The sequence below is a fragment of the Sceloporus occidentalis genome, unplaced genomic scaffold (genome assembly GCF_023333645.1).
Source record: "Sceloporus occidentalis isolate IW3139 unplaced genomic scaffold, rSceOcc1.0.p SCAF_78, whole genome shotgun sequence".
NCBI classification, from domain to species: Eukaryota; Metazoa; Chordata; class Lepidosauria; order Squamata; family Phrynosomatidae; genus Sceloporus; species Sceloporus occidentalis.
This window is the reverse complement of record NW_028317058.1, coordinates 2139677-2250465: the sequence shown is the minus strand read 5'-3', so window position 1 is coordinate 2250465 and position 110789 is coordinate 2139677. Positions and strand designations below refer to the sequence as shown.

Here is a 110789-nt window from a genome sequence, read left to right as displayed (position 1 = left end):
ATATACGTTGGTGTTGCTGAATGCCTTGACATTACAGTCACACTGTTTAACCCCTTAATGACAATTGCCGGTTCTGGCACGACAGGGAAAAACAAGTCGTTTACGACAAATGACGTGCCAGAACAGGCACGTCTTTAAACGGGTGCAGAAAGCGATCTATGTTCGCTTTCTGCACCCAAACCGCGTTGCTGTAATGCCTCGACCTCGAGGCATTCAGCAACGCCACGATCGGCACCAGGGGCCATGTCTGGCCCCTCCCCGGGGCGTCAACAACCGCCATACATTGTATGGCGGCGGACACCCGTTTTAAAAGCGTTTAGGAGGCGATCAACGATCACCTCCTAAACTTAAATGGTGTCGCTGGAATGCCTCGATCAGGAGGCATCCAGCGACACCAAACACTTACCTCTAGATGGACTGTGACCGATCCGGAGAGCGGTCACAGCCGCAGCTGCCGGTGATCTTCGCCATCAGCAAGATGGCGGCGGCCCGGGAAAAAAAATAATAAAGATGAAAAAGTTCGCTAGTCTCTAGAGAACTCTGGCTCCACTTGCAGGTTGAATACAGGTACTGCATTCAACCATGCAAGTCAATGGAGCCCAGCTTTCTAATCACAGTGTGATTAGTAAAAATAAATGAAAAAATAAAATTAATAAAAATTAGAAAAAAATAGTAAAAAAACCAGTAAAATGTAAAAATTATTTCCCACTGATGTCACTATCAGGGGAACCTTCAAGTTGAAAAAAATGTTTACATTTTTTTTTTAAAAAAGGCAAAAAAAATAAAATATATATATAAAAAATATATTTTTGTGAGCAAGTCCTAAAATTAGCACAATTCTTGCATGGAAAGAGTTAAAATATTGGCATATTAAATGCCCATGGGGTGTCTAAATGTATGATTTGATGGGGTAAATTGAATTGGCCGGGTTCAACAATGTCCCAATTAACACGGGGGGAAGGATGGCCACACATCTAATTTCCAATTAGAAAAATGCACACGTACCAAATGTGGCCTTTTAGTTCCCCCAAAAAATGACAAACCCATGCATGTGGGGTATCACTGTACTCGTGAGATGTTGCTGAACACATATTGGGGTGTGTGATAGCGGCATATACCATGAGCTGTAAATTCATACATTACATAGGTGTGTGGGGGAAAAATACACACAAAAGAATACTACTGCAAACTTTGAAAAAATGCTGGTGGTAAAATGTGTGCATGCAAAGAGTTAAAATACCAGCATTTAAAATACCCTGGGGTGTCTAGTTTTCAAAAATATATGGTTTTGTTGGGCATACTGAAATGGCCCGGCTCAAAGATGTACCAAATAGGGCATGGGCAGTGGATCCCCATATGCCAAAGTTCAACATTGAAAAATGCGCATGTCCCAAATGTGGCCCTTTTACCCCCAAACAGCCAGGCAAAATCATTCATGTGAGGTATCGCTGTACTCAGGAGATGTTGCCGAACACATATTGGGGTGTTTTGTGATAGTGACATATACGAGAACCTTTTAATTCATACCTGAATTAAAATGTGTGTGACAAAACAAACGCAAAAAAATTACTACCACAAAGTTTGACAAAGACTGGTGGTAGATATGGTGCATGGAAAGAGTTAAAATACTAGCATTTGAAATACCCTGGGGTGTCTAGTTTTCAAAAATATATGGCTTTATTGGGCATACTGAAATGGCCCGGCTCAAAGATGTACCAAATAGGGCATGGGCAGTGGATCCCCATATGCCAAAGTTCAACATTGAAAAATGCGCATGTCCCAAATGTGGCCCTTTTGCCCCCAAACAGCCAGGCAAAATCATTCATGTGAGGTATCGCTGTACTCAGGAGATGTTTCTAAACACATATTGAGGTTTTATGATACTGACATATACCAGAACCTGTTTATTCATACCTGAAGTAAAATATGTGTGAAAAAACAAATGCAAAAAGAATTACTACCATAAAGTTTGACAAAGGCTGATGGTAGAATTAGAGCTTGGAAAGGGTTAAAATACTAGCATTTGGAATACCCTGGGCTGTCTAGTTTTCAAAAATATATGACTTGATGGGGTAAATTGCATTGGCCGGCTTCAAATATACCCGAAATGGCACATGGGGGGAAGAATTACCAGATTTGGAAAAAATGGCTTTGAAATAGCAAGACGCTACCTGTACTTATTGCCCCATAATGTGTAGAAAAAAGCAAAAAAACATAAAAACATTGGGTATTTCTAAACTCAGGACAAATAGTAGAATCTATTTAGCAGGTTTTTTCATTACCTTATTTTTTCTAAATTTTTCACCATATTTTATACTTTTTTTAATAGTAAATAATATGATACAATCAAAACAATGTCATCTAAAGAAAGCCCTTCTTGTCCTGAAAAAAACAATATATAATGTGTGTGGGTTCAGTAAACGGGAAAGAAGAAAATTACAGCTAAACACGAGCAGCGCAGAAATGTTAAAACTGCCATTGTCACGAAGGGTACAAAAAGTAAAATCAGCCTTTGTCACGAAGTGGTTAAGCAAAGAAAGCTATCTTAGATCACTTTCTAAGCTTACTTAATGCCATGACACGTCAGGCAGGTCATTGGTTGTTAAGTGACAATTTTTTGCGTGACGTGGTTATAAACTGCAGTCTCATAAGCCATTCAAATGTAATAACGAAACATAATATTTTTCCCTAAAAAGGATTAAAATATTCTAGATGTTGAAGTCAAAACTCACTACAATTAAGAATTATATTATACCATTATTTTTACCACCTCTTGTTCCTGATATCCAACTGGTCCCTATTTATAAGGAATTATAAATCCAGGTTCAGTGGAAAAATTAACTGAAAATTGTGAATTCTTACCTGGAATTCCATTTACTTGTCCATTTTCATGGTGCTACAGGACAAGACAAAAAAGTGAGCCTACCCCTTCCTTCACAGTGTAATTAAAAAGACGTATTCAAAAATGTAAATGCAAAAAGCAATTAATTGGGTGGGAAAAAAACTAATTCACAGGTAAGAATTCACAATTTTCTTGCCATTCCAGGTGTCACCAGAAGAGAATTAGCAAGAAAGAGAGGACGACCAAATTTGAAATCCTCTGAAGAAAGGAGGTCTAGCCTGTAGTGCCTGGCAAAGGAATGCCCACTCTTGCAAGTAGCTACTTTGCCGATGAGAGTCACACAAGTTAGTTCAACCCAAAAGGTAGAGATTGCTCTTGTTGAATGTGCCTTCAGACCAGCAGCCCATAGAAGCCATTGAACCCTTCATTCCTTCCCTGATCCCTGCAAATGAGAGAAAAACGTTCGATTTACGCCAAGGTACTGAACGCTTGAGATCCAGCGAATGTAAGTCTCCTTCCTTGGGATGTCTGGGGTTAGGGCAGAACACAATTAGGATGATGATCTGTTTGGCATGAAAGTTGGAAACTACCTTAGGCAGGGACTCTGGAGTTAGTTGTATAACAACCCTGTCATTGACTAATCTGATAAAAGGTTCCTAAATGGAGATTGCTTGAAGCTTACACAATCTTCTGGCAGATGTAATTGCCACCAATACATTTCCTCCAGTGGTTTAAAATACACAGAAGACAATTGCTGAAGGAACAGATTCAGATCCCAAGTGGCTATTAGGGCTGGAGTCTCTTACCATGAAAGATGGAATCTGGTATCAGGAAACAGTTCACACACACACGTGCAATAGGAACCAAACCTACTCACTGGAGATGGGAACTGTCAGGAACTGGGTCCATACAGACGACTGTAAAGACCCAGAGCGCCCAAAGATGGAGTTCAGGAGGTATTGCGCAGGAGTGGAGTTGGACAGGGCCTGGTGCAGGGCGACCGCACTCACCTGGGTGTTGAGCACCTAGGGTTGTGCAGCCACATACCAGAGCCCTGACATAGCAGCGGATGTAGTCCAGAACAGAGCAGAACGAAACTTGGCTGGATGCGGAAATCCACACTAAACTTGGATCTGACAAAACGAACAGAACTTGGAGATATCCTGCAGGCACCCTGGAGCAGGCATGAAACGTAGCACTGGAATCATGTGAAGGATGCTGCAGGCAGGGAGTATGGAAGCTAAGCAGAGGTTATAGAAGAAACATAACAAGCAAGGGATAGGGAGACCAGGCAAGGAACATAACCAGACAAGACATACATGATACAGGCACAAGAAAGGACAGGGAACAAGGCAAGGAACACAGGGGAAGGAGTGAGGAGCCAGAATCCTCGGACACTTCTCCTTTAAGCAAGGATAGGTCATCTTAACTGGGACGTGGGGAGAGGAGAGAGGAACCAGAATACTCAGATGATTCAGGGAAGGAGGGTAAGGGTACATAAGAGACAAACAAGAATACAGGAACTAGCCTAGGACTATGAGATAACAATTGGAGATTCCGTCACATCATATGGCCATAGTATGCTTAGCCCACCACTACGCCAAAGTACTCCAATGACGGTGGGTCCTAACACTAAGCCCTGCATACGAAACTAAACATTGAATCCAAACACAGAACCGAGAAGGACATACCTTTAGACTGCAGACTGAGACAAACAGAACATACAGGTGGGGCACACCTTATAAAGGAAACAGAGCTGAAGCAAAGAGCAGAACTAGAATCCAGGAATCAGAGGTACAGAACAGAGCATACGGAAATCCAGGAATGGATCACAGCAAAACATGGGAACTGAGGCAAAGCAGGGAAAAACAGAGATATGCAGCTCCGCAGCCTGGATGGACCCTGACAGGAACAGTAAGAATTTCAAGACTTGTCGCTATGTGCATCAGTTCCAGAAACCAAATTCTCTTGACCCAGGAGGGAGCAGTTCCAATTACTAGGGGAGCTTCTTTTTTTCTTTTTGAGAAAATCGGGAGATGGAGGGGCAGAAGGGTGAAGATATAAGCCAGATAAAAAATTCAAATTTTTGGCGAATGCATCCAGACCTAGGTCTATTTCACAAACTCCCCATTTGTGAGTGATGAGACGAAATACATCCTCGTGTAAACTCCATTCTCCTGGCACAATGAGCTGACTGCTGAGAAAACTGCCTCTATGTTGGTGGAATCTAGGATGTGGATAGCTGGAGCAGGTGGTTCTTTGCCTAGAGTCAAATCCTCAACATCATAGGCTGCAGTTTCTTGCTCATGGTTCCTCCTTGTTTGTTGATAAAGGCTACCACTAAATCCAGGATTATGTCCATATTTTAATTTTGCCTGCATGGAAGTAACTGGGATTTCACTGTGTTCACCAACTATACCAGGTTTTCAATAAGGGACAAGATCTTGTCGAGATAAGACAGCAGAACCTGAATGAGCAGCTTGTCATCAAGATAGGGAGCCACTTTTATGCTTCTTGTCCGAAGAATGCTGTAACTGCTGACATCACCTTCGTAAATATGTGAGGAGCAGAGGAAATGCCAAAGGCAATAGCTTGTAACTGGAGGTGCTAAACGCCAGACTTGATGGGAAACCTTTTTGATAGAAACCTTTTGTGATTGATTAGCAGTCTCAGCTTCCCCGAAGCCTTCAGAGAATAAAGACATGTGAATAAGTCCTCAACTCAAACAAGGATCTCCTTGCGGATACATTCTTTTGTGATAGTAGAGAGACCTGTTTGCTTTAGAGGAACTTGTGCAGAAGAACTTCAGTCTGCCTTCCACCAGTGGTAATCTTTTGTCAGAACTTCCTTGGGTACTTATACTTCTTACCCTGTCCTTTTCTCCTCTGGGGTTGTAAGGCTTCTCTTGAAAGGATTGACCCATATCCCTCTTTATCCCTTAATGAACGAAAGTTGTTGAACTTGTGGGTAGGAGGAGTTCTTCTCTAAGGAACCCAATTTTTATCACCCATAGTTCCTCCTAGAATGGACTCAAGCTTAACCACCAAGCAGATATCCGAAATATTTTTAGCCACCTGTTCTGGCCCTGGGATAGATATCAGATCTTCAAGAGCCTGTTGAAGATGGCCACTGAGAGGGAAAATTCTGGAGCCTTCTCAAAAACCAGACATTGTCTCCTGCCTGTCCTAGGGAACCCTCCCAAGGGCTATGGGTAATGAAAAGTAAGCTGGAGGTCCCCCCCCCCAAGGGCCTTAGAAACCCCTGGGAGTTGGTAGATTGGTTCCCCAAAAACACCATCCTCCATAACACACCCAGGTTGCACATAGCAACATAAATGGATGAAGGGGGAACACTAGGACCCCCTAGAAATAAAAGAACAGAAGGGTGCAGAAGAGATGACCCTACCTAAGTAGGGCAGGAAGCACACTGTGGAGGTTTGCTATTTTATCTTGTTCCTGCCCTTTCTCCTGGTGCCACCTGGAATGGTAATTTAATAATTATAAAACTAATGCTTATTATTATTTCCTCCCCATTGAAATCCTCCAGACTCAAGGGTGTAATTAGAAACTTAATAGCACACTTCTAGATGTTTTCCCCATTACACACTGCTCAGAGGCATGCTTGTCTAAAGAATAATGTTAATGGAAATGTACTAGACCATCTGGAAGTTCAAACGTTGTTTTTCTCTCTAACATATTTGACCATTAAATGAACTTACTTTTCCTGAAAAGAATAGGGATATATCTAGAACTTCCCTTACTCTCTAAGACACATTTATACATTATATTATTGGTATAAAACACACTTGCCAAAACATATATTTCCCATATTACATGAACGACAAAGACAATAGCATATATGATAGATAATGTACAAAAAACTAATCTTTTGTATATACGATATGTAAAATAAAGTGTCTAGGTACACTGTACCATATTAGTCTTTCTAAAAATGTATATAATTGCAAAACCAAAATTCTAAGTTGCTTTAACATACAATACCCACTCGATATTTATTTTAGAGGTCTAGCAAAAGTAACAAATCTGTGGAATTCATGCTGTACATTCGCGGAGATATGCATTTCGTCCTGAAATGTTCCCGTCACTAGAGCAACTGGGACATAAATTTAATCAGGACATACTTGATGAGGCAGCTAGTTTCATAAAGATATATTTTCTCTTAATAAAATACTCTCGTTCTTGTGTGATTTTGTTTTCTATAACAATTTATAAAATTAAGTTTAAATGTAAAGTAAACATCTGTTAAACTGCATTTATAGGCTCACATGTACCGTAAATCGGATTCATTTAATTTTCATTTTTACTCTTCTCAACAGTAAGACAAAAAAGTCCTGAAGTAGCATGTGGTGAATCCTTTATTTACATTTGTCTATCTCTAAAGAACTGAATAAAAAATAAAATTCAGGATATCAAAGACCATCTATGAACCAACGTAAATATAAAAAATGATAAAGATCATAATTTTTTATTGCGTTTCAAAGTATAAAGTTTACATAATTACATTCAGCTGATAAAAAAAAAAATCAGATTTCCACGGCTAGTTGGGTTATTAATGTCGCAGAATGTGATAGAACACAAGCCATTTAAGGAACGTGTCAGTCACTGCTAGAAGAGTCTGAGCTGCTGGAAGAAGAAGATGAAGAAGAGGAGGAAGAATGCCTTTCACATTTCCCTTTTTTCCTGTCCTTTTTGTGATGTTTACTCTTTTTTGATTTACTTTTTCCTTTTTTTTCTTTCTTTCGGCTTTTCCTTTTCTTTGGTTTTGGACTGTCCTCCGAGTCACTTGATGAATTTGACCTACAATAAGATAATGCAAGGTCGATAATAATAGTGTATTAAAAGTGAAAGGTTAACATAAAGGCACATCGTATTCGGCCTTATTATGTCTGCTTTACTACTTAAGGCCTTATTTTATGTAAAAATCAAAGCAATTCACATTTACATCATGCCTCCTTTTACACCTGACCACATGTTGCATGGTGGCCTAGACTGGCTATCACGCACATGGAGAAAATTCAGCGGGTGGCTGCACGCATATGATTTAATTTCCACTTAAAGTGCAAGGGATGATTTCTCATTCCAGGCCCATTACTAATAATGGCGGAGCGTCTTACATCATAATGTTTTATCATTACTGTGGTTTGAGCACTGAACAAAATGCCGCCACATGTTCCCTTTTAATATATATCATCTATCATTCCACCATGTTTAACAGTCTTATGTAACACAGTACAATGCAGGTAATGGTACTGACGAATATCAGTGTTAGAATGGCCAAGAAAGCCACTGTATCTGTACACTAGTGATGACTACAAAAACAACATTGTCACATGATTTGCTGACCTCTTGGCTTAAATTTAGTACACTCCCAAACCACAAAAACAAGGAAGCAAAATCACAAAAAGCACTGAGGGTAGCTAAACCTGACTCCTGATGTTTATGTCGCTTTACATTGATCCCTATGGGTCTTTTTTGTCTGGTTTACATACTATAAGGTTTCCACCAAATTACCTTTTCCTGTGTTTTTTGGTTTTCACTTTTTCCTTTTTTCTCTTTAGCTTCTTCTTTCCAGAATCCACAGTATCTGTTAAAATATAGAAGTTTATACTTAGAAAAAAACCTGAATTGAATAGGTCATTCAAAGTGTAAATTGGAAAAAGTATGTTAACCCCTAGGCTAATCAATTCAACAAAAGCTTCACCTGAAGTCTAATCAACGAAACAGGGTTGGAGTGTGTGTTTTACAGCTACTTTGACATAACACACAAAAAACCTCAAACATTTTGAGTTTGCTTTTTTCAAGAAACATCTGCTGATGTGAACCATGCCTCACAAAAATAAATCTCAAAAAACCTACAATCAAGAATTGGTAATTTGCATAAAACGGGAAAGGGTTTCAAAGGTAATCTCAAAGAGTTCACATATTCATCATTCCACAGTTAGACAAACTGTTTATAAATGGAAACAATTTAGTTCTGTGGCTACTCTCCCTAGAAGTGGGCGCTCAGCCAAGATGACTCCAAGAGCACAATGCAGAATGCTTAATGAGGAAAAACAAAGAACCCTAGAGTAAGAGCTAAATGCTTGAAGCAATCATTGAAACTGGTTAAAATTTAAGGATCATAAGTCTACCACATGCAAAACATCGCAGAGGCATGGATTCCATGGCAGGACACCACACTGCTGCTCCCTAATTTAACATCACTGTCCGCCTGAAGTTTGCTAAAGAGCACCTTCACACTCCATAACACTACTGGGAAAATATGTAGACGGAATAAACTAAGGTTGAATTGCTCAGGAAGAACACGCAGCACTATGTATGGGGTAAAAAGGAAACTCAGATAAAAACATTATCACAACGGTGAAGTATGGTGGCTGGAGCACCATGATTTGGTGCTGCTTTGCTGCCTCGGGCCTGGACAGCTTGCCATCAACGAGGGGAAAACGGAGTCTGAAGTTTATCCAGGTATCATGCAAGATAACGTCAGGATGACAGCCGAAGCGCCATAGAAATTTAATTATGCAGCAGGACAATGGCCCTAAACATTTAAGTAAATCTACTACAGAATGGTTTCAAAAAAAGAAAAACTGCCTTTTGGAGTGGACCATCAATGATGCTGTGGAATGACTTCAAAGAGCCATTCTGATCCACAGCTACCTGAAGCTCTTGTTTGAGGTTATCGCTGCCAAAAGGAGTTTCAGACAGTTATTAAATATAATGGCTCACTTGCTTTTTCCACAAGCGCTGTGAATGGTAAATGGGTGTGTTCGATAAAGACATGACAGATTATCATGGTTTGTGTGTTATTAGCTTAAGCACATTGTGTTTGTCTATACTTGTGACTTGGATGTAGATCCAATTTGATGAACAATTCATGCAGAAAACCAAGTCATTTTAAAGGGTTTATTTACTTTTTCTTGCTACTGTACCATTCATAACATGAGCACACCGTATCTTTATACAAATGTCCACATCTTTTAAAAATAATTAGAAGGCAGATGTCTTTTTTTTTAATACTTGGGCAACCTTAATTCAAGGTTACAGCAAATACAGATATTCAGTGTGACTATGAATTCACAAAATAAAATGATTTATTCAAGCAACCATGCATTATTTTGAGGTTCATTAACAGTGAATTTCAATGTATTGTTAGCTTTTATTTAGAAAGTTTTTTAGAAACACTAGTACTAGCACTACCAAATCACTATTCCTCAACAGTGAAAAGACCTAGGAGGACATACATTGGTAATGCCCGACAGATAAGAGATTAAATCAGGAGGCATCCTTCAGGTTTGTAACAGCAAGAAGACAGGAGTAAGTAAAACCAATGGTGGCTGTTGCACTGTTCACATGTTTCACACACACTATATATATATATATACACACACACACACACACACACACACACACACACGTGTATAGCAGTTCTCAGATCTCCTTTTTTTCCCTTTTGGGGAAAAAAAAAATCTAGTAACACATATTTTAGAATAATGTGTATCTGGTTCAGGCAGGTGTGAAATGCATTTATTCTGCTTTGGCGAATTACAGAATGTCTAAAGCCTTTTCGACAAAGAAGAAACTCAGTAGGAAATCGGAAAACCCTACAGAGACCCAAAAAGGCACTAATTCTGTTAAGGGTTAGGGCAGTTTATCTAGGTTGTCATTACACTGGGATTAAAAGATTTTAAACTTCCCTCCCCATTACCCATTATTTTTCTTCCCACTAGGGAGTATTCTATAATTGGGCAAAAGGCCAGTTTCATGTGTTGAACTTAATTGCAGATCTCAAACTTTGCCTATAATATTACTTCGTAAATCACCATTGGTAATTTATATGTTGATCGCTGATTCTGGTGCAGAATTGTGGAATTTCAAGGGCATAACTATGCTTTAATTATACTTTCATTAATTTATTCCTCCATCTTATTTTGTAATTTCAAAATCAATACAAATCAGACCTGACCAAAAGAACTGGCCTCTGATACTTGTTCCGTGCGTACACTAAATTATAAAGGAAACTACAATCTAATTTTTTATTGCATTATTAGATTAAAAATACATTTTCAAAAGACTTTATTCTCCTCTGGAATTCCCTTTGGATTACACATTCCAAGTATGATACTTGGAATGTATACTCCTTATAATACTGTTTTTGGTATTAAAAACAAAAAGTTTAATTTTGGTCTGACACTGGAATAAGGAATCAGCTCAGTCTGGCGTTTGAGCAGGGGAAGCCACCTAACATATCAAATGACAACCGCTGCCTTTAGGTCTTCATATAAAAAGGAAGTTTATTGGAACAAAATAAAAACAAAACAAAAAGGTTTTTGTTAATGCTAACCTATATTACTGTATATGGCGCTGTGTTTTGTGCTCACAGAAATGGTTTATGCATGGGGCTTGCCCTTTAAATGTCAGCTCAAAGCATAGGTTAGTCATCAGAGATTTCTCACAATGCATAATGAAGGGCAAATCCTTGATGTCGCCTCATTAGAAGAATTTAGCTGGCCCTGGATAATGCATAGTTTAACTACACTTTAAATGGATACCTTCTTACATTAAAAGCACAGCAGGGTTGGTTCCTAATAATGTAAAATTAAAATACATCAACTTGCCTTCAAAGTCCAGATTTAGTGGCAATAATAAAAGAGTTATTTGGACCATCTAGCCTGCCTACTCTAGTTTAATTTGTAAAGCATCCCGAGTCCTGGCTTTGCTTATAATCCGATACTTATATTTAAGTTAGATATAAACAAACTGTATTAGGAATCATTTTATGATCCTGTTATATTGTACGACAACCTGCCATCTCTAGAAAAAAACCTTTATCGTGAACAAAGGCATATTTGTATTTTTCCCCCCCAATATATTAGTAGCACTCATTGCATAACAAATTGTCCCAAACAACTATCACCAGTTCTCGGTCTGTCTCAGCAGCAGAGTTACGCAAAGCATCAGACTTTTCCAACGTATATCTGGAAGTCTTAAGTATGACATGTGGCAACCTTTCACTCTCTTCTGTGGCAACCTTTCACTCTCTTCTGTGGCAACCTTTCACTCTCTTCTGAAGGTAATGTTTTGAGATGCTGTGTTTTGGGACATTTAACTCACAATGTACTTTACGCATCACAGGATGCGACACCTCTGTATTTTGTTACAGTCATGGCAGAACATCCATCTTGAAGGGGTTAAAATTCTGATTTATTTTAATCATATATTTTTTTTAAACCGTGATGACTGTGCTGCAATAAGTACAGGAAATAACTACACATTACGCCGTCGTCTTTCTGTGTGAAATTACATTTTACAGATTGTAGCAGTAGTATGCATAGGAATACTTAGAAACATACAATGAGCATGTTTTCCTTTGAATGTATATAGAAGACATAAATAACACATTATTGTACCAATCTAGCTCTGCTTTGCTTTTCTATAGTCTGTAGCATGACAACGATCATGCACTTAGCTGACTGCTGGGGCATCAGACCAATCTTCTACTCCATAATTAAAGTAAACAAGCATGCGGACATCTACCAGAACAAAAGCCATATGGTAAACGATTGCTGAAAAACAAAAAAATAGGTGCGAGTAATAAAATTCTACGGGGCACTCCTACCGGGCTACCAGGATTTGTCAGAGTGTCACATTTTATGACTATACATCCAAGCCTAATGTCAAACTAACACATAATAGTGGTTGCCAGGCAGCATATGACTATGATTTGTATGATGGACATGAACCAATAAGTACCAGTCTATAGATTATTTAAAATGGTACTTTGTTCTATTTTTGAGACAATTCCTTACTAAGATTACATCCAGCCATTTAAATCACCTACAGTACTATGTAGTTTTAAGCATGTGTGAAGAATGCTTTCATAAATAGAAGCGTTATTGGTTTATTTATTATCATTTAGCGAAATGCAAAAGTGAGAGAACAGAAGAAACATCTAAAAAAAAAGCACCAATTCTTCTTGGTACAGCGGCACAAAGCGGAGAGCTGTGGCTTCACACCTTCACTTCACCGTGAGTTATAAAAGTCCAAGTGAGCTTATGCTAGAGGAGAAGCTTGGCTGGCCCTGTGTAATGGATAGGTAAATTGGTAAGATTTCTTCTTAATCATTGAATTGTTCATTATATAGGGCCACCGCAGCCCTTTTTGCTAGAGTTGGCGCTTCATAATGAACAGCGAAGCAAGAGAGATGAAATCATGCGCTCTTAAATCTTCCTTTATTTTTGACAACCGCAAAATTAAATCAACTGTCAATTTAATGTTTGGAAATAAATTTCTGTTTTAAAAGAACATTTGTTTGGGGGAAATATATATATATTTTTAATAGCTATCCATTTTGGACGGCAGCCTGCTCTGTACAGCGTTGACCTTCAGAAGTCTTTTATAGAATAAGTAGAAATCACATTTAGAGCTTTTGAACAGACTCAGCCATTAGAAAGAAATCTAATGGAGCTTCCTATTTAAGATCAGTCAATTCTGTTATTGACGAAATGCAATGCACATAGTGCACCGCTAATCTTTCAAATGGAAGTTGAAACAATGTTTAGAAATGAACAAGCACTTGTGCGATGATATTACAAATAGCTTTTTTTTTCTGCCGTTACAACACAAGAAGATTTTCCAGTTTTGCTGATTTTCATTAATCCAATTCATATGAACAGCTGGTTGAATTCGAGGACATATTATTCTTTGAATTTCTCAAGTGTGGTTGGACTATTCACCAAGAAGTGTGCTAGCCAGAATCCCTCCATTATCGTATAATTGTTTGCTGCGGTCTACAAATTAACCTTTTTTTTTTTTTTTAAACTAGGTCTCTACCTTGAACTCAGCACAGACTCACCGCCAGCTCTGTTGCTTTAAGGGGTCTATTAATTTTTCACAAGAGTCGAGCATTTGAATTGTCAAATATCGCTATGCATTATCAAGGACAAACATCATAATTTCTCCTGCTAGTAACACCGTGCTGGCCATGTATATTGTTCAGCTCTCTCGTTAGTGAACTTGCTTGAAGTTTGCTGTACCATGATACGCTATCTTTACCAACGGAGGTAAAAAAAACCCAAAAAACTGTGAGGGTACACTCAGCTTTCATATGAATTAAGTGGAGTGTTTTTTTTATAGTACGTTTTTGATACTTTATCGCATTATTTTGGTCACTAAATAGTCCCTTCTTTCTAACGATGAACCGAGTTGTACAAGACAATAGTAGCTCAGAGAGCATTTTCATAAAGTTTAAAGGTTACTAAGAATGTGTTAAAAAACATTCCTTGCCAATGAATGTCATTGGATGTTGCCGACATCCAGCAACACCCCCCTGATCACTTCCAAAGTTCTTGCCAGGAGAGGAGCAATGCCATATTTAAAAAAACATGCTGCCCTCCACTATGGTGAATGATCACTCCAGAGTTTTCATTTGTGTTGCTGAATGCCTCAATATTTCAGCAAAGGAAGTGATCCATTTCTAAGCTCATATCACCGCATGACATGCCAAGCACGTCAATTGTCAGGAAGGGGTTAAGATAGTAATTCCATTCCTACTGTATGAACACAGAACAGAACAGTCAAACATTTCAAGGACACAGGAGTGGTTTCTGTTGAGTGGATTTTTCGAGTTGTTGATTCCTGTCTGCAAGGTCCCGTTGACCTGGGTGTACGGCATGCAGTAAACACTTACAGTATCATGGATGTAGCTTTCAAATACTTCACCTATAGTGCATATTCAAAACTAATTAGAAACAAGTATTTATTTATTTTTTATATATCTGACATCCCGCAGCCTTCAACATCTTACTCTGGGCAATATATTTCTCATTGTTCAGCCCCATCGTTCATGTGGCACTTTTGCCTGCCTAGCATGTGGTTGCAGCTGCGTTCAATCCTAAACCAAACCTAACAGACAATCCATTAGAAACACAATAAATCTAGCTACCAGTGTCTGTGCATGTGGGCTCAGAAAACCCAGTGACGATGGGTGACAAACGTCAGTTAGCCCTTTCATCGCAGCTTACAGGAAAAAATGAGCCATTACTGGACTTTTTTAAAATACTTACTCTTCTTGTCTGCAGAAACGGTAGCTTTTTCCACAAGTTCATTTTCTTCTTCTGACTCTTCGCTGCTTGTACTACTGACATCTAAAACAATGTCTCTTTGTGGATCCACACGAAGGAAGTTTCGGCATTCAAATGTTAGGTGGCCAGCTGAAAATAAGAGAAATATATAGAAGTTACAAGAAATAGTCCAGGGTTGATTTACTAAATAGAGAAATGCTGGAAAATACAAAACACTCATGGTATTTTATAAAGCCTGAAATTTAATCAAGTGAAAAGGCTCCTCACATTAAGCATTGATACAAATGGGGAATGTTAGTATTTTAGCTCCCCTATTCACAAAGCAAACTCCAAAAAAAACATGCCACCAACAACTAACTACTAACCGACTTGCCACTAAACAAATATTTTAAAAAGAAAACAAGATATATGAATAGATTTTAAGGATTATGGATATTTGACAGCATATGGTTAGACAATAGTAAAAATGTAATAGTAAGAATGTCTACTTATCCCCACATAACCATAATTGCCATTTCTCAGTTATTGTAATGCATAAGTTTACATTCGAGAACTATTTAAGTTGTTTCGCCATATTTTGCACATAGCCCTTAGGCGTAATATATTAATCTATTTTATCTGGCTAAGCAACAGTTAATTTTAGATCAACAGAAGCTGGACAACCACCTAGCTTCTTTTCCAGATTTACAGTGTTCGGCCACAATTTGATAAGGAAGAATACAAAATTGCTAAACCAGGGCTTCAAGCAGCCGATCAGCGCCAAGACTCATCAGACCACAGAGCAGTCTGCCATGAAAACGTTTATCTTATGAACCGTTCATGTAACAGGTCATCTTTAGGGCTATCTCCAGAATATAAAAACTAAATGAGGAACACTCACTTTGCATCAAAAAAAGGTACTCCAAGGTTTCTATACCTATACTTTATTTCTATATATGCTTACACCAAAAATGTCTAAATTAATGATTACTTACGATATCCACACTTCTTACACCCTGCTCTGATATTATCCTTGTTTACACCTAGGAGCAAAAGAATATAATTAGTCATTAAAATACAAATCTATATATTTATCAAGGCAACTAGAGCATGTCTATATTGTATGACCCACAACGAAAAACATATATTAAAGTAGCGGTTTCAGGATCTGCTTTTGGACACTTGGAGCAGCCAACCAGCGGCCGGAAGAAGGCACCCCACTGACGGCAGGAGGAGGAGGGCACCCCACTGACGGCAGGAGGAGGAGGGCACCCCACTGACGGCAGGAGGAGGAGGGCACCCCACTGACGGCAGGAGGAGGAGGGCATCCCACTGACAGCTTGTGCTGTAAGTCTGGCCTGCAGAGAAACACAGCCAGCCTCATCTCTATAACCTGAAGCCTGGGTGGATAATTCTTAGCACACAGGGACGGTAATGGTGCTTTAATCTTCCTGAACAGAAGACCCTGCAAGGTCTGCACACAGTGGCGTCTCCAGGTTTCATATTTAGGGGGGGCACATGGGGGGCCAGGGACCAAAGTAGGGGGGCCAATTATAAAACGGTACATATACACTATATATATATATATATATATATATATATACACACACACACACGTTAGACGTGCATTTTTAACTACATAATATGCACTTATCTCTTTGAAGTAAAGACTGTGATTAAAATATGATTTCAAAATAACAGCTAAAGTGACAGTTATTTTTCATTCTTTAATATTAGTCCCTGCTGACAATATATATAAATATTAGACCCTGCTTCCGATATATATTAATATTAACCCCTGCTGCGGATATATATTAATATTAGCCCCTGCTGCGGATACATACTTATATTATACCCTGCTGCCGATATACATAGAAATTATACCCTGCTGCCAACATATATTAATATTAGCCCCTACTGCCGATATATAGTATTAGTCCCTGCAGCCAATATATATAAATATTAGCCCCTGCAGCCAATATTTATGGATAATAGGCCCTGCAGACAATATATATTAATATTAGCCCCTGCTGCTGATATATATAAACATTAGTCCCAGCTTCCGATATATATTAATATTAGCCCCTGCAGCCAATATATATTAATATTAGACCCTGCTGCCAATATATTTGCCACACTGACTGCAGATCAGGGGAAGACAGTGAGAGTCAGTGCAGTGTTCCCTCCTTCTGACTGCACCGTGACATTGAGAGGTCCTCTCCCCTGTAATCATCCCCAGAGTCCCCTCATTCACTAAACCATAGCGCTCTTTTACTTACACCCTGTAGTTCAGGTATAGATCAAATAAACAACACATGGAAACAGCACATGCAACTGAATGAGATTAAAAAAAAAACTTGTATTTGCAGGTATACATAAATAATGTATGGAAACATAGCATTGCAGGTATAAACCAACAGAACACACAAACCCAGCATTGCAGGTATATATCAACTGGAAATCACATGTACACTCAGCACTGAAGGTTTAGATCAAATAATCAACACATGGAAACAGCACTCCAGGTATTGATCAACTCAATAAGACATGCAAATCCTATATTTGCAGGTAAACATTAATAATGTATGGAAATATAGCCGATACAGATGAACAGAATGACACAAAACCCAGCTTTGCAGATATAAATCAATTGGAAATTACATATAAACTCTGCATTAAAGGTATAGATAAACCCCCCTAAATTACAGGCATAGATCACTGGTCACACACCCCAAAGCCAACCCTGGTGTCCACACTGCCCACATAGAACCTGACCAGCACCTAAGTTACACATTATGTCAACTTTGTCCCCAAACAGCTGAACGTACGCCGTTTTTGTCCCATAAAGACCTCTCCCTCCCAATCTATCCTATCTACCCCCTCTCCCTCCCAATCTATCCTATCTACCCCCTCTCCCTCCCAATCTATCCTATCTACCACATCTGCCTCTCTATCCTATGTACCCCCCTCTCCCTCCCAATCTATCCTATCTACCCCCTCTCCCTCCCAATCAATCCTAACTATCTCCTCTCCCTCCCAATGTATCCCATCCACCCCCATCTCCCTCCCAATCTACCCCCTCTCCCTCCCAATCTATCCTTATCTACCCCTTCTCACTTCCTATCTACCTCTTCTCTCTAACCCCCTCCTAACTTTCTAACCCCCCCTTTGAAGTTCACTTACCTTGGGCTTGTCCAGCGGTGAGATCGCGAGGTCTCTGTATCCCTGGTTCTGCCGGCTTCACTGCTGGGCGCCGGATATGACGACATATACCGGCGCTCTGCTTGAAATGCCGGCACTGCGAACCAGGAAGAGGCCTCGCGGTCGCGGAGAAGAGTGAGAGGCGCCGAACGGTTGCTGAGAACTTATTCCTCAGCAACCGCTCGGCGCCTCTCACTCTCTCCTCCGGGTCTATTAAAAAAAAAAAAAAAAAAGACGGCGTTTCAATTGGGGGGGCACACCGGGGGGCACAGCATGATGTAGGGGGGCCATGGCCCCCTCTGGCCCCCCCCCTGCCGACGCCACTGTCTGCACACCAAAGACATAGAAAAGGTGCTTTAAAAACAGCATTGTTCAACCCAGAATGGTTTTTTACATAAATAACCCAAAATTGCAAATAAAGTTAAAATGTTAATATGAAAAACTGGCAATACTAAAAAGGGGCATTAAAATGTAGGAATCTATCCACTAAACCAGGGGCGTCCAACATGCGGCCCGCGGGACCTTTAGGTGCGGCCCGCGGGACCTTGAGGTGTGGCCCGCGGGACCTTGAGGTGCGGCCCGCGTGAGATCGGCAGCCAGGATCACAAGAGCCCTGCTGCTTACTTGTGGGAGGTCTTATTGTCCTGCACAGAGGAAGCGGGAGGCCACGCCCCCTGCTGAAGTCTGTGAGCGGCATCAAGAGCTGTAGTGCAGGTAAGGGGGTGGGTGTTTGAATGAGTATGCCTGATTGAGGGAATGAATCTGTGAATGAATTTGTGTGTGTGTGTGATAGCATGGATGTGTAAGTGCTGGAATCTAGGCATGATGGGACTGTGATTGCTGTTAGCAATCACACTCCTATCATGCCAAGTCAGCCAGTACATGCTGAAACCTGGCTAGCTGCCCCCTTGTGTATTGATGCTGCCAGCAGTATGGGGTCTGCACATCACTTACAGCCACCCTGTACCAGCATGTCCTGGCTGACTTGGGATGATAGGAGTGTGATTGCTAACAGCTAACAGCAATCTGCTAACAGCAGTCACAGTCCCATCATGCCTAGGTTCTAGCATTTACTGGTTGCCTGGGTATAAAAAGAGTGTGTTTGCTGTTAGCAATCACACTCCTATCATGCGAGGTCAGCCAGTACATGCTGAAACCTGGCTAGCTGCCCCCCTTGTGTATTGATGCTGCCAGCAGTATGGGGTCTGCACTTACAGCCACCATGTACTGGCTGACTTGGGATGGTAGGAGTGTGATTGCTAACAGCAATCTGCTAACAGCAGTCACAGTCCCATCATGCCTAGGTTCTAGCATTTACTGGTTGCCTGGTATAAAAAGAGTGTGTTTGCTGTTAGCAATCACACTCCTATCATGCCAAGTCATATTGTTGATTTTTTTTTTGTCCAATTGTGGTGTTACTTTTAACAAGTGTGGTTAACGCACTAAAATTGGACAACAAAATACAATAACCATTAATTTATATATGATTGTTGACAGCAATCACACTCATATCATGCCCAGCCAACCAGGTTTTGTGTCGTTTACTTTATTTTAATCTGCATATTTTATTAAAGGCTATATTTTCTCACAGTGAAAAATGAGTGCGGCCCTCGCACGTATACAATTCTGATGAAGTGGCCCACTGCAGAAAAAACTTGGACACCCCTGCACTTAACCATTATAGGGTGCTCAGCTTTCAAATGCATTTGTAGTTGCTCCTTTCCCCACTCCCCACCTATAAATGAGAACCTAAAACTTAGCTCAATAATTCCCCTCTATGAATGCTGTGCCTGTGGTTGTGAGGGTTCAACAACACTATGCATAAAGATAACTAATTATTAAATAAAACGTTTACAATGTAGTAAATGTATCATATTAATACCCAAAAAAAAACTTGGGCTGTCTTTAGCAAACTAGATAACCGTTTTCCCTCTCTCATCAGAACATACATCTGAATGTCTCAAGTGTATTTATTCCCCCTGTTTTGTTTCTATACACCTTATTGTGTATAAACGCTGTTATAAAATCATTATACACGAATACCCAGGACTGTCCCTCTTGAGCAGAGTTACTCGGGTATAATAGAAGGGCTACATTTTGTCTAAGCACCAGAACTACTTTATGATTTATTATTGATTAGTATTTTAATAAAACAAAAAAATTGCCCCATAATTATTATTTTTAATTGTATGCCACTGTTCTTTTAGAGCATTAGGACTGCTTTAGAAAATGGTATATTTTGTCAGTTTCTATGATTCTCTGGATAATGCCCTTCAATTACAAGAAAAAGCTTTTGACTGCACAATGAAATACGAATGTCATGGCAATACAGCGTTCCAGAGTTTATATTATCACCGCTCCAGATTCAATTTATAGTTTAATAAATTGAACCAATTCACTTCAGTTTCCTGGAAAAGGCCATTAAATGCCATCATACGTCAAATTATTTATAAATCTTGTTTTGCTTTGATATTATTGTCAATTTCAACTAAAGCTAAAGGTTTCATGATAATGCAGAAATGTATTGACTAGTGTGGAAGTTGAAGAATTTTGCTGATTCTGGATGTCAGTACAATGATCTTTACCTCATTGCTTATTCTGCTGATAGCAGATAAGATAACACTACAATCACCTGTCTACCTCATTTCTTAGTTTACTTATGTCTTGTTTGTGTCTCGGAAGAATGTGTACGTATGGTATGTTTTCGTATGTTTTCTTTGCTCTAAGTGCCTTGTTGCAGAAGAATCAGAGTCCGCCACGACAAAGGACAAGTTGTCCCTTTATTGACCTTCTGTAAGTAAAGATTGCACATGTCTGGGGGGGGGGCTATTTTTTCTTCACCTCTTTAACCCCTTCGCGACCTTTGCCGGTTCAGGACCGTCATAACAAGAAGGTCACTAAATGACGTTTGACGGTCCTGAACCGTCAAAAAATTAAATAAGCTTAGAAAGTGATCAAGGATCACTTTCTTCGCTTAAACGGCCTTGCTGCAATGCCTCGATGTCGAGGCATTCAGCAAGGCCGAGATCGGCATCGGGGGCCATGTCTGGCCCCTCCCCGGGGCGTCAACAGCCGCCATACATTGTATGGCGGCGGACGCCCGTTTTAAAAGCGTTTAGGAGGCGATCAACGATCGCCTCCTAAACTTAAATGGTGTCGCTGGAATGCCTCGATCAGGAGGCATCCAGCGACACCAAACACTTACCTCTGGGTGGGCTGTGACCGCTCCGGAGAGCGGTCACAGCCGCCGCTGCCGGTGATCTTCGCCATCAAGCAAGATGGCGGCGGCCCGGGAAATAAAACAATAAAGACGAAAAAGTTCGCTAGAGGGTCTCCAGACCCTCTAGAGAACTGGCTCCACTTGCTGGTTGAATACAGGTACTGCATTCAACCATGCAAGTCAATGGAGCCCAGCTTTCTAATCACTATGTGATTAGTAAAATATTAAAAAAAAAATAAAAATAAATAAAAAATGGAAAAAAAAATTAAAAAAAAAATGTGCTAACATTTAAAAATAATTATGCAGTGATGTCACTAGATAAACCATCCAGTACCAGCAAAATGTGTAAAAAAAAATATAAAAAAAGTATTAAAAAAATAAAATAAAATTAAAAAATAAAGTTTATTATTTTGAGCAAGTGCTAAAAATTCTCAAAAATCTCAACAAAGAGTTAAAATAAAAGCACTTCAAATACCCAAGGGGTGTCTAATATATAAAAAAAATGGCTGATGGGGTAAATTGGAGTGGCCTAGCTCAAATATAGGGCATAGGTACAGACTGACCAAAATGGAGAAAATAAGCGCACTTCCCAAATGTGGCATTTTAAATCTGAAACAACCCGACAAACCCATGCATGTCGGGTATCACTGTACTCAGGAGATGTTCCTGAACACACATTGGCGTGTTGTTTGACAGTGGCATATACCAGGACCTGTATATCTATAACTAAAGTACAATTTGTGTGAAAAAAAAAAAAAAAATACTATTACAAAGTTTGACAAAGTGTAGTTCTATAATTGGTGCATGGAAAGGGTTAAAATAACAGCATTTGGAATACCCTGGGGTGTCTAGTTTTCAAAAATATATGGTTTGAATGGGTTAAATTGAGTTAACCGGCTTCAAAGATATTCCAAAGAGGAGAGGGAGGCACAATGACCAAATGACCACCTGAATTACGCATGCCCCAAAAGTAGCCTTTTACCAGCCAAACAATCTGACAAACCCATGCATGTGGGGTATCGCTGTACTCAGGAGATGTTGCTGAACACATATTGGGGTGTTGTTTGACAGTGACATATACCAGCACCTGTATATCTATAACTAAAGTACAATTTGTGTGGAAAAAAAAATAAAAAAAATTACTATTACAAAGTTTGACAAAGTGTAGTTGTATAATTGGTGCATGGAAAGGGTTAAAATAACAGCATTTGGAATACCCTGGGGTGTCTAGTTTTCAAAAATATATGGTTTGAATGGGTTAAATTGAGTTAACCGGCTCCAAAGATGTTCCAAAGAGGAGATGGAGGCAGACTGACCAGATTTGTTAAAAAAGATTTGGAAATCATAAAACGCTGCTTGTACTTATTGCCCTATAACTTACAAAAAACAGCAAAAAAACATAAAAACATTGGGTATTTCTAAACTCAGGACAAGTAGTAGAATCTATTTAGCTAGTTTTTTTACTTGCTTTTTTAGGTGAGTAAAAGATTTTTCAAATAAAAGTCATAAAATGTGTTATTTTTTCAATTTTTCACCATGTTTTTTTTATTTTTTTTATAGTAAATAAGATGATACGATCAAAATAATGGTATCTGAAGAAAGCCCATCTTGTCCTGAAAAAAACAATATATAACTTATGTGGGTACACTAAATGGGTGAGGAGAAAATTACAGCTGAACACAAGCACCACAAAAGTGTCAAAACAGCCTCGGTCCCACAGGGTACAAAACGAAAAATGAGCCCGGTCCTTAAGGGGTTAAACCGTGTGTGTCAGCAAATCAAAGTAAATATACCAACAGATGGCTAGACAATATGCTAATAACTGTTTGCGCTTCTTTGCCTATATATTGTTAGAAAATTAAGGAGGAGGGAGAAGTCTGCGAACTGGACTCTCCCCTGTGCGCACTTGAATAAAGAAGCTCTTGCTTACTCAACTCATTGAACTGGTGTCGTCAGATTTCTTGCCGACATTCACACTAGTAACGTACAAACTTGAAGTAGAAGCTGCAGCTCAGGTGCTTTAGCTGCCATCCTCCTCTGATTATTTTTGCCCCTGAAATAAGTATATCACATACAGGGGGATGGAACACATTAGCTGGGGGGCGGGGAGAGGTCAAAGCACCAAATGGATATGGAGGATTCTGTAGAAGAATAATGCACAAAATCCAGTTAAAGAAATCAGGGGCAGAGAAAGAGGCAACGCATTTGTGGTTGGGATTCCGTAGAATACCCCATGTGCTTACAAGGGGGACAGAACAATATTTTAAAGAGGTGATGACTTAAAGTCCATGTGAAAAAAACCTAATCCTTAATTAAAATATTCTATTCTCAAAGAATTTTCAGTAAAACCCCAGTGCTTTTCTAATTTATTATAAATACTAAATAGCCATTCTTCAGTATTTGAAGCATGGAGCCCATGCACACTAGCCTGATTCCAGCGCAACCCCCCCCCCCGCAAAAAAAAACAACAAAAAACCACATTGCACTATTTGTATTAATAGTTTTCAAACCATAGTTGAAATTTGCAACTCCAATAAATAATCTGCAATGTACAGCAGCATGTGAGTCAATACGGAGACGTCTTAAGAGGAGGACCGTGCAAACCGTACTTGTAGTAGACATAAGGTCTGCTTAAACATTTCTGTAGAAGAAAAAAATGGATGATTCCCACAAAACGCCCTTCTGCCTACCAACAGGATTGATATCTGTAATACATGTGAAAAGTGAGTGACAAAGTAATGGAATATAAGCAGTGTGTCTACTGAGCATTCGTATAAGTGTAAACATATCAAATTATTTAATCATAAAAAAATTGTATATGCATAACGCACCACATAATGGCTTCAGAAAATCACATTAAAACACTTTGACAGTACAGCAAATGTAAATTCTAATCTGGAAAAATGAGGATGAATATTTTATATGCCTATCAATGGCCTTTAATAAGACCGGCTGCTGATAATTCTGTAATGCATTTTGAAGAGAATTGTTCTTCTATTAAATATGTATGGATTCAAATGCAGTTTTTGATGCTCTTGATGAATATTTATGATTTAGAAAGTGGAAAAGCTGACGATTACCTTACATTCAAACGATATATGTAGTCCCCCGGGTAGAGGAATAATTGCGTAACAACATGTATACACACAATGATACCGTGTGAATAAAAAAGCTGTACAAACTGTAAGAAGCACACCACTCTCAGGAGGATAAAAACAATAGGAAAGGGGGGGGGGGGGACACACCCCATCACAATACAGCCTTTTAAAAAGGACATTCCAACAATCACATGCACTTTAATGCATAGAACAGTTTATTGGTCCTTTAAGATTTCTGTGTTACTCCCCCATAGGCATTTGCCCCTTTCTACTTCCCATCCAGGAGGTGTGTTCAGCCAACGATCTTCTGGCAAGTGAGATCTTACTGCCAAACATGGCTGGGGTGTCCAATGAGACTACCTGTGTGCATGGCCAGAAAGTGTTCACAAGATGCCTGCCACTGATTGGCTGCTTCAAGCAGGCAATCGGTACATAGAATCGTCAGACCCCAGGGGAGGTGTGGAGCTGCAGCTTCTCCTTTAGGCGAGTGATTTATTTATTTCACACTTCTTTGGTGAGGCTGTCAAGAACATTAGGATTTAACTTTTTTTTTTAAGAATTGCTTAATGATGACTCTGCCTTCTGTTTTTTTTGTTTTGGCCCGAAACTATGCAGCATTGCATGATCTCAGATTACAGTGTCATGTAAAAAGATTGTATATAATTCACTCAGCAGTTTTAGAGTCCTTTTGTTTACACAAAAAAAAAAAAAAAAAATCTCCATTCTAGCCCCCTGAAAAGACAGCATTAGGGTTTCCCTGGCTTATTTAGGGCGCTTAACTGTGAAATCTAGAATTCTGTAGTATCAGTGTGTGTGCGCGCAAATATATAGTGACAAAATTAGTATGTCTACTGTATTGTAGTGTCTCCATAGTGTTCCGGTGTGTATTTTTATATATGTGTATTGTTAGCCTGTGTTTGTGTCTGCTCGCATGTATGTGTCTACGTTACAGCATTGCATTAGTGTGTGCATGTATGTCAGCATATAGCGTTAGAGTGTGTGTATTAGTATAGGGTGTTAGCATGTGTGTACATGAACATAGAATGTTACTGTGTTTGTTTCTGTCATGTGTTTACGCATTAGATGTAAGCGTGTGTCCGTTTCTGTATGGCAGTGATGGCAAACGTTTTTGGGCCCGAGTGCACAATTTTCTGCATCAAACCAAGTTGCAGACCTGAAAGTGCCAATGCTGCATATTAAACATGGAGAGGAAGGTTTTTTTTCCGGTACAAAATTACTATACACAACAGTGTGCATCAATTTGCACATATAAATTATGTTTGTTGTTTAAGCATAGAAACATAGAATGTGTCAGCAAATACCGTATTTGCTCGATTATAAGACGAGGTTTTTTTCAGAGCAAATGCTCTGAAAAATACCCCTCGTCTTGTAATCGGGGTCGTCTTCTAATCAGACCTCAAATGAGGTCTGACTATTAGACTAAGATCCAGATCCCCCGCATCGCTGCAGGGGACCTGGATCCTCCTGTATGGTAACCTCAGCTGCTGCCGGCGTCTATCACCGAGCGCCGGCGAAAGTGCCGGCAGCAGCCGAGGTTGCATGCGCGCATACCTTCCTGCTCCCAGGATAGCCCGCCCACTGCGGGGAAGCAGAGCCGGTTGGGGAGACCTCTTCAATTTTCTGGAGGAGGCGGGGCCTAGCGGGGTCACACAGCGTCATGCTGAAATCCCGTGGGAGCTGCAGCAAGCGCCTGCTGAGGCATCGCGGTGAGTGAAGTGTCTGAGTATATTAGTGCCTGGGTAGGTAGGTAAGTGTCAGAGTGGGTAGGTAAGTGTAAGTGTCTGGGTGGGTATATTAGTGTCTGGGTATGTAAGTGTCCCCCTATATGCCACTCTGTCCCATGATATGCCTTTTAAAAGGTTAAAAGGCATAACATGGGGCAGAGTGGCATATAGGAGGGTATAAGGCATGCCTGGGGCAGATGTGCATAACTGGGGGCAGATGAGCATAACTGGGGGCAGGTTGGTAAATAAAAGGAAATTAAAAACAAAACAAAAAAAATAGACATGAATTATTATTTACTAGTAAAACTTTTTTCCTATAGGGTAGTCTTATAATCAGACTCTTTTTTTCCTAAATTAATATTCAGATTTTGGGGGGTTGTCTTATAATCAGGGTCGTCTTATAATCGAGCAAATACGGTAATAACTATTTGGCCAATCTATCTGCCCAAGCACAAAAACACATGAAAAGAGGGTTTATTTGAGAAAAGGATTTTATTAAATAAACAAAAATTCTTCCAACCATTCATTCACACAATCATTCTCTCACTCATTCACACATTCATGAATGCATTTTCAAAAATCATTCAAGCAATTCACCCACACATTAATTCATTCATTCACAATTCACCCACATATTAATTCAGGGCTCGACAAATCCCAGGCGCCAGATCGCCATGGCGACAGGGAATTTTGTCCTGGCGCCTAGGTTTTGTCAGCCTCTTACATCCATAAAAAAATGTGGATGTAAGAGGCTGAGTCACCACACGGGGGCGCTGCTGCTGCTGCTGTCTGCCCAGAGGTCTGGGCAGACAGTACAGCCACTCAGAGCCCGCCCCCGAGCCTGAGATCCCTCCCACGGAGTGATCCTGTAGGCTGAAACCGCGGTTGCTGCAAAACCAGCAATCGTGTTATCAGCTGCCACAGGCAGCTTCAGGGAAGAGGGTTGTGTGTTGATTGGGCCCCCACACAAGTGTGGGGACCTGACCCAACACCCCCCTGCTGCCTGATCGCTCCATGAGAGCGACAGTGCAGCGTTAACCCCTTCAATGCCGCGAACGCGGCATTTAGGGGTTAATTCCCATTTTGTACGGGGCTCTGCTGCTGGTGGTCTGCCTGGAAGCCCAGGCAGACCAGCAACAGCAAAAACCAGCCCCCACAAGCCCTTTGATGATTCCTGTAGGCATGGAAGCCTACAGCAGTCATCAAAGACTCCCCTCCCTGCAATGGCTGGTCTATAGACCAGCAATTGAGTCCCAGCTGCCAGAGGCAGCTTCAGGGACAGGGGAGAAGGTTCTTTGGTCTCCACATGAGTGTGGACACCAGCCCCAACACCCCCCTGCTGCCTGATCGCTCCATGAGAGCGACAGTGCAGCGTTAACCCCTTCAATGCCACACTTGTGTATGACACATTCGTGGCATTGCAGGAGTTAACATTTTTCCCCACAAGCTTGTGGGGACTAAATATCAGTCAATGCTGTGCTCCAATGGAACATCAGCATCGAAAGAGTTAAAAAAAAAATTTAATTAATAAAAAAAAACTAGCACTGACCTGAAAGTCCAGGGTGCTTCCAGGTCAAACGCTGTGAGTTTAGTAAGTGGGCTGATGATGATCCGATCACTCCTAACCAACTGTTAGTTTAAAAAAATCCTGGCTCCTAACTTTTTTACCTGGCGCCTGGATTCACAACAAATTTGTCAAGCCCTTATTAATTAATTATCTCGCTCTTTATTTCAATATTTTAACTATCTCCCCTTCTCACCATCTATTGTTCCTTCCTTTGTAGTTCACTTACCCTGCTGAAGTCCTGGGGTGGGAGCCCATGGCCTCTGCCTTGCTGCTGTGCCGCGGTGGGAGCTGCTTCACTGCTGAGCGCCGTAATAGGATGTCATATTCCAGTGCTCAGCATATATTCCAGCACTGCAACCAAGATAGAGGCCTTGCAGAGGAAACAGAAAGGTGCCGAGCGCTTGCTTAAAACTTTTTCAGCGCCCCTCTCTCTCTTCCCTCACCACCCAAAGATCGACGTCAGTCGGCAGCATGGCCACATGCCACAACTGAAGGCTTTGCGTGCCTGATGTGGTACACGTGCCCTAGGTTCGCCATCGCTGCTGTATGGTGTAAGAGTGTGTAAATGTATGTTAGCATGTGGCAAGTCTTGACAAACCCAGGTACTAGGTTGGTTAAAATATAAAAATAAGAACATGAATGAGAGAAGAAAAAAAGCGGGCTCCTACACTTTTTGTCTGGCTTTTTTGGGGATTTAAACATACATAGAACAGGCAAGAATATTTGTCTCTTTAAATTGATTATGGCAATGCTATAGATGGGCTTAATAGTTATATTTAGCAAACTATAACATTAAATAGAATAGGCCAACGGTTGCCATTGCGCGAAATTATTTATCCTGAATCCAAGACTAGATCAAGGACTGATAAAGGTCAGAGCCTTGCATCAGGAAAAATGGGTAGACTAGATCTGAATTAGGGCTGAATGGTTCCTGCAGTCAAATTCTATGTCTATATATCATTCTAGACAGTTTATATATCCTAATGTGTCACTTGCAAATAAGAACTCCACATACAAAATAAATAAAATATTCTGCCAGTATTCATCCCGTATAAATTATATGGGGTGTGTTAAATTTATAATATGTATCATTTAGAGAGAAGAGGCAATATAAGGGCTATAGAATCTGTATTTCCCCCAGATGAATACAATGATGTTTGCAAACTCTGAGTAAGCCTCCTACGCATTAACGCCTTAATTCACCAGAGAACAAGACAAATTCTAGATATAAATTAAAGTCTTAATACAGAAATATGGATATCTAACACTTTGTTAATGTACACATTTATATCTTATTAACCTGACTGTTAACAATCATTCTAATGTTTATTTTCATATAAATAATTCCAGGTAATTTGAATGGCTAATGCAGGAGATTTTTTATCATAACAGAAATTCATTAGTAGTTTGCTTTCGCATGTCTAATTAGAAGAAATGTGGAAAGTAATTAATGTATAAAATAATTAACGTAGAGAGAGATACAAGACATATCAAATTTAAGAATGGGAAATACCGTACATTCAAAAATACTGTAGTGTTAGATGAAAGACTTGTGCAAAACACACATAATAATACATTAATATTAAAAATATAACTACATTGCTTATCATCGCCTCCTAACAGTGGTATCATTAGGAAACATAATAACAACGTTATACAGCCAATAACGCATTATTTCATGAATAATTATAATAAACAATTAGTAGCCCAAACTCCTATGCCAGGGGCGTCCAACATGCGAAACCTCGAGGTGCGGCCCGCGTGAGATCGGCAGCCAGGATCACAAGAGCCCTGCTGTTTACTTGTGGGAGGGTCTATTCTCTGCTCCAGTCCTGCCTCCTCTGTGGGGAGAACGAGGGAGGCCGCGCCCCCTGCTGAAGTCTGTGAGCGGCATCGAGAGATGTAGACCAGGTAAGGGGGCGGGGGAGGTTGTGTGAATGAGTATGCCTTATTGAGGGAATTAATCTGAATGAATGAATTTGTGTGTGTGTGATAGCATGGATGTGTAAGTGCTGGAACCTAGGCATGATGGGACTGTGATTGCTATTAGTTAGCAATCACACTCCTATCATGCCAAGCCAGCCAGTACATGCTGAAACCTGGCTAGCTGCCCCCCTTGTGTATTGATGCTGCCAGCAGTATGGGGTCTGCACTTACAGCCACCCTGTACCAGCATGTATTGGCTGACTTGGGATGATAGGAGTGTGATTGCTAACAGCAATCACAGTCCCATCATGCCTAGGTTCCAGCATTCACTGGTTGCCTAGGTATAAAAAGAGTGTGTTTGCTGTTAGCAATCACACTCCTATCATGCCAAGTCATATTGTTGATTTTTTTTTGTCCAATTGTGGTGTGTTACTTTTAATAAAAGTGTGGTTACACACTAAAATTGGACAAAAATTACTGGTACAATGCCCAGCCAACCAGTACATGCTGGAATCTGGGTATGCATGAGATTGCTGTTAACAATCATAATATATCATTTTTTTGTACAATTTTGGTGTGTAACTTACTTTTATTAAAAGTGTGTGTGTGGGGGGGTCAGTTTCAGTTTTGGCTAAGTGAACCCTGAATTTTCGGTTTTGGTCCAGAATTTTCATTTTAGTGCATCCCTAAAATAAATAGAACTATTTTATTTTTACTTTTCCAGAATCCTGAATTTGTAGGCCCAGAATTCAGTGAGAGGAAAAGTAAAGGTTTTGTGTCATTTAATTTATTTTAATCTGCATATCTTATTAAAGGCTATATTTTCTCTCAGTGAAAAATGAGTGCGGCCCTCGCACGTATACAATTCTGATGAAGTGGCCCACTGCAGAAAAAACTTGGACACCCCTGTCCTATACTTATCTTTTGGAGATATAGTTGTGTAGTCAGTAGGGTACCAAGTTTTAGGGATAGATGAAGCAGAGTGTTAGGGCAATGCTTGGGTAGTAAGAGTTCCCCTGCAAATGTGCAATCCAGCCTTCATATGCACTTTCATCAGAATACCCTTTATACAGTTTGTATGTTTCCCAAGCTAATATGCCTTGCAGGAGAATGTACCTCCTACTCAGCAGTGTGCATGAAGGAGCTGTCTACAGTGTCTGGCACTGGCTTGCAGAAGAGTCCAAAGCAAAAATAACTGGTGTGTGTGTGTGTGTGTGTGAATGGGCAGGTTAAGTATTATGTTAGTCCAATAGCCAAGGCATCATTGCATACCACATTGCTCTGGTATTTTGGCATCTTATTTATACGTGTATTCGTTTTTTCAGTGGTATGATCTAGTGACGGAAGTTATAAGTGCCCCCCTTCCCCCCCCATTTTGACTATGGTATCTTATGTGGCCCCCCTTATATATTGTTCCTAGAGTCACCACTGCCCAAATTGTTCACTCAAAGTTTGAAGCATGGTACTGTCCAAAAAGTCTTGGTATGCTGAAGCATTAAGATGTCCATTCACTGGAAGTATGTGACCAAACCCCTGAAAAACAGCCCCAGACTGTTATTCCTCCTCCACCAAACTGCATATCTTTATTACATGAGTGCATCTAGGCGAGTGTCAAATCCAAGGTTGTTCTATATTCCCAACAGAGAAATAACTTCACTAATCCATAAGTGGGGGGTGGGAAAGAGAGGTCCCTTTAAATTTGCATTGTGTCCCTTTTGCAAATGCATATAGGGATTCCGCAGAAACACCCCATATGCACCCCCCAAGCTACTTTCTATGCAGACGAGAGCAATGTGGAAGGGGGGGGGGTCTATTCAGATACCCATGTGCCTTATCGGAAAACTCTCCCATTGATTTCAATAAGAGCAGTTTCCTGCCACTGACTGGCTGCTTCAAGCAGCCAATCAGGGCAGGAATTGTCAGATATCAGGGAAGGGTAGCTGCAGGTAAGTAGTAAAATCTACAGGGACAGTTAGTTATATGTTTTACATGTTTGTTCCAGCCTGGCCCCGCACCAATCTGGCTACTCTATCCTTTAAAAAAGTTATTATTAGGGGGGGTGCATTGTGTGCTACACCCCTGCCTTAGCAAAGAAGGAAAAAAGGTTTTATATATATATATATATATATATATATATATATACACACACAATAGAATACGGAAATACATAAACATTACAAAAAACAGCAGCGGTTGTGAATACTACATATCCATGTGTTTGCGTATATTAGACCATTTACACATGTAAAGGAATAATCTCTCACTTGGAAGTAAAAATATCGACGTTAAGAGGAACCGGAACTAACAATACGTTTTCAACCAAGGGGCACTGCTAATGTAGCACTGTACGGAAAATGTCTCGGACACCTATCTCCAATGTACACTCACCTGGAACAGCCATAGGAAAACAACAGCTTTCCGACCAAGAAAATACCACAGCCACCAACACCTCGGCGGAACACAACACACACGCAGAAGTTTCTAGAGGCTTGTTTTAGGGAGCGCGCCGTGGAACACACCAAGATAAAGGAAGTCATAATTATTTTATCTAGGGTACAGAAACTATCTTATGAACAGCTACCCCGAGTGTTTCGTTTTATTAAAATAGGTGTATTCTAATTGTAGGCAACTAGAATTTACTTTTATCTTGTTGAGCTGATATCTTTAGTTTTATCCCCCCCCGGCTCTCTCATGGTATGTTCTGGTGTGCCAGGCTGCACGCGGAGGTTTGTTTTGGTGAAGCTGAGAGACCATGAGTAACATCTACATCCAGGAGCCTCCTACAAGCGGCAAGGTGTGGGGTCAGGGGCAACAAAGCGCGCACCGTTGGGTGCTACATAGAGTGGGGCTGGCGAGAGTCTTTACATAAAGGGCTTGGAATGTATGTGTGTCTCCTGTATGTATTCTTAGGTTTTCCACATGACTCTCAGGGCATTACTGGGCTCCTGTATAATGCCGCTCAGCAGGCACATGGTTTATAACATTATTGTATCTCATGCATTTTATTCATTGACTAGCACTGGGCAGAGGAGAGGAATGTTCGAAGTAGATGCTTAGATGTAAAGGCGTTTTACTGTGATGAAAAAGGTGGTAGATATGAGGAACGGCCTCCCAGCAGAAGTGGTAGAGGCCAGTACAGTGGGGGAACCTAAACATGCATGTGGTAGGCATAAAGCCATCCCGAATCTAAGACGAGTCCAAAGAGAGATTAAGGGTTTTACTTTAGAAAACGGGCAGACTAGATGAGCCAAATGGCTCTTATCTTCCATCAAGTGATATGTTTATAAATGATATCCAAGTAACACTTTCTGCATTTAGTTACTTAACGGTAACTAGGGATCTGGGCATCATGTTTAAACCGGTCTTTTTACAACAAGATTATTACACCTGTGCGCAACACGCATAACTCGCCCATATATCAGCGTTTAGTGAATACATCTGGCAGTAGAATACTGGACTGAACGCTTTGAAAGCAGGCATCTGGCTTCTCGTTCCATTCCATTTTTTAAATAAAATGTATGTTGAAGGTGATTTTTGTGTGGAATCCAGTGCATTTTACTTTAACCCTTCCAACTTCACTTTTCATGTACCCCTAATTGTTAGGTGCCATTCTTACTGCGATTCCACAATGACCCCTGAAAATATTGGTTTGCAGCAGCCAATCACATGTTTGCTATCTGAACACTGATATACTTTTGCCATACATGTGATTGGCTGCTGCAGTTCCCACCTTGGAGCAATGCACTGACTTCAACAGGGGTGCTACTGAGCATGTGCGAGATGCGTACACACCAATGCTTCCTGGTTTCAGTAGAGGCGACTGGGGGAGGGGTTAAATGAGACAAATGTTTACTTTTGTAACAATAATTACTAGAGAATGCATGGAAACATAGCAGGCTTTCTGCTGTACAGATGAATATAAATATTTTCAGTATGTGTATTTTTATTTACTATACGTGTTTGTGGGTAGAGTGCATGCAGGGCTTGCCCAAGATATTGTGCTGGCTGGGTTCAAGGATAAAAAGCTGGCCTCCCCCAGCAAAACCATGCCCAAACTCAGACAAGCACACACATACCCAGACGGGCACACACTCACCGACACACAATCACCAACACACACATACATATTGCCAGGCAAATATGTTAGCCCAGACTCGCATGCCAACATACCTAGAGACACACTCATACAAATCCAGGCAAACACATGCAACTAACTTACCCTGTATTCAGCCTGCCTTCAATTTAGCTCGCTGCTGCGCTACTCCCGCAAGATTACGCAATGGTACATGATCCGCACCTCCCCAGTTCAGGACTTACCTCTTTATGAAACTAGGGGAATAGAGAGCTAAGTCCAGGACTCAGGACTTACCTCTTTATCCCTACTTGAGAAGCATGCTGTCGGCTTGCCCATTGAACCCCCCCGATCCGCCCCAGGCTTCTGGGGCTGGGGAACCCATGTTAATGTTTTTCTACCATGAGTAAACTTTTTCACAATTTACTGTATCCCTTTATTTTAAGGTTTTGCTAAAAACAACTGCTGGCGAAATAGATATAGAATTATGGTCAAAAGAAGCACCAAAAGCAAGCAGAAACTTTGTCCAGTTGTGTTTAGAAGGTAATGTCTCTCATTTGCAGATGTTTTGTTTAGAAGTTAAGGGCTACCATTTATGGATACTGGAAATGAATGAAATACATGGAATAAAAAAGCTTTAAAATAGCAACTGTTTTTAGTAATCTGGTCAGTAAATGCTATTTGCCCCCTGATTTATGACTTAATATGAGATATATTCAGCTATATGTGTTTTATTTATCTTCCTGAAATTTCATCATAATCCACTGTATATGTTGGTTAGGTGCTATTATTGAACAACATTGCCTAGTTTTACTCATGCCAGCGTACATAAAGCATTTTCACTAGACTTGGGCACCAGGGGGCTCTTCGTGTTCCTCTTCGTGCTCGTCTTCGGGAAAAAAAAATCTTCGTATTCCGCGAATATTCGCCTGTTCCTGTCTTCTCTTCGGGCGAATATTCGTGGACATTCTTTGTGTTCGGTTTTTCTTCGTTTTTTCCGGTTAAGGGGTTAATACGGGGTTAACGCGTACCGCAGCAGCTCTGGCGCCAGGAGTTTAAATGTCTGTATGAGCAACTCTATTGGTCGTCAGCAGGGGGCTCGTCTGCCAATGGTTGATGACAGACGAGCCCCCTGCTGGCGACCAATAGGGTCGCTCGTACAGACTGTTACACTCTTGGTGTCGTAACTTGTCCGGCAGATACCATTGGTCTCCCTGTTCTATCGTTTATTAACTGATAGAACAAGGAGACCAGTGGGATCTGCCGGGTAAGTTGCAGCATTGTTGGTCGCTCGTACAGACTTTATAGGCTCCTGGTGCCGTAACTTGTCCGGCAGATCCCATTGGTCTCCCTGTTCTATCAGTTAAATGTCCGTACGAACGACCAATAAAGTCGCTTGTACGGACGTTTAACTGATAGAACAGGGAGACCAGTGGGATCTGCTGGGTAAGTTGCAGCATTGGGGTTTTAAAGTCTGTACGAGCGACTCTGTTGGTCGCTCGTACAGACTTTTAAAACCCCAATGCTGCAACTTACCCGGCAGATCCTACTGGTCTCCCTGTTCTATCAGTTAATAAATGATAGAACAGGGAGACCGGTGGGATCTGCCGGACAAGTTGCTTCATTAGGGGTTAACTTTTTTAAGTCTGTACGCGCGACTCTATGAGTGACTCTACGAGCAGCATCGAAGGGGTTAACGGGAGCGGAAATCCATAGGTTTGCTGTCAGGGGTAACAAAGGCCGTGCGAGTGAGCCTATTGGTCACCTGCAATTGGTTGATGCCAGAGGAGGTCCCTGTAGTCGACCAATAGGCTCATTCGCACTGCCCTGTAACCCGTGACGGCGAACCTGCGGATTTCCACTTCCGTGAACTGCCGCGATGCCAAGGTAAGTTAGAAGGGGGGGAGACTGGTAGACGAAGACGATCACGAAGATCTTCGTGGTGTGTGTCTTCGTCTTCGCCTACGTTTTACCGCCGCCGTCTTCTCCTCGGCGTGTCTTCGTGTTCGTTTTCATGTTCGCCCGAAGACGAATGCACAAGTCTAATTTTCACTGTAAGAAGAAAATTCTACTCTCTGTAAATGCTTTCTCTACTTTATGTTTTTAGGTTATTATGATAACACAATATTTCACCGAGTCGTTCCAGATTTTATTGTTCAGGGAGGTGATCCGACGGGCACTGGTTCTGGAGGTGAATCAATTTATGGAAAGCCTTTTAAGGTAATATTTCTCCATTGTGGAAGTGTCTTTTATGCCAGAAAAAATACGTATCTATGTTTTAAAATGAGTATATACAGTCACTTTATTAGGCACATCTGTTTAATTGCTTGTTAACACAAATAGCTAATCAGCCAATTACATGGCAGCAACTCAATGCATTTAGGCATGTAGACGTGGTCAAGACAACTTGCTGAAGTTCAATACACAAGATTCTGTTTTATTCCCATCCTGGGTAGAACTTGAGTGAGATTATCTCTTTCTGTCTTCAGATAATGTCAGTGATATATAACATGGACCAAAAATATTTCTTTTGTTTTGGGTCTATTAGTTTTCAAATAAAATTCGGAGGGTTATTCCAAAATTTGTTGTCGCTCCCCCTTCGCACGCTCCTTCTCACTGTCTCTGCTTCTCCTTCGCAATGCTTCTTTTTCTTGTTTTCTTCTGTGTTCTCCAGTGGCCCGCTTGTCCTGGCTCTCTGCAGCGCAATCATGGCCTGATGTAGTAGTTCTGCGTCAGGAAGGAAACCCTTTCACCCGACTGAAGGGATGGGAAAGCGACTCAAGCAGTGTTGGGAGTGAGAGGCTCTGCTTTGTTGCAGAAGTACTACACCAGGCCAGAATAATGCAGACGGTTCTGCAGAGAAAGAGAAGCGCTTCATTCTTTCTGCGAATCCATGTGTGTTATTCTGACATAGTGTAGTAGTCAAACTGATATATAGTATACTGCTGACTGCTAAGATGTATTGCTTAACATGGTTCAAAGCTTAACGCAAGTGGAACAGTGCCTTTAACATATGCCACTCATTCCTATTATGTCAAATTTGGTATGGTGGCCGGATAACACTGTCTGTGTCTGCTTGCGGTGCAATAGGTTGATTTTAATGAACTGATGTGTTCGCCAAATCCAATCGTTCCGTATGAAAATCGGTTTGCATTTAGTTACTGTGTTCCATATTTGAATTCTCATCTTCAGCTATAGCATATGATGAGTTATGCCGATATAGTTTTTAAGTGGTGAAGATTATCATGTATTTAGGACATCAGGCATACTAAGCTTGTTGTTTGGCATTCATTGTAAAAATAATCTGTTCGCTGCCAATTCTGTCTTTGTTTCAGATATTGATATTTGTGTGTAAAATAGTATGTGGTTGATTGTTTTGTTGTTTTTCAGGATGAATTCCATTCACGTCTTAGGTTTATTCGAAGAGGACTGGTTGCCATGGCAAATGCTGGACCACACGATAATGGAAGCCAGTTTTTCTTTACACTGGGCCGTGCTGATGAGCTTAATGGCAAACACACAGTCTTTGGAAAGGTTAAGTGATATCCCTTGAGTTGGTATTTCTTTAAAGCAAACAATTAAACTCAGGATGATAATCTTTAGTTTCATTATTTTTAAATAAACTGAACTTTTTCTTTAAAAAATATTATGTTATGTTATACAGACATAGTTATAGCATGTAAGGCGATTTTAATTTTATCTGCTCTTCTTTTTGAGCCAACATTTTAGTAAATAATTATGTATTGTTATTTATTGTATGTGGGATTTCACTTGTGCAGAAACCAAGATTTCGTAAGATAGTTGAATGCACGATGCTAAGTTATTTTTCAATCTACAGATTTATTTAAAACGGTCACTACTTATCGAACAATTTTCAATTAACTGAATACTACAAACTAGAGCTGTAACTAGTTTCATCAGCCTTGGTTATTACTGACCAGCACTTCTTTGCTTCTGGCAAAACAAATAGTATTCTATTGAATGTTGGTGTAACCTGGGATTTCAACACTGCTAATTAAAAATAATAGCGACGTGTATGAGTATAAACTACAAAAAGATCCTGGGCCCTAAATACACCATCTGTACGTGTAAAATGCCTATTGGGGCCCATTTTATTATGCGCGTGCATTTTTGAAAATAAAGACTTCTGCCCCATACTTATCCAACCCCCTGCCAGCATCGGACAGACAACATTTCTAAAAGGTTACTGTCACAGCTTCTACAATAATTTATTTATCAAAACCTAATGTTGTGGAGATATTTAGCTACAATGGATGCTGAGATTGATTGCAAGTGACAACAGTGAAGCGAGCTAGCATGTAAATTTCCAGTGCTGGGATTATCTCTTGCTCCCAAAATAAAATGTTTTTCTTATTTTAATGTGTAAACACTATCATGTACTTTTGTGTAGTGTACTGAAATGAAAAATATAATATTTCGAGAAAAGAATCTGATTTGTTCCATCAGTCTTTGGTTTGGGCTAATTTCCTTTAGCGCATACATTCTAATCTTCGATACAATTTCAATCAGTTGGTTATCTGATTTAGTAGCGGCTATCTTGCCACATTTCTCATTCCATAGTTTAATTATGAAATATCTCTGTTTTAAACAAACCTTTACAAAATGTTGTTACAAAGAAACAGTAGTGCGTGTATGTGTGTGTGTATATATATATATATATATATATATATATATATATAAATCTCTTTAGTTATAATAGTATATTTTCCCTTAATCTACATCAGTAATATTTGGGGTATTCTTATCTTTTTTATTATTATTATCCTCACATTTCTGGAAACCGCTTTAGAGAAGCTACATATTGAGATCATGTAAGGGCTTAACTCCTTAATACAGTTTACCAGGTAAATAACTGGAATGATTGTTTCAGGTCACTGGCGATACCATATACAACTTGCTGAGACTGACAGAAGTGGATATTGGCGAAAATGAGAGGCCCGTTAATCCACATAAAATAAAAAGCACTGAGGTATGTAGAGCAAATATCAAATTGTACTTTGTGTTATTTTCTTAGATACAGAATTAAAAAAAATCTACTCGTCCACCTTCTGCGATGAGTAAAAATGAATGCACAAGCAGGACATATCCCGCTAGCTTCCAAAGTCTGTAAAGCAGCAATCCTGCTGAAGTTTCATCTTTTCGTTGTGTCATTTTTACTGTTGCAACTGGAGCACCTGTAATTGTTAAATTTAGCACCTGTTGCTTGTTGATTTTAATGGTTATGATGACGTCACAGTATATGCATTGTAATTGCAGGTTTTGTTTAACCCCTTTGATGACATCGTTCCCAGAGTGCTTAAAAAGACAAAAAAGGAAAAGCAAGAAGAGGACACCAAAAAGCCAAAAGTCAAAGGAACTAAGTCAGTATGCATTATATTTCTGTGGGTTTTTCCCCTGTTTTGTAACAGAAATTTGTTATGTTTCACACCTCCGCATAATGCATTAGATGACCACTAATTTTGTACCATTGTGTGTAAGAGGAAGCTACACAGGGTTGTTAACGGTTATTCAGTGTACTTAGAGACATAAAATCAGTAGTTTACACAAATTGGTGTACAATTATCTCCTAAGTGAGGATGCAGTCTGATTTTTACATTTACACTTTCACATAACTACCCAGAAGCAATATTTAAAAAAAACCCCCATAATTTAAACGTCAAATGAGCTCTACTAGAAAACATACTGTGGATATTTGGTTTATTCATCTGGATCCCTCATCATATACTACGGAGTCATTTTGCTTTTAATGGTTTAATCTTTTCTGCTGTTTAAAATGGAAAATTCCCTCAAAAAGCTTGCTGTGATCGGGTCTACACATACTGAAAGAACGACAGAATAGTTATTGCTTTTGTGTTGACAACTAAACAAAAGACTTACATTGAAGGCAGTTTTTCTTTGTCTTTTACAGTGTATTGAGTTTTGCCACCTTTTGCTACACTCCCACTGCTTCTATAATGTAAAAATTGTCCCTTGCTTCTAACTAAATAGCTTGGAAACAATTATATTGTTCGCAAAACAAAAAGGCTTAGGCTGAAGGTAGTATAAAGTGGATGTCATGGTGTTTTTTAACATTTTGCAGCCAGGGGAGGATATAAATGGGACAGAAGTCTCTATTTCTAACTCCGTTAACTACAATGCATGATCCAATGTACATGCTGTAAAAGTCATTGGCGTCAACGCAACATGTGTTAAAACGAATAAAACTTTGGGTATCAGACTGTTCTTTTAAATTATGCATTTAATTTTGGTGCTAGTGTCACAGTCACTATAGATGTGTTTCTGGGTTATATTAAGCAGCATGACAAAGTTAAGTTAAACTGCCTTTCAAATAGAGAAATATTTGTATTTTCTTATAGGAACTTCAATTTACTTTCTTTTGGAGAAGAAGCTGAAGAAGAGGAGGAGGAAGTGAATAAAGTCAGTGAGGTACAGTGTTTTGTTTCTTACTTGAATTAAGCATCCTATAAGTTCAAATTGTCGAAAAAGGGACACTTGTTTAGAGAGTGTAGTTAGAAGCGTGGCAGTGAATCAGGGCTTTAGAATATAAATAATGTATAGAGACTGCCGCATGTAGTTATTGGTATATAACAATGAAAGTTCTAATGTTTATTAATATGTAAATGTCTTGTGCAAGCTCAGTAATGCCCTCATTAAAATCAGTGGGAGTACAAGCAGCCAATCGCCTCATTGGGGTTAGTACAGGTAATTAAAGAATGCATGAACTGAATAGCAAGCAATAAAATACTTTGGAGTCTATGGAAAATGAACTAAAATATCCTAAATACACTGAAAGCTTCAACTTGTTCTTTTTTCTTTGTCTGAGAAAACATTACTTTGAATACATGTGCATTCCATATAGGATTAGCAAAATGTAAAATGTAATTTATGGACCCTCAAATATGAGCATATACTTGTACGTGCCTGCAAACTTTTGTAGCATTTGGCTAAAGGGGTAGCCTGAGATGCTCTATAGCGCAATACTTTATTGGATGTGTAGAACGCTAATAAGGTAGTAGCATAGATCTCTGTAATACAGGCTGCTTTGCGTTGTACAGGGCTCTGAAAGTGATTGTCCGTCTTCTGTCTACTTCAGCTCCTTCCCACCATAGTGGCCAACAGGAAATGTAGGCGAATTGGAGAAGGGTTGTGTTAAAAAAAAAAAAAATAGAGAGGTGTGGAATTGGATTGAAACATCAACTGGTACAATTTAGATTCTTGCATTAAGTCGAATCCTGAATGAACACAGGTTAATATCCTTTGGCCATACTTGTTTTGCTGAAACAATTGTTTTTTGTAACATTTTGTATGCGTGTGCATGAAAGAGCTTTTGCATTACCTCTCTTATAGTGTGTGCCTTAAAGAGAGCTTGTTGCATTTGACAATCTTTAGGTACTGTTCATATTAAGTAATCTATTACAGACAATGAAAGGGAAGAGTAAAAGTAGCCACGATCTTCTGAAGGATGACCCTCGCCTTAGTTCAGTTCCAGCTATAGACGGGTGAGAGTAATTTGCTTAAAATAATTATACAAATGTCACTTTAATCCAGAGCTTTGAGATATGCAATCATGCTATTTAAAAATTATATTTTTGCAATTTGAAAAATTCTTACATTTTAGTATGTATTGGATTGTTGTTTTTCCATATTAGCCGGAAACTATGTTGGTTCATTTTCAGAAATGTCAAAAATGTCAAAATCACTTTGGTGGAAACATATGTTTTTTCCCATAGTCTTCTCCTTTGGATTGGATACGATGGGTGCTTCATAGTGTAGTGACCTTTATAGGTACCTAGCTTTTATTGAACTAATCAACAATACAATTTTTAGCCAAGAAAAGTGGAAGTAGTCGGCTGAAGTCTCAGAAGTTTTGTTTTCTAACTTTTAGTAATTCTCCATTTTGCACTCTGTTTTTCCTGTGTTTTATTTTTTGAAAACAAAAACTTTAACATATAGTTTCATTTGGGGTAGCTGCTATTATTATCATAGCAAACTGAAAATTTACATCTGGCTCATGGACTATAAATCCAGTATTTATTTGTTGATAATTTAATATCTCATTTATTATTTCAAATATTATTGTTTAATATAGGACAAAAGACAGCAGGGAATCCAGCAGTAACACAGACGAGGTAAGATGTATAGCACTCATTAAATGTCCTCTCCAATGATATGATAATAATATGATAAAATCTCTTAAATTCCCTTTCCATGCACCGTATATTGGTTTTATTATTTATTATTATTTTTTTTGTTACTGTTAACTGTTATCTGTAGGTAGTATTTAGTTGAGCATCACAAAATGATCTTTCTTCTTTTGATGTAACCTGGTATATTTTGCAGTAGGGTTTTAATAACAAACGTCATAGGGTTAGAAAATGTCACTACCCTGCTGAATATAAATACCAGGTATTTTGTGCTTCTGGTGCTGTGTACACACACACACACACACACACACACACACACACCACTGTATTAGGTACACCTGTTCAATTGCTTGTTGACTCAATGCGTTTAATGCACTCAATGCAACTTGCTGAAGTTCAAACTGAGCATCAGAATGGGGAAGAAAGGGGATTTAAGTGACTTTGAATGTGGCATGGTAGTTGGTGCCAAACTGCTGATCTACTGGGATTTATACAAACAACCATCTCTAGGGTTTACAGAGAATGGTCTGAAAATGCCTTGTTGATGTCAGAGGAGAATGGTAGACTGAGTTACTGTTGCCTTTCTCGAACCAAATAACCACTCCTTACAACCAAGGAATGCAGAATACCATTTCTGAATGCATGTCAAACCTTGAAGCAGATGAGCTACAGCAGCAGACCACACTGGGGGCCACTCCTGTCAGCTAAGAACAGGAAACTGAGGCTACAATTCGCACAGGCTCACCAAAATTGGACAATTGAAGACTGGAAGAACGTTGCCTTGTCTGATGAGTCTCGATTCCAGATGCAACATTTAGGTGGCAGGGTCAGACTTTGGTGTAACCAACATGAAAGCATGGATCTATCCTGCCTTGTATCGAAGGTCCAGGCTGGTGGTGTAATGGTGTGGGGGACATTTTCTTGGCACACTTTGGGCCCCTTAGTACCAATTGAGCATTGTTTAAATGTGACAGCCTACCTGAGTATCATGTCCACCCCTTTATGACCAATGTATACCCATCTACTATCAGCAGGATAATGCACCATATCACAAAGCTCACATCATCTCAAAATGGTTTCTTGAGCATTACAATGAGTTCACTGAACTTCAGTGGCCTCCACAGTTGCCAGATCTCACATTTTTAATCCAGAAGTGAAATTCGTTGCCTGGTGCCCACATTCATTCACGCTTTCTCACATTTCGTTCACTCTCACACTCTCTAAATGTTTCCCTACCTTCTCAGCTAACCATTTTTGCATCTACATCTTCTATCTTCTCTATTATATCTGCAATCATTAATCTTCTTTCTTGTCCACATCTCTGCGGACACAACCTGGCGTCTTCCACCAAAATGACAGCGCTTGCCGTGACGTCTTCTCCTGATCCTACTTTCTAATCCTAATTTCTGCTGCTTTTGAAACCATGGGCCACCCGCTTCTCTTTCACACTCTGCACGATCTTGTTCTCTGTTACACTACCGTCTTCTGGTTCACATCCTACCTTTCTGATTGTACCTTCATGGTCTCCCTCTCGAGTGACACTTCCCATGCCCCCTCAATCGGGGTACCCCAAGGCTCAGTTCTAGGACCCCTTCTGTTCTCCCTTTAGATTACCTTACTTGGCAAACTCATCTCAAACTTTGGCTTTCAATACCACCAATGTCTACCTACCCTCTTCTGATCGTGTAATTAACTGCCTTGCCTCTGTCTCTAACTGCATGTCTGCACGTTTCCTAAAACTTAATCTCTCAAAAAGTGAACTCATATTTCTTCCAGCGCTAGCATTCCCTCCAGCGCTAGCATTCCCTCATCAGTTTTCCTCAATGTCAATGGTGCAATCATCTCTCCATCGCCTCAAGCTCGCTGCCTTTGTGTCACCCTTGACTCTGACCTATCGTTCACTCTTAGCTGGTCTCCCTCATACCCGTCTCTCACCTCTACAGTCCACCATGAATGGTGCTGTCACACTTATTTTCCTTTCCCTTCGCCTAACCTAACACCTCTCCCCTTTGGCCATCTCTTCACAAGCTGAATGTGATCTTCATAGTGTTTCCCCTACTTAAATCTTCTCACTCATTTGTAATACACTCCTAACTGGTCTCTTTGCTCATCCAATGATCTAAGTCTGTCCTCTCCTCTGATTTCTAGCTCTCACGCACGCTTACAAGACTTGTCACGGACTGCCTGAATGTCCTCCCCAGCCTATCCGTCTTTTCCCCTGCCTTTGGTCCCTGAAGACCCTTTTTTTTTTTTTTTTTTTTTTTTTTTTTTTTTAGGACGCCTACACACTTACGCTTTTCCACCTTTTTTTTCTCCACCTTTCCTAGTCCCTCTCTGCAGTACTGACTGTTCCATCCCTAACAACGGCACTTTTACCTATTGTATAATACACCCTAACCCCCTCAAGATTGTTGGCTCTTTTCAGTGGTGCCCTCCTCAACTGTTTCTGTATGTCATCTTGTTATGTTATACGCTAATTGTTATGTCCTGTCTACCCTTTATACATGGAATTGGTCAATATGTAGCAAAAGTGCTAGAACCTGTAAGGGTCTTTGGGGTTATATCCTTTAAAATGAACCGTTGCCCACTTATCAACATGTATTCATATTTTCAAGGCCAGGACAAAACTACAAAGCAAGAAGCGCAGATGGTTTATTTTGAATATATTTTAAGGGCTCTTGCCAGTGGATTCATAGCTACAAGGATTCTCAGAGATTTCATAAATGGCTCTTTCGAAATTAAAAACCAGATATTGAGTGAGTGTTTTCTAAAATATATATAATGCTGGGATTATGTATCATATTAGAAATCAGCAGTATAATGTAAGAAATACTTTTTGTTTCTGGAAAAAAAGTTTTATTGATTTATATTTTTTAATGTTCATGATGCTAGTACATTTGTAATATATGAAAATTAGTGCATGCATTTAACTGAAGTTGCATATATGAGACTTGAGCTTCCGTTGCAATTGTAGCTTAAGTTAAATGTATTATCTAGTAAACGCAGGTTGCTCTTTAGGGCGGTAGACGTTTAGTTCATATTCTCCAGCAAGCAGGGATTTCCACAAACATCTGTTTCAGCTTCCATGATTTTCTTCTAGATGCTTCTTCCATAAGACATGGCACAAGCACCATTTTAATATAATTAAAAAAAAAACTCACAAAAACATGGAATTTAACATGTATTTTGTGATGGCATGGGGAAGTGGAACAAGCTATAAACAGAGCAATAAATCTTTTTCCTCATGGTTTTTAGTCAAAGTTTCCATCTTCAAAAAGAAATTGAATTCTGGAACAGACCTGTCACCAAGGATGATGAGTGTGCCAACACTCTAAAATTTGAATTTGAAAATGCTTTCAAACATTTAAATGCCAAATCTTCACTATGCATTATTTTAGGCCATCCTAGTAAATTTCTTGTGTAAGACTTGCATACTTAATGTACTTTGCAGATCAGACTACTTGTTTTGGGGATGACCCGTCATAATGAATAGTTAAGTCAGGGGTCGACAACGTTTGTTTGGATCTTGGAGCTAGCCAAAAAAGTTTGGTGCCAGCTTTTTTCTTTTTCTTTCCTAATCATGTTTTGTTTATGTGGCGCCCGGGGTTTGTAGAATCTTGCCTCTAAAATACATTTACGCACTCTTAACATCTTACAGTAACACACACTTGCTAACATTCTACACCCTAATACACACACTAAATGTTGACATACACACTCATGCTAATGCCATGCTGTAACAAACACCATCATGCACGGTATCACCACACTCCTATACACGTGCACCATACATTCATACACACTGACTCCAGCACTATACATTTACACAATGACTGACACTACAGTATACCCACACTGATTCTGACACTACAGTATACCCACATACACTGACTCCAGCACTATACATATACACAACAACATACTGACCCTGATACTATAATATATATACACTCACACACACACTACTCCCCCTCTGACCTCGTGGAGACCTGGTGCCCGGGGTTTGTCTAGCCCTAAGTTAAGTCAGTAAGTTGCATGCACTTGCCTTTTTTCTTTGTTTTCTTTTTTGAAGCATAAAACCTTAATTCTTCAGTTATGCTTTAATGTTCATCCTAGGAAGATGCAAGTGATGAAGAGGAAATGGACAGTGATGAGAGACATCAGATGAAAAATCGTATATCCAGCAAACTCAAAAAAGATTTTGGCAATACCAAAAAAAACCTTGCTCAACCATCAGAAAATATGCTTGAGAAAAAAACTAGTCGCAGGTAAGTAATATGATAAACGGTCTCTTCAGAGAATGGTGTACATTTTTTTTTAATTGCATTATAGATATTAACAGAAAGGCAGCATGTCTTTCCCAAGATGGTGGCACAATGAATGAATGTTTATTTCATATAAAAATACGTTACATTTAAAACATGCGGTTTCCAAATTATAAGATCCAGGCTGGAAACTAGATCAAAATAAGTCCAGAAAATAAAGTAAAAAACAATAATAATAAAGTCCAGAAAATAAAAATAATCAGCTCATGAGTTTTTAAGGCTAATAGATGTGTAATTTGTGTGGGTATGAGGAGAAAATGACAGCTAAACACAAACACTGCAGACATGTTAAAACAGCCATTGTCATGAAAGGTACATTTCTAAAACAGGTCATGAAGGAGTTAGTTATTGTTTGTTTTGTGTATTGTAATTTTGTAATGCTATGGTTGATTTTACTCTCTGATATTGTAATGGTGGTATGGGCTCTGCTGGCTGTTTTTCTATCTAAAAGTTAAGTAACTTGGTGAATATTCTGCTTTACGGTAACCTATATTCAGTTGTTGCCCATTTATTACCACTAGATGTCTCTCTCTTACTAAAATGTTTTAACTTTAACCCCTTAAGGACCGGGCTCGCTTTTTCTTTTTGTACACTGTGGGACCGAGGCTGTTTTAATACTTTTGTGGTGCTTGTGTTCAGCTGTAATTTTCTCCTCACCCATTTAGTGTACCCACATAAGTTATATATTGTTTTTTTCAGGACAAGATGGGCTTTCTTCAGATAAAATAAAACATGGTGAAAAATTGAAAAAAACACACATTTTATGACTTTTATTTGAAAAATCTTTTACTCACCTAAAAAAGCAAGTAAAAAAACTAGCTAAATATATTCCACTACTTGTCCTGAGTTTAGAAATACCCAATGTTTTTATGTTTTTTTGCTGTTTTTTGTAAGTTATAGGGCAATAAGTACAAGCAGCGTTTTATGGTTTCCAAACCTTTTTTTAACAAATCTGGTCAGTCTGCCTCCATCTCCTCTTTGGAACATCTTTGAAGCCGGTTAACTCAATTTAACCCCGTCAAACCATATATTTTTGAAAACTAGACACCCCAGGGTATTTCAAATGCTGTTATTTTAACCCTTTCCATGCAACAGTTATACAACCACACTTTGTCAAACTTTGTAATAGTAATTTTTTTTATTTTTTTTTCACACAAATTATACTTTAGTTATAGATATACAGGTTCTGGTATATGTCACTGTCTAACAATACCCCAATAGGTGTTCAGGAACATCTCCTGAGTACAGCGATACCCCACATGCATGCGTTTGTCAGATTGTTTGGCTGGTAAAGGGCTACTTTTGGGGCATGCGTAATTCAGGTTGGCTGCAAGGAGGGACAGGGAGAAAGGGGCGGGGCCAATCGGCAGTGACTGCAGGGAGGGACAGGGAGAAAGAAAGGGGCGGGGCTCAAGAACTCATCTAACTGGTGAGTATAAACTTAATATTTGGCCTGCTGAAAGTTAGGGGCAGTTATAGTTAGTGGGGTGTTTAGGGTTAATTTAGGGGCAGTTATAGTTAGTGGGGTGTTTAGGGTTAATTTAGGGGCAGTTATAGTTAGGGGGACGTTTAGGGTTAATTTAGGGGAAGTTATAGTTAGTGGGGTGTTTAGGGTTAATTGTGGTTGATGGGGTCTTCAGGGTTAATTTAGGGGCAGTTGTGGTTGATGGGGTATTTAGGGTTAATTTAGGGGCAGTTGTGGTTGATGGGGTGATTAGGGTTAAGTTAGGGGCGGTTATAGTGAGTGGGTTGTTTAGGGTTAATTTAGGGGCAGTTGTGGTTGGTGGGGTGTTTAGGGTTAATTTAGGGGCAGTTGGTGGGGTGTTCAGGGTTAATTTAGGGGCAGTTGGGGTTGATGGGGTCTTTAGGGTTAATTTAGGGGCAGTTGTGGTTAATGGGGTCTTCTCTTCAGGGTTTATTTAATGCTGAGGACTGAGGGTTAATTTAATTAATTAAATAAAGTTAACTTAAGGTGCAGTTAGAGGTAAAGGGGGGCAAACTGAGGGGAATCTAAATCCTGGGGGCAGTGAAGATTAACCATGTATTTATTTCTAAAAGTATTGTGTCTGTGAACGAGTCTGCAAACCTATGAGTGCACTATGGCATAGGGGGGGTATACGGCATACCTTGGGAGGACGGAGTGACATATCTGGGGGTATAAGGCATATGTGGGAGGCAGTGTGGCATGCCTGGCTCAAATGTGCATAACTGGGAGGTGGCAGGTTGGGAAATAAAAATCAGTTTTTTTATTCTGCTGTTTGTTTGTTACGTTACTTTATTAAATTATTTTAAATGAAACATTTTCATTTTTTATCCGATTAATCGAAAAAATAATCGGCCAACTAATCGATTATGAAAACAATCGTTAGTTGCAGCCCTAGTTCAATGTTTTTTTTTATTATCTTAAAGAGAGACATAATCCACAATAAATGTTATTTGCAAAGCTCTGGAAGTTTTGATATAAAAGAGATTGATTCTGGTTTTGAAAAGTGGTCTTGTCACCTTTGCGAAAAACAGAATGGTCCAATGAGCAATCGGTGTGTTTGCTACTTCTACCCTTATGTGAGTTTATAGATACCAGTTATGAGCAACATCAGATGCAGAATAGTGCTTGTCAGCAACATGCAAAAGGTATATGTGCGCTACATACAATGGCCGATGTAATAACCCTAGTGAAAGCAGGAATCTACTCCCTATTTCCCTTGGGATTCGGGTTGGGGTTGAATCTAGGTTGGTGTGTTTTTGTTTTTTTTTCTTTTCTCCTCCTCTCACTTATTTCCCTCCTTAGAGGTCTCTGATTGCTGTTGTGTTTTCTAGTGCTAAATTTTGCACCTATAATTGTTGTTACTGGATGGGCATCCACGTTTCCTTTTATATTCTTTATTCCCCATAAGGTGTTCACATTGTTTTATTGTAAATAGACTATACAGCTTGAATGAATGATAGAAAAGAAAGTTTACAGAATGTAGAACTGCTTATTTACATATTATACATTTTGTAACTTGCCATTTTTAAAACGGGTGTGAAATTTCAAGTCGTGGACACGTTGCTACGAAACAGTTTTCTTGTCTTTTGTATCTTATCCTGTAGAGGGCGATGAGTGATCATGAATTAAATAAAAAAATATATAAATGACAAAAAAAGTGATAGGAAAAGTGATTTCTTTTTAATAGCTATTCCAGAAATGCTAACCATGAAAAGTAAAATTTATGGCTCTCCAGAAGGTAGTCCCCTTGTTAGCTCTTCAATCGAATTGTCCTACTTGTACAAGCTGGGACAAGTATTGTGATGCTGCATGTTCTTTAGACATGTCTCCTTCTTGTTTGTTTTACCTTCTTCTAAAGTATTCTGGACTACAACTTTAATGCTTTTTCTTTTTTATTGATTACATATAGGGAAATGTTAGATTTAGTTAATTCCTATTATGGGGCTGAGTTTACTGCAGCCAATAGTTAATAACTTACGGTCTGCTTTGTTTATGGGCATGATTTATAAATATATGATTTATCATATTATATCTTTATATCAATTCAGTTAAAATGGTAAAGGAGGTCTGGTAACAGTTGGAGAACAGTCTGTTAGACCGTATTTCACACAAAATTGCTTTATAAGTATTCGTTTATGTTTTGGCTAAATCACTATGGTCTTTCTGTGTTGAATACATCTGTTGGTGTCTTGTCTGGCTATTGACATATGCATGCAAGCAAAATTAAGTGAACCCTTTGAAATTATCAGCATTTATGAATAAATCTATCCTAAAATATGATCTTCACATGTGTTTGTTCATTACTGTACTATTGTACAGTAATGAACAAACATATTTAACTAACGCAGAATTACAAATTATTGTATTGTTTTTGTCCATATTAAATGCATCATTCACATTCACGGTGTAGGTTGGAAACAGTATGTGAGCCCCTAGGCTTATCACTTCCACAAAAGCTAATGGGAGTCAGGAGTTGGAATACCTGGAGTCCAATCAATGAAATGGAATTAGAGGTGTGTTCAAGAGCTACTCAGACCAAAAAAAACACCTAAACGTTTTATGTTTGCAATTCTCAAGAAGCTATTGCTAAACCATGCTTCGCAAAAAAAACCAATATCAATAGAATATACATTCTAGGGGTTCACTTAATTTTTCCACCAGCTCTGTGAATGGTTACTGTGTTTGACGTAAAAGAGTATAACTGTTTGCTTTTTATTGGCTTAAGCACAATGTGTTTGTCTATACTATGTAGATCAGACCGCATTTCATGAACAATGAATGCAGAAAACCAGGAAATTCTAAAGGATTCACTTTTTCTTGCCATAACATTATGACCACCTGCTCAATTTTGTATAGGGTCCCCCCTTCTGCCAACAAAACAGTCCTGACCCATTGATACATGGACTCCGCTAGACCTCACTGTATCTGTTACAATCACTGTATCTGTAACAGACAGCAAAAATGCTTGATAGCGCTGATGTTAAGCATGTAAGACTTGTGCGTTATTGCCACTGTTGTGGTATCAAAAACAGACCTTATTCCTTTGAATATTCCATAAATATATAACATTATTACGTTTTATTTATGAAATGAGAGGAGAACAAAGATTGTCTTGACGCACATCTCCTGCATGGAAAATAGTCTGGGGAGGGGAAAGGGGCACCTGTATATCGGGGGATTCTGCAGAACCATTTGGGATACCATGAACATTTAAATGGACCCACGCAGCTATCTTATGCATTAAAATTTTGCCTTTAACAAAGGGTCGTAAGAAATGAAGGAACATCTGCGTGAAATGTCCTGGATATATCTTTGGGGGAATATCACAGGTGGAAAACAGAAATGTGAAAAATTAATATTTAAAACATTAAGTCTAAATAATAGGAACACAGCTGCGGTGGCTTTCCTTGCTTGATTTACTCGTGGTTTTATCTCTGTCTACACCATGTGGAAAAACAAACAGACATGATTGCTTCTTTTAGACAGAAAGGGTTAAAATATGTTTTCAGCTCGTTCCTTGTTCTGTACTACTACTACCTCAAATAAGTAGAGCAGTTTTAATTATTTAGACACATAATACATTAAAAAGGTCTTTGAAAAGTTCTTGTGGTGTCATTAGAGGAGATTAAAAACACATTGATACAATTTTTGTAACGAAGAAGCTTTTCCTTCCCCTTGAAGCTGGATAATGAATCTGTTTAAAAATACACCGTTACCTCCAGAATGTAAGCAAGACATATTTTTTGGGTCCACAAGGTGGCAAATTAGTGAATAAGTCATTGTAGTAAACGTTCACTTGAGTGCCTGAAAAATAATTTCAGTTTGTGAGCAGAAACAGCTCCCTGTCAGAAGTCAGACGTACTATGCGCTGCACACATGGCATATTGCTCCAGACTTGGACTGCAGCCCAGTTCACCCCATACACTCTCCCCTAACAGGCCTACTGTCTGCAAATAGCAGGATTAAGGCCCTACAAGAACCATTCCATTTGTTGAAAGGAAACACTGCGACATATGGATAATTAAGAACTTCTGGAGTCGTACCGACAAGAAGTGTTTAGGAGAAAAAAAATCGTCTAACTAGATTAATCTGTTCATTAACTTTTGTTCTAAGGTTCTAGAAAAAGGAACCTCTTGGTGTTTAGACTTCTATTTTCTGGATGTAGTATACCATATAAAAAAGGAGGAAGTTAAATAAGTACTTCTTTTAATAATAATTCACTATTAAAATAAATTATGACAAACGTAAATTGTCTGTTTTTGGAAATTTTGCAGTTTCTTCATAAAGTATTTTGGGGCAAACAAAAGTGTGCGTGTGTGTGTGTGTGTGTGTGTGTATATATATATAATATAGTGTATATGTGTGTGTGTATATATATATATATATATAGTGTATGTATGACGTACTTGAAATGCTCCTAATGTTTAGACATTCAGGTATTTTTTCTATTCATATTTTTGACAGATGCTGCCCAAATGCACAACTTTTGTTGATGTTTTAAACATTAGTACTTCATTTAAAATGTTTGGCAGTTAATCAGATCCTAGGCAGTGTATAAAATGTCTGAAAAGGAATTGTATTGATTACCAGGGCCAGACTGGGAGTGACTAGGTCAGGGGAGGGCTAGCAGCCTAAGGCCTGGGGGGCAAGTCTAGTCAAGTGGTCCGTTGCGCCACCGAATCAGCCCACCATCCATGCCCATCTTCTGATTTTCTAACGCATATTGATGTAATGTGATGGGACTGGGAGTAATCAGTACACTTTAAAAAAAAAAGTCATCTTACATGGGATGCCTGAACCCACAATTTAATGCAACAAATCCTTTTCAATAAATATGTAGATTGAAATAGAGTAAATAACACAAAACCTTCACTTTTCCTCTCACTGATTTCTGGGCCTTGAAAGTTTTGTCCTCTGAACTGACTACAAATTCAGGAGGGCGTTTTATCTCTGGGTAACTAAAAATTAAATTTGTTCAATGTATTCCTACAGAAATTAAAGTGCCAGGAAACAGATGACCAAACACACGCACCAGGACAGGCTCTGCTATACACACACACACACACACACACGGACAGGCTCTGCCACACGGACACCCGCATCAGTATGGGTTAATCTACACAAAGCATAAAAAAATGCTTTCCATACTGGTTTGTTTTTTGTGTGCTCCCCCCTTGTGTATTGATGCCCCAGCCAGCCCCCCCGCCCTTTGGTTTTAATGTATTCCCCCCCCAGACCCTTGTGTATTGCCCCAAGTGCATTTGTACCCCCAGCCAGCACAACACCCTTGTGCAGGGCTCGACAAATTTGTTGTGAATCTAGGCGCCAGCTAAAAAAATTAGGAGCCCAGATTTTTAAAAACTAGATCTGATCATCATCAGCCCACTTACTAAACTCACAGCATTTGACCTGGAAGCACCCTGGACTTTCAGGTCAGTGCTGTTTTTTGTTTTTTATTATTATTATAATTTTTATTTTTTTTTAACTCTTTCAATGCTGATGTTCCATTGGAGCACAACATTGACTGTTATTTAGTCCCCACAAGCTTGTGGGGACAAATGTTAACCCCTGCAATGCCACGAATGTGTCATACACAATTGTGGCATTGAAGGGGTTAACGCTGCACTGTCGCTCTCATGGAGCGATCAGGAAGCAGGGGGGAGGGTTGGTATGGTCTCCACACTCATATGGTGGCCGAAGAACCCTCTCCCCCTGTCCCTGAAGCGGCCTCTGGCAGCTGGGACGCAATTGCTGGAGTCTCTTTGATGACTCCTATAGGCTTCCATGCCTACAGGAGTCATCAAAGGGCTTGTGGGGGCTCGTTTTTGCTGTTGCAGCAGAGCCCCGTACAAAACGGGAATTAACCCCTAAAATGCCACGATCGCGGCATTGAAGGGGTTAAGGCTGCACTTTTGCTCTCATGGAGCGATCAGGCAGCACGGGGATGTTGTGTCAGGTCCCCACACTTGTCAACACACAACCCCCTTCCCTGAAGATGTCTGTGGCAGCTGAAAACGCAATTGCTGGTTTGCCGGCAATCGTGTTTTCAGCCTACAGAATCACTCCGTGGGAGTGATCACAGGCTCGGGGGTGGGCTCGGGGTGGCTGTGCTGTTCTGCCCAGACACCTGGGCAGACAGAATCGGCGCCCCTGCAATCACCACGATTGTGGCGACGTGGAGGCATTTTTGGGGGAGTTAACAGGCTGACAAACACCTAGGCGCCTGGGATTTGTCGAGCCCTGCCCTTGTGTATTGATTTATGTGATGTCCCCAGCCAACCTCCCTCCCTATTGATGCCCCCTTTTGTACTGGTTAATGTACCCTTTTGTGATGCCCCAACCACCCTGTTGTGTACTTATACCCCCAGCCACCCCTCTTTTGTATTTAATTGTTGTCCCAAGGCAGCCCCCCTTTGAATATGGGTCCCCTTTCACCTATCACCCCAACAATTTTTTTTTTTTTTAATACTTTTTTGCTGCCTTCCTTCTCTGCAGACCGCTCTCCTCCAACTTTCTCGCCCCCTTGAGCTATAAAGGGGCTGGGCGAAGAGCCTTACTGAGGGACTGAGCGTCATGGTGCAGGCACGCCGGCTGCTTAATGATTTTAAAGCGGCCGGCGTGTCTTACGGCTGCTTTAAAACTCGCAACCGCATCGGTTGCAATGGCATCTTGGTGTGCCGGCCCACCGCGGGTGCTGCAGGCTTTTGCCGCGCATTACAGACGGCCCTAGCACGGCCGAATTGGCCACTTCAGTGAACGCCCACACGGCTGTTTAACTTAGATTCAGGGCGGCCTTGGGGAGCAATTGTCTCCCCAGCCCACCCCTGGACTAGGTGGCCCTGGGACTTTAAGGCCAGTGTCCATCAAATGAGGTTTGTTTGTCCCCCTGCTGGATAAGTGCAGCGGGTGCGTACTGCTGGAGTGGCAGATTGGGTAAATGTGCCAGATGGCCAGTCTGGGACTGTTTGCTACTGTTTTTGATATAGAGCCTTAGTGTTCTTTATCACACTTTTATTGCTCCACATTAATGTCCAATTATGAAACTACATTAAGTTAATATATATGTTTACCCCTGTAAAGCGCTTTGAGTCCCACTGGGAGCAAAGTGCTATATAAATGCCTGTTCTGTTTAAAGTGTTTTTATGGCATGTTTGTGAAAGGAAAGGTTCTAAATCTAACACACCACCATTGGGGATGAATATTAATGGGAGGGCCTTCACCTTTTGGCCTCAGGGCCAAATACAGCCGAGTGGCCCCTGTACATACACAACCACACTCCTTCCAGTACCTATATCCAGTTACGTGACCATACCAAGCTCCTGCTTCCCAGAGTGGGGTGGCCCTGTTTAAAAACGTTAGACTGGTCTGTGGGGTGATTGCCACTCTGCCCTCTAGGCCAGTTCTCTATGGTCTATTTTGTGCTGCACCAAATAAATGTATACGTGCAGTTAGCGCTATCACAGTAATTTAGAAGGCCTGATGGAAGGTAAGAGTGTGGAAGACTGAAGTCAATGTGGAAAAAAAATGTATTTTACAGAAAGGGTAGCAGATACCTGGAATAAACTTCCAGTGTAACTAGTACAGGGAAACACCGTAAATGTATTCAAGAAATCTTAGTATGTATTAAAAAGTGGAGAGGGCAGACTGGTTCCTTCCTGCTGTGAATCTGTTTTTCCCCCACATAGAACCACTAGAGGTAGCTTTGCTTCGTAATACCAACGACTTTATCAGTAACCTTTTCCATACATCAGTGCAGCCAAATCACAGAAGCCCATAAAACAGGGTTTGCATATAAATGTACAGCCTGAAAATTAATAAAGGCTTAGGCATTATACTCTAGTGGACGACTGGCAGTGTTTTAAAGTGAGGCCTGCTCTACTACATTAGACACAATCACACATTGTCTAGGCACAAAACTGTATCCCAGCTGAGGTTTTTCTTGGCTCTGCATCAAAGCATATTGTAAGGTATAGTGTTGGGCAGTACAATGGCTGGATTGTTAGTGTGGTGAACTCCATCCTGCTGCTACCTGGCATGATTCAATGTGGGTTTTTTTGGTGTTTTTTGTTTGGGTTTTTTTTTTTTTAATTATTATTTTTTCCGCAAGCATTTGTCTAGTCGCTTGGGAAAAAATGATGCTTAGACGACCCGTGAAAATGCATTTGGGGTGATGGAAGTTGAGAAAGTGTAATCCCTATTGCATTGAATTATTAACACGACCCAAAGTGCAAGATATCGTTTCAAAGTCATAGAAAACCTTGAATTGTTAGACAGCGCATGCGGTTTTATGCAGTATCTGAATTACAAAAGTGTATTCTCCATTACTTGTATGTAAGAAATACAGAGCACCGTGCTAAGACTGAAAGCGCCATTTTAATATTTCTCCGTTGTCTTCTACCAAATGTTAAATTGTCTGTTTTTCTAAATACATAATATTTACAGATGATTTTAGGAGCCCCAACATAAGCTGCGTTCCTAAACCATCCTACTCCCAAGTATATATTTTCCATGACTGTGGAAGATACTTAAGGTTTCTGGCATCTAATATGAGACTGCTGGCTGTCTACTCTTTCAGTAATACCCACCAGTCTTCTCACTGTGGCTCTGCTGTATTAGTGTCTGAGGGCTGTCAGGAGCACTTTTCACCTCTCCCTCCCCGATGTAGGAGCACAGAGCCCCTGTTGACTATGGGTATACAGTGGATATAAAAAGTCTACACACCCCTGTTAAAATTCCAGGCTCTTATTGTGATTTTAAAGAATGAGACAAAGATAAATAATTTCATAACTTTTTCCACCTTTAATGTGACCTATAACGTGAACAATTCAATTGCAAAACAAGCTGAAATCTTTGAGGGGGAATTTAAAAAAAAACCCCAAAAACTGGTTGCGTAAGTGTGCACACCCTTAAACTAATACTTTGTTGAAGCACCTTTTGATTTTATTGCTGCAATCAGTCTTTTTGGGTGGGAGTCTATAAGCATGACACATCTTGACGTGGCAATATTTGCCCACTCTTCTTTGCAAAAGCAGTCCAAATCTGTCAGATTGTGAGGACATCTCCTGTGCACAGCCCTCTTCAGATCACCTCACAGATGTTCAATTGGATTCAGCTCTGGGCTCTGGCTGGGCCATTCCAAAACTTTTAATCTTCTTCTGGTGATGCTTTTGTGGATTTGGATGTGTGCTTTGGGTCGTTGTCATGCTGAAAGGTGAACTTCCTCTTCATCTTCAGCTTCCTAACGGACGCCTGAAAGTTTTGTGCCAAAATTGCCTGGTATTTGGAACTGCTCATAATTCCCTCCACTCTGACTAAGGTCCCCGGTTCCAGCTGAAGAAAAACAGCCCCAAAGCATGATGCTGCCACCACCATGCTTTACTGTGGGTCTGGTGTTCTTTGGGTGATGTGGAGCGTTGTTTTTGCGCCAAACATGCCTTTTGGAATTATGGCCAAAAAGTTCAACCTTGGTTTCATCAGACCATAACACATTTTTTTTGTAAGAAAAGACTTCTATCTTGCCACCCTACCCCATAGTCCATTCATATGAAGAATACGGGAGATTGTTGTCACATGCAGCCAGTACTTGTCAGAAATTCCTGCAGTTCCTTTAATGTTGCAGTAGGCCTCTTGTAAGCCTCCCTGACCCGTTTTCTTCTCGTCTTTTCATCAATTTTGGAGTAACGTCCAGTTCTTGGTAATGTCTCTGTTGTGCCATATTGTCTACACTTGATGATGACTGTCTTCACTGTGTTCCATGGTATATCTTTGGAAATTCTTTTGTACCCTTCTCCTGACTGATATCTTTCAACAATGAGATCCCTCTGATTCTTTGGAAGCTCTCTGCAGACCATGCCATCTGCTCTGAGATGAAACTAAGCAAATGTCAGGTAAATTCTACTAGAACAGCTGAACTTTGTGATTAATGAGGGTGTGCACACTTATGCAACCAGGTTATTGTGAGTCTCCCCCCCCCTCAAAGATTTCAGCTTGTTTTGCAATTGAATTGTTCACGTTATAGGTCACATTAAAGGTGGAAAAAGTTATGAAATTATTTATCCTTGCATCACAAGAGCCTGGCATTTTAACAGGGTTGTGTAGACTTTTTATATCCACTGTAGATGCAGATTCACATTTTGTTTTTTTAGTTTATGCCACAGCATAGCTCTGCTTTAAACTAATCTCCTTATAAAAGCGTCCTTCGTTTCATTAGACTGCAATTTTAACTGTGATGCTCAGCCTTTAGTTGTCTTGCACTTTTACTGGGAACATCGGTTACTGCTTTTTTTTTTTAAGGAAAGGGATTAGATACTGTATACATGTTCCTGTTGTTTATGGCATGGCTGAAGCTTGTAATCCTAAATATCTTTTGGTGATATCTTTTAGGTTGTTTGAAGAGTAAAATCTGCACACAGGCTTTATACTCCGTTAATTGCAACCAGTCTATGTGGTTGCATGCTTTTGGATAGATTTAGGCGTTTAAAAACTGCAAAGCAAAAGCATACAGCTGTCACGGCTGATTAATTTTACACCAAAATTATTTTTAATGAGGAATAAATCAGCGGTAGAGAATGTTTGAAGTTCCCTTTAAGTCGTTTTGATAAGCAGCCATACTGTGCTCTTTGATGGAAAGGAACCACTTTAGAAGAACGCCCCACGTTAAACGCTGTTAAACAGTGAATGTCAGCGTCACGTCATTATTCTACTAATTGGATACACCTGTCACTTGTTAATTTCAGTAATCCAGTAGTCTTTTGAACCATGTGTTAAAAGGTCAGCAGGATGAGAGAAGAGCTCATTTTCCGAATAGAGTTGTTTTGTTTACCATGGTATATGGCTCATTAAGCCAAAATCTTCACCTTGGTGATTTTTTTAATTTTTTTAATTTTTTTCTTATGACTAATATGGCCAGATAGTTAATTGGATTCCAGTTTTTTGTTTCATTTAGCTTGAAATATAGTGTGAGGTTGTTTTTAAGCTTTCTTTCAAGTTTGTTTCCATAATCCTGAGCATTACCTCTAATGGAGATGGCACTGAGGGCACAAACACGTAGACTTTTCACAGCTCTCGTTTCAGTGAATGTAGTGTTGGTGTCCCTAATGTCTGACCAAACGTTAGACATTACTGTTCCTAGAATATATATAACAGGCAAACTGGGCTCAAGGTGCCAGATAAATACAGAGCATCACTTTGGTTGTGCAGACTGGATGGGCAGAATGGTTCTTATCTGCTGTCACTTTCTATGTTTCTTTATGCCCTCTTCTAAGACTTTTCTGTGGTTTAATGGGGCGGTAGCAACTTGTGTAACATAAAAAACAACCATACATGCTAGCAACCCCACTCTTATACACATGCACACACTAGGTAACACTATCCATATATAAATACACAGTTGTGTGAAAAAGAAAGCATCCTCTCTTTTAATTCTATGGTTTTATAAATCAGGACATACCAACAATCATCTGTTCCTTAGCAGGCCAACAAATTAGGTAAATACAACATCAGAACAACACATGACATATTACACTGACATGATTTATTCATCAAAATGCATATATATATATATATGCATTAAAAATAGATTTCCATACAGCACCATACATATACACACTGACTTTGGCACTACAGTATACACTTATACACACTGACTCCACCACTATACATTAACACATATACACACTGGCTCTAACTGCAATAAATACACACTGACTCCAGCACTAAAGATATACACAGAAACACACTGACTCTGACACTACAGTATACTCCATTTTATGGATAAGCATACAAACCTCCCTTTATCAAGTCAAAAGCAATACTCAAAGTAAGCATTTTCCCCCAATTTACACTACTATCACAAACTATTCTAAATGACCAAAAGTATGTGGACACCCATCCTAATTAATAATTTTATATATTTCAGCCACATCCATTTCTTAAAAGCACATAGGTATGTCATCTCCATACACAAACATTGGCAATACGATGGGTCGTACTTTAAACTGGCACATGCCACCTTTGCCACAAGTCAATTTGTGAAATTTCTGCCCTGCTAGATCTGCCTAGGCGCTATTATTGTGAAGAAGAGGTGTCTAGGAGTAACAAAAGCTTAGCAAGTAAGCGATCGACCACACTTTTGTAGAGTGGGGCTGCTGAGTGAAAAAGGGTCCATTACATAAAAATCGCCTGTCCTCTATAGCATGATTCACTACAGAGTGCCTTTGGAAGCAACATCGGCAAAAGCACTGTGTGTCCCAGCTTCATGAGATTAGTTTCCTTGACCAAGCTGCACACAAGCCAAAGATCACTATGTGCAATGGCAAGCGCTGGCTGGAATGGTTTAAAGCACACTGGAGCAGTGGAAACGTGTTTTCTGGGTGGATGAAATGCACCTCACTTTCTAAAGACAAGAAAGACGAATCCGAGTTTGGCGGACACGAGGAGCACTCTACCTACCAGTAGAGTGCCTGTTGTAAAGTTTGGTGAAGGAAGGATAAAAGTGTGGGGCTGTTTTTCAGGGGTTGGACCACTTAGTTCCAAGGAAGAGTAATGTTAAAGCTACAACTTACAAATACATTATAGATAATTGTATGTTTCCAAGCTTGTGCCACCGTTTTGGGGAAGACCCTTTCTTGTTCCAGCGTATCGTTGAACACCTTTGGGGTAAAGTGGAATTCCAACTATGAGCTCATCCAACATCAGTGTCTATCCTCACAAATGTTCCCTTGGCTGAATGGGCACAAATTCCCACAGAAACACTCCATCTTGTGGAAAGTCTTCTTAGATGAGTGTAGGTTGTTATAGCTGCAAAAAGGGGGGAGGGTACTTCATATTAATGCCTATGGTTTTGGAATGGGATGTTCAGCCAGCTCACATGTGTTATATTCAGGTGTGCACATACTTTTGGCCATATATTTGTATATCTATAGGTGGGTAAAGTAAGAATGCTTTCAATAGTAGACCCGTTATTAATTCATCTTAAATATAAATAAATATTTGATGTGAACACCCATTGCCTTCAAAACAGCAACGATTCTTCAAGTAGTAGTCTGGTAGCTTTTATAAATACATTGTGTAGTTTCTGCTTGGATAGTTCCAGTTAAAAATGTCCATTTAACAGATTGCAAGCAGAATAAGTAAAATACTTTCTGTGCAGTGATACCCTTTGGGGATTCTTAAGAAGGTTAAGAAATAACCTGTAAAGTGAAGCTAATTGGAGAGTACCAACAGAAAGGTAAATTGGAGCTTTTAAGCAGAGGGTAAGGGGGGCCGTAAGCCCAAGAGTCCAATTTCCCATTCATTACTAAGGCATCCTAGGTTATAAATTGGTTACCCTTGTTTTCCTTACAAAATAACACACAAGTTGGGTTGGATTTTAACCAATTGTTTATTTTCCTCATAGATGTCCGCTGTTTAAAGAGACAGTTTAGTGTCCCTGATACACCACTATAAAATAATGCACTTTAAAGTACTCTGTGAGTACTTAAGTATACATTTGTATAAATAGCAGCTGACCTCCTTCTACGTGGTCCGAAGCAATCGGTGGCAGGAAAGTCCTTCCATTGAAGTCAATGACCACACTTTTCATGCATGCGCACGCAGAGTTGAATATAGCTCACTGAATCTGCGCTGGAGCTGACTGGAGGTAAGTATATCACATGCAGGGAGATATGTTTGGCTGGACACATCTCCTATACCCCATTTAGCAGGGGTATTGGGAAAGGGGCAAATGCATATTGGGCCCCATGCATTTGCAAAATGGACAACATGAAAATGTAAAGGGAGAACGCACATATATATATTAAAGTGAATATGATGGCTGGAGTGTCCCTCTTAAGTTTACAAAATAACTTTTAAAGATAATTCCCTAACACTTAAGTGTTGTAGTCTTATGTTGAGCTGATAAATGAAAACTTTGATTTGACTGTCAGTTAAAGCATTTTATAGGGACTACCCTTTTTATTTGATTCATTCTATGTGTAGCCGCATCAATCTCTATTTGCTCTTTCTCACTTGTGTGAAGTTAAAAATACATTTTGTCTCAATTTTCTTTTCTGGGCTTACTCTGTTGTTATACTCCATTGATCGCTGAAATGACATTTCCTGTCTGTTGGCAGAACAGAAGCGCTTTCAATGGTAGTTATTGTTCAAATCTTACAAAAGCCCTTTGGCTAATGGCTCGGTAAGAGTGACAAAATGAACAAAAGTGACAATGCTGTCATCAGTTTAAAGGGAAAAAATATCCGTGGAATACAGTCAGACAACTGAAAACAGTCTATGAAAAATCCTACATTTCTTAAAGCTAGACTAGCAAGAGCGGGACCCTCTTCTCCTTCTGTACCAGTGTGTCTCAACGTGTGTTAATGTTGTGGAATAACTGCTACAATGATATGGAAATTACTGCTACAATATGAATACAATGTATCGTGAGCTTTTAACAAATCTATCACCTGTTGTGCAGGCCAAGCTCTTAATTTGTCCTAAATACCTGAATTTTACAGTTCTTTATACAAAGTAACCTTATAGAATTGTGTTAAACAGTTGAGATGAAACTGACCCACCTACCTTTCTGTCCTTAAGATCTGTATGATTAATCTTCTCCATTAGTTCAGACCGCCATGAAAGGGTAGAATAACTAGCAGTTGGAGAATTTCAGGACAGGAAAGTGATGTAATCTGACATCGATTCTAGTCTCCTTCATGGACGTCCGCCAGATTTTTTTCTGGTGGGAGGGGGCAAAATATCCACCCCGGCGCCTTTCCCCTCTCCCACCCCATAACTGCCTTACCTCCTGCCCATTGGCTACCTTTATGGATAAGGAGAGGGGTTTTGTGGTGGGAGGCAAATGTTACCCATTAATAGGACAAATTATAAGACCATGGTCATTGTAGCTAAGAGACCAATAGCTAGGGGGTAAAGATTAGCCCTACCTATTCTGCAATTCCTATGGTGAGAGAAGAAGAGGGAGAGAACAGAGCAAACCACCCTGACAGCAGGGAGTGTACATAATTAAATAACAGTTTTGGTCCTGACTACCAGGTGTTTTTTTCTGCTTTCGGTGTCTAATTAACCTACTCTAAACTGTCTACTGTTTCTCCCTCCCCGATTCCCTTGGCCTCCTTAGTTCTTCCTCACCAAACTCATCCAACCATGTCCTCATGGACCTTGCTTTGTGCACTGGGGCACAGTCATGCTGAAATAGAACAGGGCCTTCCCCAAACCGTTCCCACAAAGTTGAAAGTATAGGATTGTCCAAAATGTCTTGGTATGGCCCCTTCAAAATATACCTATAAGGGAAGAAAACAGAGACAAGAAATAGTGAAAAATATTTGGGATTTTATAGTACAAAAATGGCTAAACTCACAAATGAGATGGTTCTTTATAAAGACGATCATTTACCGACGAAACGCGTTAAGTAGATTTATTGTTCTAATTGTGAGGAGTGTTCCTGTCCGCCGATCTCATGAAGAGGAAATTTTCTTCTGCCGCCTGCTTTCCGGTATTTGTTCCTAGGACTGTTTTATGGACTCATTCATTGAAGTAGATGTCTGCGTTTGAAGTTCAAAAAAATAACATCTAACTTTTACAAAACATCTACGGTTGAATATCAGGGACTCCTCTCGATATTTCCAATACATTGTATTGGAGACATTTAGTGTCATCTTGTGAAAAATCGACAAATGATTTTTTAACATACATAGTTTTATTAATCCAATTGCATGGGGGGGATCTTGCAGAAAATATATATAATTTCTGGATCTTCAGTATTTACGTGACAAATTAGGTTATTCCATATTGGTAATTTACAAGTCAAGAATCAGAATATGTTTTTCACAGTCTTTGCCTGATTCTAACCTCGTCTATGAATATTTAAAAGCGGTTTACACTCGGTGTGCATATTGATCAACAAAACACTATTGTAAAATGTATTTCAAACTGCTATCCTGAAATGACCTGAGATTTCCTTGGTATTTTTCTACACACATGGTTCATAAAACGAAATGAATTTCATAAACCTCAGAAGTGCTTTTATAAGCATGCTAAAATATTCCAGACTGCACTGTCTTATATATAAAATTCTGGATTTTTATAATTGTGCAGTCACTGTTGAACAGATAAAAAGGATTATAATTAAGTAAAATTTTGTCCAAAATTTGGGTGTTTTTTTATTATTTTTGTGCGGGGTTCCTCCTTCCTGTCTAGCAGCCTAGCACCGATACAGCAATTTGCCTGCACAAAATCCATCTATTGTATGTGTAACACAACCTGGTCCTGTTAGCGTGTTGTTGCTATTGAGCTATTCCTGTTGTATTATTGCTGTATGTTTATTTTTATTTTTTTAACAATTCCCTGTACTCCTACGAGTCTCCGCGATGCCGATATCCAGAATTACGTTTATCTTTGCGCCCACAGTCATCCCTGACTCTGTGGTCGGATCTCAGGTACACTAAAATACACTGCAGGCCTTTTAAGAAACGGAGTGCTGGTATATGATGTCATAGAGAAAATAGGAGGCACAGCCTCCATAGCGTATATAAGTCTATTATTTGGTAGAACGCTAATCTGCCCTCCTCCTTCCTTGTAGCAGACTGAGAGCAGACACCGACACTAGTGTGACTACATGTCCCGTATTGCCCGGAGCGGGGGTAGATTTGTGTAAATGATTCTGTGAATGAATTATGTAAATGAAAGTGTGGATGAGTGACTGTAAATGTGTATCATAGATGTATAATTGATTTGTAGAAAGGCATAGATGGCACAAGTAGGGTATTTGAGCTTTGGGGACCAAGATGGCACAGGAAGGATGTTTGGGGACAGCTGACTCATGCTGGGCTGTTTGGGGATAAGATGGCAAGTCCTATGTGTGTAATTTGGGTGCTGGTCAGGTTCTATGTGGGCAGTGTGGATGCCAGGGCTGGGTTTGGGGTGTGTAACATGTGATCTATGCCTGTAATTTAGGGGGTTTTATCTATACCTTTTAATGTTGTGTTTTTATGTGAATTCCAATTGATCTATACCTGGGTTTTTGTGTTTTTCTGTTGATCCATATCTGCTATGCTATGTTTCCATACATTATTTATGTATACGGGGCAAAAACAGGGTTAGTATGTCTTATTCAGTTGATCAATATCTGCAATGCTGTTTCCATGTGTTGTTTATTTGATCTATACCCACAGTGCTGAGTTTACATGTGATTTCCAGTTGGTCTATGCCTGCAATGCTGGCTTTGTGTGTTATTCTGTTGTTCTATACCTGCAATGCTATGTTTCTATACATTATTATTGTATACCTGCAAATATGGGGTTTGTATGTATTATTCAGTTGATCTCTACATTAAAGTGCTGTTTTTTGTGTTTGTTTGATCTATACCTGTACTACAGGGAGGAAGTAAAAGAAGAAGTATGGCTTAGTGAATGAGGGGACAAATGGACTCTGGGGATGATTACGGGGGAGAGGGCTTTTCAATGTCACAGTAGGCTGAGAAGGAGGGAAGATTGCACTGACACTCAGTCAACCCCTAATCTGCAGTCAGTGTGGCAAATATTTTTTTGGTGCGGGAACGAAGGGAGTGATTGCATGCTAGGGAGCATGGAGCGGGTCCCAAGGAAGTGATTGCGTAGGGTCCAATTTTTTCGATATAAAATTTATTGGCAGCAGGGGCTGATATTAAAGAATGAAAACTAAGTGCCAGTTCAGCTGTTTTTGTTTTTTTTAATCGTATTTCAATCATGGTCTTTACTTCAAAGAACATATTATGTAGTTAAAAATGCATGTCTAGCGCATATATATATATATATATATATATATATATATATATATATATATATACAATCTCTAAATCAGCGCACTCACATCAAATAGGTTATAACCTCTCATGACTGTAGTCCTTGTTAAAGCTGCTTAAAAACACTAAGATCTAAGATGACAAGATTGGAGTTTTAGTCACATCATATGGCCATATTATGCTAAGCCCACCACTACGCCAAAGTACTCCAATGTAGGTGGGTCCTAACGCTAAATACTGTTGCTGATATGGAGCTAAATCTTTGCAAGTATTTGTGTATATATATATATATATATATATATATATATATATATACACACATGTATATGTATATATACATACCTGTGTGTGTAATCTCATCCACTCACATAGTGTGTCCCTGAATGGCAGAAATAAAATGTGGTCACCCTGTGTTTTTACAGTAGGAATACAAACCTAAATAATTATTGTGAGATCAATCTAAAGGTCAAATGGGGAATAGCAGTAGTAATGTATTGTTTTTGGTGCTGTATTCTTTCAGCACCTTGCGCCTTCTTTAACCATAGACCATTTGGAAAAATTACTCCAAAGCTCCAGAGTTTTAGAGTCATTATTTCAAGTCTCACTATTAGGCACCAATCCCACAGTGTAGTTTCTCAACTGAAATGTACATCAATGGGTTGGGAGAGATGGGTAGTCAGAACATGTAGTCACGAAGGAGGGAGGAAAGGGGGTGCCCGATTATGACTGTGTTGTGTGTTTTGAAGGGGGAAGGTTTCTTCCTGTAAGTGTTTTGTACTTAGGGTTGCAAGAGAGTATTTTGTGTGGGCATAGGGCCCACCAGATTTAGCTTTGTAAGTTTACCATTAAGGTTATCCTACAATAGAAAATATGTTTTTAAGAGTAGTTTACTTACTTTCAGCTGAGACCACAATAGTTTTTATATTCGTATTTTGGATGCTGTTTTTGTTGCTTCATTTGAAATGGTTAATATGGCTCATTTCCAGGCTTTACCTCTGCCTGCCCCAACATTGGAACAAAGCGTGGGAAATTTTATTCGAATGGCCATGAAGGTCCTTTTAGCAACATTCTAAACCTCAGGAACCAGCTGTTCCCATATCTCAGAATAAATGACATGAAAACTCCACATTATGCTATATAAAACTGTAGTGCATTCAGCCTGTGAATATATTAAAATACCGAATTTTCCATGTTGTACAAAACGCCCTATAAGCTAAATTAGGTATCTTTTTATTTAGAAGGCAGTTTGGGGAAAAAAATGACTATTGTGTATATATAATTCTTGGGAATAAATATAATTGCAGCGTAAAAAAGGATGTACACCAGTGAAAATTGTTAAGAAAATCTAGAACTTTTTTATATATTATTTACTGCTCTTGATTTTTATGTTGTGTGATATTGTATTTACATTACAAACTTCCCAAATAGGTGAATAAGACACAGAAAGAGCTTGTAAGCGGTGTAAGTGCAAATGTGTGCTGTATATCTGTTTAATTCTGTACATCTGTTTAATTCTGTATGTTCCCCCTGTGAATGCGGATACAATATACCTGTATCCAATAGATATATGCAGTTTCTAGACATCCATTTTCTACCATAAAGTAGAGAGAGAACGCTGTAACATTTCCACACAGGGCCCCTATTCCCTTTAGTTACAATATGTTTGATATAAATATTGTGTGCTTTTAACTGAATGTACAAAATTATACATAACTGTCTATTACAAATGATAACATTGCCTGTCATCAATAGCAAGTTTCTACTCTTTTTGTACTGTTAAGTTTTAGTGAAAATAAAAACATTTTCTGGTTCGCAGAAATTGCATTTCAAATTAAAGGTTTGTCATAAACCTGTTTTTCCATTATTTCACCTCGGTTTTGTCCTTGGTCTGTATTTCATTTATTTTTTTATTAATTTCTTTCTGTTTCCAGTGAAGAGTTGCGCAAAGAAGCCCGGCAGATAAAACGAGAACTCAAGGCAGCAAAACAGAAGAAGGAGGATGATGAAAAGGAATTAAAGAAGCCAGAAGAGGGTAAATGTAATATTAGAGTAATATATATGTAATATAGAGTTGAGTGACCATAAAGCCCATTTTTCCCCCAGTTCTCTGGCACATGTTAAGTGCAACCGTCGCTTATTTATACAAACCATAGTGTAACACTATGCACGGCCTGGCTAAAAATACACTCACAAGAGTGTATCACAAGAGCCGGGCTGCTTACCTGTGGGAGGGTCTTTTGTACTGCACAGAGGAAGCGGAACCCAGCAGAGTCACGTGAATGTACATGATATCACATCACTCTGCTCCAGTCCTGCTTCCTCTGTGCAGTACAAGAGAACGCAAAGTGAGGCCGCGCCCCCTACTGAAGTCTCTGAGCGACATCGAGAGAGCTGCCGTGCAGGTAAGGGGGTGGGGGAGGTTGTGATTGAGGGAATGAATCTGTGAATGAATCACACTCCTATCATGCCAAGTCAGCCAGTACATGCTGAAACCTGGCTAGCTGCCCCCCTTGTGTATTGATGCTGCCAGCAGTATGGGGTCTGCACATCACTTAAGCCACCCTGTACCAGCATGTACTGGCTGACTTGGCATGATAGGAGTGTGATTGCTAACAGCAATCACAGTCCCATCATGCCTAGGTTCCAGCATTTACTGGAACAAGTCATATTGTTGAATGTTTTATCTAATTGTGGTGTGTTACTAACTTTTATTAAAAGTGCGTGTTTTTTAAAATTATTTTTAAAGGTGGGGGATCATTTTCGCTTTGGCTAAGTGAACCCTGAATTTTCGGTTTTGGTCCAGAATTTTCATCTTGGTGCATCCCTAGAATAAATAAAACTATTTCATTTTTAATTATCCTGAATTTGTAGTCACAAAACTTTCTAGGCCCAGAAATCAGTGAGAGGAAGAGTAAAGGTTTTGTGTCATTTACTTTATTTTAATCTGCATATCTTATTAAAGGCCATATTTTCTCACAGTGAAAAATAAGTGTGGCCCTCGCACGTATACAATTCTGATGAAGTGGCCCACTGCAGAAAAAACTTGGACACCCCTGATCTAAAGGCAAACCTTACACAATGGTGCTTTAATTATGATGTCTGTATTCAAAAGTTCTCCAGATGTACATATGCATATTTATATTGTGCACATGCGATGCTCTGATGGGGCTTCAACTACCTGCTCTTTGAAAGTCATAGTTGACTCGTTACTTTCAATTTAATCTAAATCTGTCAGAGCGGTATAATTAATCTTAACCAACCCAGAGAAGGAATACGTGCGGCCCCCGAATTAGCTAGAACTAATCAATGTTGTTCCGTTAAAACAATCAGATTCAAACAGTGCACAGTTTTCTGCATGCTAAACTGGCTGTTAGAATTCAGCACGGCAATTAATCATAAGATGCCTCGAGTCAATTAAATTGCACCGTATTCACAGATTTACAATCGAAAGTTGTGAAAAAGTTGCTAGTAAAGAATTATCTTCTTTAGTGTTCGATTAAGTGCTGCAAGATGTTGAGGAAATTTGGTGCTTAAATGGATAGTGTGATTGAAGTAAGGTCTGGCATTGCAAAAAAGTTACTTAAAAGAGAAACCTTTGATTTAAAGAATGACAGCAGTTTGGCAAAGGCCAAAACCACCCACTCCAACAAAGAGCTTCATAATCTAGATTGTAAGATTGTTTGTGCCGGACCCTCCTCACCTGTTGTTTCTGTAAATCAAATTATGTTATATACTTCTTGTTTTGTCCTGTCTACCCATTGTACAGCGCTCTGGAATATGATGGTGCTATATGCATGCAAAATATACTTATTGTCAGCCAGCTTCAGCACTCCAGTGGGTCTGACAAGACACCCCCAGCATTATAATCACCCTTTTCTGCTTTTTGTAGCCTAGAGTGGTCACATACAGCTGGACGATGAGGGCCAAAACATATGTCCAAAACATTTCTAACTCTGTATGAACTCCTAAACACTACCCTGTAACTTCATGCTTAAAATATGAAGTGTTTAACCTTTTCCCCCCTTACCATCTGATGTTTTCCCTTTTTAGTGAGTGAAGTATATTCACATGTTTTGATATTAACAGCTTAAGTGGATTAGGAATCGAAGCTGTTTTTTAAAATGTAATTGCTTGAGTATCAGCATGAACATTGCTTTCCTAGTATTATTTTTATAGTTAAAAGAGGGTATTTAACCAGTGTTTACATTTTTTAGATGGTGAGTTCATGGCATGTAGCAGGTGCCGTTAAGATCTTTTTTCTCCTCTGAGACGGGATCTCTTTTAATAACCAGTTGGGACTATGTTAGATGTTTTTTGTATAATTTGAAGGCATTTTAAAATTTCTAAACAATATTCTTAAGATTTTTTTCATCAAAACATCAAGGGGTCAATGTCCAAAAAAGCACAATTCAGCCTTTAAGCGATTAAGCACTTTCTTAGCATTAGGAAACATACACTGGGGGACTGGATGCCATTATATTCATGGGATAATACAATCCAAGTTATGAAAGCCCTAAGGACAACAGTCTTCCTAAAGACAACACTCCGCTTCCACTGGACATACAAATCATACACTTTGTCAATGTATTCCCACTAAACCGATGGATCAAGAGAATACTTGAAAAAGCTCTCATCTGCATCAGTAGAATGTCGATGCCGCCATTAGTTACCAGCGTAGCATAACAATACACATCTAACTAGAATTCATAGTGCGGCCATATCTTTAAAATAAAGCTCCCGATACACGCTGCTCTTAACTAAATTTGTATAGGGCATCATAATGCATCATAATGCAGCCATAACATATTTACTGTGGTGAATATAGACTTAAACAGTCAGCTCAACAAGTCAACAGTCAAGCCTTGTTTAGGATTACCAGTAGAAAGAAAAAATCTAGAGAACGCATAAGCCATACAAATACCTAGTCCAAGGATGCCATAAGACTACTCAGCTGTAAATAAGCTTTATTACATACGTTTTGACAATGAGGGGATACAGACAGAAAGGTGACTACCTTGTGGGTTTATTTAGGATTATTGCACCCATACTTATAATATATAGAGTGTACACTTTTAATTGATCCAGACAACAGTTTTGCAGCATTCATAAACAACTTTGATAGATCCCAACAAAATATTGAAAAAAAATAGTGAGAAAATGCCTTATTACACCCATATATCAATGAAACAAAAAAAGGGAATATATGAAAAAAAGAAGGCCCAGCTTACTTTACATACATGTCTGTGTGCATCACATGACATATATGGATCACGTGATCACAAAACACGAAATAAAATACACACTTTTCTGGGATGCCAGTAGTATTGTGTTGCATTGTTTTTCACTAGTGTGTAACGGCAAGTGTGGCTCTTTAGTCTTGTTTCATTTGTTTTTAGTTGAATAAAAGGGTAATGATGCGGGTTCATTTGCCTTCATTCTTGATATGCATCTGTTGCTTGTTTTAGTTTTTTTTTATTCTTCTACAACCTAAATTCCAAAAAAGCCGAAATATGAATGAAACATAATTTACACTTCAATGAATATATTCTGTAAGCTTTATGACAGTAAGTTGCCCTAAGCAACACTAATTAAGATTTATCTCTTTCTTTAGTGATCTTGATTATTGGCAAGGGAAGACAAGTTGAGATTTTGTGCATATTTACATGTTGCCACAACACGCAAGATATGATTACCAGCTAGCGCAACCTGAGTGACAGGATAAGACATGACTGTTTTAAAAATGGTTATCTGACAAGAGCATAGCAACTCATTACAACAGCTGGAACACAAAAAAAAGAATTCCCTTCACCAAAGCCTACAGGCAAAAATAATTCAAGGACCCTTAAATTGAAGGCTTGGCTGACCAAACCCGCACAAATTACAGAATATACCTGTCAAAAGCAGATTTAACAAAAACCAAACATTTTTCCCCTACAAATGACTTCAACACCAGTCCAGCAATGAGGCTAATATTACTTACTGATGTTTAAAAAAAATGCTATTATCTTAATACAGTTTAAGAAAAAAATTTACTCGAGCTTGTCTAAGTGGGAAAGTATTATTTTCAGGAAAAAACAAACTTTAAAAAAAAACCAAACATTTAATTAAGTTACTTCTTTTCTTTTCTATACACGGTTCTTACCAAGTCTATACATTCAGTAGTAATTTATTTTTTTTTGTTCATTAGCATGTTGTATATTTTCCTTAAGAAATAGTGTTTGTATTTGTAAAAATAGTTTCCAAGAATAAATAATTTACTTCTACTAAATATTCCAGTTAAAAATAAGTTTTACCAAGTCAATTAAAATAGATTTCCATTACGGGTCTCTTTTGATATCATGAAAAAAAGATAAATCAGTTGCCGGTAAAGTATGTCTGATGCTGAATCGTATATATATTACGCTGTGAAGTAGCGCGTTACTAACTAAAACTACTACGAAAGTAGGAAAAAACCAAAAGTACAAGAAAAAGAAAAAAGTGTTTGCATATAGATAGTTATTCCAACAGTTATATTAATACATGTAAGCAAGTTGGTTTTTTTTCTTGTTTCAAACATAATCTTACAAACTGCTTGATAACCTTTCAGTTGTCTGTCTGTGTACTGCCAGGTTTATTCACTAACAGCAGATGTTTGCAGAAGAGTTGAACATTTCGACTGCCTGATAGTACTATGCATTATGGCCAACCCCAGTGAGCTTCCCCTGAAAGAAGAGCTTACTTGGCTCCGTATAATTCACAATTAGTCCATAGTCCATAAGAGTTCTTGGTGGTTATTTGTTGATTAACTTATGCACTATGCAGGGCCAGCTCAGCTCCCTTGGAAGGATTGGCCTTTTGTAATACGCAGTGAAGGTGATGATCTGAAGCTGCAGCTCTGCTTCAGACTTCCACTTAATACATAAGTCAAAATTACATTAAAATAGATATAACAGATGACATGTAATATCTTTACAGCTTCCCATGGTGAAACATATTATGTAATCAACTCCAAAAGTGACTACTGCCTAAACTAAATTCTTACTATATTTTTTGTTTACATTTAAAAAAAAAAAAAATTAATTAAAGGGCACCTTTTTTGCAATGCCTGCAGGAGAAGATATGGCCTTAATTGCATACAGAAATTGTATTTTTGTTCTTGGGTATTAGTGATAAGTTCTTTTATTGCAGTGCATCCGATCTCTTTAAAAGCCATTGCGTCCTATAATTATTTTGTGAACATATTTAATCACTTGGAGTGTTATCAGTTTGAAAAATGAACCAAGTGTTGATGTTTATCTCGGTGCCACTCTTCTTACCTCACCACGCTACATGTTCCTTTCTAAGCCTTTAGGCGATTCTGAATTGTCTTTGATGTTCCATAACAGAAAAAATGTGCTTTGTTTCTAGAAAATATTTTTTTTTTTGCCCTGGCTTTTCACTGGATTATATGTTGGGTAAAAATGGTGACCTGTCAATGTTTTGACTACAGTACTAGGTTTATAGAGCATTTTATTTCTTTATATTTCTATTGGCACGATGCCTCAATACCTTTTTGACACATTTATACACATTCATCGTGACTTCCGTTTTAACTGCTACCTGTGCAACCCTAAAACACAACCCTGAGTTTGTGGACAAAATAATATGCTATACCTATAAGGCTCCAATGATTACTTTGGCATAAATCAAATTCTTGTCATGTATGATACATATCCATATGTATTAGGCATGCTCAGTTTAAAACTTTATTTTGCAAAAATTCAATGCATAGAGAAGTCATGCTATTTTGAGATTGTGTATCGTATGTGACTACTAAAAAGTCGAGTCCTAGTTTGAAAAAAAATAGTATTATACAGGAGTTTGGACCATAAGTTACTGCTGGTGCATTTTTTATGTAAAAATAGGTATACATGTTTAAGACCTGTATGTATGGGAATCTCGTTTAATTTAAAGAACTGCTCCAAATATTGGTCCTCAAAATAATATATATAATTTATCCTCAAAATAATATATTTTTAATGCATGTTGGAGTCCGTTATGCATGGTCACTAATGCATTTTACTGCTTGCGAATTGGTGCAGGCATTCTTTAGGTAATGGAATTATGTTATTTATGTTAACACATTCAGTAATCAAAATAGAATCTAACCTCAAGATATATGACAGACGTCTCATCTTTACCCTCCACTAACTAGAGAATGCATCATCCATGCCAAATAGATTTCATTATGCGTTTAGGATGACAAAATAGGGCTAGAGTGTGCCTTTAAATCCACCCCAAACTATAAAAGCCGGTGGCTATTGTAATACACCAAGGAAGGTATAAAGAAATGATGCTTATCACAGCATGATATTTGTATCTTATGCAATGTTTTAATGGTTTAACATATATTTTAAACTTTAACATATATTTCTGAGTGAAAGTTTGTTTTTTTCATACTAGATATAAATAATTGTCTATTTAAAAGAAAACTGTTACATAGTGTCCATGCTTCCTAAATGGTGCACAAAAGCACCCAAACATCCACCTCGCTGAATAAAACCAGACATTGTTGAACGTGAAGTTCTAGTAAATGGCTGCTTCCAGACACCTGCTTTTTCCAGACTCCTGCTGTCTCAAAAGCCTCACTACTTCTGCCCATCTACACCTCCAGCTTAAGTAGATCTTGGAATAATAACTATTTAATAAAGGCCACAATGGCATAACATACTAAACGTGGGCTGACTTTGTTCAGCTAGCGCAGGATATGTAAAGAATAAAATAACTAAGACTTAGGTCACGCAAGATTTCAATGCTTCCTTCCTTATTTCTTTTAAAGTGGACCTGGCACAAAAAGAAGCACTTGAATTGATTTTGAACAGGATTTTTTTTTCTTTTCTCTTAACATGCACAAAGTCCATTCTTTTTTGAACAGGTTAGAATTTAAAAAGTGCACCGATTTTAAAAAAATGAAAGAAAAAAGGGGGGAGCCAATGTTACAATAAACCAGGGATAGGAGGTTAAATGCATAATGGTAATTATGTTCTAAGCGTAATAGCATCTGAAAAATTATATACACACAGAGATTTAACATCTGTGGTTTTTGCCAGGTCTTTTAAAGCCTGACACTCTTTTCTGGTACGCTTCAATAGTGCTCAGTGCGGTTTACTATAATGTGGGAGTTTAGGCATGCCCAGGGTAGACATAACACTAACCTGGATATAAGACAATGCAAAGTACAATTTGAGGTCTTGCAGCAGATAGAAAGCATGGCCAGAGTAGATGGGCCAAATGGCATTTAACTGTCATCACTTTTTATGTTTTTATTTTTCTGCAGATGTAGCGAGTCGTATACCATTTTACTGGATACCCAAGTACTCCCCATCTTTACTCTCCTCCCATTCTCCAATGGATTGGGGCAGAATGATGGCAGCTATTTTTAAGTTCATAACATAAATGTAAAAAATATATATCTTTCCAAGTTTTAGTTGCTAATGTTCTTTTCTTGATTTCTTTTAGTTGAAAAACCCATTGACAGTGCAGTAGAACAATATCTCAAAGAAAAAGAAAAGTATGAAGAACGCAAGAAGAAAAACACAAAGAAGGGAGCCTCCAGGGAGGAACAGGTAATCAAAACTCAGAGGTTTAAATAATGAATGATGTACAGGGCTACTCTTTTTGGAATTGGATAGCCAGGACATGAACCATGCTTAGGTGAGGGTGCTTTCATGTTTCAAATTTCTTAATGGTATTTTGCATTCTTATATAATGTATACTACCTGCATTTCTACTCATTTTGACTTTGGAACATAACCTAAAGGTGTTTTATCCACTGTTTCTTTAGTCCTCCCTTAAGATATTAACTCCAGACCATCATTTGTAATCTGTTTATAAATTTATATTGATTATGAACATTTCATACTGCCATCCATGAAACAAATTGATTCATGTAAAATATACAACTTTTGAGCATGATAAACTATGAACTACTTTGTTTCTGCCTTATGTATATTGTCATGTACATCACTTTGCTATAAGGCCGTTCCTAAAGCGATTATTATTATTATATATAAGGAAACTGGAGGTCTACAATGCAGATTATCCCTTAGTTACACTAGGCATGTGGCGAAGGGCCCCAAACCCATTTGCCCAGGAGATCTTAATCTACAACTTTATACAGGACCTCCTTTAGCTTTCTTAATTTCTTATAGAGTCACCATGAAAATACTTATCTGCTATTGATGAGTTGGATTTCCATCATTAGATTAGATTATTTATTATGTTTTGATGCAAACAAGAAACCTAATAATAAAAAAAAAAAATGAACAGTAAAACTAAGCTAATGATGCATAATTCTATATAGATAAAAGAGCCCTATTGACAAATAGTCAGGTCTACTGTGATGTAATCTGCCTTTACATAATTGTATTCCACTCAATTTACCAATAACCAGCAATAAATTGATCTGTAAAATAACCATTGTTCTTTTTCAGACATTAGCTATGTTGGACCGTTTTAAATCCAAGCTTACACAAGCCATATCAGAAACACCGAAAGAAGATGCACCAGATGCAGAAGTGGAAGATGACGAAGGCTGGTAAGGAGTGTATTTAAACCTTCTATTGAAGATCAAAATTTAAAAAGGCACTGAGTATATTTTAACACTCACCATTTAAACCCTTAGTGACCTCAGGATGTTCTATTATATAGCTACAGTTACATAGTACATAAGGCCTAAGCCCATCAAGTTCTTTTTTTTTGTGAATCAAAGTTTTTATTGAGTTTTGGTGTAAGTTTATCAACAGAGGAGGGAACAAAAATAGGGGCGGGGACATATACACAAGAGGGAGTCCTGACACAGCAGGGGAAGATGTGGTACACAGAACACAAAAATAAAATCAAATAAGAAATAATATTAATACAGTAGACGACGCAAATTAATGACAATAAAGAAAGAAATATACAGAGACCCATACAGGAAAAAAAAAAGGGAAAAGGGGGGGGGTACATGGCTTGGCAAACCCCACAACACCTTCCAGGACCCAGCGGCTACTCTATGCGTCAGCCAGACGCACCCTTGCAGAGGGGTCCGCCACAAAACGGGACCAATAGAACCACTTCCTCCCATGACGCGCCTCCTGCCCCGCATGCCCAGCCACCAACTCCTCAAGAACTCGTACATTCTCCACCCGCAATATCCACTCATGAACAGAAGGTGTAGACACCTTATTCCAGTGCAGGGGGATCAAGGCCTTAGCCTCATCGAGTAGGAGTATGGTGCAACAAGTAAGACAGAGGTTGGAAGGGAGGTGGGGAATCAGTGAAAAGACCGAGAGTATCACGAATCTCCCTCCAGAAGGGGACAATAAGGTGGCACTCCCACCATATATGCAGAACCGAGCCCCCCGGGTTACCACAGCGACAACACACATCGGGATAGTCAGGAAATATGGCATGCAAGCGTGCTGGGGTATGATACCACATCGTAAGGAATTTGTAAGAAAGCTCCTGAGTCTTGGCACTAATGGAATAAACATGAGTCAACTGAAAGATTTTTTCCCATTCTGGCTGGGACAGCGAAACCCCAGGACACTCTCCCACTTCCCAGCGAAGGCAGGCAGAGGGTCCCCCAGCCCCAGGACGACAACCCTATATAAAAGAGAAATCCCGTGCGCCGGGAGAGCATCCCGCCTGTGCAACGCCTCAAAGAGAGTAACCTCCCGTATAAGATTGTGTTTTTGCGGGATGGAGTTAAAGAAGTTACGCAATTGCAAGTATTGGAGGGAGTGCAGGGCAGAGGCGGCCACCCCTCGAAACAGATCAGAGAAGGAACGAAGCACACGTCCGCACATATAGGCACTCAATGGCAATGAGTCCTCAGACCGCAGCAATAGAAAGTTCCCGCCACCCAAGCCCAGGGGGTAAATCTGGATTATGGCGCACAGGGGTCAAGGGCGAGGGGTAAATCGTCAGATTATGTTTACGGTGCACGACGTGCAAAACAGCAAGAGTAGCCAGCACAAACGGATTACCCCCAGCTGCCCGCCGAGCCGCCCCAGGGACCAACCACGGCAGGACACAAAGAGGGACAGAGGCAGTAAAAGCCTCCAGAGCGATCCACAATTTGTGGGACGGATGGTAACTCCATTCCAACGTCCATAGTAAATGACAAGCAAGATAGTAGGAGTGGAGGCACAGCAAACCGAGACCACCCTCAACCTTCGGCCTTTGCAACAAAGAGAGCGCCAACCGCGGAGTCTTCCCGGCCCAAATAAAAGAAATTAAGAGCGATCGAATCGAGGAGAAAAAGGCTCAAGGCACCGTAATAGGCAACGCCTGTAACAAATACAACACCCTAGGGAGCACATTCATTTTAAGTGCATTAATCCTCCCGACCCACGAAATATAGAGCGAACCCCACGACAAAACATCCTTCCGGATCGCCTCAAGAAGGGGGGGAAAGTTAAGACTATACAAAAGGGAAACATCAGCAGCCAACCACACACCCAAGTGCCGCATCCGCAGAGAGCACCACCTAAAAGCAAACGCGGAGGACAGGGAGTCCACCACAACCCGGGAGAGGGACACATTTAACCCCTTAAGGACCGGGCTCGTTTTTTCTTTTTGTACCCTGTGGGAAAAATTGAAAAAATACACATTTTATGACTTTTATTTTAAAAATCTTTTACTCACCTAAAAAAAAGCAAGTAAAAAAACTAGCCAAATAGATTCTACTACTTGTCCTGAGTTTAGAAATACCCAATGTTTTTATGTTTTTTTTGCTGTTTTTTGTAAGTTATAGGGCAATAAGTACAAGCAGCGTTTTATGATTTCCCAACCTTTTTTAAAAAATCTGGTCAGTCTGCCTCCATCTCCTCTTTGGAACATCTTTGAAGCCGGTTAACTCAATTTAACCCATTCAAACCATATATTTTAAAAAACTAGACACCCCAGGGTATTTCAAATGCTGTTATGTTAACCCTTTCCATGTAACAGTTATACAACTACACTTTGTCAAACTTTGTAATAGTAATTTGTTTTATTTTTTTTTCACACAAATTGTACTTTAGTTATAGATATACAGGTTCTGGTATATGTCACTGTCAAACAACACCCCAATGTGTGTTCAGGAACATCTCCTGAGTACAGCGATACCCCACATGCATGGGTTTGTCAGATTGTTTGGCTGGTAAAGGGCTACTTTTGGGGCATGCGTAATTCAGGTGGTCATTTGGTCATTCTGCCTCCATCTCCTCTTTGGAATATCTGTGAAGCCGGTTAACTCAATTTAACCCCGTCAAACCATATATTTTTGAAAACTAGACACCCCAGGGTATTCCAAATGCTGTTAATTTAACCCTTTCCATGCACCAATTATACAACTACACTTTGTCAAACTTTGTAATAGTAATTTGTTTTATTTTTTTTTCACACAAATTGTACTTTAGGTATAGATATACAGGTCCTGGTATATGTCACTGTCAAACAACCCCCCAATATGTGTTCAGGAACATCTCCTGAGTACAGCGATACCCCACATGCATGGGTTTGTTAGATTGTTTGGCTGGTAAAGGGCTACTTTTGAGGCAACACAGACTTTTAGTATCTGGTCATTCTGCCTCCATCTCCTCTTTGGAATATCTTTGAATCTAGTTAACTCAATTTAACCCCGTCAAACCATATATTTTTGAAAACTAGACACCCCAGGGTATTCAAATTGCTGTTATTTTAACCCTTTCCATGCACCAATTATACAACTACACTTTGTCAAACTTTGTAATAGTAATTTGTTTTATTTATTTTTTTCACACAAATTGTACTTTAGTTATAGATATACAGGTTCTGGTATATGTCACTGTCAAACAACACCCCAATGTGTGTTCAGGAACATCTCCTGAGTGCAGTGATACCCGACATGCATGGGTTTGTCGTGTTGTTTGAGATTTAAAATGCCACATTTGGGAAGTGCGCTTTTTTTCTCCATTTTGGTCAGTCTGTACCTATGCCCTATCTTTGAGCTCTGCCACTCCAATTTACCCCATCAGCCATTTTTTTTTTATTAGACACCCCTTGGGTATTTGAAGTGCTTTTATTTTAACTCTTTGTTGAGATTTTTGAGAAATTTTAGCACTTGCTCAAAATAATAAACTTTATTTTTATTTTATTTTTTAATACTTTTTTTTATATTTTTTATACACATTTTGCTGGTACTGGATGGTTCATCTAGTGACATCACTGCATAATTATTTTTAAATGTTAGCACATTTTTTTTTTATATATTTTCCCATATTTTTTTTTATTTTTTTATTATTTTTTGAATATTTTACTAATCACATTGTGATTAGAAAGCTGGGCTCCATTGACTTGCATGGTTGAGTGCAGTACCTGTATTCAACCTGCAAGTGGAGCCAGAGTTCTCTAGAGGGTCTGGAGACCATCTAGCGAACTCTTTCATCTTTATTGTTTTTTTTTCCCGGGCTGCCGCCATCTTGCTGATGGCGAAGATCACCGGCAGCTGCGGCTGTGACCGCTCTCCGGAGCAGTCACAGCCCATCCAGAGGTAAGTGTTTGGTGTCGCTGGCATTCCAGCGACACCATTTAAGTTTAGGAGGCGATCGTTGATCGCCTCCTAAACGCTTTTAAAACGGGCGTCCACCGCCATACAATGTATGGCGGCTGTTGACGCCCCAGGGAGGGGCCAGACATGGCACCTGATGCCGATCTCGGCCTTGCTGAATGCCTCGACATCGAGGCATTAAAGTAACGCTGTTTAAGCGAAGAAAGTGATCGTTTTTGACGGTTCAGGACCGTCAAAGGTCGTTAAGCGACCGTTTTTTCCATGACGGTCCTGGACCGGCAAAGGTCGTTAAGGGGTTAACAACTCAGATTTAGAGAAATTGATCCTCAGATTCGACAGGCGACCATATTTATGAAATTCATCCATGAGCACCGGCAAGGTGACCCGAGGAGAGGTAAGGGCAAAGAGCAGATCATCTGCAAAGGCCACAACCTTGTGATGAACATCGCCGCACCGAACACCCCGAATATCAGGATGAAGCTGGACAGCCTCTAAAAAGGGTTCCAAGGAGAGGACGAAGAGCATAGGGGACAAGGGGCAGCCCTGCCTAGTACCATTAGTAATGGGAAAGGAGGCGGAGAGCGCCCCATTAATCCGAAGGGTTAGAGTAGAGGGAAGCAACCCATTGAAGCATGTGAGGGCCAAAGCCTAAACCGCGCAAAACAGCAAGCATAAATGACCAGTCAAGGCGGTTAAACACCTTTTCCGCGTCTGTAGAGAGAAGCACAGCTTCAGAGCCCGAGTGATGAATCAAATGAATCAGATTCAGAGCCCGAATAGTCCCATCTCTACACTCCCTGCCGGGGACAAAGCCAGATTGATCCGGATGTATCAATACCGGCAGAAACCGACCCACCCGTAAAGCCAAAATCTTAGCAAACAATTTAAGATCAACATTTAAGAGGGATATGGGCCTATAACTACCGCACACCTCGGCATCCTTCCCCTCCTTAGGGATCACCGCTATCGTGGCCGCAAGGGTATGCGGATGAAAAGCGGCACCCCCCAAGATAGAATTGTAGACTTCCAGCAAACGAGCACCCAAAGGAACAAAAAACTTTTTATAGTAGGCCAAAGACAACCCATCCAGCCCCGGACATCTTCCCGTTTTAGAGAGCTTAAGAGCTGCCTCCAGCTCCTGAAGGGACATTGGGGACACCAACGACTCGGAAGCCTCCAGGGACAACTTACAGGTTAAATGCTGGGACAGGTATCTAGCCAAAGCAGAACGTCGAGCATCGGTACCCTCAGGACACGCCTGCGTGGGGGGAACAGTTATAAAGATTGGAGTAGTAGGAAACAAACATAGTGGCAATATCAGAGGGAAGATGAAGAGCGACCCCATCAGACCCACGAATCGCGGGGATATACGTCTGGCGACGCCTCGCTCGTAAAGCCGTAGCCAAAAACTTCCCTGGCTTATTACCATGCTCGTGATAGAGAGCCTTAAGTTTAGTGTAATGTTTCCGAGCCTGAGCATTAAGGAGGGAGGCAAGCTCCCGGCGGAGAACCAACAACTTGGCAAAGACATCATCCTGCAACGTGTCCCTTTCCAATTGCCCTATCTGAAGTTAGAGGTCACTCAACTGACGAGCAGCGACTCGCTTCCTTTCGGAACCCAACCTAATCAGGTGTCCCCGGATTACGCATTTATGCGCCTCCCAGACTGTAGGAAGGGGCACGCCAGGTGTCAAATTCGTATCAAAATAATCCCTGAGGACAGAGTCAATAGAGTCACATTACGTAGCGTCCGGGAGTAAGGACTCATTCAAACGCCAGGCAAGCTGAGTAGGTCTATGTAATGCAGATCGAAGGGACACAACGAGAGAGGCATGATCCGACCAAGTGATCGAGCCATAACAAGCCTTCGTCAGGGAGGACAGATGGTAGTGCGGAAGGAACAGACAATCTATACGGGAGTAACGATTATGAGGAGCAGATAAAAAGCTAAAGTCCCTATCTGAGGGGTGCAGAGCCCTCCAGCAGTCCACCAACTGGTTGTCTCGCAACACAGCCCGTATCCGCCGAAGCACGGTTGCCGGGGTCTGGGATAGGCCCGTAGAAGAGTCAAGTTTCGGGTCGAGGACAACATTAAGGTCGCCCCCAAAAACCAAAACCCCCTCCTGGAACTCCCGCAGCCGCCGCAAGGTTTTAGAAAGCCACACATGTTGCCGAACATTGGGAACATAGACATTGGCAAACGTATACATAACTCCAGCCACGTGCCCCTTAACAAAGAGGAACCGACCGTCCTCATCAGAGATATGGGCGACTTCCGTCCAAGGGAAGTGTTTAGAAATCAAAACAGCCACCCCCTTCGATTTAGCTAAAGGGTTTGTACTGTAATATGCAAAAGGAAAATCCCGAGATTTCAAACCCGGGTGTATTGCACCACGAAAGTGAGTTTCTTGAAGGAATGCCACAGACACATGGCAATGTCTCAGGTCTCTAAACAGGGCAGAGCATTTCTCCGGGACATTGAGGCCCCTAGCATTAAGAGAAAACCGCACTAGATCAGCCGGCCGAAAAGCCATCGCCACCAAGCCAAAAGGGACCAAGAAAACGAAGAACAAACAATCAAACAAAACCAGACAAGACACCACAGGACGACACAAGACAAAGCAAGGCTAAACAGGACAAAACAAGACAAGGCAGGACCAAACAACACGGGGGAGGGACGGAACGAAAGGGAAGAGAAAAGGAAAGGAACCAAAAACAAGTACCTACGGCGTCAGCCGAGGGCAAAAAGAACGTCCCAGAGATCAAAAGATCTCGCAACATCGCCCTGGCGAAACAATGACACCTACGGAGAGAGGACTAAGGCTGCTCCGAGAAACCGAACGGTCCGGCCAGAGCAACAGCACCGGCAACAGAACAACAAAACAAGCGAACGGGTGAGTCTACTCCCCGGCAACCTAACATCGGAAATCAAGAAAAAGAGGGAAGGGAAAGTGCAAAATCGTGTGGACTATGGCCGTAGATGGCCAGGGAAAAAAAAACAAAAAAAAAAAACCCCCCCATTGGTGTCGACGGCCGGAACACCCTAACCACCCAGTACCCTCCCTGAAACCGACACCCCGGGAGCCCCAACCACCCCCCCTGAAAGCCCCCCCAAATTAACCCCCCACATCAAATAAACAGCAAAACAAAACCAACCCATAGCGGTAGGAGAAGCCATAGACAGTAGTCAATGGTGGAGGACAATAAGAACAGGTCTCGAGCGCACAAGGGGACCATGACGCCGCGAGATAAAAAAGCAATGCATACATCAGAGGTGACATAAACGACAGGAGTTGCACCAATGACGCGAACAGCAGGCACTCCCCACGGGCAGATAAATAAGAGCAATGACAGAGGGAAATAAATGAAAACAAAATTATTTTTTTTAATACCCAATGCAACACAACCCCCCCTCCCCCCAGAGACAGCGCACAGAAGCATAACCCCCGCACACGAGGTACATATGGCACCCAGCTGAGCACCAGCACCAGCCATGGGGAAAACAAAGGGAGAAAAGAAATGAGCGATGAATACCATAAACCCCCCCCAGACCCCCAAATAACGAAAAAGTAAAGGGAAAAATGAAAATAAGGCACACATGTCCAATCGCATAGTCAAATCGCAAGGTCCCGGAACAGCATAGGGACAATGCCCCCACTACGGTGCCATAGAACGCCGACTCCTCAAGGCCACAACAGCGCAGCAAAAAAGCAAGGCATTGCGAAAGTCCAGTACCGAGCAACGGCAGACGGGTCCACACTGGAGGCAATAAATCATTCCTCAGCCACTACAGCAAGTGCAGCACCGATGGCGGGGGGGGGAGGCACGGAGCTCGGCTCCGCGAGCGGGTATCCTCGCCGGAGAGACACCATCCCGGCGTGCGGCGCCCGAGCCCCGGGCAGAGGCACCACGACGCGGCGGAAGAGCAGGGAGGTTCCAGTCGTCCACAGAGACATCAGGCAGACGGAGGTCTCTCAAAAAAGCAGGGAGCTCGTGATGGTATCGGAGGGAGATTGTGGCCCCCCCAGATCGAGCATTAAGACTAAAGGGATATCCCCAATAGTATTGTAGGCCCCTCCTCCGCAGCTCCGAGGTAAGCAGACGAAGTGCTCTGCGAGCCTGGAGGGTGAGGTCAGAAAGGTCCTGAAAAAAGGTGACCCTCGAAGCGCCAGGAGCCCACGTCCCGGGCCCGACGCATAATCTGCTCCTTGACTTGGAAATCGGTGACACAACATATCACATCCCGGGGGTGGAGTGATGACAGGGGACCCCGAGGTCTCAGTGCCCTATGGGCACGATCCAGGCGAAGGACAGCGTCCGCAGGTAAGCCCAGCAGGTCCCAAAAGAGGCGCACCACCAGGTCCTCGACATCCTCCTGCATCCGGGGATCAGCTTCGGGCAGGCCGCGAATACGGATGTTATGGCGGCGGCCCCTATTATCGAGGTCCTCCAGACGCCGCTGGTAGTCCGCCAGGTAAGCCGAGTGATTGGAGGTGATGACGGACAGATCAGCTGTCTGCCGAGCCTGTCGTGTCAATTCCGCCTCCTGTCTGGAGATCTTGCCCTCCACCCGTGCCAAATCCGATCTGAGGCCCGTAATGGCGTCGGTCACCAGCAACTCCGAGACCAACGTGCTAAAGTCCGCCTTCCAAGGAGCTGAAGAAAAGAAGCGGAGCACATCGTCCGAGCAGGTAGGCAGGTCAACCGCCGCAGGCGGACGTTCAGGGCTCGGATCAGCAGACCCCCGCGAATTCGACGGCGAGGAGGCCTCGTGGTCGTCAGGCCCTGGGGGATCCAACACCACCGTAGTACGAAAATACGCACGAAGAGACGGCGGCATTGATGAAGCTCCATCCCGAGAGGACGATTGAGAAGAGGACTGGCGTTTATTACGTCTCATGGTAGGGGATGAAAGCGGATTATGGCTAAATTAGTCAGGTTGCCAGCGGAGCTCTGGTCTCATGCGTCCATGTCTCTTGGCGGTCAGCCACGCCCCCCAGTCCTAAACCCATCAAGTTTAATCCTTCTACCTAACCTTCCTACTCTTGATCCGAAAGAAGGCAAAATTAATTAAGCTACTTCTAATTCTGCCAGAGGGGGGGTGATTCCTTCTTGACTCCATGAGGCAATCGGATTTCTCCTTGGATCAAGAAGCTCTAAAATATTCTATTTATAACCCGTATGTCATGCCTGTGTAAAAAAAATAAAAAAAAAATAATCTCCCTCTGCAGTGAATTCCATAGCTTTATTGTCCTTACTGTAAAGAATCCCTTCCTTTGTCGTCTATGAAATCTCCGCTCTTCCAGTCTCAGAGGGTGACCTCTTGTTCTTTGTACATTTCTGTTAATGAACAGGTCACTCAAGGTCACTGAAGAGCTCTTTATATTAGCCCTGCATATATTTATATAATGTTATCATATCCCCTCCTGCAAAGAAGAAACATCAAGATTAGTCTGAATTACCCTGCCTAATTTTGTGTCCAAATGATGTCCTGTGTCTGAGTGAGCTGTGCCAGTCATAATTAGCTAGGTCAGCCTTTAGCAGACTTGTATTCAGGTACGGATCAAAGTCCCTGGGGCAATGCTATTAATTGAGCCCCCTCAGTATGTATGTGTATGTATAATATGTGTGTGCGTTTGTGTATACATGGCCTTGCCAGGATGATCTTTGGGTATAGGGAGTGATTCCACCGTGCACCTTTTGGGTTGGACTATGCACCATCCCTGCATAGCGAGTCCCTGTTTAAACACATGAAACGCTGGTTAGTATATACACACACGCATGCTGCATAAGAGGCATAACCTCATGCATTCATACAGTGACATCCCTGCAAAAAGATTCCAAACTTTAGGCAGAGGATGCTTTGTTAAAAAATTGCTTTAAAGACCTATTTATTAGTAACATATTAAAGTACATAATAAAATCATATCCTTATTAGATGAACCCTATTTTTGTATGTTAGATTTTTTCACTGCAGTCTGCTTGATACTAGAATACCTCGGTGTGCTAGATAGCGAGTCCAGGACAAGTGCCTGGTGGGCTGATGGCCGATCAGGCTGCATACTTCCAGATACTTTCGCACTTGCCTGCATTGTGCGGCCACTAGCCTGATACCTGCAGCCAAACGCTGCCAGTGTAAAAACGTAGCATTCCAAGGCCGCTTATTCATCCCCAGTCTGGCCCTTTACGAGGGTTGAGTGATAATTTGCTTGTTTTTACTAAAGGATTCTCTATAAGCTAGTTTTATTTGCTGTTTTAACATATTCACAAGCCCTGACATCATGATACATGATAAGTGTTATATATACAGTTTGTGTGTTTTTTTTTTTATTTTATTAAATAAAAAACCTAATGGCTAGTTGGCCTTAAAAGACATTTGCATGTGTATATATAATATTTCCGACTCGAGAAAAAACAATAAACTGAGCCAAACTGTGTAGTCTACTGTCAGTATATGCTGTCTGAACTAAAGTGATTTGTCTACAATAAACCATTATGTCCTAAAATGGACATCCACTCCTGAAAGTTAATGTTTGTTTTGTTTAGAAATATAAACAATTACCAATATGCTTTTCTCTAATTGGCTGAGCCCTTTCCTCCTACGTCGTTGGCTTGTTTTGTAGTTTCTGCCTGTGTCATGTCAGACATTCATGATAAATGCATGCATGTACACACACAATAGGATCTAAAAGTTTGACTTTGCCACCACAATCTGCTCTTTATTATCTGCTCAAAATAATAAAGGGAACACTTAAACAACACAATGTAACTCAGTCAATCACACTTCTGTGAAATCACACTGTCCACTCAGGAAGCAACACTGATGGGCAATCAATTTTACATGCTGTTGTGCAAATGGAACAGACAACAGGTGGAAATTATAGGCAATTAGCAAGACACCCCCAATAAAGGAGTGGTTCTGCAGGTGGTGACCACAGACCACTTCTCAGTTCCTATGCTTCCTGGCTGATGTTTTGTTCACTTTTGAATGCTGGCGGTGCTTTCACTCTAGTGGTAGCATGAGACGGAGTCTACAACCCTCACAAGTGGCTCAGGTAGTGCAGCTCATCCAGGATGGCACATCAATGCGAGCTGTGGCAAGAAGGTTTGCTGTGTCTGTCAGCGTAGTGTCCAGAGCATGGAGGCGCTACCAGGAGACAGGCCAGTACATCAGGAGACGTGGAGGAGGCCGTAGGAGTGCAACAACCCAGCAGCAGGACTGCTACTTCCACCTTTGTGCAAGGAGGAGCACTGCTAGAGCCCTGCAAAATGACCTCCAGCAGGCCACAAATGTGCATTTGTCCACTCAAACAGTCAGACACAGACTCCATGAGGGTGGTATGAGGGCCCGACGTCCACAGGTGGGGGTTGTGCTTACAGCCCAACGCCAGAGAACATCAGGATTGGCATATTCGCCACTGGCGCCCTGTGCTCTTCACAGATGAAAGCAGGTTCACACTGAGCACATGTGACAGAGTCTGGAGACGCCGTGGAGAACGTTCTGCTGCCTGCAACATCCTCCAGCATGACCAGTTTGGCGGTGGGTCAGTAATGGTGTGGGGTGGCATTTCTTTGGGGGGCCGCACAGCCCTCCATGTGCTTGCCAGAGGTATCCTGGCTGCCATTAGGTACTGAGATGAGATCCTCAGACCCCTTGTGAGACCATATGCTGGTGCGGTTGGCCCTGGGTTCCTCCTAATGCAAGACAATGCTAGACCTCATGTGGCTGGAGTGTGTCAGCAATTCCTGCAAGAGGAAGGCATTGATGCTATGGACTGGCTCGCCCGTTCCCCAGACCTGAATCCGATTGAGCACATCTGGGACATCATGTCTCGCTCCATCCACCAACGCCACGTTGCGCCACAGACTGTCCAGGAGTTGGCGGATGCTTTAGTCCAGGTCTGGGAGGACATCCCTCAGGAGACCATCCGCAACCTCATCAGGAGCATGCCCAGGCGTTGTTGGCAGGTCATACGGGCACGTGGAGGCCACACACACACTACTGAGCCTCATTGTGACTTGTTTTAAGGACATTACATCAAAGTTGGATCAGCCTGTAGTGTGGTTTTCCATTTTGATTTTGAGTGCGACTCCAAATCCAGACCTCCATGGGTTGATTAATTTGATTTCCATTGAGAATTTTTGTGTGATTTTGTTGTCAGCACATTCAACTATGTAAAGACGAAGTATTTCATACGATTAGTTCATTCATTCAGTTCTAGGATGTATAATCTTAGTGTTCCCTGTTATTATTTTGAGCAGTGTATATATATCAATATTTGGTACAACCACCATTTGCCCTTAATGACTCTTTAAACGCTGTCTGGAATTGATTCTCAAGGTCTATGCACCCTATATTCCTTTGTAGCACTAATTTAGAGCATACCTGAGTAAGGATGTAACCATGTATTCGTCTTTTATTTTTTCAAATGTTCCCAAAGATGTTCAGTGGGGTTGAGGTATGGTTATTGCGGTGGGAAAGCCATGAAAGTTAGCACCTCTTGCTCATCTTCAGATCTAAATTCTCTTCCACGCAACTTTAAGCCGAAAGGAATGGCATGCCTCTGCAGACGTGAATGATCGTTCTCTTTGGTCAAATTATAAATGAGTAGTTCACAAGGGGGTTAGTGGCTGCGCTCTCACGGATGTATATGAAATATATAGAAGAAAGAAAAATACAATAGTACAATATGTCTCAAAGCTTATTTTTGTTTGAAATGAAGGCCACAAAGGGCTACTTACATTTGGTGGGGGCTTCTTCAGTTAGCCCCAAAGTATACGCTTGGGCGATATAATCCTCGCCTTAAAGATTTCTTTGGCAGCACTATGTAATATGGGCTTCTTCAGTTAGCCTCAAGATGTGCATTTAAGTGGTATAGTCCTTGCCTTGGAATATCTTTAGCCTCAGCCTTTGAAGCAGTCTGGAGTGTCCACTGTTCCTTTTTGGTGAGCAATGATAGAATTGCTTACTCCTCAGCGCATAGGTGGTAAAATCCCCACCAAGGATATAGTGGTGGTTGACAAGGTATTTTGTCTTATAAATTAAAAAAGGTCCAGGAGCAAGATAAAAAAGTTTTTAAAAAAACGTATTTATTTTAAACTTTTGGTAATAAAAAAACAATAAAAACCAACAAAGGGTTAATATAAAATAATACACAAATGCGTTTCGCCTAGCACAGGCTTCCTCAGAGTGTAAATTATAAATGATCTTGTAGAAGTCCACAACCCTACCATTGGCAAAGTATCCTCACGCCTGAATGTTTCCTGCACCATTGTTTGTAGATTTTACATGTGGTGATACTGCTTATGTGGCAGTCTCCTTACACGAAGTTTGTACTTGCTACCAAAAATTAGAAATTTTGATTTGTCATTAAACAGAATCTTTCCTGTCTTCCAGTGCGATATTTCAGTATTGGTTGGTCCATGTTACACCTTTAGACTATTATTCTCTGATGAAGGCTGCACTTTGCCAGTCATCTTTTGACTATACTTTTTCTTACTGGGGTGGGGCATTCATTAACTCCTGATGTTACCCCTGGTATAAAATACAGTCACAACCATTTTAAAAATGTGAACGCAAATGGTGTGAAGAAGACACTCATATAAATCATTTTAAATAAAAATTTAACAGGTAAGAACATTATTTCCCTTAGTGTTAAATACTCCTGAATAAGTATGATTTTTTTTGTATTTTTAATACATTATTAAATAAAAGCAGTTGGCAATGGTGAACCGAGACATTTGGTCCCTATTGTATATATAATTTGTAGTGCACACGAGTTGGAAACATGATTCTTTTGTAAATATTGTGTATAGTGCTTGATAATCATTAGCAGATTTTGCTCTCCAACAAGGCATTTAAGGAAATGTTATTAGCTGATTCAGAGTAGGATACAGAACAGTTTTCCTCATTTGAAAGTCTTAAGAATCCTTATAAGGCTCCTTGCCAGATGCTGTGGAATTTTGTGGCAGTTGCACAGAAGTGATAACATGTACCTGTCTGCGAGTCTCGCAGCCGCAGAATCAGCTGTCAGCCACAAACATCCTGTCTTCTCAGGTTTCTTTAACCATGGAATCTCCCCATAGGGTTCAATATTACCATAGCTTGTTGGGGGTCTCTGTAGACATTTCATGCATGCATAGATTACATAAAATGGACATTCATTCGCTAGCGTTGTAATCGTAAATTGCTTCTTATGTGGAAAGGCAAAAGCACATCTAAGTGTTTAATACACCATGACACAACAGGGAAGTTTAAGTAGACGTGAATAAAAGTCTGTAAGTAGAAACTAAGCATTGAATGAATTTTATTATTTCTGCAATGGCACCAGCCGCTTTAATTTTTCTGTTATAAGTAATTCAACTTCATGTGAGGGAAAATTATTTACATCACGCCATAGTTACTTAGGCATGCTGCAAAGCCAATGGGAAAACATTTCTCTGTTTGATCATGGGCTGCTAGATGCACGGAGGAACTTCTTGCTTACGTCAACATTTTTGAAGGAGATGCCATTTTTCCGGGGATCTGTGGTTGGGATTCGCTTCTGTTGGGATAAATTATGTTTCAATGAGAGATGTCATTGTCAGGCGGCAACCCCAGGTATGTTACATATGTGCACAGTAAAAGTCTAATTGTAACAAGAACACAGTCCCAGTGGAGGCGTGAGTACCCAGTCCAGTCCTACCTGCAACATTTCAGAGAAGAAAAGAGATGCCGAACATTGCCCCATCTTTCAAAGAAATCACAATGATGAATAGTCCAAAACCATAAAAGATGAGATTTTTTAGAGCTTATGTTCAGATATATTCTATAAACGTGCTTGGTGCATCATAGCATTTATGCCTAGAGCCATTTATGTATATTCTAGTATGTTTCTATGGTAAAATAACAAGGGAAAACAAGGAAGTGGAGGAAAATCACTTGTTATCTAAACAGCTTGCATCATCCTTAAATGAACTCTACATATAGTGTTTTCTGTGTGGTTTTTAATTTTACGTATATATATTTCTTAAATATTTGGCTCAAAATAAGGTATCTTAGTGTACCTTCAGTTTAGTGCCAGCTAGAGAACCTGTATAAATAATTATTTCCTTGTCCTGACCTCACCTCCCTTCTCATCTCTCCCACCAGGGCTGCTCCCAAAACTAGTTAAGTGAGGAAAAATAATTGTACAAATCCTTAGGGACATTTTTAACACCAATATTAATATATTATGCTTTTATTGTATATTCAGAAAATAGCTTCATTTATTAGATCTCCGATTAAGGTGAGGCGATTACCTTTCCAACGGTATATGTTGGGGTCTGTAGCTGCTTAGATGCCTGAGATACAGGCATCTAAGCAGCATGCCCCCATACCGCTTTAACTAACAATTGTCAGTTGTAAATAAAGTTGCACGGTGACATCATCGCGTCATTGCTCGTGACGTCACCGGGCGGATCAGGTGGATCACACTGAAGGGCATCACCGGGGTAGGTGGTGATGGAGATCCACAGACCTCCATCAAGGTAGGGTAGTGCTAGCAACAGCATGGTGCCGCCGTTAGCAGTCAAGGGGTTAAAAAATAAACCCCCCTCAGAACAGGCTATATTAATTGAATTACAGATATTACCAATCAATACAATTTATTTTAAATATATGACACTTAACTATAACGTGTAAAGGAATTGGTGTGCATGTTGTACACATTTGACACAATCATTTTTCTGATAGCACACAGGTCACCCTTAGTTTAGCGCTGAAATATGTCCAGTATCGGGTAAGCATTTGAGGTGTCGGGTAAAATGCTTAACAAGCTGACTGAAAAATGCCTGGCAGTGGCAGACAGGATTACAATGACATTAACAGGTTTTTAACATTTCATTTCACTTAATTCTCTGAGTTCCAAGACTTGCGTCAATACGAACGCTGTGGCAATGCACCATTATATTTAGCTTGTGATTACAAAACCTACAGCCAGAAGTCATGGCAAACAAAGATTACCTTCAAGAATCATATGATGGACAAACAGCATACGTTATAAAGTATTTGTTGGGAAGTTTGCCTTGTCACCTTCAGTGAAACCTGTTTAATGAGACAGGTATAAATTTTAAGACTTAAATTATTGATTTTATTTGATTTTATTTTTTTTTCTGGATGTTATAGATATAATCTTTGTCAGCTTTTTGAGCACCGAGTGAAAACCAGAAAGGGATGTAGCACAAAGTAAAATATGCAAAACTGTAGAAATATTTCATAAAATCGGGAACAAAAAAGGTGTATCAAATTCCAGATAATGGGCACAGATATTCTTGCGTATTGTGGCAGGTTGGATATTTTTGGGCCAATACAAACATACAGTGTCCATTTCTGCCATGCTGCTGAAGCTGTATATATTTATATTGGTACCAAATAATACGATGTTGAAGACCACTGTCAAAGTTGTCACAGATGTTATTGTACATGGACACTGTTGATTGGTCCTGGGGGACTCTCCCTTGCTTCTGTTTCAGTGGCATTCTCTATGTATCAGAGGTGCACCACTAGATTTCATTATGTAAAATGTATTTATTTATATATGTGTGTGTGTATATATATATATATATATATATATTCTACATGTAGCTTGTTATGTTTCGTTGGCATTCTCTATGTATCAGAGCTGCACCACTAGATGTAATTCTGTAAATTAGATTTATATATATATATATATATGTGTGTGTATATATATATATATATATATATATATATATATATATATATTTTCTACGTGTAGCTTGTTATGTTTTGGTAGCGTGATTGAGAAATACTGGGACATAAGTCTCCCATCTAGACTCACATAATGTAAAGGTCATGTTATTTACTTCAAAAAATCTTACCTGACAAAAATGACCATTCATAACATTTGTCTTGATTAGTAAAGAGTCTGAGTCCCTTTCAATTAGTTAATTCTGTGGTTTTTTTCTTGTGGAGGGATACGTGGCTAAGCATTCAAATAGAACTGTATAAATGTATAAAACATGCATGCCTAGTTTAGCTTATTGATATATATGTGGTCTTCCGCTTCTTGGCTGAGTTTCTGCTGCTCCTAAACGCTTCCACTTTCCAGTAAAGCCACTTACAGCTGACCGTGGAATATCTGGTAGGGGTGAAATTTCACAAACTGAGGCTTCTATCACAGTACCACGCTTAAACTTAATGAGCTCTTCAGAACGACCCATTCTTTTCACAAATGTTTGTAAATGCAGACTGCACGGCTAGGTGCTTGGGTCTTATTCAGTATTTAAGAATTGTGTCCCAATATGTCTGCTCATAACATTGCTGTGTTTGGTATTTTACTTTTAAAGGAAACAAAGTATCCTAGTTCTTGTCATTTTATTATAAGAAAAAAAGTTTCAAAAAACTGTTATATTAAAACAAGGAACTGTATTTTGAGAGGTTGCCTGCATGGTATCAAGCAGTCATAAAAACAGGACAGCTTTTGGCATTATAGTTATATTTTATAGTTTACCTACAGTCTCCCCCCATATAATATGTATATCTCTTTTTTGTCCCAGAGAAGAAGAAGAAAGTGAAAAATAGATTTGAATATTCTACTGACACAACTTTCATGCCAATTTCTCCATATCCATTTCTTACATTTGTGAATTTTACTGTAAAATAGCGTGCTTGTCTTTGTTATACACAAATTCTGGTTAGTAGTAATACTTTTTGGGCATTAAGGCTAGCAATATATAATACTAATAAGTACATTGGAAAAATAAGGGGCTAAAAATAGAAACTTTCTGTGCCCTATCCGGAATAACTAGTTCCCCTGTGATATGACAGTCCTTGCTTAGGTTTATTTTCATTGCCTTGGCTTCACTCATTTTCCTTACTCATCACTCACCCTTTTATCAGTGTTAGGTATGCCTGTTGGAGTATAGTGCATGACTCTTACTGGTGTAGCGTGCAAAAAAAATTATATAAATATATATAATAAACTTGTTGAGTTTGTATCCTCAACAGTTAATGGTTAATCCACAAGCTCATATAATACCATACGCTTTCTAACTATTTGAGACAGACCTCCATAACCATGTGGCCCACACAAATTCTTTAATTGGTCTGGATCTGTAAAATTGAACTTCCACTTCGATCAGTGTCTGACTGCCGTGTTCTGTCATTTGAAGGTTTAAAAACGACTCAAATTGTGAGCATGTAATTGAATTAGGAAAATGCAGCTTAAAGTTTTATGTGCTTTCTGTGATTTGTAATAGGCAAAAAAAAGCTTGTCTGAAAAAGAGATGCATATATTGCAGACTGTTAATCCTGGAACATATGGCTTTAGTTTTCTCTTTAGTGACTAAAGTGCATGGAAACTATTGCCTGATACACTATGAAGGCTACTTTACTCAAAAAAAACATTCTGCAAAAAATAGTATTATTGGGTAGCAGTGTAGTTAGCTGCATTTTGTATACCATTTATAATATGCATTTATATATTTCAAGCATAGGGCTACACCTTTAAATTACCGTTTTCATACATTTGACACTCAGATCATTAAATGTATATGCATATATGATTATGAACATATTTCCCATTATTTTGAGAATGTGTAAAGGAACCGGGAAGCCCACAACTTCCTACCCCTTATACCACAGCGTTGAGAAAAGATATGCTTTACCCTTACGCCTTCCGTTTCCATACATCAGCATCCTAGAGGTTGTGAGGGGCAGCGTTGACGACAGGAACAAAGCGGTGTCACTTTTATTACTGTATTACAGCCACAAATACAATAGAAGTGCATGCACTAGTTACTTTTTCTAATTCTCTTCTTGGATGTTGATTTTTTTTTCTTTTTGTAGAAAATTCTGGGGGTTTTTTTATATTTTTTTAACTTTTTGTTTTGTTAGGACCAGTAAGCAGAAATCAGAAACTACAGACCCTCTTTTCCTACAATTATAGTGTGGTAGAAAATGGGGTCAGTGAGAAAACATCACCCACTGGGGGTTGTCTGCTTTCAGTTTTAAAAGCAGTTCTTAACAAAAGAAAAGTCTCCTTAGCCTAATCCCTTTCGCCATGCCTAACTATGGAGTGATGACAATGTGGTTAGCTTTACTGCGTTTTGAAAAAGAAAAGCCAATGAGTGATGGAGAAACTTGCACAGAAAGGGCTTTGAGTTCTCTCAAAATCCTTAAATTATTTTAATGATAAATAACTATAGATATATCCCGCTAACATTTTAGCGGGATATTAATTTACATGGCATAACTAAGAATCTTCCCGAGAAAGTGGCCTTTATTGTTGTGTTTTACATACTATACCAAGATAGCTCAAATCATATAAAACAAAAACATAGAGAACATATAATTTATCTTAACACAAGCATATCTTGTAAGGATGAGTATGAACGAATGCTAACCCTTTGTGTAATTTTAGTTGGGTTTTTTTTTGCATATTTAAAGGAATACACTTTTATGGTTTGAATTGTAAAATATACATTACAAAAAAAAACCAAAAAACTTTTTGCATCTTAAAATTAGATACCCAAAAGTGATGTCGTTAGTACTCGGATAAATCATAAAATAAGGTGTAGTCAAATAAATGTCAGTGTTCTATTAAGTTTACCTTTTATTTATGATTCTCACAATTTCTACACACCTATGGTGTAATCTGTTGTGATATATTTTTCCCTCCTTGAATAGTTTTCTAAAAACCACCTTAAAAACACAACTGTCTGGTTAATGCTGAGATAAAATTCTCCTGGTGCATTTTGTAGTCACTCATTTATCACATTTACAAGTTGAGCTCCATCACAGTCGGCATCCCCTCTCTCCTCCCCAGACTGTCAGAAAACCCAAACACGGTGAAGAATGTGAACTAAAGCTGTCCACAAAGAGCTGCTATAAAACCGGAAAATAAAATATGATATATTAAGTAGCTGGTGAGCCTCACTCAGGGAACTTGGGTCACAACAGGTCAGACGCTGGAAATCGAGTCTGGACCAAAAATGTGAGCTATTCAGTCTGCATCTAAACCCTACCTCAAAGGAACTGACTCCTTACCCTCAGCAAGTCTAACTATATAACATATATATATATATATGTATATATATGTGTATATATATATGTGCATATATATATGTGTGTGTATATATATATGTGTATATATATATATATATATATATATATAGAAAATTGGTCAAAACTGTGCCTGAAGAAAGGTGACATTAATAATCCAGGCGTCTTCTTTTGTAGCAGAAGATGCATTTAGAGCAGGAAAGCCGTATTATTCTGGAGCACTGCAGAGTGCCTGTCATTTATATACATCCAGGGGGCTATTAAAATATTTTTTCCGAGTGTCCAGCAAAAACAAATCATATTATGCTTATGCCACATCACTCAAGTCAATGGGAAGCACACAGCGGGTTTTAAAAAATTGTTTATGGCTAAAATATTGAAATTGTGGGAAGGGGGGGGTTCGGCAAGAGGAGCTGTATTGAAAACCGAGCATAATTCATTACTTTGTATATCTACATGATAATTGCGTGTTTGCGTAATTGTGTTTGCTCACTTTGTACTCCTTTGTAAGTATTTTCTTACCATCCAATATTTTAAGCATCTTTTCAGATGCAATGCACAGTCAAGTAGCTGTTGAACAAATTGTCACTTGCTTTTGAAGATTTATTAATAGGGCTGAAAAAACATATATAAAAATGATTTAAGGAACCAGCATTAAACACTTAGGCTTCACCATCTATACGGGCACAGTTAATAACTTATCATTCTGTCTTTTAAGAACGGCTGTGCCCCAGAACATCTCAGTTCTCCTCCTCCTCTGCCTAGCGTTTTGTGCCTCTCATGCGCTTCATTATTTTTTGGAATGAGAATCTATATCTGGTAACGCGATATTTGGAGCATGAGGTCCTCTGATACGGGCCGATATAATGTAGCTCCATAGCAGTTGTTGTTCTCCACAATATTTGAGTCTTAGCCCCACATTCTCAATGTTTTTGGGGGGATTTTTGACTGTATAAACCTCTGCATATAATCTTATGTGCATGCAGAGCTTACAAGCTCCTGATGCGTCTGTCACCACCAAAACCATTGGTATGCTTCCTATTTCAAAATACAAGAAAATGTATAGATACTTAAGTTCTGACAAGACTGTTCAATACGATAGATACTCTTGTTTTTATGAGATGTCTGATCTAGGCTGGGTTTTAATTTATTTATAGAGAACTGTAGATCACAATAGCTGCTTTAACAGTCTAGTGAGTCACACATTGAAAGACAAACAGATGAAGAATTTATAAAAATATAAATAAAAAAAGCTTTTAGAACCATTCATTTGTTTGTTTTGTTATATAAAAAAAAAAGGAAATGTAAAACGCATGAGTTTTGGGCAGAAATCCACAAGTATTATAATATTGCTCATTAGATATACAATACATACTGCTCAGGAGCTCTGTTTAATGTTAGGACTCAAAACGGCAGGGGTTTTTTTTCCCATTCAAACCAGACATGTTAACTATGTCTACCTTTATAGTTTTCTACTTAGGGTTGGAAGCGGATAGTGTCCACTCAATGGCATTCAATACAATTAACTTCTAAGCGTATTACAATATTATCATTTGTGTAGACACTGCATTTGAGATTTCCCAAAATGTTATATTTTTGTATGACACCATGTGTATGAATGTACGCTGCTCTTTCTCCCATACACAAGCTTTGGGTTTCAGAGGTAACGTATTAAATCAAGGAGTGAATCCACATGCAGTTGTCATTAGGGTAAACTTGGCCAATTCTGGAAATCCTTTCTATGTTGGTCTCTTGTATGGTTCATGTTTCGAAACGGAAGGTGATGCAGTGGCTGGTTTCACTGAGAGTGCCCATCTGTGATTAACCCTTTGCTCCTAGTGATTCAGCTGACATACAGTAAGTATCACATAGAATATCAGAAAACACGATTGTGCCAGGCATGAACAGATGCATCACTACAATTTCTGATAAGCATTGAAAAAAATGTAGTAATGTCGTCTCTGTGTGTGGGTTTTACTTGTTTACAAATAGCATTTTTAATTTATAGGCCAAAAAAAATGTTTTTGGGATTCTGATTCCAGGATCTAATCATGCTAGTATTTTTTTAGTTTTTTTTTTCTTCAGGTTTCTTTAAATCCCCAGTGGTCATAAGCAACATCTGCAAGAGTCATGAATGTAGTTTTGGCTGAACACACTGCTAGGAGCCTGCAGCTGATCAGCTCTGCCTCATTTGTAGGTGTCACTGCAGTGGGATTAGCTTGGAAGTTTCCAGGCAACGTGACACGCTGGCCAAGCCAAAGAAAACCTTCAACGTGAAATACTTCTAATTTTTCAACCATTGTTTAACCAAAACAAAGACCAATTAGGACAGCTTTCAACAATGGTCAATGTACTATATAGCAGAAGATTATACTGACACTGTTCCATTCCACCGCATGTTTAAAATATTAGTTCCTAAGCCTGTGTGCGGAATTGGCAAACCTCATCACAGCTGTAACGTTTTAGGTTAAAAACACCATTCCATGTTGGTTTTGTGATTGCTAAAAGTTGTATCTTGCATATTGGAGCATAGCTTTATTAAGAAATGTTTCAGGAACCACTCGTTAAAGTAAAATAATTTGTCTGTAATTGCAGTTATCTTGGTGTAATTACTAATTTGGTATTTCCATTTAGTAGTATATATACATCCAAAATGGCAGAATTGATTATTTCAGACAACATAAAGGTAGGCAAGCAACAAAGTGAGTTATAAAGTCTTTAGCATAAGAACCAGGGAGGTGGTTCTGCCACTTTACAGACCGCTGGTCAAACCTCACATATTGTGTATTGTGTATGGTTCTGGAGACCCCAACTACAGAAGGATATTGATATTCAAGAGAGATTTCAGAGAATGGCTACCTACATTGTAATTGGGTTGGCCAGTTAAAAGATCTCAATATTCGTTTGGAAGAGAGAGAGTGAAGTGAAACACTTCAACAAAGTACAAGAGAGAAGTTTATTTCAGAGAAGGAGAAACGTTAAAACAAAAGGTTGAATTTTTAACCCCTTCGTGACAATTGCCGGTCCGGGCACGTCACTGAAAATCGTGACGATTATGACAATTGACGTGCCAGGACCGGCACGTCTTTAAACGGGTGAAAAAATCGATCCGTGATCGATTTTTTTCACTCAAACGGTGTTGCTCTAATGCCTCGACATCGAGGCATTGAGCAACACCAAAAAAAACATTCCCGCCCCCCCCCGATCGCTCCTAGGAGCAAAAAAAAAACATGTTTGAAAGACTGCACGTCTTTCAAACATGGCGGCGCCCGCCGCCGAAAAACGGGTTTAGGAAGCGATCGCGAGTCGCTTCCTTTGCTTAGCTGGTGTTGCTAAGATGCCTCAGTATCGAGGCATCTTTGCAACGCCTGTTTAGCAAAGGAAGCGACTCGCGATCGCTTCCTAAATGCTCAACTTACCTTCCCGGTGCCGGTGTCTTCGAAACACACGCGGTGTTTCAAGATGGCGGCGCCCATCAAGCCGGGGGGCGGAGCCTGCTGACATCATCGGGGGGTGTTGCTGGATGTCATGGACATCCAGTGAATAACACCCCTAGTGGTCAGATCACTCATAAGAGTGATCATGATTTGATAAATCAAAGGCAATGTTTTCTAAACATTGCCTTTGATCAGTATTGGATCTGCCCCCCTCCTTCACTTGCTTCTAGTGAGGGAGAGAGACAGATCGGTGTGTTCTGGTATTTCAGGTATTCCCTAATAAAAATATATATATATTGATCCAAAGGCTCTTATAAGAGCCACCCATATAATATTAACCCCTTCATTGCCATTGATCACTGCATAAACAGTGATCTTGCATAGTGGCAATTGTTTTTGGTTTTTTTTTTTTTTACATGTTTTTTTACTTTTTTTTAGTTTTTTTTACTTTTTTTAGGTTTTTTTTTTATTTTTTATTATAGCCATTAACCCTTTCCTTCCCCACTATTTTTGCTGCAATTCTTACCATGCAGCGGTATACGGCTGAGGAGGCGTATGCCTTTTTGGCCACAGATTCTGAGGCCACTGATACAGCGTCAGATTTTGACGTTGGTCAGTTCACAGATACATCTAGTGATGTATCTGTGGCTGTTAGGACGCCTACCACACGTAGTCGTGGCAGTGCACCAGAGGCATGGGTAGCGCCTAATAGGTACAAGCCAGCTATCCCTCCTTTTTCTGGAATTCCTGGCATCAATATTGATGTTACAGGATTCACTCCACTGCAATTTGTGCAGGTTTTTTTGGGAGACGATGTCTTGGGAGACATTGTCACACAAACAAACATTTATGCCCAGCAGCACCGTGCTGCTAGCCCTAATTCTTTTTGGGCAAAACAGCCATGGACTCCCATTGACGTGCCAGAATTTCTTAAATTCTGGGCACTCACAATGTTAATGGGCATTATAAAAAAGCCCTCCATCCGCTCCTACTGGAGCACCAGCCCCATCTTTAGTACCCCCATTTTTGCCCAAACTATAACTAGGCAAAGGTATGAAATGATTCTTCGTTTCATGCATTTTAGCGACAACAGCCTGTGCCCCCCTAAGGAGGACCCCCAGTTTGATAGGCTGTACAAAATCCGCCCCCTGATTACCCATCTCGCTGCCAGGTTTCCAGAGGTTTATACACCTGGAAAAAATATCTGCGTGGATGAATCCCTAATGAAATATAAAGGAAGGTTGGGATTCAAGCAGTATATTCCTTCCAAGCGCTCCAGGTATGGAGTGAAGGTGTATAAGCTCTGCGAGAGCGAGACAGGATATACTCATGCCTTCCGGGTATACGAGGGTAAGGATAGCTACCTTGACCCTCCAGGTTGCCCAGATCATCTGGGCACCAGTGCCAAGATTGTTTGGGACCTAATATTCCCCCTTATGAACAAAGGCTACCACTTGTATGTAGATAACTTCTATACAAGCGTCCCTTTGTTCAAGCTGCTGTATTGTTTCGATACGGTAGCTTGCGGTTCTATAAAAAAGAACCGCTTGGGTTTCCCACAACGCCTGGTACGAACCCGGCTAGGAAAGGGGGAGACCTCAGCTCTACGCCAAGAGGAGCTTTTGGCATTGAAGTTCAAGGACAGAAAAGAGGTGTGCATGCTGAGCACCATCCACGATGAGAGAACCGTGGAGGTTTCTGTCCGTGGCAGAGCTGGGGTCACTACAAAGCCAGTGTGCATCAGGGCCTATAACAAGCACATGGGTGGAGTTGATCTGTCAGATCAACTCCTACAGCCCTACCTCATTATGAGGAAGACAAAGGCCTGGTACAAGAAGGTTGCAATTTATCTAATGCAAATTGCAACCTATAACGCTTTTTTGCTGCACAAAAAAGCAGACACTGGGCTGAAGCTGTCTTTTTTGCAGTTTCAGCTCGAAGTAATTTCAGGTATCTTGTACCGTGATGCACCTGGTCCCCAAGTAGTGATGGGAACCAACAGAATTGGGGCTACCCATTTTATTTTTAAAATCCCCCCTACAGCAAAGAAGCAGAATCCCCAAAAGAGATGCAGGGTATGCTACAGCAGGGGGCAAAGAAAGGACACCACATTTTACTGTCCAGATTGCCCTGGAAAACCTGCACTCTGTGTCGGTGACTGCTTCAAGCTGTATCACACAGTTTCCCATTTTTAATTTTTTTTTTGTTCCTGCTCCATTTTTGTATTTTTTTTTAATTTTTTGTTACATTTACTGTTTTTTAGCTTTTATTTGCTCCACCATTTTTAAGCGTTTTTATTTGCACTGTCAAGTGACCCCTGTGTCCATTCCGTGGCATGAGGGACCACTTAAGGTGCTAGATCAAATCCCTTCTTGGAGATAGGCCAGGCTTTCTTGTAACCTGTCCCTACTGATAGTTGGGTACAAGCATTTTTCTTTACCCAGATGTAAAATTCCTACTGAATTTGAATTGCTCATGTTCCAAATGTGGCCCTTTTGCCCCCAAACAATCTGACAAACCCATGCATGTGGGGTATCAATGTACTCAGGAGATGTTGCTGGACACATATCTGGGTGTTGTGTGACCGCAACATATACCAGGAGCTGTAATTTCACACCTGAAGTACAAAGTATGTGAAAAAAACACCAAAAACAATTACTATCCCAAACTTTGACAAGGGTTGGTGGTAGGATTAGTGCATGGAAAGGGTTAAACTATCAGCATCTAAAATACCCCCTGGGGTGTCTAGTTTTCAAAAATATATGGTTTGGTGGGGTAAATTTAATTTGCTGGCTTCAAAGATGCCCCAAATACCACATAGAGACAGAATTACCAGATTCAGAGAAAAATGGTTTTGAATTAGCAAAACGCTACTTGTACTTATTGCCCCATAACGTGTAGAAGAAAGCAAAAAAACATAAAAACATTGGGTATTTCTAAACTCGGGACAAATAGTAGAATCTATTTAGCAGGTTTTTTATGATGAATAAAAGATTTTTCAAATAAAAGTGAGAAAATGTGGTTTTTTTTCAATTTTTCGTCATATTTTATTATTTTTATTATAGGAAATTACATCATATGAAAAAAATTTTGGTGTCTGAAGAAAGCCCTTCTTGTCCTGAAAAAAACAATATATAACTTGTGTGGGTTTAGTAAATGGGTTAAGAGAAAATTACAGCTAAACACAAACACCGCAGAAACGATAAAACAGCCATTGTCACGAAGGGTACAAAAAGTAAAATCAGCCTTTGTCACGAAGGGGTTAAAGTTCATACACCACCATCTTTCTGTTCTGGGAGAAATATTATGTTTTATCATGTACCAGAAGACCAAGGATACCAAGGACATTTAGAGCTATAGTTTCCATGTAATGCATACTTTATTATTTTTCTGTGTGGTAACGATCACTAGTCCTATGTTAGTATGCTTCCAAATATACCAAGTAATAATACCAGGTTGAGACAAATGTGTAGCTGGCTGTGTCATTTTTGATACATTGGGGATTACGTCCTATCTGGTAGAAAAAAAAACTGCATTATTTTGTGTTGATATCCACTGTGACAGAAGAATCTTCTCTTGGACCCATAAGGCAGTATCTACTTTATTTATTAAGCACAACTCATTGTAAAACTATTGGTTTAGAGGAAGAACAAAAACCTTCACATTTGTTAAAAATAGAATTTTCCCCATTTACTGTAATATTTTGGTCTCCCTTCAAATTGTTTCTGAAGATACCCAACACATCACTTGGAGTTCTAGTGATCTAGATCAGTGTTATTGATGACAATGTTTTTAACATATGACAATCAAAGAAAAGCTAGCAGAGTGATGGAGCAGCCTCTCTTATTAAAAGGTTATAAATATAAAAAAAAAAAAATACTTATGTGTATCTAAATAATTCTATACATTCAATTTCTATATATGGCTGAAGGTTTGGTAAACAATACAGTATATACTATGTTGTTAAATACTTTATATATTCCCCCTCTTCCGTCCATTGTAGTGACAGTCTGCTAGTGGGAATTCTGTGCCTCGGTCGATATGTTAAACAAGCCATGTCCCTGAGAGAATTAGCCATTTTTATGATGGCAGTGTGCTTTTGCATGGTTTGTTTCAGTTTTCAGAAGAGACAAACATTTCAATAAACACATGGTCATTTACGGTTTATTTCATTGCAGGATGTCTCACGTTCTCCAATTTGATGAAAATGAAAAGAGTAGAAAGGTAAAGGACGCAAACATGCAGGATGAGGACACTTTCGAGATATATGACCCACGTAACCCAGTCAACAAAAGAAGAAGAGAAGAAAGCAAAAAACTCATGAAGCAGAAAAAAGAAAGAAGATAAATTTGTTTCACAAGCTACACATTTTTTTTACTGTTAAGGTGCTTTTGCATATTTCACACATTGTCATTGAGAGATTAAATGTCAGTGATAACTGTTGTAAACATTTGATTAATTAAATTTCTAGTTATAATTACTTTGCTGTGTGTTTATATGGAAGTTGAGGCAATAATTCTATTATGTTTTCTAGCGAGACGTGAGATGCAACAAACCTGGCCCTCGTGCCTTCTATAGATGGCAGTACACGGTATTGGCCATAAAAATATGCTCCATAGCGGCAGTACATGATGTTAATCGTGTGTTGATTGGAGACATTTTCTTTGGCAGATCTGGGGCCACCAAAAACAGGCTCAGACTTATCGCTGTGCAAATACCTGTCTAGTGACTCAAATTAAGCTAAAAGGTCATCGTTCTAATCATAACCTCTCCCATTACATAGACCTGAGCACCCAGATAGGAATTTGAAGGGGCTGCCTTTCCATAGTTTATTTCTAGGGTCAGTGAAGCAAATTCTGTATTTTTACCAAAACAATCTGTTTCGTTTAGAGTGTGTGCTGGTGATGAACAAACACTATACTACAAGCAAGATATAGGAAAGTTCGAATTCATGAATTTAATAATCTAGGAATCTGCAAAAAAATAATAATAAACATGAGCATAACCTTTGTCGGCTTTTTTTCTGCTGTTAAATACTTTTTTTGTCCACCACAACCCATAACATGCAAAAACTAAAAATACCAGCTTAAAATGTTTTGCCTTTTTCTTTTTTTTTTTTCTTTTCTTTTCTTGTATGCAAATATAAATGTACACTTAAGATTGTGACCAATGAATACATATCATGCTTCTAAGGAAGTAGAGAAAAACACCTCTAGCAGGGTTTATATGCTCTTTCTAACACTTTAACAACCATTGATGTGTGTCGATTTCCCCGTGCAGTGTACCCTGTGACTGTAATCGGCTAATTCACTTACAGTATTTAATTTTTCCACCTCAGCTGGAGGCCTTTCCTATGCATGCAAACTTTCTCACATTCCTTAAGGTCAGTAATGTATTTTTTTCTCACGTAAAACACATTTATGTTGGTTCACAGACAATTATTGCAACGGCCCTCTTTGGACTTTCTCATCTTCTCTACAGCAGTAAACATAGTCACCTGGGCAAGTCTACGTTTTCCTTTCACATCATTACCACCCCTTTTGTTTTGATCTCAGGAATGCAGCAAATTAATGTCACAGGTTAATGTGAACAGTGTTCTGTTTTATTAGCCATTCTTTAAAAGTAATATAATTTGTATTTATATGTATTCGTTTATTGTGTTCTTGTTAAAGGGAACCTGTGACCAAAATAAATACTTTCTTAGATGTAGTGAAATTGTTGAATACCACTCTTTTTAGTGGCAGGTAGCAAATCTAAATTAATGGAGAGGTACGCAAAGAAACATTTAAGATGTTAAATTTATTTAATTTTTACATTTATTTTCATTTGTATTTCATTTAATTTTAAGGTATTATTATTTTTTTGGGGGGGGGGTTAATATGGTCATTTTGCCTGCAGAATTTACAGTGACCAGGAAGCCAGGCTTCAGCTGTGGAGCAGGAATAACACAATGTGGCAATACGCCTCTCGTGCTCCACACACAAGAATACCCAACGCACAAAAAGCACCACCACAGCAGACCCAACTTCATGCCTTGCCTACATCAAAACATGGCTGGATCACAAATCCCAACCTGCACATTAGTTCCCACTCGCACATTATACCACAAACAGATCATGACCTCAATGATACCGCTTATTTGTTATAAACAGCCATTGATTGTTTACCATATTATTTGCAATATGATATATTTATAGACTATATAGGGACTGACACGAAGTATTTTTGCTACTAGTATTTTTAAAGTTTTAGTTTATCTTATTAATGTTATCTTAGCCTAAACTACTAGACACACACCTTGAACTTTTTATCATACTCCCCAGATGGTAAGCAACACAAGTTAACTCTGATCACCCAGCAGAATATTCTGACTAATCAAAGTCTGTGGAAGAACAGACAATGGCAGCCAACAGGTCTGCAGATACAATGTATAGGAACACGCTGAAATAAATTTGGATATTTTCAATTTTCTATATCACTCAATACAGCACTGTGTTTTATGCTGAAGGAGTAAAGTGAAATTTAAAAAAATCCTAAAGTTCCTAAACTTTGGCTATAATAAGGAACAAATATGACTATAAATTAACTATAGGGTTTTTCGTTGTCTTTAAGGCCTGAAAGTTAATTCAGTTTCTGTTTTTAGAATAAGGACGTTACATTAATTGTAACGTCCTTATCAGTGAGTCACTAACAGGTTTCTTGATAGGGCCTGAAGTGTTGGGTAATAAAAACCACTATTCTAACTTAATACAAGCCACATGGAAAGGTTAGACATGTACACCATTATGTCTAAATATGTTCCATAACCACAAAGATAACACAACTCAAAGCTGAGGTGTGAAATGATTTACAAGAGAAGGCTGTCATCATCCATGGAATGAGTGACTTTTATGAGGAATGGTGTAGAGAAGTTAAGTGTTGCGTTCCTAAATAGTGTCATTCACTAAGAGAATATGTGTCAAAAGCTTTAGTTATCTCAACATTTCTTCACAATCATTGTCTGATTATTGTTAATTAGGAAGTGTCTGATGACTCTTCAAGTATGTGTGTGATTTACGGGCTTAAATCATTTGCGTCACCGAGCGTGAATTAACACCAATGTACATTTTCCATTCATAAATCTTCATGGTAGTCTATTAATACAAAATCATCCAACAATGATAAATACCTATAGTTAGTACATTAGAGCAGGTTTGTTGCAATACACAGATCGTTTTTGTTTTTCAAACATTTATTGTATCCTTCAATATTATTTGGGTCCACTATTCCTGACATTCAGAATGGAGCTTTCGCCTTGATTCCCAACAGTTAGATATAATTTGATTTGTGTGATACTAATTCCTCGTGATGCAGAAAACGCCTTCTCTCTATCCGTGTCTTTTTATCTTCCCATTATTAGGCATATTTAATTTATTTTCATTTAAATAATTTATTATTTTATTTATATTTCATAAATTAATTTTAAAATTATTCATTATCTCCTGTGCTGAATGTGAGAGCCATCTTTCTTCCACGTCACCTTTTAGCCTGGTCCACCTCCTTAAAATAGTTGTGATAAAGGAGATTTGTTTGTAGTCTTCTAAACAACGTACAAATTGTCTGAGAAACATGTTGCAACTTCCTGCTTATACTGACTATAGGATGCTAACGTAATCTTCACTGCGGGATCATGTGAAATGAAGGACCTTGACATAAAATGCCCTTGGTTCATGTCAGAGCTGGAGAAATATACATCTGAATAACTTAAAATAGAAAGTGTAATTGAAAAAGCAAATAACAAATGATGTATTAATTTTGGTGCTGCATTCAGTTATGCTTGTATCTCAGATCATAATTCCCCCTTTAAATGCCTCATTAGCTATGTGACAGAATGACCTGTCATACAGGGCCCCAAGGTACTCAGAGATGGCTCCAGCCTGGCTGCCAAACAGGCAGGAACTCCATTGTTTAATTAATCCCATCAATAGGATTGCTGACTGGGGATTAAAGGTTGGGTTGAATACATGTATCTGTTAATTTATGTTAATGAAGTTCTGTGGCTATATGAGTCTATGTTTTACTACAATAAACTGTTAATTCCTGCTGTACTCAGTTCAAGGTATTCCGGGGACAACAGGAGGATACATGTGGGTGATCTCTGGGAGTTACTACAGCTCTCTTGGTGAACCAGTTACATTGGTGGCAAGCGGCGGGATTGCTTCCTAGTCTGAGGGACACTTCCTTTGCACCGGGATCTATCTCCAGGAAAGAGAATGGAAGTCAGCTACGCAGAGCTGATCCAGAGGAATTGTACCCGCCTGAAGCTCTGGAGGGAGGTTCTCCACCTGGAAATTAAGTTCAAGGGGAAAAGCCTCCCAACCTTTGAGGAAAGATTTTGGCTCCAGCAGAAGTTGCGGATGCCGTTCTTGGGGAAGCAGCCCAAAGAGGAATGGGTGGCTGAGCTGGAGGTGCTGGTCCAGACAGAGCTGAGGTTGGAAGATGGATATCGGGCTCTGCGGTGGTACGCAGCACAGCTGTGCCTGGGGCTGGAAGATAAAGGTCTCACAGAGGGCAATGGCTTCGGTGGCCCGGGATTATTATTGGAAATTATAGAAAAAGATCCTGACTTCGGTAGTGCATCGGAGTGTCGGGGGGAAGACGTCCAGGAGCGAAGGGCGGAGGATATCCCATATGTGCCTGAGTTGTGGGCTGACCTGGATTATTTGGTCACACAAGAATTGGAACTGGAACAGGCATATCAAGAGTTGTTCGACCATGTGCAACAGTATGCCCCAGTGACCATGGATTTTGCTGAGTGGTCACCTGAGGATGTTGACCCAGGAGGGGTGGATGGGACTGCGATCTCTGCCCCTGAGTCACAGGATTACTGGACAGCTAACCCAGATCCGATAGCGGAACTATGTGACTGTACACTACAACCAGATCCAGAGACTGTGGATTTTATTGATTTTTCATCTGAGGATGTTGGTCTGGAAGGGCTTGCAATTGGCTTTCCTTCCCAGCAAAAGGAAGAAATTTTTCTGGGTGTAGTAGATGGCACTGCGGTCTCCACAAGCACCCACCCAGCAGAAGAGCTGCTATCGGGGCAGAGTGCCACTGGCATCTGCCTGCTCCTTTCCCTGTTTCCCGAGCCTGACCACAGCAACCTTGTAGGGTCCAGTCAGGCAGCCCCAGAGACTGTGGTAGTTGATGGGACTGCAGTCTCCACACCTGGGTCCCCGGAATGTTGGGCAGTTGGCCCAGATCCACACTCCCCAGCAGAAGCGCTGGCAACAGGGCAGAGTGCTGCTGTTCTCTGCCCACCCCTCCCCCTTGTTCCTGAGTCTAACCATGACGCTCCCGCAGTGCCCGCTCAGACCACCGCAGCCGAAATACTGGCAACAGCAGAGAGGCAGGACGGCCCCTCTCTACCAGCACTGGAGGTCCCCACAAACCCTATAGAAGAGCTTTCTCCTGGTCAGAGTGCAGCTGGCCTCTGCCCTCCTTCATCAGACGTCCCTCCACTAAAGGATGGTACAAAACCAGCACTGGGGGACGTGTATCCCATACAGGTGGATGAGACTGTGGTTGCCACCTGTTGTCCCCAGAATTGCTGGGCAGCTGGCTCGGATCCCCAACCCTTGATTGAAGGGGCCCCCGCCACCCTGTCATCTCCCCAGCAGCTGAGAAGACTCCAGAGAGAAGGCGCAATTGTCAATTCTCTCCAGCGGCAGTTATATTTTTCGGGAGAGGCAGAGGGCAGGCGGGTGAGTACTGCTCTTTTGTTACATTGTTTTGGGGAGTACCAATTTATGGCCGGCAGTGGTGATTTCAGAGTCAAACAGTGTGGGGTCTTATCAGATGTCAGTCTCTCCCAGAAAAAGGAGATATGTGATGGAGTGTGTGACGGAACTGTCCATCACTGGGGCCCCTGGAGAGGACTGAAAGCAAGCCTGCTACCTACAGATTATGGACCCAGTCTCCCTGCCCTGGCGAGTGGGACTGTTGTCCTCATCTGGGACCTGAACTCCCCAGTCTCTAAGTGCACCCCAGGACTGGTTAGTGGGACAGGTGCCCTTTGCCAGCCCCCTGCATCCACAACTCTAGGAGCGACGGAGCTGTGCTCCCCGACTGAACTGGTTGCAGACCCGGTTGGGGTCTGGCCCCAGTTCAGTCTTCTTTTTAAAAGGGGAGATATGTGACAGAATGAGCTGTCATACAGGGCCCCAAGGTACTCAGAGATGGCTCCAGCCTGGCTGCCAAACAGGCGGGAACTCCATTTTTTAATTAATCCCATCAATAGGATTGCTGACTGGGGATTAAAGGTTGGGTTGAATACATGTATCTGTTAATTTATGTTAATGAAGTTCTGTGGCTATATGAGTCTATGTTTTACTACAATAAACTGTTCATTCCTGCTGTACTCAGTTCAAGGTAGTTGTGTCTACTTATTGGGTACACATAGCAGGGTTCCAAGGTGCGCATGCTGGCTGGTGCTCGAAGTGATTCCGGGGACAACAGGAGGATACATATGGGTGATCTCTGGGAGTTACTACAGCTCTCTTGGTGAACCAGTTACAAGCTATTTTAAGTTTAACGCAATATTTTAACCGTAACGCAACAAAAAAAACAACAAAATGTATTTTATACGGCCTGAAACATATTTCTCCGTCTTCATTATAATGAAACTTATACGAGGTGTTTTCCAGCAGCCCTCATATTTAGTGATTGACTATTTGATTTGGTTTTGGTATATAAACTTTTTTATGACTTGATCAATATGGGGTTTTAGTACCCTTGGTATCCTATACTATACTCTGTACATCAATTAGTCTGAGACAATTTCCTTAGTTACATTAATAAAGAGGCATGGTAAATTTTACTTTATTTTGGACTATAGTCCCTTCCAATCTCACTTCCAAGATGACACGGGGGGTATTCTTGCTTGGGGTGTCATTAGGTCTAGTATTAATAAAGGTGCATATTTAATATTATGAGGGATACAGGTGAAGCAATTCATAGAGCTGTAATTACAGTAATAAATCCGCTTTGTAGGAATGTTTACTCTAACAGTAAATTAGTGTAGGTACTGTGTGTAATTGAAGGGGTACACAGAATGGAAGTATTCAATTATACGATAGATTATCTTGCCAGAAAAAACTACATTTGGCAAATAAATGCAAATATATATTATTATATATTTGATATTAATATATATATATATATTATTTTTAATCACAGTATATCTTAAATCAAATACATGGTTCTCCTAATTTCCTTTATACATGAT

At 40.0% G+C, this 110789-nt stretch overlaps 1 protein-coding gene and 1 non-coding gene across 2 annotated transcripts; both read left to right on the top strand.

The window, feature by feature from the left end:
- Nucleotides 1-32430: 32430 nt before the first annotated feature.
- LOC149285513 (spliceosome-associated protein CWC27 homolog) lies at nt 32431-103867 on the top strand. The gene is made up of 14 exons (XM_089495251.1): nt 32431-32472; nt 34197-34293; nt 35858-35970; nt 37141-37284; nt 38642-38740; nt 39028-39131; nt 40128-40197; nt 41191-41270; nt 41861-41900; nt 46032-46183; nt 67437-67537; nt 74983-75089; nt 75957-76060; nt 103699-103867. The coding sequence occupies exons 1-14, from the start codon at nt 32431-32433 to the stop codon at nt 103865-103867; spliced, it is 1422 nt and encodes a 473-aa protein (XP_089351377.1).
- Nucleotides 101819-101948, top strand: LOC149285514 (small nucleolar RNA SNORA35). The gene has a single exon (XR_016277764.1). It is a non-coding gene; the product is annotated as a small nucleolar RNA SNORA35 (small nucleolar RNA).
- Nucleotides 103868-110789: the final 6922 nt, after the last annotated feature.

Bases quoted from the DNA above. Each gene is read 5' to 3' on its own strand.
- LOC149285513 (XM_089495251.1), top strand. From the start codon at position 32,431: ATGAGTAACATCTACATCCAGGAGCCTCCTACAAGCGGCAAG. The intron at 35,971-37,140 runs GTAATATTTCTC...GTTGTTTTTCAG, and splicing joins TTTATGGAAAGCCTTTTAAG to GATGAATTCCATTCACGTCT. The intron at 75,090-75,956 runs GTAATCAAAACT...GTTCTTTTTCAG, and splicing joins GAGCCTCCAGGGAGGAACAG to ACATTAGCTATGTTGGACCG.